The 132,906-nt window shown below is 44.5% G+C and overlaps 4 protein-coding genes and 2 pseudogenes across 6 annotated transcripts; 4 read left to right on the top strand and 2 right to left on the bottom strand.

Annotated features, from left to right (window-relative positions):
- Nucleotides 1-4,915: 4,915 nt before the first annotated feature.
- LOC131569089 (myelin-oligodendrocyte glycoprotein-like) lies at nucleotides 4,916-6,592 on the top strand (annotated as a pseudogene).
- Nucleotides 6,593-23,735: 17,143 nt separating this feature from the next.
- On the top strand, nucleotides 23,736-68,870 carry LOC131568843 (ceramide synthase 4-like). 2 transcript variants are annotated; one of them, XM_058820968.1, is made up of 11 exons: nucleotides 23,736-23,860; nucleotides 44,963-45,136; nucleotides 52,246-52,363; nucleotides 54,742-54,860; nucleotides 56,905-56,962; nucleotides 59,393-59,443; nucleotides 63,512-63,604; nucleotides 64,224-64,352; nucleotides 64,596-64,702; nucleotides 65,031-65,187; nucleotides 67,787-68,870. In XM_058820968.1, the coding sequence occupies exons 2-11, from the start codon at nucleotides 44,964-44,966 to the stop codon at nucleotides 67,976-67,978; spliced, it is 1,197 nt and encodes a 398-aa protein (XP_058676951.1). In that variant the 5' UTR covers nucleotides 23,736-23,860; nucleotide 44,963; the 3' UTR covers nucleotides 67,979-68,870. The 2 variants fall into 2 exon arrangements, with proteins under 2 accessions (XP_058676951.1, XP_058676952.1); XM_058820969.1 differs by lacking the exon at nucleotides 23,736-23,860 and adding an exon at nucleotides 28,163-28,291.
- A 1,501-nt stretch (nucleotides 68,871-70,371) lies between these two features.
- Nucleotides 70,372-81,127, top strand: LOC131569088 (ceramide synthase 4-like; annotated as a pseudogene).
- Nucleotides 81,128-81,470: 343 nt separating this feature from the next.
- Nucleotides 81,471-84,078, bottom strand: LOC131569052 (kelch-like protein 24). The gene is made up of 3 exons (XM_058821258.1): nucleotides 83,157-84,078; nucleotides 82,025-82,436; nucleotides 81,471-81,801 (listed from the first exon to the last, which is right to left on the bottom strand). The coding sequence occupies exons 1-3, from the start codon at nucleotides 84,076-84,078 to the stop codon at nucleotides 81,489-81,491; spliced, it is 1,647 nt and encodes a 548-aa protein (XP_058677241.1). The 3' UTR covers nucleotides 81,471-81,488.
- A 1,852-nt stretch (nucleotides 84,079-85,930) lies between these two features.
- Nucleotides 85,931-91,154, bottom strand: LSM7 (LSM7 homolog, U6 small nuclear RNA and mRNA degradation associated). The gene is made up of 4 exons (XM_058821119.1): nucleotides 91,110-91,154; nucleotides 90,832-90,922; nucleotides 89,581-89,652; nucleotides 85,931-86,983 (listed from the first exon to the last, which is right to left on the bottom strand). Exons 1-4 carry the CDS (start codon nucleotides 91,152-91,154, stop codon nucleotides 86,841-86,843), a joined length of 351 nt encoding a protein of 116 aa, XP_058677102.1. The 3' UTR covers nucleotides 85,931-86,840.
- Nucleotides 91,155-91,263: 109 nt separating this feature from the next.
- SPPL2B (signal peptide peptidase like 2B) lies at nucleotides 91,264-114,164 on the top strand. Of its 2 annotated transcripts, none has more exons than XM_058821064.1 (15): nucleotides 91,264-91,372; nucleotides 99,329-99,448; nucleotides 101,466-101,648; nucleotides 102,351-102,440; nucleotides 102,795-102,934; nucleotides 103,746-103,888; nucleotides 104,719-104,815; nucleotides 104,972-105,088; nucleotides 106,559-106,640; nucleotides 107,435-107,509; nucleotides 107,643-107,705; nucleotides 108,981-109,080; nucleotides 110,037-110,114; nucleotides 112,322-112,482; nucleotides 113,459-114,164. In XM_058821064.1, the coding sequence occupies exons 1-15, from the start codon at nucleotides 91,316-91,318 to the stop codon at nucleotides 113,744-113,746; spliced, it is 1,794 nt and encodes a 597-aa protein (XP_058677047.1). In that variant the 5' UTR covers nucleotides 91,264-91,315; the 3' UTR covers nucleotides 113,747-114,164. The 2 variants fall into 2 exon arrangements, with proteins under 2 accessions (XP_058677047.1, XP_058677046.1); XM_058821063.1 differs by lacking the exon at nucleotides 91,264-91,372 and adding an exon at nucleotides 98,432-98,542.
- Nucleotides 114,165-132,906: the final 18,742 nt, after the last annotated feature.

The raw sequence follows: 132,906 nt of genomic DNA, 5'->3' as shown, positions 1-132,906 counted from the left end.
TCGCTGATCAGGTCCCTTTGCCCCAGCAGGTGCCCCATGCCTGGCTGGGATCATGCTGCACCTCGCTGGGCTGAGCTCCCCTGGCACTGCCTTTGCCTCTCTCAGGGCAGCAGATTTCCCCATCCTTGATGTCCTCACCTTTCAGCTGGGCATTGCTTTCAAGCAATTTTTAAGCTACTGCTGGGCTTTGCTGCCCCCCTGGCACTGCCTCTGGGTGTGAATCCTGGCTCTACCACCTCCCTCCTTGCCACTGCCTCTGTGCCCATGCCAGGATGTGCAAACTGCCAGAACTGTGGGAGGAGGCTGCCACATGCAGCCCTGGACAGTCCCTGCAGCAGGGCTGGGTCTGCCAGAAGGGCATGTCCACAACAAAAGCATTACCAAAATCCTCCACATCACTCAGCACTTTAATTTTGGAGAGGAGGTAGCGCAGGAGGAAATGGGCAGCAAGCTGGGACAGGGTGACATTTTTGTTTCCTTTTCAGGCAGGGGAAGTCTTAGCTGGGACCAGGGGACCTCTCCGAGGTGCTGAGTGATGGCCCAGCAGCTCCTCCTCCAGCTCAGAGTGCTCAGGGGCTCCAGCTAGGTGGCATTTTTTGGGAATCTGCAGATGGAAAGGACCCTCTGACATCTGTGAACTGCCCGTGGTTTCCACCTCTTGTTAGCAAGGTGGAACCAAGTGAGTGAACAAAAAGGAGGGGGTGGTGTTGTGTTGAGTCTGTAAAAGTTGGACCGTTCTGTTCCCCCCTATCTTGTAATGGTTCTGCCCTGGTTCTCCCTTCCCTCCTTTATGCTGCCTGTTATCCCAGCCCCTCCCCAGTTGCCTTGGAGATTAATTAATTAATTAACTCCTCCCTGGTGCCCTGTCTATCACTCGGCACTCCCACCCTTCTCTCTAGAACTCTCTATCATCTTCTAACTAGAGTGTTGAGTGATTGGCTCAGGGGCTGGGGCTCCACCCTCAAGTTATCCCCATTGGTGTTCTCCCTAAGTCAATCATTTGTGTCCCACTCCCCTCTGAAACCCTATTCGTCCAAGGACTGACTCCTCCCGTGTCCCTCCCTCCTGTTGTAACTTCCCCCTCTTGCCCTTTGGCTGTCGGTTTCTCCTGGGACTCAATAAACCTGGATTCACCACAGCTGGAGAGTGCTGGCTTCTTATTTCTGCTGACTGTAGCCATAAGCCCAGCCCCGTCCTACCACAAGGTAACGCTGCTGTCATGGCACAGAGCGTTTGCTTTAGGTGCCGTCCCGAGCCACAGACATTGGGATAGTGCCCCTGTACTGCTAGCGGCACTGGAAAGCTAGCTGGGACATCTGAGAAGGACAATCCTTCCCCAGCCTGACTGCTTCAGGGTGGGAGAGAACATCAGGGCCAGGTCCTGTCCTGGCTGCACCTTGGATTAGTGTTTTGGGTATTTTTTAACTGATTCAAGGCCACTTCCTGCTCTCTTTGAAGTGCATGGAATGAGTCCTGATTTGGTCAGGACTTCTTGTTCTGCACCTGTTTGTCTCTTAATACTGAACCAAAAAAGGCAGAGCAGGCTGTCTTGCTTTCTGTCTTGTTTGGAAAGACAGGAGTCTGCTAAGGAAGGTAGGAGCCTTCCCTGAAATGGAGAATGTAAACCCTTCCCACCGCTCCAAATTGCTATAAATTTTAAATTAAAGGGCTCGCAGGCAAAAATATGGGAGCAGGAAATAACAGTTCTTTAATAGGGAAAAGAAAAAAAAAATTAAAGGATGAAATAAAACAACGCAGTACACCAGAACAACACTGACAGAGTCAGAACCAACCTGACACCCTGTGGGTCAGGGTGTTGGTGGCAGTCCCATTGCAATTGTGGCTGCAGACTTCCTGAAGTATCAGATGTGGTTCTGTTGGAGCAAGGGGGATCTGTAGAGAAGGATGTATTCTTTCTCTGAAGATCCAGTGGAAGAGGCAGCTGCTGTTCCTCTGGGGAATCCCATGGAGAAAGCCGTGCTGGTGTTCCAGAATCTCCAGATTATATCCGGGTAGTAATGCTTGGCTCCTCCCTCTGGGCTCACATCTCCCAGTGGGATGCTGTACTTCTTATCAGCCATGCAGGGACATTCAATAGCTGTTATCAGCAGAGGTCTCCTCCCCAGGGAGGTGTGAATGTGGTAACTCAAAGAGAGAGATAAAGCAAACTGCTCACTTGACAAAGGTAATCTGCCATACAGATGGTAATGGAAAACATCTTGCATGCAATCTTCAACACTTTCCCCCGAGAAATCCCCACAACCTTTTATACCAGTCTCCTACTTTGTGTATAAAACACTAACCAACGTCAGGCTGAAGATGGAAAATCAATTTCAGCCTTTGGCATCTGAAGTTCTTCACTAGGCTTTACAAAAAGGAGCTGGGTTCAGCAATGAATCCCTTTAAAAGTGAATTCTGCCATTCTTTTTTTTGTGTCTTCCCTTGGTTTTCCTCCCTTTTGCCCTTTCCCTCTCCTTCCTCGTCTCCAGGTGGTGCTCCTGTTCCCAGCTCCTCTACTCTCTGCTGGCTTTTGTCATTTACAATTTTCCAAGTTCATGAGCAGCACTAGGTAAGAATCTCCTGGATCCTGCTGATCTCTGTGGCACAGCTTCCAGCCTAAGTATCTTCCTGGCTGCCAGTGCAGCAGCTCCCTGTGAACAGCAGAGCTCAAAGCAGGGTCAGGCCCTTTCCATAAACCTTCTCCACTTCTGGGAGCACCAGCATCCCTCTGGATCTTGGTGCATGCCTCTGGCCACAGCAGCACAGGCGTTGGAATAATCTCACTGAACCTGGGTGAGGATTAGATGATGCTGAAGAATTGATTACAATTTGCTGCCATGTCCCTCCCTGGTTTTCTTGTTTCCTGCACGTTCCTGTTTATTGCACAGTGTCCAGAGTGTGTTGGACTCTTTGGAAAACCCAATCAATAAAGGAAAAAAGCCAGCAACAACAAATTTAGCTTGGGCTCTTTTATGTTGCTGACCTGAAGCATCTTCTTCAAGGCAGCCCTGGCAAAGGATGCAGCAGAGCACTTAACTCAAAAGTGATCTTGTCAAAAATGTTGATTTGCTTTTGTTTCCCTTCAACCAGAACCACTTTCTCAGTGAGCTGAGTGGCCAGTTTATTATAAGCCTTTTTCTTTTAAATTTTCAAAGATGCCAAGAGTACCTGAGATGTTTCTACTTTTTAAATAGATGTCTGTAAAGGGTAAGAGGATATAAGGATATTTGAATTTTATTTGTAACCAAGTTGTCACTTGCTCCAGTCAACCTCCCAGAATCCTTCCCGCCACTTCCATCCTTCCTTGTCCTGCTTTCTGCCTGCCCTGAGCTGCATGGGCACCACTTGTGCCCTTGAGAACCAGGGCTTTGAAGAATTCTCCTGGCAGTGCAGGACAGGGGAGCAGAGGGAGGAGTGGTGGCATGGCCCCAGCCCACTGCCCATGCTACAGGGCAGGGTCCCTGTCTCAGTTTGGAAAGACAGGTGTGTGCCAAGGAAGGCAGGAGCCTCCCCTGAAATGGAAACTGTAAACCCTCTCCCTCTGAATTGTTATAAATTTTAAATTAAAGGGCTCTTAGGCAAAGATACGGGAGCAGGAATAACTGTTCATTATTAGGGAAGAAAATATAAGTATAAAATAAAAAAATGCAGTAATACAAAATAACACTGACAGAATCAGAATACAACCTGACACCCTGTGGGTCAGGCTGTTGGCAGCAGTCCCATTGGAATTGTGGCTCAGCCCTCCTGCAGTGTCAGGGGTGGTTCTGCTGGAGCAGGGATCCTGTAGAAAGGTGCAGTCTCTTCCTCTAAAGATCCAGGGGAAGAGACAGCTGCTGTTCTTCTGGGGAATCCAGTGGAGAAGCCGTGCTGGTGTTCCAGAATCTCCAGATTATATCCAGGTAGGAATGCTTGGCTCCTCCCTCTGGGCTTGCATCTCCCAATGGGATGCTGTAGTTCTTATCAGTCATGCAGTGACATTCAATGGCCCATTATCAGCAGGTGTCCCCCCAGAGGGAGGAGTGGTTGTGTGTGGTGGTTTGACAGGAAATGGGATTTCTGGGATGCTGTGGTCAGGCCAATGGGTGCTCAGATTTTAATATTGGCACCTGGTTTGGCCATTGGGACACCGGATCCGCCTCTGAGAACACAGGGTTAAAAGCAGAGCTCTATCCTGGGAGGGTCTCTGGATTTCTGGCAAGAAGGGTTGGGATCTGTCCTCTGGCCCAGCTGCTGGATGGGCGGGGAGAGGGGAAAGCCACTCGGCCTGGGAGAGGTGGGCCTGACCCTGAGGGGCCCAGGGGTGGGAGCATGGAAGAACTACTGAGAGGTATCCACCCCCCCTTCTGGGAGACAGAGACAGAGCCGTGCCTGGGACTGTTATCTTGGAATTTGATATTGTGTGCACAGCACGGCCTGCGGAGAAGGCAGCGGGGCAGCAAGGAGTCCAGCTGCTGGTAGGAGCTTTTAACCCCTTTGTGGACAATGAAAACTTTGCCGAGCATTGACCTTTCCTGGAGGGGAGATGCAGTGGAGGATGAAGAAGGAACTGAGGAAGTGAGATGGAGGTCTGAGCAAGGGAGAGATATGAAAAGAATAGAACCTTGAAGAACCTTGAGTGGGAAGGGATGATGGAGTGGCTCTTATGCTGGACTCTTTCTGTGTAGCCATGGACAGAACTGTGTTTCCTTGGGATACAGAGACTGCATCTGGGGGGGCAATGCCCCAGAGCCAAGAGGGTTCTGTGTGTGTGCCCCTCGGCCCCAGGAGGAATAATCTGGGGGGGACAGATGTCCCAAAGTTGAGACCGTGCCTTTTTGGAATGGGACGATGCATCCTTAAAAGACAACCCTAGAAGCAGCTCTGGTCTGTGTTCAGTGGTGAGAGCACTGGGCATGAAAAGGAAAAGGTCACCATGGCCGCAAGGAGGACGCTTCTCCCCTTGATGAACTGAGGATTGAGTATTCTAAAGGGTGGTGCCAGACTGAGAGTCGATGATTTGGGGAATGGATTGTATTGGAAATTTGGTGGGGAGGAGGGGGAGATGTATTGGTGAAGTTTTCATTTTCCTTGTGTGTTTTTTTCTTTTTTTTTTTTTTTCTTGTAGTTTAGTTAATAAAGTTTTTTCTAAGTAGAAGCCTGCTTTGCTTATTCCTGGTCACATCTAACAGCAGATACCAGGGAAAGTGTATTTTCATGGGGGCACTGGCATTGTGCCAGTGTCAAACCATGACATTGTGGAAGAGATAAAGAAAATCTGCCCAATTAACAGAAAATAATTGCCACAGCTCTAACAGATGGCAAATAGAATACATCTTGCATTGCAATTGGGGACAGTCCCTCTCCCAGATCCTCTCAGTACCTCTTGTGCCTGGCATGGGGATGCTGCTGGCACAATGACCTGGTATCTCAGTTTTGGAGACAAATTTCAGGAGGAAACACCCTGGAATGGGCATTTCCTCTAGAGGGAAAGGGCTTCAATAACTCCTTTTTCTTCTGCCAATGAGAGAAATAGATATCAGGGGATGAAAATGAAAAAACAATGCAAAACTATTTATTAACAAAGCAAGATACCCACAAAGCACAGGATAAAAACCCCTGAACCTTTCATCCCATCCCCACCTCGCTGAGAGGTAAAGATGTTGGCTGCCCTTGTTTGTCTCTGGGAAAGGGTGAGAAAAGAGTTTGTGAAGTGGCCTGGGAACCTGTTGGATTTCTGGCGTGGGACTTCTCCTCACGGCAGGTGAAGTTGGTGGACTTTAATGTCCCTTCTTTTGCTGGTTTTTCTGGCCGGGGCTGCCACTGCGGGCTCCTCGGGCCAAAGAAAAAAATGAACCAAAACAGTTCAAGGAAAAAAAAACCAAAAAGCCTCCAAAAGGATTTGCTGATGAAAAGCCTCCAGGCCAGGGGACGAAAAAAGCCAAAAATAAACACAAACAAACAAGCCCCAAAACCAAAACCGTAAAACACACCCAGAAGCTTCTTGCCTAAATTGGTGAAAATGAATCCAGCAAAAGCAATGAAGTAACAGTCCCTGAAGCTGCTGACCATGCCAGAGAGACAGAGATTGATCAGAGCCCATGCCTGAGCTCCCAGGCTCTGGCCCTGCCCCCTGGTTCATGTTAAAGATCCTGCAGACATTTCTGGGCATAAAGCAGATGATTATGGAATAGTTATCATCATAAACCACCCCAACCCCTGGCCTGGCAGCACACCAACAGTGCTGAGCATCACCTGCTGTGCCACAGCAAACTCACAGCTCTCTCTTCTCCCTCTGGGTGTTTCTCCCAGCTCTGGTCAGGGTCAGGGGACACCCCAACCCCATCCCCTGGCCAAGGGCAGGAATGCCATGCTGCCCTGCAGCTTCTCCCCAGAGCAGCACGCACAGGACACGGAGGTGACCTGGTTCTGGGAGCAGCTCTCACCCTTTGTGCATCGCCACAGGGGCAAACAGGACCAGTATGGGGAGCAGATGCTTCAATATTGAGGGTGCACTGAGCTGCTGAAGGATGGCCCTGCCCAGGGCAGCACACACTTGAAAATTTTCCATGTCCAACTCTCTGACAGTGGGAATTACACCTGCTTTGTTTAACATGGCTTAGATTATGTCGAGACTGTGGTAGAGTTCGAGGTGACAGGGCTGTAGTTCATGTCCTTGCTACCTCTAATGTACTTGCTTGCAGCCAGTGCTTTTCTCCTGTCCTCCTGCCCAGATGCAGTTTGACGTGGCTGCTTTGGAAATAGGGTTTTCCTAAGTCCCATTTTGAAAACACCAAGGTTGTCTCAGAGAAGTGAAATACCCACCAAGTGGCCATAAGGAGATATGCTTCCTCCTTCAGAAGTGTTCTTGCTATTGTTTTCTTCATATAAGAAGGAGCAAGAAAAAAATTAGGCATTGGGTAATAAAGAATATTGTAGTTTGGGCATTTATGTTTTAACATCCAGGCCTGTGGATTATTTCCCTGCAGAACTGGCCTCCAGAGCAGATTTCTATGTTATGCAAATGAGATTGCAAGAAATGTCCTGACTCCAGGTGACATTTGACAGGAAAAAACTCTTTGGTTTGTCTGTGTCAAAGATTGTCATTGTCAGGAAGAGGAACAGCCAAATCACCACATTGCCCCAGTATCCAGCACCCCACAGGCTCACCTGGGGTCTCTCTGTTCCCTGTGACTTTGATAGGGTTTGTGCAGCTGTGCTCCGAAATTCATCACTTCCATCAGGGGGAAAAAGGAACAGCCTTCAGTGTGACAGAGTTTCTACACAGACCCCTGGCTGAAATAAACACTGGAACTAAATAAAAAAGGGAAAACCAACCAATGCCCTTAGTCTCCCCGCTGTGAAATCGTGTTCTACAGGTTTAGTATGAGAAAGAAATCCTTGTGTCTCAATTTAGCACCTAAAGATATTGAATGTATTTTTTGTTTTCCCTTGTGTCACAGGAAAGCTCCTGTTTCACTGGATGATTTGTTGGATTGAGAGCCTTGTGGAGGTCGGGTTTGGCGAGTTCTGTGTGAGAGACAACTGGTCACTTGGAAAATTTAAAAAGTTTTATTAAACCTTAACAAAAATACAGCAAAGGACTACATAAGGAAAAAGCTGCAGTGCTGGGAACTGCCCCTCGTGCACACCACATTGCCAGTTCATCTTCAAGATGGGTGCTCAGTCTTTTATACCCCTGGGGTTGCATCAGCCAGCCCTGGCCCTTCCCAAAGTCTGTCAGCCTGCTCTTCTTTGCCATTTATCAGTGCAGACTGCTTTGTAACTGGATTGAAGCTCAGGTGTTGCCATGCTGCACCCCCTAAACACCCCCAAGCTTTTCCATTCCCAGCTGCCCCATGCAAGGACACATGTGCACACCTTCTTTTTTACCTGTCCTAGAGATCCCAGCCTGTCTGATGGTCACAACACAGGGGGAAAGGGAACTATGGGAGAACAGAGGACATCTAAACTACAATAACATAACTATACATCACTAAAGCTTTTCTTATATTCACACAATAATTATCTTTTAATTGTGAGAACCAATCATCTCATTACCTGGACCCTGGCTTCACCGGCAAGGACAAAAGCAAAAGATGAGAGATGGTCTTCTTCTCAGGATGAACGTCCCACAACCTTATTGTGGAACGCCTCTGGGGAAAGAGAGAGTCTGGGAGAGAGGTAATGGTGCCCAGGAAAAGAAAGAGAGCCTGGGATGGAGCTGTCCAGGAGAAGAAAGAGCAGGAATGGCTCATGGTGGGAGATTTTAAACCCGGAGGAACGGAGGCAGAGGAGAGTGCTATAGCCCATGGGATACAACTGATGGAGGGGCGAGGGGAGGAAGTAACCCAGGCTAAGACCAGCACCACCGGGCTTTGGACAAGAGGGGAGAAGGGACAAGCCGTGTCATACAAACAAACCACTCAGTGCAATATAAAAACTACTCAGTGCACAATTCCAAACACCCAGTGCACAATAATAACTAGTTTATAATAAACTACTTTGTGCAACACAACAATGATTGATTTGGGGCTGGAAATATATCAGAGGAGAGATGCAATGGTGAACTGGACTAAGCATATACCAAAATGCACTGCAGCAGCACATGCTTTGCAGCCCTTCTGCCATGTGGGTGACTGTAACCTGCTGGAGGTTAATCAGTGCTTGGTGGAAGGGATGATTTTAAAAATTATTTGCATTTCTTTATTTTCTTCATGGGAAAGCATCAGAAAAAAAGAGGTAAGTTTTACTTTCCATTTTCCAGAAATTGGAGAAATCTTCAAATGGAAGAATTCATGGGTTGTATTTCTGGGGGACATTTGGGGTGGAAATTGTTTGGATACATATAATGCAATTAATTTGAATGAATCAATTTTGTAATTTTAAGGACAATCATTGCAGATCCACAGAAAGTGTGGTGGCTGCAGTCCTCCTGCAGTGACAGGCATGGTTCTGTTGAAGCAGTGATCCTATAGGAGGGTGGAGTTTTCCTCTGAAGATCCAGTGGGGGTGTAGATGGGCCTGGTCTTCCTCTGGGATTCTGGTGGGAAAAGGCTGACTATGGCCTTCCAAATCTCAGATTATATCCAGGTAGGAATGCTTGGCTCCTCCCTCTGGATGGCACACCTCACAATGGGATGATGTAATTTTATCAGTGAGACTCAATGGCCCATTAACAGCAGATATCCCCCCGAGGGAGGATTGGTTGTGGAAGAGATAAACTGCCCAATTAACAGAAGATAACTGCCCACCTTTAACAGATGGTAATAGAATATACACCTCCACCCACATCTTGCAACCCAGGACGTGCATCTTCCCCTGCCACAGTCTGCCATCTCCCTCTCCCACTCTGCTTCTTCCTTAGACAGCCCCAGCCAAGAGCTCCCCTGGGATGAGCTCTGCCCTGATGTGTTGGTTCCATCTCACCTGCAGTGAACATGGTTCTGGATCCAGAAACAGCCCGCTGGGACCTTGTTCTGTCTGATGATGGCAAAAGTGTGAAATGAGGTGACACACAACAGGACATCCCTGAGAGATTTAACCCATGCTGCTGTGTGCTGGCTGTGATGGCTTCACCTTCAGGGAGGCAGTGCTGGGAGGTGAAGGTGATGGATGCAGGAGGGTGGGCCATGGGGGGGACTCTACAGAAGATGTGAAAAAGAAGAATGATATTTTCTGAATTTAAGGCAGAGAAAGGCAGCTGGGCAGTGGGGCTGTTGGCAGGGTACTTCCCAGCTCTCACCTCTCCTGATTGCACTCTTCTTCCTGAAATCAGTACCCCCAAATGGATCTGGATCTGTCTGGATTATAAAGAGGGATGGGTGGCATTTTCAGTGTTGATGAGGGTATTTCCATCTTCACATTTCCACTGGTATTGTCTAAGAGAAAAAAATCCTCTTTTGGTTCTATCTGGGTCCTGGGACCTCTCAAAATATGACTGTGATGAATGTGAGGGAATGAGATAAGGCTTTCCTAGGAGAACTTGGTAGTTTATACTCACAGAAGGATTGAGGTTAGAAAGAACCTGTGGAGTTTCTGTGGTAACCAGCTGCTCAGAGCTGGGCTTGCCTGAGGGCTGCCTTTGGTGTCTTTGGACCTTGTTTGGCTGAGTTGTGTAGGGTTTCCCAGGACAGAGATCTTGTTATATTTCTGGACCTCTGTCCAATGCTGGTTCTCTCTCAAGGATCTGACCCAACCCTTTCTCTTTGGTCAGAATTTCTCCAGTTGCATCTCATGTTGTCAACTCTCCTTGTTCTGTTGAACACAATTTCTACGGAAAAGATGTTCCAGGAACAAGGACTTTTTTGAAATGTACACAGTGAAATTACTTTGGTGTCATTTGTCTGTATGTGTGCCAGCATCATTGTCTCTGAGCAATGTCTCCTGCTCCTTTCCTGTGGGATTTGCAGGCACTTAGCAGAAAATGGCTCACTGCATCCTGCTGGGGTCAATAAAGTCATGTCAGTGGGGGAGGTCTGTTGGGGTAAGGAAAGGGTTACAGAAAAAACAGTGGCAGCAATATCACGTGTTTGGACAAACTACACCAGCTGAACAAGAAACCACTTCAGAACAAGAAGAATCTGAAACAAAACAGTTTTTCTGCTCTACTGACTCGTGACTCTGGAAAGAATAATAGAAGATGTTGAGATGACAGATTTATTGTAGAACTGTGATTAGTTTTAAGCTTGCAGTTAGAAATAGCTTTTGTGCTAAGGATATAAATCCGGTGAGCTTTGCAAATGAAGTAAATTTGCTTGCACCTAGCTTGTGTCTCTTGCCATCATACGTCACACAGGTCATGGCTGTGCTTGTCCCCACACCTGCCAGCAGCACAAACCCTGGGGATGAGTTCACCTGTGACCTGGTGATATTCCACACCGTGTGTCAGCGATGGAGACAGGGAGACTGACTCAGGGATCAGAATCTGATTTTATTGTGGGATACAAACACTTATATACTATTTCAGGGAGACTAGTAATATGTGCTACAGTGATTAGGTTAAAATCACATATATAAATTTATGCATATAACAACATCTCTTGCTTGCAGAGTTTAATGGGATTTTCTTTTTCCAGTAAACCCGTTTGATTGAATCTTCTTGCAATCTAGGTCTAATTTTCAAAGTTCTGTTTGCTTTTGCCAAGGCATCCTGTTACCAAATCTCTTATGTTAACCAGGTCCAAAGTCCATCATCTGTCTTGTGTCCCCCAACAACTGTGAGATGGGTAACTCCAGATTATTTTGCTATAGGGGAAGCTCCCTCTGCAAAGGGAGGAGAGCAGTGTGTTCTTTCTCAGACATGATTTCACACCAGATACTGCAATCAACTGGTGTCCAGCAGGCATGGACCTTGCCAAGGGAAGGATACAATGGTAAGGAAGAAGAGTTCAGTAAAGGTGGTGAGTTGCAACAAGTGCCCAGACCTTTCTCCTGGAGAAAATGTAAATACCTTCATAAGGTGTGCACAGGTTTGATGATCTATTATCTCACAAACAGGAAAGAGTTAAAAGGCTGTGCAGTATTAGAGGACCTGACATGGATGTGCCCAGGTGATTTCAGAACCATGTTCCTCTGGCAGGCACTGAGAACAAGGCACCTCAGAGCTGCTGACCCACAGAAAGAGGGCAGTGCTTCAGTCTCCGCCCTCCAGCACCACACCAGACCCAGAATTAGCATTTTGGCAGCTCTAGACACCCACAAGCAAGGTCTGCAAGGAGAAACTGTACCAGAGACATAGAGGGGACACTGTAAAAGAAATGATGAGTGCTCACAGTGGGTGACTGTTAAGGGACCGTGAGGCCTTCAGCAGACAGCCGTGTGAGGTTACCTACCTTCTGTCAGCTGAGGCCTGAGATATGGTTGAGAGGGCGCCACAACCTCTCAAGAGCACAGACTGCTCTCCACTGCTGCTCCTCCATCTGGCACAAACGCCACACAAGCCAGAAACTGGGCAAAATAAGAAAGATTACAAAGCCTTGGCGGTCCAAGTGAAAAATATTGGTGCCCAAGTAATCTTTTCCTTCATTTCACCCATAAGAGGAAAGGGGAGGAACAGATGTGTAATGCAAATCAATTTCTGGCTTTGTGGCTGATGCCATCATAGGGATTTGCCTTCTATGATAAGAGGACGTTCTTCGATGACTACAACCTGTTAGGGAGGGATGGGATCCACGTGTCTAGAAGAGGTCAGGGAACCTGACAGCAGGCCAGACACCTTGGACAGCTAGGCTTTAAATTGAAGGACTTGGGGGCACTTCCACCATCACATCGAGGAATAAGCCAGGACCCCCTGAGCAGTGGCAAATGTTCCTTTGTGGCCTCCCAAGATGAGAGCAGAAGACCAGCCACCTCAGGGGTGTGTATGGCTGTTGTGTATCCTCTTGGACCCCTCCTGGGAAGGCTGCCTGCTCCATTACCCCTGAACTGCCCGGAACAAATGGGAAGGATTGGGGAGCTGTGTGTGGTCACAGGGCCGTGGTCCCATTGCCATGACATAGATGTGGTGGGATAGCTGGAATGACTGGAATGCTGGTGTGGATGGCTACACACTAAGAAAGATGGGTCAGCAAAGAGAAGGGCTGGAACTGCTCTTTACGTGTGAGAGGAACTAGAATGGATCAAGCTGTGCCCAGGGATGGATGAAGACCATCCATCCAAGGTAAGAGTTTGTGGGTAAGCATTTAGGGACTGGCTATCATGGCCAATGGGACTCAGAGAGTGACTGTCCCCCTGTGCTGGGCACTGCTGAGGCCTCACCTCAAATCCTGGAGTTAGTTTTGGGCCCCTCATGACAAGAGGGACATTGAGGGGCTGGGGCTTTCCAGAGCTGGGGAAGGGTCTGGAGCACAAGTCTGATGAGAAGCAGCTGAGGAATCTCGAGGGGCTCAGCCTGGAGAGCTCATTGCAGCCTCACTTTTTGCAACACCAGGGGACCCCAGATGAGATGGTGACAAAGAAGGGAAACATAGAGAAATACCCCAATGCTCCTGCCAGTGGGGCAGGTCAGGGAAGATATATGGGCACAAGGGGGTATCTCCTCATCAGAGGCTGGGCTGCTGAGGAGGTACCTCATCCTTGTACCAATGGCCTTAACAGCAGAGACTTGTGGGTGGGAGAACAGACCAGGGGCTTAGAAGCAAAGAATTGTTTAAATTAGGAAGTACCTTTAATATCACCAACACCACAAGTCCAGCTGTTAACCCAGCACTGTCCAGACCACCACTAAACCACATCCCCAGGTGGCATTTCTACGCGTCTTTTAAATCCCTCCAGGGATGGTGACTTCACCACTGCGCTGGGCAACCTGTGCTATGGAATCCTCTAAATCTTTCCCCCTCAGGGAAATCCCCAGAGCATTGCCTTGGAGAGACTTCCCATAGAGAGATGGAAAGGACTTCCTCATGGACTCTTGCTTAACACTGGTCCATCCCAGCTCCTTGCCCTATATGTCCCAAATTCCCCATGTTTGTCCTTTCCCTGTTTCCTCATTGGTTGTGGTATCCCTGGTGGCCAGCCCCATCTTCCCTGAAAGCCAGAGCCCTTTGCCCTGCCCTTTGTGCCTCCCCCATGCCCTCCCCTACTTAATCTGGTGCAGAGCACACAGTCCTGACTTTTGTCTCTGGCTTCCCTTGGGCGTGTTGAAATAAACCTTGCTGGAACTGAGTGTACAAAAGGCCCCTCTGCCTCTCTTCACCGAGCGTGGTGTGTGTGGACTTGACGGTTTCGCCTGAATGCTTCCCCAAGTGGCTTTTCCACAGGAGATGCTTATTGGGAAATAAGTATAGGTAGCAGCAAGCATGCTGCTACATCTCAACCCCACACTGCTTCACTGCACCCGTGCTCAATGCCTTTCAATCCCTCAGGTGAAGAAAAATTAGTGTAGGAGGTGAGGCTTGCCCTGAGAGTACCCCCTTCCTGATCATGGTGTCTCTCCTGCCAGGTAACCTTGCTCTGGCCAAGGCATCTGCACTGCAGGGGATGGCAGAGAGGAGCCTGAATCACCTCTCCCAAGGCATTTCGGGTGGCACTTTCCTCTCCCTCCCTGCCTGGAGATGTCTCTGCCAGGAGCTGTTTCTGATTGCTACAACTCCTCCCTGTCAGTGTCCACAGACCCCTTCCCACCTGCTGAGTCCTCAGCACTGCCCTGCAAAGCCCTCCTGCCAGCAGCACAGGGACAGGGACAGAGGTGTGTGCAGGGCCTGAGGAGCAGGGCAGCCAAGTCCTAATGAGAGTTGAGGTCTCGGTGCCTTTTCCAAAATGCAGTCTGCCGACTCAGGAACCAAGAGGAGAAAACACAATGCACAGACTCCTTCCCTTTCATTCAACCCCTGCTTTGATATTCTTCTTCAAAACCGCCATCAGAAATATCCTGAGGATGATGTGGAGCTGTGAACAGCCCTGGCCCATGGAGCACCCTCTCAGCTGAAACTGGACTCTGCCCTTCCCAGTGCGGTTCCTTCCACCCCCAGCCTCTCCCCAGAGTGCTCTGGGAAGCTCCCTGGGCTGGCTGAGTGCTGACTGACCCTACTCTGACCCAGCAGAGTTCCTGCCCTGGCACACAGACCCTACTCAGAAGGACAGCCCTGGGTACCTCTGGGTACACACCTGGACTCACACTCTGCCAGCCCAAGGTGCCACATTCTCTGCCCCTTTTGGCCTCCCTGTCCCAGGGCTCCAGGTCTGACAGCTCCTGTGGAAAAAGGGCAGCAGAGTCACCCTCAATAAATCATCTTTTAGCTGACTGAAATAATCACCAGTCATCTAAAGACACAAGAGAGACTGATTCTGAAAGCAGGTTTGTCCTACCAGAGATGGATGTCTGCAAAAGGTGTAAATATTTCCCTCTGGTCTCTGGTATCCTTGACCCATAACACAGCAAGGACACACAGGCAGTGACAGGGAGGTGTTGGTTGAATCCTGTGCAAGGCAGAGCCTCAGCTGAAGCAGTGCAGTGATCTCATTCCCAGCTGGAAGCCCTGGGGATGGAGCAGGATTCAGTTTCCCCCATGCAACCCAGAGAGCCAGAGTGTTGAGGGATGTCAAAACTGGCCTCCAGCCACTCCAGAACAGGACCTCTCCTGCTGTGCTGCTGTAGTTCAGTACAGTACAGATCTGCCCAGCTGCTGGAAGCCAGCCTGGTGCCCTGTCCTGGGCTGGCAGAGAGGTCACAGTGTAGGTACGTATGTGACACTCCACAGTCACAAGCACACGTGTGTGGATTCTGTGAATACTGCACCATCTGCTCTCTGGTACCCCTGCCCAGAATGCACCTTGTCCTTTCCATTCACATATGCACAGGACAGAGAGATGACACAGATCATCAAGAAAACATTTAACAGGAAGATGAGAGTGGACATCCTCTGCATCCTCTAAGCATTAGCCCCTGGAGACACCATCAGTTGGTCTCCATCAGATGTGGTGCCATCAGGGTGTCCCATCACTCCAGCTTCTTCAACAAGACTGGATGGGACAAATCCTCTTGTGCCATCATGCAGTTCTCCCACATACCAACCATCTTCATCCGTGTCTCCAAAGATGTAAACACTGTCCAGAAATGAGAGAAAGCTCTAGTTCAGGCCACTTATTGGGACCATGAAGAGGATCATAGTTATATTAAGCTACAAATGCTTGAAGCTCTGCCAGTTGCTTTCTTACAGCCTCCAGGAGGATAGATTCCTTGTCTGCTTCCAGGTTAGCCTGCTGCAGCTTGGAAATGACAGAGCTGGATCTTTCTCTTTCCACCTGTTCCAATTCCTGAAACAGCTGCTGACTGCTTTAATTTAGCTTCTCATACTGACCATTCAATTCAACCAGCCAGCCTTGAATCAGCTGCAGGGTGGCAGTGGAGCAGCAGTGCTGCTCTTGGGTCCAGGACCACTCTTGCTCACACTCAACCCATGATGCTTCCAGCTCCCACGTCCTCACCTCCTTCTCCCCAAGGCTGCCCAGGGCTTGCTCCAGACCCTAGCGGGACAAAGGGTGACTGTCGCAGACATCTTTTCATAAAAATCCTTTCTTTAGGATTTTCCCTTCTGGGAAGCTGAGGCCCCAGAAAAAGAATGTAAACAATGGTTATCTGCTGCTGTGGAATGCAACAGGTGCATCTGTGATTGGCCCATCTTGGATGTTTACAATTAATGGCCAATCAAGGACCAAGCTCTCTCTGAGACAGAGTGGGAGAGAGCTCCTTTGTTATCATTCTTTTCTATTCTTAGCTTAGCTAGCCTTCTGAGAACTTTTCCTTCTATTTCCTTGTAGTATAGTCATAATGTAATATATATATCATAAAATAATAAATCAAGCCTTCTGATCATGGAATCAACATTCTCGTCTCTCTTCACCTGAAAACCCTTGTGACCGCTGTCACAGGTGACTGCAGGCATGAGGCCCCCAGCCCCCAATACAGCATGTCATGGTGTCAACCACCAAGCTGGTGCCAGGGCCTCCAACCATTGTGTTCCCTGGTTCTGGGAGGGGTGCAGAGCCCTGACCCAGCTGCAGCCACTGCCACCCTTCCCCAGTGTGAGCTGTGGGCTGTGGTGGGAGAATGTGTCCTTCTAGGCAGGTTCTGGCCATGAGCTCTTAATGGACGGGAGAGATAGTATGGCCTGTGATGGAACGTTCTGGCATTTAGCTCATAATGGAAGGGTCTGAGATGCTTTGTTGTGGCCCCTCTGCACACCAAAGAGGGGTACAGCATTTGACATAAGACAGTGTCAAAGACAGATTACTTCCAAAACATGCTCAAGACAACTCGACTAACTGACCTCTTCTGTGCAAGTGAGTTTGCTGCTGGAAGAAACCAGACCCAAGTGTGTGAAAGTATCAAATTTGCAACAAAATTGTGCAAACTCAGCTCATAACTATACCATTAAGGGGGTAGCGAATAACTTCATCCGTGCTATCTTCGCTGCAGGCCAGGTACCATTGGCCTTCTTGGCCATCTGGGCACACACCAGTTGATGTTCAGTTGCTCTTGACCAGCACAGTCAGGTCCAGAGGAAGCATTAAGTACTTCAGCCACTTCATTGTGGAAATTTTTTCTCACCACAGGAAGGGATAGAGGGCCTCCTTGGACCTCCTGATCTATCTATAGAAACAGAGAAAACTATCAATTTATCTCCTACAGCATGGGACAGATTAATTTCTAGCTGGGCTTTGGCCCTTCTAACTTTCTCCCTGCCTAACCTCCCAACATCCTCATAAGTCCTCCTGAGTTCCCTGTCCCTTTTTCCAGAGGTGTTAAACACAATTTTCCTCCCTGAGTTCCAGCCAAATTTCTCTGTTCAGCCAGGCCAGTCTCTTCCTCACCAGCTTGTCTTTCAGCACATGGGGACAGCCTGTTCTTGTGCCTTGAAGATTTCCTTCTTGAAAAGTGTCCAGCCTTCCTGTCCTGTCGCAGACATCTTTTTATGAAAATCCTTTCTTAGGATTTTTCCTGCTGAAGCTGAGAAGTTTCAGCAACAAAATGTAAACAATGATTATCTGCTGCTGTGGAATGCAACAGGTGCATCTGTGATTGGCCCATCTTGGATGTTTATAATTAATGGCCAATCAAGGACCATGCTATCTTGGACAGAGTCCGAGAGAGCTGCCTTTTGTTGTCATTCTTTTCTATTCTATTCTTAGCTAGCTTCTGAAAGGAAACCTTTCCTTCTATTTCTTTTTAGTATAGTTATAATGTAATGTATATATCGTAAAATAACAAATCAAGCCTTCTGAACATGGAGTCAACATTCTCATCTCTCCCCTCATCCAAGAACCCCTGTGAACACCATCACAGACCCCTCTGCCCCTCAAGACTGCTTCCCAAGGGGCTCTCAATCAGTCTCCTAAACAGACCCAAGTCTGCTCTCCAGAAGTCCAGGGTGGCAGTCCTGCTGTCCTCCTTCCTTATTTCTCCAATATCAAAACCTCTGTCACTTCATCATCGCTGTGTCCGGATGGCCTCAGCTGTCACGTCCCCCCCAGTCCATCCCTGCTCACAAACACCAAGTCCAGCAGGGCGGCTTCCCCGTTGTCTCACTTTCCAGCTGTGTCAGGCAGTTCTCTCCCGTGCACTCCAGGAACCTCATAGACTCTTTTCTCTCCACTGTGTTGTATTTCCAGCAGACATCTGGTTAAGCTGAAGTCCCACACAAGAACAAGGACCAGTGATTGTGGGGATTTTTCCAGCTGCTTATAGAAGGTTTTGTCTGCCTCTTCCTCCTGGTTGGTCAGTCCATGACGGTCAATGTTCCTCCCCCCAATCCTTAACCATAAACCTATGCATTTAGCCTTATCGTTGGCATCATTAAGCTCAAAGCAGTCAAAACACTCACACATATGGTTACCCCAACTTGGTTACTTCCTTGCCTGCCCCTTCAGAATCTGCAGCACTCCAGTCACGTGAGTTATCCCACTGTGTTTCTGTGGTGGCAATGATGCCGTAGTTTTCTGTGGGATATGGGATAATAATTATCAGAGTGGTTACGGCTCACGCTCACCAGAAGGCCCCACAGAAAGGCACAGGATGGGCGGGAACGGTCTGAGGGCAAGAGCTGGGAGTGAGGAGTCAGTCAGCTGGATTTGTGAGATTGTGATTGGCTGGAGGAACACGAGGACAGCGTATGAGCAGGAAACTGATTGGCTGAGAAACACGAGGACAGTGTATGAGCAGGCAGCTGATTGGCTGAAAGAATGCATGGACTGCGTATGAGCAGGAAACTGATTGGATGGTAGGATGCATGGACAGCAACATGGCAGCTGAGCCAGCCAATGGGTGCATTCTTTCTGTTAAGATCTCTTAAGTCTCAGTTTGGTTTCAGTTATGTCAGGTTAAAATTAAAGGCATATGATTGGCTTTTCACAAATATTAAAATGAATATTATATGTGTTATGTTAGAAAGTTACGCTGTATTAATCCTTTTAAAATAGTGTGTTAAATATAGTTTCACGCTACAACATAATATTAAAATAGAGACTATGTGATGTAAGATATTTTTCTAACTAGCTCAAGGAATGGATAAGATAATCAAGAAATTCTTCGCACAGAGATAACAGCAACAAGACACTAAAATCCCAAAGAGAAGAATTATTGCCTCCTTATTGGGAAGAACCAGGCTTCTTCTACCTCCTTTCAAAGTCCATGGACCCAAACCATGATTTACAAGAAGAAGGGGGAGAAGTTAACAATAAACAGAAAAATCTAGTTTGAAAGGAATGTTTACATCATGTATGAGATATATGAATATGCAACAGGCTATGGCTTTTAAGGGTTAATTCTTTGTTAGCAGACATGCTTTTTTGAGGAAAGCATCCAAACTTGCATAATTCTTTGCTTTTTTTATTGTCCTTTATTGTCCTAACTCTGATTGTCCAAATTCTTATTGCTCTAATTTGTATTACTATTTTTATAACCATTTTACTACTATTAAACTTTTAAAGTTTTAAAACAAGTGATGGACATTTTTCACAGTAAAAAAAGGGCTGATTCTACAATAAAGCAATCTTCTTTGGATGCATAAGGGGGTCCACGTCACTTTGTTCCCCAGTTTTCCAGTGCAGTTTTCCAGCTGCACAATGGCTCCCAGAGTTAATTTTATTCCCAGTGGCTAGTACATCGTTGTGGTTTTTTGATTCATGAAGAGGATAATGTTGATCACACACTGATTTCATTGTTTCTCAGTTGTGCTCACCCCAAGTCAAGGACTTTTCATTCTTTCATGCTCTGCCAGTGAGGAGCTGTGCAAGAAGCTGGGGGGAGACAGCTGGGAAAGCTGACTCAAACTGGCCAGAGGGATATTCCACACCATAAAACATCCTGCCCAGTGTGTGAACAGGGGGGAACTGCCCAGGAGGGGCTGATTGCTGCTCAAGAGTGGGCTGGGCATTGGTGAGCAACTGTATTGGGCTTCACTTGTTCCTTTTGCATTTTATCTGTCTCCTTTTCACAACAATTATTAGTGTTGTGTTTATTATTATTGGTGGGGTTCTTTTGTGCTTTTTAAATTGTTAAACTGTTCTTCTCTCAGCCCATGAGCTTTAACTTTTCCTTCTGATTCTTCCCACCAGGGCAGGATGGAGGTGGGTGAGGAGCAGCTGCGTATTTCATTGCCAGCTGGGATTTAGCCATGACACACGCTCAGTGTCACAACACAGATCCTTCTATATGTCCAAACATGGGTTTGATAGATCAGCAGGCATCAACAGGCCTGTGAGAGTGAGGCTAGAAATTGTGCTGATTTGGCACAGCCTAGTTCTTAGTATGAGAGAAATGCCACACAAGTAGCTTCTGTGACAAGCTGCTAGAAGCTTCACCATGTCTGACAGAGCCAATCTCTGATGGCTCTGAAGATGGACATGGTGCTGGCCCAATTAGAGAAGCTGGTAACACTCTGTGGTGACATATTTGAGAAGGAAATCAAAATGGCACATGGGAAGGTTTATCTGAGGGGTGGTGAGGCACCGCTGCCAGGGGCGATCCCTGTGCTGGGGGTGGCTGTACAACCACCACAGCCACCACATTCTGGCACAGCCCGCGGAGAGCCTTGCCCACCTGGCCACTCCTAGCCACTGTGCCATGGGCAGAAGGGCAGGGGCAGCAGCGGCTCCCCCTTCCCGGTGCACGTGGAGAGGCATTGAATGGCGCCAGCGCCACGGCAGCCACCACTGCCTGTGCAATGGGGCAGAGCCGCGTGGCTGGCAGCAGAAGCATGAGGAGTGATTCCCAACGTGGAACCTGGGCGAGATCAACTTCTCAGCGCTGCAGGATCCTGCAGGAATCTTTGAACTCGTGGGATTTGTTGGCAGTGGTTCCTACAAGCAGTAGCTCTTCTTCTAGTCAGAGAAGAGGAGGAAGTGAGGACTCGTGAGGGAAAACAACATGGCGGCACCAAGATCAGTGGTAAAGAAAGAGGGGGAAGAAGTGCTCCAAGTGTCAGAGCCAAGATGCAAGCTGTACTGAGGACTGTGGTGAAACAAACTGTCCCCTTGTAATGCATGAAGTCCATGGGGGATGAAGAGATCTACTCACAACCCATGAGAAAAGGTGCTCACGCTGGAGTTGGTGGATCCTAAAAAAGCTGTGGTCTAGTGGGAGACCTGAACAAAGAGAGAGGGGCCATGCTTCCAAACTAGAGCACCTAGCCTTTAAAGACTGCATCCCATGGACTAGTGACCCATGACATGCAGTTTTGAGAAGACTCTTTTGCCTGTGGGAGGGACTCATGTTACAGCAAGCTGGGCAGGACTGCTACTTGTGAAATTAGAACCATGCTGAACCACAGCCACTGACAACTGTCTCCCACGGGAAAGACTCCACGGCATAGCAGAAGAAAAAGACTCCTCTTCCTAAGCAAACTGTAGAAAGATATCAAGTGATGAACTGAAAATCTTCTTTTACTCCTCATTATCCTCCTCTGACTCTGTTAATATTAAATTTAATTTATACCTTTAAGTTTGAGCCTGTTTTGCCCTTAGAGTGTTTTCTTCCAATCCTTATCTCAGCTCATGAGCCCTTCATTATGATTTTCAGGGGTGTCTGGTGTCTTAACCATTGTCAAACCACAACAGAGATAAATTCCCTTTTCTTGAATGCCCCTAGTCTATAACAGCAAGGATTGTAAATAACACAGGATTTATGGGCTGAAACCTATGCTTTGAATTACATTTGAAAACAAGTTGGTAACCAATGCATTTTAAGACCATCCTCTCCCCTCTGCAAAGGGCCACGCACTGCAAATGAATGTTGGCATATCAAATCCTGAAACAATTTACTATAGCTGTAATAACTGCATTTCTGTTCTGTCACCCCTAGAATGGGAATGCAATCCCATAAATTGGGCCCCACAATTTAAAAAGGAATGTGAAGGTCCTTGAATGAGTCCAGAGGAGTGGAACCAAGCTGGTTGGGCTGGATGGCATGTCCTTGAGGAGCAGTTGAGGGCTCTGGCCTTGTCTCCTTTGGAGGCTGAGGGACACTGCTGCTCTCTGCAGCTTCCTGAGGAGGGGACATGGAGAGGGCAGTGCTGAGCCCTTCGCCCTCGGATCCAGGGACAGCACTCCTGGAAACGGTGCAAAGCCATTCTAGGGAAGGTTCAGACTGGACATGAGGGAGCATTTCCTTATGAAGAGGATGCTCAAACCCTGGAATGGGCTTCCCTGAGAGGCAGTCAATGCCCCTGGCTTGTCAGTGTTGAAGAGGCATTGGGACAATGGCCTTAAGACCAAGCTTTAGTTTTTGGTCAGCCCTGAAGGGCTCAGGGAGGTGGATGAGATGGTTGTTGTAGGTCTCCTGTAGCGGGCACAGTGCCTGCAAGGTCTCTCTGGCAGTCAGCAACCTAAGATAAGAAATGCCTGGTCATGATGACTGGACCTAAGAAACCCCTCTTCCACCCTCGGACCCTTGTTATCTCTGTAAAACAACAGGTCATTTTCATCTCGACCCTTACTACGGGACTGTTTCCCAAAACTCCTATATCCTATATAAACCCCTATTTCTGCCCAGTTTGGCAGAAGGACTGTCACTGGGACCCTTTGCAGAAAATACCAATAAAGACACCTCTGTGGAACCTCACACAGCCTTCTCCTCTCTCTCCCTGCATCTGCCGAGGCACCTTGCAACCAAAGAGCTGAAAATCACCAAAGAGCTGAAAATCACCAAAGAGCAAGCTGATCTCACTTAAGAGCTGAGCTTGCTAGGATTGCCAGCAGCTTTGAGCCTGCCTGAGAGGCCCAGACAGGTTGTACTTAACTGGACTTCCCTGTCTGGGACACCCACGGCAGCCAGAGTTGGTGAGACCCCGAAAACCTCAGAGCTGCATTATATCCTCCAACTGAAATATTTGAGTCTGTTTAGTTCCTAGGGCTAGCTGCAGGGCTGCAGGGTCCCACCTGTGCCATTGCAAGGCTTGGTGAAGCCCTGGCACTCTCTGGAGCAAGAGCCTCAGGGTGGGTATGAAAGATGTATGCAATATGCAGCACATGGCCACCAACTCATGGAGAGCTGAGAGATGTGATGAGGACTCAGCAGCCAATGTTCTATACCTCAAGTAACACCACTTGCACACATTCATCTCAGTACTTCTGTACGAGTGTCAGAGAACCTGTGAATGAAATTTAATTAAATGAATGGAAATTAAGTCAGTTTTGTTTCTAATAAAACCAGCTATTCAGTGTATCATCCCAAGTTTTGCTGCACTGCCTGTGCAAGGAAAGGGGAGGAGGTTCTGACACTCCAGCAGGCTTGCCTGGGACACTTCACCCTCTTCAAAAAAAATATCAGCAAGGAACCCTTAAGTGTCCAGTGACGTGAGTCCTGTGGTCCTGACATTCACCCTCAAAATGGTGTTACAGGATGAAATCACAGCAGGTATGGGCAGAGCCAAGCAGTACAGAAAGGGCACTGGATTGCTTGCTGAAGTTGCAGTGTCTAATATTAGCCACAGGTCGGATACTTTAGAAAGCCTTTCAAGAAGGACAGAGGTTGTGGGACAGCTTTCCTGCCTGTAATCCCCTGGAGCAGCACACTCAATAGCAGCTCTTTGAGGCTTGTAACCCAAATCCTGCCAGGCTGCGCAGAGAGCACAAATGGCTCTGGGATACTTAGGTCTGTACCTAAAATAGGAACAAAGCTGCTCCCATGTGCCTCCCCCCAGAGCTGGGGGAGGGCTCACATGATATCTGAGAGTGCCCGTGCTGTCTGCATCTCTCCTCTTTCTGCTTCACTTACAAAGTTGTACCTTTCTCTCAAGATACTGAACTTTGGCACCAGGCAATAAGCCACCTTCTCTGCACACCCACGGGTGTAAGGATATCCAAGGACAACCAATTCAGGCTGATACATGGCAGGAAGAATGTGGCAGTAAGACAGTGCAGCAGCCGCCAGCAGCAGGAGCGGGTGAGTGAACTGCCATGAGCAGCGACGCGGGTGGGGTGTGGGACGTGCTGTCTCTGCACAGAGAATCTGAGGGCCCTCTGTGACCCTAAACATCAGGGTTCAGAGTCCAAATGACACCATAAGAGCAGACACCAGTGCCAGGACATTGGGGTGGGGGTGCCAGCGGGAAAGAGAGTAAGTGGGGTTGTGTCAATGGGCATCACCTGTCACTGCAGGATTTAGGGCAGAGTTCAGGTAGCAAACAGCTGCTGAGAGACACATAAGGGGGACCCAATTAAGCCCAAACAAAAATTTCTGCATCAGGCTTGAACAAATGAAGAAACTAAATGGCACAGAATTCAGGATTATCTAAGTGGGAAAAAGGAAAGTACATACACCAAAATATCAAGACAATGGTGTTAACAGGAAGCTGCATGTTAACTTCCTAGGCAATAGTATGATCAAAAGGAATGTCTTGAGAGGGTGTTGGCCCTCAAAGAGGAGCTGTTATTCCAGAAAATTCATAGAAGACATTGCTTTTACAGGAATAGCCATTGGTAAATGGAAGGAGATCTAGAAGATTTTCAAATTTTCCTAATCAAGAATGTTCTTTAAATCCCACCAGCCACTCTGCATTTCAGGGTAACTAAGATGGCAGAGACCTGTTCAGAGCACTCTGAGCACACTCTCTAGGAGAGTATGTAATTTATAAGGGTCCTGTTAGTGAGACTAAGCTCTTGCTGCTGTAGTGTGCAGGCTTCGATGGCATTCACAGATCCAGGCTCTGCACCACTGGCTCATACATTCCATTCCATTCCATTCCATTCCATTCCATTCCATTCCATTCCATTCCATTCCATTCCAGCTGTACATTGTTTTTTAATTGCTAGACTCCTTCTGCTTAAGTCATGTAAAACCCAACACCCCACTGGCCACAGCCAGTGCCAAAATGATGCCAGGTCTGGTACCGTGAGCAAGCAGATGTGGAGGCACCCAGGTGGAGCTGGAATTCACAGCCTCTACAGAAGGAATCAACAGCAGACTTGGAACAGAGATACCTGCTTTCTGTGAAGACACTGGGGATTTATTTTAATGACCTGGCTTAGATGATAACTTGAAGACTTTAAGACTCCTCAGACTGTTAGTGTTAGGAGTGTTGGCATGAGTAATGTCACTGATTCAGAACATGAGCATTTCTAGAGAGGAGGTTTGGTGCAGTTAATTATGGTTGGGTTCCTCTTGAGAAGCATCAGTGATGTGTCTACCCCCTGACACCCTCATTGCCTGACCATAAACATATGCCTCATCATGATCTACAGGAAAGTCAGTTTCTGAGTTTGTCTGCTAGTGATAATTCTTTCAAAACTCCCACCTTACCCTCCTCTGACAAAAAAGCCATAAAGTGACAATAGAAGGGCATGTTCAAAAGGATAGTCCTGTCAGCAACAGCATCTTATCAAATTTCAGGTGTAAATAACTGCACGTTCTGGAACCTGTGCAGTTCCAGTTAGACACTGTCTCACAGCATCTTCTCTCAAGACCTGGGGAATTGCAGTATCTCCTGAAGACAAGCCTCCCCCTTTCTTCATAAACAGGATCTATTTCAAGAGTAGATGAACCAATTCCATGAAAATGCTGTGTCCTGGTCTTGAGTTATAATGGCTTTGGGATCCTCACTAGGATGGAGAGGTGCAATAAGACAGTAGGATGAAGTGTTATGAGAGTCACAACTCAAGAGTGACTTAAATGCAAGAATCCACACAAGGTGCGGTTGTTGCAGCTAGAGCAGTAAGGCTGCAATGGGCAGCAGCTCTGCCCAGATCAGTGCCATAGCAGGTACAAGCATTCGCTCACCATTGCCAGACCTGAGCACATCCAGCTCTGGGGGCACCAGTGCTCAACTGCATTTGGAGTTTCATAGAATTACAGAATGGCTTGGATTGGAAAGGACCTTTAAGTCCATCTCATTCCCACCTCTGCCATGGGGCAGGGACACCTTCCACTATCCCAGGTTGCTCCAAGTCCCATCCAGCCTGGCCTTGGACACTTCCAGGGATGGGACAGCCACAGCTTTCCTGGGTAAAGTTTGCCAGGCCTCACCATCCTCACAGGGAAGATTTTTTTCCCAGTATCCCATCTAAGCCTGCCCTCTGGAAGTGGGAAGCCATGCCCCCTTGTCCTGTCCCTCCACTCGCTCTTGTCCTTCCTCCTTGCCCAAAGTCCTCCCCAAGCTCCCTTGGAGCCCCTTAAAGGAGTAAAAGGGGCTCTGAGGTCTCCCTAGAGCCTTCTCCAGCCTGAACTAATTGTGCTTACCTCAGGTCCTGCTGACTGGGAGGAACTTCATTTTCCCACTCGAGGGTGCTGTTCCCATTGGCAAAGGCCACCCTTCTACTTTTCCAGTGCCCAGCATCACATCCCAGAGCTCACAGACAAAATGGCCATCAGGCTTGCTCAGAGCTTCATTTGGACTCACTGAACAGGGTTTCAGAGGGTAACATTCTCGTGGACTCTAACTAGAAGACTTGTTTGACCTCTGAACATATTATCATCCTGTTCATAGTGGGCATCTGCTGGATAAATTATTACATTTTTATAAACCTGTGTATACTCATAAATATATTGTCATACAAATACTAACCCAGCAGGGGTTCAGCAGTCCATATTCTGAAATGATAAGTGATTTTGAAGTACGTCATATCCTAATTGTTTCATGAAGTATTGAACAAACCTGATAGGGAAGAGACTGGGTGCCCATCTTTGTCCTTCAGTCTCCTTTGGATGTCTCAAGGTACAGATCCCAAAAAACCTGGTATCTTTCATGGCTTGAAGGCAGCACTCTGCAGAGGGATTGAATAGCAGTATTCAGCACTTGTAATTCTAGACTCACCATGATTTATGATTATGGACTGCTGAGGCATGCAGGGTTAGCACTTCTGAGCAGGGCTCTGCTCTGAGCTGCTTTGCTGTTGTGCTGCTGTGGCTCTGCGTGCTGGGGACCCTCTGGTGAGGACATAGACGGGTCTTCCTGAGTGGGAGGACTTGGATCACACTTCTGTAACTAAAAGAGTCAAAGTGAACGCAAGGGAAATGAAAAGGCAAACAACACCTGAGCACCTTCCTTTGCTCCAGGGGTCTTAGATGGTTTTGTTCCACCTACTGCACACACTGAAACAAGTAGACTTTTGCTCGTGGAAAGCCCAGTCCCAATCCTTTGGAAGTCAGTGGGAGTTTTTGTCAGTGGGCTTCAGATCAGCCCCAGAAAAACTGGCTCTATAAATATGGTGATCGCAGATCAAGCACTGCTTTAAGACGGTTTCAGTGATGCCACACAAGTACTGGATGACCACCTGCTTGTAGGTGTACAGGTGTCCCCTGGGGCTCTGAGATGGCCAGAGTTTCCTGACAGGATTGTAAAACCAGGCCCCCAGTACTTTGTGCAACTGTGTTCTCTGATATGCTGTGGCAACCTGGCTACTGTAACCGAGACTGTTTACAAGGCATCCCTTTGCCAGCAGCTGGACTGTGCATTGCCTAGTGAGAATGGAGCAGGTGAACTCAAATGGGTAAGCGAGAAAACTATCAGCAAGTCACTGTGTTTGTTTTAAAATTGTTCACATTTCTGTCTGCAAAGGTATTTATAACCATGCTCATCATAACCGTGCTGACTAGAGCTTTAGAAAAGTCTGGCAAGAATAAGCTGATGGACAGCATTTCAGTGAGACAAGGGAACAGCCTTAAGTGCTCCAAGAATGCATTATAGCACAGGAACAGCAAACAGGATCTGTGCTCCCAAGGCTCGAGAGCAAGAATGACGGAGTGGAATTTTTTTTGGCCTGCATAACACAGGACAGAATAGATCATCTCAAGGGTTTTTTTTTTTTTTTTTCCGGCCTTAAAATCTATCCAGCTGTACTGCACTGATTCCAAAGCCGTGGTCCACAGAAGGAGCACTTTCTCGCTGTTTCGACTGAAATACTATGCATTACTTTAACCCCTGTTTTCCGTGTAAAGAGCGGCTGCAATTTCGCTGAAGGAGCCTCGGGTCCCCTGCGCCGAGATCTCCCCGCTCGGCCGCCCTGAGCCGGGAGCGGAGCAGAGCAGAGCGGGCAGCGCCGGGAGCGGAGCGGAGAGAGGCAGTGCCGAGAGCAGAGCGGGCAGCGCCGGGAGCGGAGCGGAGCGGAGCGGAGAGAGGCAGTGCCGAGAGCGGGGCAGCGCCGGGAGCGGAGCAGAGCGGAGAGGGCGGAGCGGGCAGCGCCGGGAGCGGAGCGGAGCGGAGGGAGGCAGTGCCGAGAGCGGGGCAGCGCCGGGAGCGGAGCAGAGCGGGCAGCACCGGGAGCGGAGCGGGGCAGCGCCGGTCGCGGGGCAGTGCCGGGCCCCGCGGGGCAGTGCCGGGCCCGCCGCCGGCTGCTCGGCCCGGGCGCGCAGGGGCCGCTGGCGGGGCCCGGGCCGGAGGTGAGCGGGTGAACGCGGGCGAGAACGGGCGAGGGCCGGGGGAGCCGCGGGGCTGCGGGGCCCGGAGCGCTCAGCCCGCGACGAGCACGGGAGCGTCGCTTTTACCCCTGAATTGAGGAAGATTTTCTTGCTAGCAATGAAAACTGTTCTCAGAGAAAAGGACGGCAAAGCTGGGCAGGAGGCTGAGATATTTCGTTTGTGATTTGAATTGGTTTTAGAAAGATTTGTGTAATGAGCAAAATTCAAGTAGGATAACGAAAAAAAAAAAAAAAACAACCAAGCAAACCAACCCTAATTTTAGACTGGAGTTGCCAAAAACTTCAAATCAGATACTTGACAGCAAATTCCACTTCTGGAATCGTTTAAAGCCTGACCAGCTGGTAGGTTTTAGGAGGTAATGGCAATGAGTTAAGAGTAAAGTCAGGTGTCAGGGTATGAGGTGAGTGTTTCTGGAGCAGACCGGTGTTAATTTGCAGTCTGACAGCTGAATTTTAGCTAACCAGATTGGAAAATGCATCTTTATTGATATCAGTTTATCATCATTTAAAGGTAATTCCTTCTTTTGAAAATGTAATATGGAGTTTTGTGAGATAAGTTTTGCCAAAGTCAGATGGAAGATGTGTGTGAGAGGACGCACGTGGTGAAGTTTGTCCTCAGAAGGAATCTACCTCTCCTTCAGCCAACAGTGAGAACTGGGGTGAGGTGTGTGACTCGGCTGCTGACTGATGAATCTACAAGCTCAGGTTTGTCAAGATAGCCATGAGGTTTGAAAATGCAGAGGAATTTTTTCTGTATTTCTGTTTAAAAGAAAAAAAAAAAAAGGATAAAACTTTTTTTTACCTGGGAGTTATACACTGACAGATAAGACTGTGAGATGCCTATGTTCAGAGCAGCAAAGAAGCTGCCAAAATGGAAAAATGCAGCCAAAAGAGCTTTTTACTGAGAATCAAAGCTGCTGAGGCTCATTAGCTGTTAAAATCTGTTGAAATTTGCATATAATATTAATTTTCTTAATCTAATCCCCATCTAATGTCAGAGTTATATTAAGGAGATAAAGCAGAGTAGAGACTTCACAGCTTGACAACTGCTTCCAGACAGGAAGGAGGGTAAACACCTACAATGAAAAATTATTATTGTCCTTTTCTTTTGTTATAGTCTACCAAAATCCACAGAAACGGCTTTGTTTTGCTGTCACACCAGTAACTACAAGAGACTTGGCTCCTCTGTTCACATGTGGCAAAGATCAGATTCATGCTGCCAACCTTTCATGTTGGGCTGAAGGATTTCAGCTTTAATCAAAATGAAAATCTCGTCTGAGTTGGTGTCCTTTCCCCATGTTGTTGGACAGTGTCTGGGAAGCCCCTGAATTGCCAAATGAGACACAAGTGGTGTTTGAGGATATCTCAGCTCTCTGCTCTTGCTTCCCAACCTGCCTGAACTCCAAAGGCTCACGGTTGTGTACTCGTGCAGGCATCCTCACAGGCTTCCAAGTTCAGTTTCCTGGCATCTGCCTTTCTGTTGAAATAGAGTTAAAGAAGGCTTCTTTTTAAAGCTTCTCCTCATGATGGAGCTTTTTCCTTCACTTCCTGAGGTCACCAGATTGATGGAGCGCATTTCCAGTGGGTTTTTAAACACCACTTACAGTTTCTGATGTCCTTTTGAATGCAGAACTTAAATGATGTTTGATCTGAAGGACAGCATGAGCTCTGGAAAGTCAATATCTTGACAACATCCAATCTTTTATAAACCTGGCAGTGTCCAATAAACACAAAAATAACTAATTCAGGCATTCCTGCAATTTATATTTTCTCTAACAGGCAGGTAATGAGAATCCTTGATCATATTCATGAGCCCAAGAAGGTTCAGGAAAGTCCAATTGCTTTCTGTTCTTTGAGATACATAACAAGAAAATTGATACTGTTTTTCTAAATTGTATTTTCTGTTTTAGCTCTAGCTTTTATAAAACCCTAGACTCTTCCCTGCAGAGCTCTTTGGGGGAAGTTGCTTTCAGGCTCATAGAGTTATCCAAATTTTTCTTTTCTGACATGTTTATGGCAGAGAACAATACTTTGCAGGGCAGGGAAGGAAGTGAAAGTCTTTGTAGATCACTTATTTTAGCATTATTCTAGGAAGTGGCTTATGTGGGCTCAATATACACAAGTCAAACTGCAGAGCTGCTAATTCTGCTTGTGAAAAGTGATTGTGGTAAAGGAGTGTTTAGTCAATACAGCTACAGATGACAAGGCTCCAGCCATCTGGGTGCATGCCTGTTGCAGAATGAGCTATTTATTGGGGATGAGTTATTTGTTGGGTGCAGGGAAAACTCGGACACTCAATATGAGATCAGCAAGCTCCGTTTATTGAAGAGAGCATCAGACACTTATACAGCAAGTAATAAGCTCATGAATATTCTGTAATTATACTTTTCTAATTCTTAGCTACTCTCCCAACACACACCTGAGCTTGGTCTCCTTTTCTTCCAAGGCAGTTCCAAGGTACAAGTCCATGGGACTTCTCTTTTTGGAGAGCACTGTGCACAGCACTGGTACACGAGCTGGGTTTGTGAGCAGTGCCTGTAGCAGATGGAGGCACATCACAGCTGAGCTGCAGCAGCTGGGTTCTCACCTGCCATGGTCAGGATGACTTGTCCAGACTTTGGAAGCAGTGGCTGTAAATGAAAGATCCCTCAGCGAATCTTTGGATCCTAATTCATAGTAAATTTCTCTGCAAGAGGGTAAAATGCAGGTAGAATATTATTGTACACTACTTTTTCAGGTCTAAGATGAGTAGGGGATCATTCTTTAAGCTTGTTACTCACTCCTGAGAGAAATAGGAGAAAAATACAGGCATGGTGTTAGGTGTGATATGATCCAGAGGGTCCCTCAGTTGTGTATGTGCACCCAGAAATTGCTTGGGGGTGCATCTGTCACATATTTAGGCTTAATTTTCTGGTGGGTCTTTGTGTGTGTGTGTGTTTTGGGTTTTTTGTTTGTTTGGGTTTTTTTTTTATTTTTAGTTTGTCTTTTTCTTTTTGTTGTTGTTGTTGGTTTTTGTTTGGTTTGGTTTTTTAGGTTCCTTTAGCAAAGGTCAGTAAGGACTCGATGATATGAATGGTGATATTTCCAGGTGTGATGTAGCAGATGGGTATTTGGAGCTCAGCAGAGGTGCAGTTTCATTGGCTTGAGCTGCATTCCTGCAGACAGAGGTGCCACCTTTGCCAGGTCCAGGCCACTTCCCATTTCCCCTTACACCTTGCATTGAGCTGCACAAATGATTTTGAAGCCAGGAGGTGAATTGCACTGAGGAACTGGCACGGGGTAAAATCACCCCCAAGTGATAAAAACTGAAAAAGTTTGGTTTAAACCCAAATCTTTTCCTCAAGCTGGTTCTCTGTGAAGCCTCACAAATGCTGTGCTGGGCATGGTGGGTGGTGCAGTGATGTGGGAGGGCTGGCCAGGCCCAGGCTTTGATGGCTCTGTGGGTTTACACTGGCTCTCAGTTGTGAGGAGCCTCTCTCAGCAGGGGCATCTTCGTGCTGGAAAGAGCAGCAGTTTCATTTTAAGGACTGAAGTGGATCTCTCCACCCACTGATACAATCTTAAAGGAAGCACATCTGTTTCTTTTCCCACTGTGGTCCTCCAGTCTCAGGCTTTGTTCAGGTGAAAACAAACTTAGAAGAAAGGAGATTGTAGAACATGAAAGAGCTGACATGCACAAGTCAGAACAAATAGTCCATCTTGATTTCCTCTACTGTAGGGTGTAAGTAACATGTACTTGTTCTTTGAAATGCTGAGTCATTATATCACAGCATTTTCTGAAAAATATCATTTGTTTAATACATTTAGGCTCATTGGATATATCCAGACATTACTATGACATAACAAGTCCACACTAAAATCCAGTGGGGGTGCAGCTGAACTGAGGGGCACGCAGTTTTGATCTGATTCCACTTTAGCTGTGAATTTAGAGCCTGCTGATAAGAACAAAAGTGCCATTAGATTACTGGAGTCAGAATTGTTGATTGTGCTCTGTGTTTTATATCCTGCTTGTATTTCTAACGTCTGTTCCAGGTTTCTTCCTGTGGGAGAAAAGCCACGCTTTTATATAAAGGAAAAGGAGAAGTTAAAAGGCTTACTTAAAAATAGGTTGCTCTTGAGGAAGCCGAAATCTTGTAATTATTTCTTACTAGTAAAATTAATTATCCTCGTTGCAGCTAACATTGAGATATTGAACACTTGAGTGGCATCTGTTGCCGGTGTAGAGTTTGCACGTTTCCAGCACTGTTTCCTTGCAATGCCACACACTGCAGGTTCTGGTAAAAGCTGGAGCTCAGGGAGCCCCTAGAGCTGGAGTGCACCTGAGAGGAGCTGTAGGGGAACCTCTGCCAGGAGCATGGACAGCCCTGGAATGCCCAGTGCAGGTTCTGGCTCTGGAGGAGTTCCAGGAGCTGCTGCCAGCCCAGGCTGGGCCTGCGAGGCTGCCACGGAGGGCTGGGGATGCCAAGTGTTGTTCTGCACTGGATGCACCCTGGCCACCACAGCTCCTGTCCCTGGGCCTGCTTTGGTGTGACCACAGCTCCCACACACTGACCTGGCTGTGGGGCGCTTCTCACCTTAACTGAGTGTCTGCAAGTCTCTTTTGTGTCCTTAGCCACCCTCCTCATTCAAACAAAGGTTTGCATTTTATTGTGGGTCTCTGCTATATGCATGTATTCACCTTTAGTGCATCTCTATCGAAGGTTTCATATATAATTCTACTGGCATTCTATAGCTGGTTCTTCTTAAGTAAAAAGAAAAAAAAGTCATCATTTTCCCAGTTTTGAAAGTCCACTTAAGGCTGTTCTGCTGGGGGTTGTTTTTATAGTGTATGCCTCAGCAGGTTTGTCCAGAATTGAACAGCAATGTCAAGAACCCAGTGCATGTTCCCCACTCCTTTTCCAATATGCAGTAGTTTTAATTTAATCCAGGAGTTTTATTTGGAAAAATAGGAAATACGTTCAAAGAGGACTGCAGTAACTCCATAAACTTTGAGACTGATTCACCTTTTACCGAAACTGGTTTTGATCAGAGCTAGTGTCTTTGTTTTAAAAGTAAGTTCCAAAAATAAAGAAATTCTTAAAATACTTTTCTTTCTGAGGTTGCTGCACTGGTAGTCACAGGTTATGGCATATGCCTTCCAACCCAACAAATGCCAAGGCTTTGATTCAAAACAGATAAGGAAAAATAAATTGTGAAAGAGGTAAACTACAGGCTGTGTTCACATTATTTTGTTTGCAATGAGCAGTGTTATTTTTATCCCTGAGGTACTATAAGAGCTTTTGGGACAACAGCTTCCCTGTTGTTCATCTGTCTGTCTTCATACATATTTGAAAGATCCTTCTGCAGGGTTTGAAAGATGAATTGTCAGAGTTTGTGTTTAATGTTTTCAAAGAAAAGATCAGAGGAATTCTTCTGTTTAGTGAGGATATTGAATTAAAAGCATGAAAGCAGAATTCCCCAAATAATCACTTCCGTATGACTTTTTTTGTAAAGTTACTTGTGGTGAACTGAAGCAAGGAGAAAGTGACCCTCGGTATCAGCATTTTAAAAATAAACCCTTAGCTCAGGCAGCGTGAGTCAGGGCTGTGCCTGGGAGCAGGAGGAGCTGCTGGTGGGATGGGAGATGGATGCAGCAGGAGATGCAGCTGGTGGGATGGGGGATGGATGCAGCAGGAGGTGCAGCTGGTGGGATGGGGGATGGATGCAGCAGGAGGTGCAGCTGGTGGGATGGGGGATGGATGCAGCAGGAGGTGCAGCTGGTGGGATGGGGGATGGATGCAGCAGGAGGTGCAGCTGGTGGGATGAGGGATGGATGCAGCAGGAGATGCAGCTGGTGGGATGAGGGATGGATGCAGCAGGAGGTGTTGGTGATGTGCTGGGGGATGCATGCAGCAGGAGATGCAGCTGGTGGGATGAGGGATGGATGCAGCAGGAGGTGCAGCTGGTGGGATGGGGGATGGATGCAGCAGGAGATGCAGCTGGTGGGATGGGGGATGGATGCAGCAGGAGGTGCTGCTGGTGGGATGGGGGATGGATGCAGCAGGAGATGCAGCTGGTGGGATGAGGGATGGATGCAGCAGGAGGTGCTGCTGGTGGGATGGGGGATGGATGCAGCTGCCTGGGGCTGGCACCCTGTGCTCGGGGCCGGGCTCTTCACCCTCTGCAGCCACCACGGTGCCGGCTCGGGCAGGGCAGCCAGCTGTGGTGAGGTGAATCAGTGTCTGTTCTGCAGAGGAATTGGAGGAATAAATGGGGTGTCCGAGTTCTCCCTCAGGTCCTTCAGCAAGCACAGGGCTCCTCAGCAGAGCAGGAGGAGCAGGCCAGCTTGAGGAGGGACTGTGTCCTCAGAAGACCAAGAGGACCCCCAGGGCTGAGCAATCCCAATGAGCCCTGTCTGTGTCCAGCGGGATCACTCATTGAAAGGATCCCACTGCATGTGTGGTTATACCATCCCATAATGCTGGATTACTGGATAAATAGCACAGTTGTGCTGAATTTCTGGATAAATAGCACAGTTGTGGCAGCCATCAAATCTTGACAATGAATACACCGTCCTACAGTGATTTGTTTATGTAATAGATAAAGCTCCATTGGAGGCAGGTTCTCTTCGTGTTAGGCACCTTCCAGCAAAGAAAAGAGCCCAATTCCTACGGAAACAACTGGAGTTTTACATTGTGCTTTATAGGCTGCTCCTATCACAGAGCTTTTAAGTTATCTGTGCTAATGAAGAATAATTCATATTCACATTTGTTTTTCAATGAATATCATCATGTGATAGATTGCATTACTCATTAAGCAGTAATGCTTGTGAAAAGTGATTCTCAATGGTTTTAATCTTGGAGAAAGGCAAATCTTTCTATCAGTTGCTATCTCAATGTTTTTGACATATTTTGCTTTTGCAGTAATGTTGGGAATGTAGATGTTCTCAGATAAGGTTTTACGTTTTGTGTTTTGAAATGAAAAATCATGAAAGCATGTACTAGTTTTACAGGTAGGAGTATAATTTAAAAGAATCTTAATTTTAGCGTAATTAATTTTTTTCCCTAAGCTTTGGAACAGGCTGGGGAGTTTGCAAGAACAAATACCTGGGAAACTGATGGAACTGTTGATACTGAAATTTAAAGACAGCTCATAGAAAGTAATTAAAGCCTGTGTGTTTCCTGCGTGAGGGAGGAGAACGAGGGTTGTGTGAAAAGTCATTTACTGTGTGTGTAGGTGTACTGCATTGCAATACAGGATGCCTCCCTCAACTTCATGCAACAGATTAATCCCAAGTGATAGGTAAGCACTTTTCTAATCTATGTTGGCATTAAAGATGATCCAATTCCTCTTTGCTGTTTGATCTTTGCGAGGTCTGTGGCAGAGGTTGCCCAGATCGGTCCCTGAGGCCTCCTTGTTTAACACAGCAGGTTCTCTTGTTTTGACCCAGCATTGGCTGTTCAGGAGTTCAGCGCTCAGGGGGATGCTCAGAGGTGCTGGGGTGAGGAATTAGAAAACTTGAGTGGGGAAATGGCCTGGCTGGAGGAGAAAGAGAGACAAGAGTGCTTGATTCACTGTAGGGCTTGACTGTATGTATTAGGAGCAATGGTGACACTTTGGGCTGCAGGGAAGTGGGAATTGCAGGTGAAATAATGGATGAAGAGTTTCTGAGGGCTGACAGACTGTGGGACCTGGGGTGTGGCTGAAGACAAAAGGACAGGAAAGGAGGAGCTGTCCTGGAAGGGACCTGAGGGGCTTGCCAAGGGGGATTCTTAGAGGTGAGGAGAGGGCCATCACACCAGTACGATTATTTAGGAATGTTTATGCTTCAAAAGGGCTGGAGAGCCAGGTAATGCATTGGAGAAGCATTGCACTGTCACATGAGCTCATAAGAGGCTTTATTGAGTGCTGTGTTGGTATTTTAATGTGATTCAAGTATGGCTTGGAAACTTGAACCTACTACCTGCTTTTTGTTATTCTCAATTTTTAAGTTAAAATTAAACTTTTTAAGGCTTGGTATATGTTTGTTGAGTAATAATCAGTAATAATCAGTATGTTTGTTGAGTAATAATCAGTTGAGTGATTGCAGCTGTTAGTAGAAACAGTGTCAGGAGTGTGTATTGTCATGAATTATCTGGACAAGTATTTTTTGCTTCTCCAGCATCTGAACATCTATGCACATAAACTGGGTTGTAAGGCCAGAACTTGCCTTTGAAAGAGTTTCTCACAAAGTTATTGCTGCCCAGACTCAAAGTCTTGAGCCTTATTCAGTGTGTATTCTCACAGTTTGATTCCTTTTTGTGCCTTTCTCTTCCAAAATCTGCCAAAAGGCTTCTATTGGTGCATGAACTGCTTGTTGGTACAATCTTTGTGGATAAATAGCATTTCTGTTTAAAGGATTTTTGACAGTTTTTACTGTCTCTTAATTCAGATTGAAGGACATGATCTCATTAAGGTTGCCTGACTCTTTCTTTGGTACTGATAAATTTAGATAAAGAACAGGTGAGCAGTTCTAGGAGAAGTAATGTCCCTCTTGATTCTTTGAGTGATCGTCCAACCTGACTTCTTAGCTCACTGTGGCCTGAGGCCAATAACTTGATTTTCTTCCTCAGTTCTATCAAGTGATGTCAGACAGTGACGGCTGTTTTTGCAGTGAGACTGGAGGAAATAGTAGATGTCAGGAGAAGGAGTGAAGGAAAAAATGCAAAGAAATTGATAAGTAGCTCATTTGGGGTTTATAGGAACCTCCTTCTTGTATTTTACATTTGCACTCTTGAGAAGCCCACATAGGGACTGTGTGTTTTGTGGAGATGTTGTAGCTGGTGCTGTGACACCAGTGGTGTCTGATGTTCTCACTGAGCCATGATATGGTTTGTAGCTTCCTGCACAGACCAACAGCCAGCATGCAGCCTCCTGTGGTTTTTCGCTGATTTTTGTTTGTTTTGTTTTTGTTTGTTTGTACAGTTAATGTTCAGTAGCAGAACATTGTTCCCAAGTGTCAGGGCAACAAGGTTTTTGTTACCTCACTCTGTCCTTGGAAGGCGTGTTACTTCATGTTAGCATGTAATAGGAATGTTGCTGCATTTAATAATTCAGCCGTGAACTAGGTGCTGGCCAAACAGCAAAAGTCTTCAGCTTTTGTCTCTTGCTTTTACCCTGATAATTCAACACAGCACTTTGTTTTTCAGTCTAGTTTGATGAGTGCTGCAGTTCAGCCTAGGTTTTTTGCAGCATTAGTAGGGAAATATCTCCAGGTTCTTGGAGGAAAGATATGGTAGAAACAGCTGTGGTATTTCAAAATTTGAATCTACCTTCTTGGGTTTTTCTTAAGTTTCAGGAGAGGAGATTTGTGCTGCTTCAGGGATCTGCTTGGCAGGAGCTCATGGGAGACCCTCCTGGCAGGTAAAGGTGCTGATCTTCCAGGACAGCCAGGTCCAAGCGCACAGAGTCCATTGCAACGTGCAAGAGGACAAACAAACATGGTAGGAGCAAAGGAGCACGGGCATGGAGCTGTTGTTTGAGCTCAAACACAAGCAGGAAGCATCAGGAGGGTGGGAGAGGTATGAATGGCCAAGGGCAATATAGAAATGTTGCCTGGGGAAAGAAGGATGCAGGGAGGAAAGCTCAGCTGGAGTGAGGGGTGTGAAGAGCACCCAGAGCAGCTTCTGAAAGTACATTGGTAGCAAGAGAGAGGCTAAGAAAAATTCGGACACACTGCTCTGACCGCCTTCTGACCAAAGACATGGTGAAGCCGGAGGTATCTGGGGCCTTTTCTGGCCTTGTTTTAGCTGAATAAATTAATGCCTGTTTTTCACAGTGCAAAAGCAGGAAGTTGTACTCGTTCCCCTCAGCGAGGGATGGCTGAATGAGGAGAGCTGTCTGATTTGCATTCTGACGTGCTGAGTGACATCAGCTGAGCGCTGCTTGCTGTGGGTGATACCTGCAGGCTGCTCAGAGCCAGCACTCACAGCACAGAGCCCAGCAGGGACGGAGCTGGTGAGTGGAGCACGAGGTATGTGAGCTTAGTATGTAATTTATGCTGGGTGAGGAAGATGTTCTCTGCAGATCTAAGTAAGCAAGTTTGTCTATTGTGGAACTTTTATTTGCAGTTTCAAATGTTTAATTGGGCATTTTAGGGGTTTTCTGCAACAGAGCTCTCCCAAGAGATGGAAATTTTGGCCTTTGAACAGAGCAGCATGTGACTTGGAAAATGAATTTATTCTTGTGTAAACAGCGGACATGAAATAATTTGGTAGGAAATGTCAGCTGGTAGATCTAAGTGAGGAGAACATCCAAAAGCTAGGAAGTTGAGGGTAACTGGACATTGGTGGAGAAACAAGACTGCACAAATAATTTTATATTTTCAATTATTTTCCAAAAAAGAGGATATGGAGAACAGAGTCTGGGTGAGGAGGGTGAGCCTGGAGAACATAGTGTTGGTGATTACAAAGGTGAGGAGGTTGTGGTTTCGTTTCTCTTCTGGTCACAGTTGAAACATCTTATTTGATTCAAAAACAAACAACTACAGAAGCTGTAGTTCTAGGGAAAAGGGTGTGTAGAGTCACAAGAGAAAGAGATAAGAAGGCTGAGGAACTAGAGAAATAAAGCAGAATTATCTGTAGGTAAAAAGAGATTAATGACAAAACCTGTACATGTGGTTGGAGATTCTGCATCAGTTATGGCCAGAGCAAGCAGGCTTGTAAAAATCTGCAAAAGAAGCTCAAAGAAATGGAGGTGTAGAGGGTGCTGGGTTCCATAGGAATATTACTTTGACAGGGTGAGGAAACATGCTTGGAGAACTAAGGCCAATAAGTAGTTCATGGACTGGAACTATATGGAAAGGTTTAAATATCTTTTCATTACCATGGGAGGACCTTCTTAGGCATTTTTCTTAATTGATAAATTTCAGTTGAGTCCTTTGGACACTGTCCATCCATAGTTAAATTTACATTATAAGAAAAGCCTTTAAATGGTGAAGAACCAAGAGAAACATAGTTTAAAAAAGGGATCTCGGGCAGGGGAAGTGTTGTTTTGAGTAAGGCCATATCCGAAAGCAGATATGACTCCAGGATGGCTAACAGAGATGAGGAAATGGAAATGAACATATCAAAACTAAAGTGAAATTTGAAAAGCTTAATGCATTCCCTTCAGGCAGGTGACTCTAACTAACTAATCTCCATCTCAGTGTGCTGAAAGTAATGCTACATGTAACTAAAAATTTTGGAGCAAAGATTTTTTATCCATAAATTTTACAAAGTCTTTAGTGATTTTTTATCTATAAATTTTACCAAGTCTTGATATATATTAGAAGAAATGTATAAAAGATTTTACCAGAAAAAAAGAAGCAAAAATTATCCTAGAACTATAATACTATAAAACCAGTATTGTGATCATTAGTGTGAAAGTTTAAAACAAGAAAAATCCTTGGAGATGGAGATTAAGATATTAAATATAATTTGGGTGTTCAAAAGATAGCCTGCGCTATGTTAGTCAGAGCTTTATTTGATAAAATTATTTATTTCCACCTAAAAGAGACATGGTAATTTTCATGTCTAAACTAGTATCTTCTCTTGGGTTGCTCTAACAAGTAGTTTTAGTTGAAGACATCAGGATTATGGGAAGTATCAAACAAGAAACTGCCTAGAAAAGCTATCGGGAGAGAATTTACTCATGGAGTTCTTGGCTAATTGATTTCTTAGCAAAATGAGTTAAAGGTTCAAATGCATAATAGGCAATGGAAACTCAAATTTAGGCAATATGGACCAGAGTAGCGCAGGAACGCAATGGCTCCAAATTCCAGTTTGAAATAACAGGAACCTTTAGAACTATACAGAGGACTTTGTTTCTCAACCCCAGTTTCTCGGGAAGATAGGACAAGCCTCTCCATTTTGGTCTCCAGCATATCAAGATTGAGGAGGCTTTTTTGGTTTACTTTAGCCTCAACCCCATGGAAAAATAAAGCAGCTTGACTCGAGAAGCAGCATAACTGCATCCTTGTGGTGGTGTGCTCCCCACTGAGTGGTGGTTTCCCCGTGGCAGTGCTGTGCTGCAGGGGATATTTGCATCCTGGGAAAACTGGCCCTACCAGGAAGGCTCTGCAGGAATCCCTGGGCTGCTCCGGCAGCCGGGCCATTCATGTGGGGCTGCAATTAAACTAATAAGACTTGGCTGACCTAAATGGCTTGGCCCAGAGCCACTGCAGGGATGTTTGTACCTTTGGCATGGTTCACCCACAAACCTGTGTAATCCACCTGCAGACAATGGCCCACGCCTGCTGTAATTGAGCACTCAAAGGCCTCTGCAGCCAGTTCTTTCCAAGATGTGTAAGCTGTTTCTCTCTGTTTCGTCTCCACCCTTATCTGCTATAGTCACACATGTAAATTTATATGAATATTTGTGTACCTATATATTAATGTTTTTCTTGGGAATGGAGTCTGTAAGTGAAGCAAGAGAGTAACTCTTTGAAGATGTAAGCAACAGTTACCATTGCCTGGGTAAACCTGCTTAGCCATTTTACCTGTGAGACGAGCAGTAACCTCCTTAGCTGGGTGTCCTGCTTCTTCTCAAGCAGTTCTGCTTCAAAAGCGAAACCAAGCACAAGCTTGGCCCTGCAGGGCTCAGTGAGTGGTGTTCTGTGGCTCGGGGGGGAGCCCTGCTGCGCTGCTCTGCTGCAGGCACTGCAGATGCAGCAATTCCTGCTCTCCTGGGAGCAGCCCAGCCAGCCCAACAGCAGAGACCTTTGCAATGCTGAGGATTCAGATGAAACCACTATGTTCACAAAAACCAAAAAAGCAATCCAACACCAGGAAAGGCAAGATTCAATAAAGTAAATACAGTGGATGAGGCCACTGGGCAGCAGAGTCCAGCTGCTTCAAGACCTTCTGGCTGTGTCACCTCAAAGGACCTCAGTGAATTCCCCCTTTCCAGTCTCCTCTTGGTGCACTATGGGCTCAGGAAGTGCTGATGGCTTGTCCTCCCTTACCCAATGGTGTAGCTGTGGTACTCCTCTGGTTTTGATTTCATCCTTACATGTACCTTTCTACAACCAACCTAAAGCTGTTCTTTCAGCATTTACTATTTTGTTGGTTGTTTGTGAAGTCCTTATGTTGATCTGTCCAGTGTTTCCCAGTGCTGTTTGTTATCTCTGCTCTTGCTGAGCTCTGTGTGAGGGGGTGTCTTCTCTGTCAGACCTGTGTTCAGAGCTGAAGAGCTTGGTTCTGCATGTTCAAAAGCTACACTGCAGGATAGGTGCAGTGTGAGTGCAGGATAGGTGCTGTGTGAAGTGTAAAGAACTGAGAAAGAATGGGCCCACTTACACTTTTCTGTGGGTGCTCAAAGGGCCTTTTAGACACACCATTGTCTTCAGCTTTCCAGCAGCCTTGACTTGAGAATTTGACCTGTATAAATTGCAAAAGATATATGTGTTGCTTCATGTAGTACCCTGTTCTGTATTTTTGGTTTTTTGTATTTTTTGCTCTGTATTTTCTGCAATGTGTAAAGACTGCAGCAAAGATGAAGAACTATTCCATGAGGGTGATCCTGCCTATCTGTGTTTTGCACATGAGAGTCAATTAGGTACTGGCTATTTGCTTCCTTAGCACACTGAATCTATATATCCCCCCTAAGCAAATTGGACATCTATTTTATATTCTCCTACAGAGTTCAGCTGCTGTTCTCTACCAGTTGTGGTTTTGTGTTGCTGCCAGATATAGACAGTTCTGGAGGGAGAATGTGGGAATGTGTAGCTGCAAAGCTGGCTGTGAAGGCAGCATTCCTCAGCATGCCTTCTGTCTGCACAGTGGGAAAACCTACTGAAGAAATGGGTTTTGAAGAGCTGGGCCAAGGAGGAAGTATAATTTTCCCCTGGAGTTCTCCTAGGTATTCCTAATGCTTTTCCCAACTGGAGCTCAGATTTTTAACAGCTGAGAAAGTTTACCAACATTTTGAGGTTGGTATGTTCGATGCCTGTAAAGTTCTTTGCAATTCAGACACCTCACTGGTTATCTGGCTCTCCAGGCTGGTGTCCAGTGCTGAAGTGCACAAATTGTTTTGGTGTGGTGTCACCATGCTCCGTGGTCACAGGATGTTGAATTCATCGCAGGCTAAGGCCATATACAGTTTGCTTCTACACAAACACATTTTTCTCTAAAAAATGCAAACTCTTATGGAGAAACCTGGGTTCACACAGTCTGTAGGAAGTTTGGTGACATCCTGAATAAACGGTTCCCAAGGCCTGGGGGTTCAGCAGAGCCACCCTGTCCCATGGCACAGGGCTGTGTCACCCGGAGGAGCTGTAGCATGTGTACTGAGCAGTCTGCAAAGCTTTTTGTGGCAGGTGTGGATGTGAGCTTCAGCCAGCTCTGTCACCAGGAGCCATCACCAACCCCCATGGTCCAGGCGCTTTTGCTGGAGCACTAAAGGCAAAGGAAGCTGTCCCAAGGGATCCACAGCCCTGCCAGAGGAACAGGGTTGGTAGCAAATGTTCCCACCTCCAAACAGCCTCGGTGGGGACAGGCCCTGAGAGCTGCAGACACTCGAGATTTGGCAGGCAATTAGAAAACTGCTGCATCCTGCTTGTCAGGCTCTTAAAACAGGATTTGAAGGCTCTATAAACCCTCTGTATCTCCATTTAGTGGAGATGTGCCAGCAGTTTTTGTCCAGGTATTGTCTGGAAGAAGAGCTAGAAGAAGGAGTGGAGAGCAGCCTGGAAGTGGTGTCAAAACTGCAGTTTCAAGAGGCCCAGGAGCTACACCAGAAAGAAAATACTGTTGATTATTGTCAAACTGAACTCTAGTAAAAACCTGGATGTTCTTTTCAGTGCTAGTGAAGCCATACGTCCACTTCTTTTGGTTGCAGTTCTTCAGTATGTCAGGTTTTTGATTTTTAGGAAGATTTTTATGCTGGGGGTTTTACTATGAAAAGCTGAAATCAGGCAGTGCACAGTGGAGGAGAAGAATGCATTTTTCATAAGATGGTTTTCCTTTTTCTTTGGGGAAAAAGGGAAATGTTTTCCTCCTTTCTATATAAGATATATAAATTCTATATATTATATATATTTTTCTATAAGTGATTAGAAAGTTTGCATCCACTTACTATCAATTACGCATGTATTTTTAACCAGGTTTGTCCTCAAACCAAATTGGATGTGCATGTGCCAGGAGAAATGAGTCAAATCTGAAGAAATAGCATCCTCTCCTTCCCTGTTGTAGTCAGATCAAAAGAAACATTGAGGGGAATAGTAAAGTCCAAATCAAGGAAAGATGTCACATTTCCTTCCAGTGCCTGAAGGGGGCCCACAAGAAAGATGGAGAGATACTTTTTACAAGGGCTTGGAGGGATTGGACATGGAGGAATGCCTTCAAACTGAGAGACAGTAGGTCTAGATGGGATATTGGGCAGGAATTTTCCCTGGCAGGGTGGGCAGGCCCTGGCACAGGGTGCCCAGAGCAGCTGGGGCTGCCCCTGGATCCCTGGCAGTGCCCAGGTCAGGCTGGGCAGGGCTGGGAGCAGCCTGGGACAGTGGGAGGTGTCCCTGCCATGGAGGGGTGGGATGAAATTCAAGGTCCTATCTAACCCAATCCATTCTATGACTCCATGGCTGTGATTCAGAAAATATCCCTCAGATACCAAAATTGTAGAATGAGTTTAACAGAGAAATTGCATCAGAATTGAAGATATCTTCAAAATAAAATGACTGATTAATTTTTGATTTGATAGACAGTTCTTGCAGAAAATAGGCCAGGCCTTGGGACTGTGCTTGAAGAGAAGCTTTATAATACTTGGCCAGACACTTAAATTGTATGCTTTTTCCCTAGTTACCTAAGGTGGCATTTCCTGTGCAGTGTGCTGATTATCTCAAGGGGCATTTCATTCACATTTCCTTCTTCTGTGCTTACACAGAGTTTGTTTGACTTCAGAGCTTGTGTTTAGGATGTTGGTTGTTACCAGCTAAGAATGAGCAATGTGTATTGGAGGGTGGTGCAGCTCATATTTCTGTATGAGGTAGAGTTATCTAGAAACAGTGTTTGTGTGTTGAATTGTCACATCAACATTCTGCTGTCCATTTTGCTGCTAAATTCACTGATCATGTATGTAGATTCTACATTCAAGCATAGTCTTTAAAATTACATTAAGAACACAGCACAAAATCCACCTAGCACAAAAATTCTTACCTGAAGTACCTTCCTTAATAATTCAAAGCAAAAAGTTGATTTCTTTTCTTTTACAAGGCAAAGTCTCAGAATAATAATGCACACACACACACACACACACAAAATGGAATTACAATCTGTAAATAGAATCAAATAAATGCAAAACATCAAAAACTGCAAAATAAGGATACATACATAAAAAGTAGAGCAGACTTCCCACATCCCCACAATACCAAGCTGTAGAGAGGAATCCCGAACGGAGAAGTTTGGCACTAATACTCTGTTGAATTCTGAGGCACTTTTCTCCATTTTACCCGTTTTGGTTCGGTGCCAGGAGTCAGCATTTCCCAAGCACACAATCAGGATCTGTGAACAGGTTATCAGTTCTTTGGGCAGTCCCACAGCCAGATGCCACCTCAGCAAGGGTGTAATCCTTGCTTGGCTTGTGCTGACAGGTTTCCTGTGTGCAGGGCTCACTCAGTTCTGGTCTCTCCTCCTTCCAGGATGGCTCGCTCTCTGTATGAGTGGCTGTGGCAGCACGAGTTCTGGCTGCCCCCAGGAATCACCTGGGAGGACATGCAAGAGTCTGAAGACACGCATTACCCTCAGCCTCGTGATCTCCTGCTCAGCATCCCTTTTGCTTTAATCTTGGTAGTCATTCGGTGTGCCTTTGAAAGGTAAGTTATTTAATACTGTTCGTGGTTTCTTAGGTACAATGGGAGCAGTTTGGGTCCAAAAGCTGGCTTTATTGTCTGTGCCAGTGCATGACCGAAGAGATCCCCAGAGACTCCGTGTCACAGTGTGCTGGCATTTTTCAGCCCCTTCCTTTCAGCCCTGTGCACTGGCTAAAGAAGTGTGTTGAATGTAGAGCACAAACCCTGTCCTTAGGGTCTATTTGCAAGCACTGTGACTTTGTACACATTAAACAGATCAGTGTAGGTCAGGTTTATGTGTGTGTTTTGCTGGTTTGTGTGTGTTGCATGTTACTTGCTGTTTCTGGGTTGAGTGTGGCAGAAATCACGTTAACACTCCATCATGCAGTGAGGTCTCCTTTATCCTGGGTGATGGAGATCTGGAGTATTGCACTGCCAGACACACCTGAGCAAGGTGCATCAGGCTGGGCTGATTGCTGTGCCCCGGCCTCAGCCCTGCCTGCGCAGGGTGGGTGGCACTGACCCCGTGGGCTGCAGGGCACTGCTCTCCTCTGCACGGACAGATGTTTGCAGCTGCTGCCTCTGACCTGAGGCTGCTACAGACCCTTCAGTGCTGGGCTGCCAGGATTCCTGCTCCTCTCATTCTGCTACCAAATCTGCTTGTGGGGCTGCTTTTTGCAGACTCTGTGATATCATCCTCCAGTGCTGGCACAAGAAGTTACTCTGGCTCAAGAATCTTTCTGGCCAGAACCATTTGAATGTTTTTCACATTACACTTCAGCACAGAAAATTTGGGCCTTATGACACAAGTATAGCAAGAAATCCTGCAGGTGTCACTAACTCTGAGCTTAATCATTAAAGTCCTGAACTGGTGCCATTGCTTCATACAGTTTGGTGAGTAGTTAATGTGGTTGGTGACACATGATTTGCTGGTGGAAAACAGATTTACTACAGCATTAACTGTTGATAAGACTGCAGAGCAAGTCCCCTTCATGATTTTGAATACACTTTAAAGTGGTTTTCAGTATATTCAAAACACAGTATTCTTAGTAGCTCTCTGAAGAGGTAATAATTTGAAATCTTCAGTGGTTTTAAGTTTAGAAAGAGGGGGAAACGACAATTTAAAAAAACGTTTTATCATTCTCTTTTGAAAAGTGAGTGCACAACAAAATGGAAATGGACTTTTCTGTAGACTAGAAGGATGTTTCTTCTGCAGATTCTCTGTGACACAAGGGTAGCTTGGAAAAACGTATAGAAGTTGAAATGATTCAGAGCTCTCCTATAAGAATGCTTTTATCTAAAAATACTGGCTGTGAGTTGGGGTATTTTATTAAAACTAAATGTGTGAATAATTACTGAAATAATCATTTTAGGATGATACAAGATTGGAATTAAAATATCTTCTTTGTAAACAATATGTTCAGTGTAAATTCCATGGATTTTGTCCTCCACTTTCCTGGGTACAGGGCATCTTGGTTACCTCTATTCCTGTGGAAACCAAGGTGCTCTAGGTAGCCATTAAAACACAAGTGACTCACATTTCTTTCCTGCTGGTGCAGAGACCTGGCTGGATTCCTGCTCCTGCTGGTGGGTGACACAGATGTGCTTCTGGTGCGGAGCTGGAAATGGGGAATGGAAATTGGAATGCCACCAATGCCACTGGTGGCAGTTTATGGCTCCCCATGCAAGACATGGCCAGGATGGAGGAGCCCAGCTCTTCCCTGTGGTGGCTCCTGACAGGACGTGAAGCAGTGGGCACAAGCAGAAATGCAGGATGCTCCATCTGCACACACAGAAACTCTGTTCTTACTGTGACAGTGGTCAAACATTGGAACAGCTTCCCCAGAGAGGGAAGGAGTCTGCACGGGCAGAGATCCACAACACAACACACAGCCCAGGCAGCTGCAGGAGCAGCAGAGCTGGGCTGGGCCATCTCCAGAGCCCCTTCCAGCATCTCTGCTTCTGTGCTTCTGCCACTCTGTCCCTTTATTTGCCTACCTCCTGCCACACCACTCCCAGTCAATCTAAATATCTTTTTCATCTGCTTTTAGATGCCGATGGCCAAGTAAAAAGATTTTTTCTTTCCCATCCAAGTGCTGCCTCAGCTGGGAGTGTTTCCACAGGCCTGGTCCTACTCATTAATTTTAAAGCTGTTTTGATTCACAAACTTCATTAAATTAAAGCTGCATGTCACACCCTTGAAAAAGATAACATCACAAGCCCATTTTACAGGTCCAGGAAACCTGTAATCATAGCACTATTTTACCTATGCAAATTACAAGCCGGTGTTCTGAGCTGTATTCTTGTTTGTCCTAACTCTGCAGTAATTTATTTCAGCATGACTTTTTCTCATTCTGAATCATTACTGTTTCACATCCAGTTCATCCTGGAGAAGAAATCTTCCCCTGGGAAGGTGAGGTGTGAATCCAGCCCTCAGTTTCTCCATTGCCTTATCTGTATCTTTAAACAGTGGCACTGGCCCTGTTTAAAATAATTTACACCAAGTTTGAGAACTACAGAAGGAAATGTTTATTTCTCATTTTCTGTGTAGATAACCCTGACTGTATATCTTTGGACATCCAGTCTGCAGATTGAAATGAGTGACTGTAACTAGAGACAGGTTTGGGGTTAGTGGCTGTAGCTTGCCCTGTGGCAATTTATTCTACCTTCAGCCACCACCAGCTATTACCTGCAACTCTGCATTGGGTGCCAAGTTTTTCTCTCTCTAGATAGTTCCTGGTGGTGTCTGCTTTGGGATTTCAGACATGTTATAATGTGATTCATGTGATTTAACTGTCAGAACTCCAGGTAAAAAATTAGAGGCAGGGGAAGTCTGGAGGATTTTCTGCAGTGTGCCATCATTGGCCACATCAGCCACTGTGCTGGGACCAATTGTTTCATCCTTTTTTTTAGGCATTAAACTTGTGAAAGGATGGATTTCCCTCTCCTTTGCACCAGCTGGCTGAACTGAGGAAAACTGAGCCAGCAAGGTCCGTCCCAGAGGCAGCGATGCTGGGGATGAGGTGGTGGCTTGGGAAGAGGAGCTGGGTGTGCCTGGCAGAGCTCAGGAGGTTGTGGGTGCAGCCCTGGGGGAGAAGAAACAGCTCACGGTTGTGAAGCAACTCCCCTGCGAGCTGGTTTGTGCTGAGGAAGGTGGGAAACGGTGGATTCAGGGCTGGAGAGTAGAAATCCCATTTCTGCTGCAGTGCTGAGCTGTGCCACAGTACTGAGGCAGGAACTGGGGGAAGCAGTTAATGATGTCCTAAGAAAAGAGAGGACCTAGAACTTGGGAAGCTCCCCTGTTCCTTTAATGTTTCCAGATTGCACTTCTGAGTAGGAGATACGTCCTGCAACCAGAACTTGGAGCTTGGTTTTACTTAGCAGAACTTTTCCCTGGGCGTAGTCCTGCAAGGATGTTGGCTACTCTTCTAGTTATGTAATGTTTAAGACCATTTCTGTAAAAATTAAGTTCTTGGAAAGCTATGATATTGAAGGAATATTGTAAAGTGTTTCTTGCCTGCATGGTTAGTAAAATGTGGTAACTAAAGTCCTTTGAGAAATAGTAAAGCCATTGAAAACCAGACTTTACATACAATTTTTGATTTGTCCGACTTGGGGCTTGTCCAGGAATTTTTGGGTGTTGAGCAATTGAAAGGAATTGTCAGAGAATTTGAATCCACACAGGTCCCAGATTTCACTAGAAGAGGATTTTAGTCAGAAATACTCGGTCTCTTTGTGGGAGGGTGGTGCCAGGATGTGAGCCATATGTTGTACATTTAAAGAAATGGACACTCTTGATCAGCCTGGAACAGATACTTGAACTCAAAACCAGAAAAAGGAAAGGACACAAATTCTGAATATTTTATTTAGAAATGCATCTTTGTAAAGTTTATTTTGCATAGAGACTTTTGTTGTTGATCAGTAATAGGAAGGATTTGAAAACAATTTCCTGTTAAGGTGTTACAGGCAGGGCTTGGTGCAAGGATGCGGCAAAAGAAGTGAAAATGGGCCTGAGTCAGTTTGAGCAGCAGCACTGTAGTGAATCCAGGCCTTGTATGAAATGGAGCAGTCAGTTTAACTGGTGTGAAACATTCTCCTGAGAGCAGGAGAAGGCAGAGACTACACCAGGAGCACAGCAATAGCCCTCTGCCAAAGGAAAGCAGGAGGCCAAAAGAGACTGTGCAGTTCAAAGAACAGAAGTTCAGATTGCTGCTGTCACTGGTTCTGCATTTCTTAGTACTTGAAGGTATTTGCAAGTGGCACCCTTATAAATAATATTTTAAAAACCCACCTCCAAAGTCAAATATTTCTTTTACCTCACACTAGCTCTGAAAGCCTCTGCAGAAGGAGTGGAGCCCACTTTTGAAAGGTGGGAGAGTTTAAGCCCATTCATGATAAATCCACTTAGTTTCAACTTCAGGAGGTTTTGCACAAGACAGCTTGTTCTGTGATTACTGAATAAAGTGCCTTGGTGAGACCTCTGCCATGTAAAACATGGAGTGAGATGTGCTCACTGATGGAGCAGCAGGCTGGTGATGAGAATCATCTCCCTGGCTGTGTCTGACTCTGAGAGGAGACAGTTTAGTCCTCAGATTTACCCTTTTGTCCTGCAGAGAGCTGATACAGTGCCATGGTGAGGCATCTCTGCCACTGAGATGACATATCTGTGATGTTGAAATCAGTACAAGCATCATCCTTTCAGGGCTGTGCTTGGAACAGGGCTGAACTGAGAACTGAGTCAGAGCATACAGCCAACACATGCAAATGTCCCTTAGGAAGAATTTCAGGCCTTGTTTTCCCAATGATGTTCATAAAAGTAGGATTGGTTCCATAAATCATGGGTAAACTCAAAACCTGAATAACAAAGTAATTGTAACTGGTTACACCCTGACTTCATCCACTGCAAGTGGCTTGTTTCTGTTACAGAGAGATTTTATGCCACAACCTTAAGAAATCATCAGAAAATACAGAGAAGTCAGGGATTAAACAAAATTAAGAAAATTTTCAGGATACTTTTCAGTAAAATAAATTTGTTGGCAAGCTGCATTGACACCTGACATTCTCTTTGTTTAATGTATCTGGAAACTGTCATACATTGCAGTTCCCAATATGGCCTGAGAAGAAGTGGCAATAAGGCAGTTTTCAACAATATAATTTATTACATCTTCCTCTTCAGAGGTGCTTATGTTGATGCCTGTTCTTTGAAATAGAAAGATCAGGCCCATGTTTAATGTAAGAACCAAGATTTAGTGCAGAGCTTAAGGTGGATGTTTTCCCAACTTCAGAGGAGTTATGGATACTGCTGAAATACTGTGTTATTGTTCTTAGCACAGGACCTGCTGGTCCAGTGTCACTCTTATTAAACCAATCACTTCATATCCAAAAAAAGTCATTAGATGTACCTAAAACGTTTATTGAGAGCAGTCAGAGCCAAACCCCAGAATTCCCAGTGATGATTATATTCCTTTGCCACCCAGCAGCAGTGCCTGAGTGCTGCTAAATTTCACTGAAACTGGTTAATGCTTCCCCATGTTTTTGTGATCACTATGTGTCTTGTTGCCAGCAAGCACACTTAGCCCTGACCCTTCTTTTATGGTAGAAACATGTAATTTCTGTTGGCCTTGGTACATCTTTGAATGTTCCTATAGCCAGTAATGCCAAAGGAATTTCCCAAAGATAATGACAAAGAACAATTGATACACAGGCAGGTGGGTTGGCTGTGCAAAAGAAAAGTGAGAGCTGTTATATGAGTGAGTAAATGTGTACCCATCCTGTGGTTTAACTGAAGTTACAGCATTCCTTAGGTAGGGGGTCTTTTATAAATTTTTTTTAATGTTTGATAAATAAATTCAGAAATGAGTTCTTGAAAAGAAAACTTCTGAAAGACCCATCTGGAGGATTCTAGACCTGAAATGGTCCCTAAAGATATAAGCTCTATTACTAGCAGAAACCACAGGTAACCACACCAGACCATCACAACCATAAATATATCCCATACTATTTTGAAGTAGAACACCTTTAAGCACCTGAACAGTGAAATAGCTTTTGCAGCTTTTTTTAACCAAAGTGAAAGGAAAAAAATCTTCTTCTGTGTCCAAATCATTGGGGAGAATGGATCAGAGGACCTGCCTGGGCATCAGGAGTGACCAGGCAGAGCAGGTGTGGGCTCAGCACTCGCTGCCTCTGCTTGGGGCTGTCAGCTCAAACAGCTTCAGCCCCAGTTTGCAGTAACACAGAGACCCTTCCCCAGGGGCAGTGTGTAAAAGGCACCAATTAATAAGAACAGATAATTCTTGAGAAATTAAAGTAAAATTCAGATTATTTGGAAATTTAAAAAAATTGTTTGACAAGTTTCCTCTTTTTGCAGCATTTATGCAGGATCTCACTTAACCTTCAATGAGGATGTTTTCTGATGCTGGGGTAGAGAAGAGTGTTGGTAGTAGAGGAGTTGAGTTGTTGAGCACAGGAATTCTCTGAACAGCTTTCCTTGGATAACTTTTTTCTATTTATGTAGGGTTTTGTTTGTTTTGTTGTTTGTGGTTTTTTGTTGTTGTTGTTGTTTATTTCTTTATTTCTTCACTGTGAAAGACTGAAGATGCACAGCTGGTAACTGTGTTTGATTTATATTAGGAAACATGGGGGTAAGTTACTCCAGGAAAGACCAAATGGCTTTCTGTTTCAGCAGGACATTTCTTCTGCATTAAAAATACACCTCTGGCAGAGCCTCCCTCCTGGTCCTGAGCCTAGGCCTCGGTTCAGGTGAATGCCATGTATGCTCCATGCTCTAGATCAAGCAGGGAGCAACATTTAGGCCTTATCACCAGTGTGGTACTCCCCATCAGCTGCAAGGATGCCAGAGGCCCGTGACTGGTGATTCAGAAGCTGACAAAGCAGGATACTGCATTTGCCAACCTCATGTAATTTTGAATATCACAGCACAGAGCTCAGAGCAGTAGGGTGCAAGTCCAACAGTTTCTACTGTAAGTTTGTGATTTTACCTGCTCAACATAATACTCATATTTAGATTCACATGTGGGAAGCAGCTGTTATTTACTGCACCGTGTTTTAACAGTGCTGCAAAATCAGAAATCACTGTACTACTTTTGGCTGACCCTTTATGTTTCCTTTTGCAGAGCCATAGCCCTGCCCCTCAGTGCCAAATTGGGTGTGAGAGACAAGCAGAGACCAAAAGCTCAGCCCAACCCTGTGCTGGAAACATTCTATAGCACACGCTGCAAGAACCCTAAAGAGGTGAGTCCCTTCTTCCTTTGCTTTCCTGTAGATTTAGTGTCTTTAGCCAAAGAAAATCCCATTTGGAATCCTGAGGTTTAGCAATGTCGTTCCTGTCTGGAAGCTCGAGAAAGGGAGCACTGTGGCCCTGGTTAGCTCCAGGAGGGTCCTGCTGCCATTGATGCCATCAGCCCTGAGCAGTGGCAGCTCCTGTCCCTGCTCACCCACACCCAGCACAGGCTGCAGCACTGGGGGCTCTGCCTGAGCAACAAGGACTCCTTCTCACTGCCAGGGTGCCCAGGGGCTGGGGAATTTATATCCTTGGGAAAACTCAAAGCTCTCTGGACATGGTCCTTGACACCTGGCTGCAGGCAGCTCCATTTGAGCAGGGCCCATTGGATGAGATGATTTCCATGGTCCCTTCCTGCCCCAGCCGTTCTGTGATGGCCTCTTTTCCACTGGCAAATCCTGAAAACAATCAGCTCCCTTGAGCTCCCACATTGCCAATCCCTGCAGCTCAGCCCTCGTGTCTTGCTTGATCTCCCAGTCCTAGACTGGGTCTGGGTTCTGTTGCCATACAATCCCTGAGATTGAGATTGGCCTTGCAAGAAGCCAAAGTCTTGGCCATCATCACAGAGATTGGGAGGGGCTTCAGAAACCTGCTAACACAACTGGTGGGTAGTTTTCCCCTGAGGGGTAAGAAAAGTGTTTTTCAAGAAATTGACAAGATGACCCAGAGTTATAATGGCTGCTGCTGATGGAAAAAACCACTAGCGGGATTATGATTTTTCAGGCAATATTAGAATTCAGCCTGGTCAGGGAAGTCCCTGAGTGTGAACTCTGTTGTAGGGAAATCAATCTGATTTTATTTCAGCTTGTTTTTATAGACTTTCTCTTGGCCTCAAAGCAACAGCTGTGAACTCTTACAGAGGATGGGTGAGTAGGGTGCTCACCATGGGTTCCATTCCCAAGGAACAATCCTGCTCCATACACATTGCTTCACCAAGGCTATTGCAGCATGGTTTTGCTGCAGTGGGGCATGAGGAGCCCCAGGATATGCAGTACCAAGTTAGAAATAAAGGAGAAGAGGCTAAAATTAAAATGCAGGCATTGATCTGGGTAGTGCAGCCAGCCCATCTCTGCAGCAGTGAGAAGGAGTGTTCTGAGGGACACTTATCAGTGGTTGACCTTCCTCTTGCCTTTCTGTCCCCAAAATCCAGACATTTCTCAGTGTAACTGCTGCTGTGTCAGAGATCTAACTCAAGGCCTGGCTTTGCCAGCAGGTTTTTCCTGTGGCTCTTCCTGCACCCCTGTTGCACTAAGTGGTGCTTTTCCCCAGCAGATCTGGGACACTGGCACAGACCCTCACCATGCGACAGCAGTGTGAGGTGAAACAGGAGCTGCTGCTCGGCTCTCTCCCCTCGCTGGGTGCACCTCAGCCAGTCTGCTGCTCCCTTCCCCTCCCAGGAGCTCTCACGCCACTGCTCAGAGGCAGCTTTTACTTGTCCAGTACAATGTGAGATTTTGCAGTTCTTGGCAGCCGTTTCTCGGGAGAATTCCACATGATGGAGCAGTTAGAGAATGTAAATTAGCATCTCCATTTGTCTCCACCTCCAGAAAAGGGCTCATAAAACAGCACATTTGAAAGCAGCATATCTGAAAATTGGTAATCAACTTATTTTTGTACAGCATGCTTAAAGTATGTAGGCCAGTCTCACATGATACTAATTCAGGTAAATGCATTCCATGAAAAACTATTGCTTTACTTAAAAAATAAGGTTATCCATGATGACACCTCCTAGTAGGAATATAAAACATGACAAACTCTTAACAGCCTAAGGACAAGAAGGAAGGTAATTGCAGAATTTCTGTGAGTTATATATTGAAGAATTGCCCCTAACAGGTTTACTGCAAGAGGAGAATATCCAGTAGGAAAATGATGTTGCCTCTGCTTATGACATCCACCGTGATACTGTGTCAGAATTGCTGAGAGGTGTGACAAGGTTCAGTGCAGAACCATAAAATAGGATTTAAGCTGCAGTGATCTTTATTGGAGTGACCGATTTTAAGGATTTGATCCCTGAAGACAGGGTGAGGAAGTGATTAGGCTACAAAATCATGTGAGGGGACAAGACCAGTTTAAAAATGGGGAAGTTAACATAAAAATGAAAACTTTCAACATTAGTATTTATAACCAATTGATTAGAGGAGAATGGAAAGATTTTCTGCTAACCAAGATCTTTACACTGGGAGTGGACAGCTTTCAGAAAGATGCCTTGGCTTGAACAGACTTAGGCTGGCCAGGGGCCCCAGCTGGGCTCTGTGGTGGGCCAGATGAGATAATGCCCTGTCTGACCTCTGAATCTGGATCTGAGCCTGCTGCCTCTCCTCTTTTCCAGGGTGAGCTGCTCAGTTTAGCCAAGCAATGTGACCTGCCAGTGAGGAAGGTGGAGAAGTGGTTCCGGCACCGGAGGAACGTGGACCGGCCCAGCCTGTCCAAGAAGTTCAGCGAGGCCTGGTGAGCAGGAGCACAAGCCATGAACCCAGGTTTTCATGGGAGCTGAGCTCCACAGGCAGCTCACTGCCTCCCCCTGCCCTCCATCCCTGTGCAGAGATCCCAGCTCCCTGTGTGCCCTCCATCCCTGTGCAGAGAGATCCCAGCTCCCTGTGTGCCCTCCATCCCTGTGCAGAGATCCCAGCTCCCTCCACAGAAAGATCTTGGGTCTCCCTGACCCACCTGGCTCTGCTATTACTCTCTGCTGCTTCTCTGTTACAGAAACATTTCTTGCTTTTTCCCCTTATTTGCAATCCCAAATCTCCTTTTGCTGTTGTTCCTTTATTCCTTATCAGGCCCTTGTTTCTGACCTTTCCTGACTTCGTTACACTGGCATCCTGCTTTGACACACATTTGAAACTGAAACTCTCTGCTGTTTACATCTTAGTGCTTTGCTGTTGCTTCAGTTCCTATTATAAAGGCATCCTTTCTGTTGCCTTCCCCATAGTTTCCCTTTCTGCATAGATTCCTTCTGCTGCACCTTTTCTGCAACTATTTTGCACACTGTTGCTTTCAAAAGCTACGGGCAGCAGGCTGGATTGGATTCTGCTGTCGTTTTTCTTCAGCATCCTGGAAGTCACAAACCAGCATCCTTCCACTGGGGTGCAAGTTTGTGAGCAAAGAGCAAAAACTCCCTTGGAAACAGCTGTGTGGAAATCCTCCTTGTTATGTGGAGGCACAAAATAAATTTCAGGACAGACAGATTTGCATGCCAGTCCTGGCTCAGCTTTCCACAGAAGAGGAGGGTTCTCCACAGGTTGGTTGGAACGCTTCATTTACAAGGGGCTGCTCTGCTATTTGTGTAAGGAATTGGGCTCCCCCAGGAAAGCCACATAAGCAAAAGAAATCATTAAATACCTGGAGTACTATCTATCTAAATAGTACTACACCTGGAGTTCATCTGTCTAAAAGTGTGTATCTGTATCCTTTGGGTAGGCATCAACTTTGGGCTCATCAGCATGTGCTCCATTTAACACTCCACCTGTAATTTGAAACCCCTGCATAAAAACCCTAATTCAAAAAGAAAAGGATGTGTATTATTTATTTCTAATATTCCATATAGTTACAAATATTTACAGAAACAGGGAATAAGGAGTTGTTTATTTATAAACAATGTTTATTCTCCCTCCATCTGGATGAAATATCAGCTCTCCCTGCACTTGTAGTAAATAGTAACAGTAAGTAGGAAACCGTAAATCCTTTTCTGCCTCAGCCCTCTGAGGATAGAGTCCTTCCCCTGGCCCTCTGTTGCCATGTGCAGTCTGTAGACAGAATGTCTCTCTGATGTGACACAGCAGCTTTACAGTTTATTTTTATCTTGGAATTCCTGGGGCTTTCATTGACAGGTGGAGTCTCTCAAAATGCAGTTATGTCTGAATTGTTATGGAGATTTTTGGAAATTAAAGGACTAGTTTAGACAGTTTTACTCCTTTTCATATTTCCTTTGGTTCATTTATTAATAACTTGTTTATTCAGTTGGGCTGAAATTCCTCCATTCCTTACTATGTGTGTGAATATTCGGGTGACCTGCCTCTGTCCACTGAACTGGGCAAACAGTTTGTTGTATTTCTGTGTGGGTTTAATGTTGGAAAGTCATTTCTGGCTCCTCACTGGGCCAAACATGACAGTAATTAGTTACTGTACATGATAACAAATTTAGCGGTCTGGATCTCCAAAGGCCTAGGAGAGAGATTGGCATTGTTTCACTTTTGGAAATGCATCTGCTACTGCTGGGAAGCTTTGGGATTATTCTCCTCAGAATTTTAGTCAGCAAGATTCTTGTGTCCTCTGCCATCTCTACAGCAAAGGAATTGCTCTTTGTGAAGTCTGTGAAATGTGCTGGTAAAATGCAAAGAGCTGGTCCTGTTTTGGTCAAACCTTGAACATACTAACATGTCTTTGCCTTATTAGTGTTTATAATTCTTTTAATTAGTGTGAGGATACACAGACTTGCAGCTCAGGGGTTAATGAATGGGATTCTAATGCCCTTTTTTTTGTTTGTTTGTAGCTGGAGATTTACATTTTACATCATTTCTTTCTTCACTGGACTCACTGTGCTGTATGATGTGAGTACACACACAGTCACCTGCTGTTCTCCCCAGCCAATGCCTGCAGGAATGGCAGAGTTTGTTGTCAAAAATGCCTTTTCAGATCTTCTTCTAGAGGTTTTCCATACAGGTTGGTGTGTATCCCCTGCATAGCACACTTAGGAGGCTGCAGACATACTGGGCCATGCCTATTTTAAGGACTCCAGAACCAAGATGTTTCCTCTTCTTCTGGCAAAGCAGAAAGCAGTTGAGATTGTATAAAAGTAAATTTCTGTAGGGTAGGAGATAGAACACTTACCTAAGCTGGAAGCTGCAGGGCCTGTTTGTGTGTTGTACCTAATACCTCTTTAAGGCAAATAAATTTGGCTTCCTTTGGAGCATGGACTGCAATTTAATAATTGTATCTGCTAATTTTGTTTTCCTTACCCAGGATGTGATTGGTTGTGAGTTCTCTTCATACAATTTGTACTGCCTCATCAGGCAGAAGTGGTGACAGGAGCCGTGGGTGTGCTCTTGTCCCTGAGCTGTGGTCACTGAGCTGGGACTGGGGCAGTGGCCATTTGCTGCCTCTGTTTTCAAGGCTCCCCTGACTCTTTCGCTGTGCCTGGTTCCCTGGGTGAGATTTGCAAAAGTCTTCTGGTACAGTTTGATGAGTTAAGCGATGTAAAATGTGCACATCCCAAGGCAACAGGCACAAACTCTCCTTGTAACCTCTCATTGTAGCACCTGAAGGACTTCTAAGTTACACAGACTTTTAAGTCAGATTTTAAGGTACTCAAAAGTATGAGGAATAGAGGATGAGCTAGGTGAGGAGTGAAGGTATCTGCAGTGTTCTGTGGATCTGTACATCAAAGCAGAAGACTGTTCCTTGAGACCAGCTACTGAAATTTGGTCTGCATGATCTACTTAGCATTATACAAGAGCCCTATGGCAAGAAGGGACAAAATCATATTCTTCAGCATGTTGTCTGTCCATTATATGGATGAAATACCATTTTCACTTTTTGTGACCCATGTCTTTATTCAACACACATCTTACAATTTTCACAAAAAAGGGAGACATCCATCCTACAGATAGTGCCTCTAGATCCTGTAGAAAATATATTATTCTGTTACCTAAATTGTACTAAAATGACTACTTTAAAAAGAAGGACAAAGAATTAACATGACAAGTTATATATATACCTGTGAAATATATATATATATATATATATATATAAATATATATAATATACTTGTGAAATTTTCTGACTTTCACAGGTTTATTTTGTAACCTGGGTAGCTTTTAAATGTGTGTTTGTTTTTGTGAAACTCACTTCTTTCTTTAGGAAAAAAACAAATGTTTAAATTCTGCATTAGTAGTTTTAGACTGGCAGCAAAAACCTCTGCATGTAAGTCAGTGAAACAGCCTGTAACAAAGGAAAGTTATCTTCCAGCAGGCCACTAGAAATCAGCTATATTTGCTGAGAATAGAGGAATTATGAAATTCAGGGATCTGGAGTTCCTTTCTAGCTTAGGTAAACAGTATGCCATAGTTGTTTGGTAGTTTTTGCTTTGTGCTTTCTGGTTCTATATCACACATCTCTCCTGCTTCTGCACATGTATTTGCTGTAAATTCTATTCCCAACCTCACTCCCAGTCAGCAGGAACCGTGTCTGTTCCAAATTACCCCTGCACCTAAAACCGCTGCCTCCTCTTTGCCTCTGTATCTCCCACACACCAGCAGTGCTCAGTGGGAAGAAGCAATGCTGCCTTCTTGCCTGAGCTCTGATACCTGGAACCCTGTAGAACTTAAAGAAAGTTACCCCCATAGGTGTGAGGCATTGCTGTGTTCTGTGAGCTCTGACCCAGCCTGGACACAGCTCCATGCAGGGAGGACTCTTGGGCACTGCAGTTGCCATGTTTCTATAAAGGTTTCAAAACTGCCAAGTTCCAAACTACCAATTTTATATTGAACAGAGCAGGATCTTTTCAGAGGTTCGTTACTTAACAAACTGCAGCATAACCTTCACTGTTAAAGGAAAAAAACACATACTTGACACACCAGTTTTCAACCTTCTATCCACATTTAAGTGTTATTGTCTAAATCACAGGTATTCCTAATGAAATACTTGTAAGATTATTTTTAAATGTTCAGAACATCACCACCACCTCAAGCTTGTAGAAGATGGTAAAAAGTTGGAAGAAGTCTTCTCTGAGCTATTTTATTTGGAACAGTTAAATAGTGTGTGAGATTTCAGGCAAATAGCCACAATTTGGAAATGTCACAAGCAGATGCCAGTCCTTGTAGTGGAAATCTCTTGGCAATTGGATTCCAGACAGTGAGACCAGCTCTGCCTGTAATAAAAGACAGCAAAGTCTATAGTAGTAACAAACTAAAGGAATTAGACAACTGATAAGTAAAGAACTCCTCTGATATTCTCACATACGTGTTGCATTTTTATTGCAGAAGCCTTGGCTTTGGGACCATAGAGAGTGCTGGACAGGATATCCACAACAGGTGAGTCACACAAGAAGGAGAATTGCTGTTATCAGTCTTGTATTGTGTCTCTGTATTTTTTGAAAATCAAATTATAATAGTGACAAAAAGAGGACACTGAATTAAATTCAGACACAGAAGACCTAAGAATTCAAAGTCAGACCCTCATCTGGAGAGAACATCTTTGTACCTGGTCTCATCTAATGCAAGAGAAGATGAATTGGCAGAGCACTTTGTCACTACCAAGAGAAAATGAAGACTTTTGTTCCAGGGGTTTTGTCTGACAGTCAAAGCTAGAGCAAGACCCCTTGACTGTATATGGAGGTTGCAAACCCATAAAGAGAAAAGTAATGCCCAATTCTAACAGCATGAGGCCCAGGAAATGTAATGGGACCAATGACTGAAGAGTGAGGCAGTGCCTTGGAGGATGAGTCTCTGAACAATCCAGTATTGCTTGAACACAAAAATTTTAGAGGCAAGTCTGTAGTTCTGTGTAAAAATTAAACCATACAAACAAGTGGGGCTTGAATAGGAATGTAAGACTGCAAGGATCACTTGGCTCCCTCAGTCTCCTGCTCTGTACACTTGTGATCCATGTCTTGTCCAAACAATGGGAGCCTCCATAAGGGCACACTGTGATGGACTGACCCTGGCTGGCCACAGTGTGCCCACCGAGCCCATTTTTCTCTCCCCTCCTCAAATGGAAAGGGGAGAGAAAATATAGAAAAGGCTCATGGGTTGAGATAAGGACAGGGAGAGAGCATATCCAGTTGCCATCAAAGGTAAAACAGGCTTGACTTGGGGAAAAATTATTTTAATTTACTGTTAGTGAAATAAGAGTAGTTTAATAAGAAATAAACCCAAATCTTAAAAGCACCTTCCTGCACCCTTCCCTTCTTCCTGGGCTTAACTTCACCCCCACATTCTGCACCTCCTCCCCTGCAGTGGTGCAGTGAGATGTGGAATGGGGGTTGTGGTCAGTCCATCACATCTTGTCTCTGCTGCTCCTTCCTCCTGTTCTGGAGCGGGGTTCTCCGGTGGGAGACAGCTCTCCATGAACCTCTCCACTGTGGGTCCTTCCCACAGGATGCACTCCACTAGGAATGGACTGCTCCATCCTGGGTCCAGCACAGGTCCACAGGTGCTGCCAGGAGCCTGTCCCAGCACAGGGTCTGCACAGGCTCAGAGCTTCCTTAGGCCACGTCCCCCTGCTCTAGTCAGGGCTCCTCCAGGGACTGCAGGTGGATTTCTGCTCCCTCCATGGGCTGCAGGGCACAGCCTGTATCACCATGGCCTGCTGAGGAGTCTCTGCTGCAGCACCAGGACCTCCTCCTCCTCCTCCTCCTGCACTGACCTGAGGCTCTACAGAGCTGTATCTCATATTCTCACTCCTCTCTCCACACCACTCTTGCCCAGCAGTTTTTCCCATTCTTAAATGCATCGTCCTTGAGCTGCTGGCACTATCATTCATGGAGCCAGTGGCAGATCCATCTTGGAGGTGTCTGGAGCTGGCTCTGTTGGACAGGGGGCAGCTTCTGACTTGTCACAGAAGCCACCCCTGCCCTCACCCCTCTAGCAAAACCTTTCCATGTAAATCCAGTGCACACTCATTTTCCAACATTTGTAACAACCAGAAAAGACCAAAACCAGGGTTGGTCATGTCCCACTGGCAAAAAGCAAGTCAAGGACAAACCTGTGTATTAGCAGGAACAACAAATACATTAATTACAATTTCTACTAAACAGACCATGCCGTGTGCTACAGACAATGACAAAAGAAACACCAGTTCTCCCCAACAGTCTGATGTCTGGGGGAAAAAATAGCTTCTGATCCAGAGCTCCTGTTTGGATAACCTGGAGTGTGACCAGCACATACCAGCTCGGGAGATGTACATATCCTCCCTGGAAGCCCCAGGGCATCCAGCTGTGCTTCCTCTTGTGGCCAGTTGCTGGTGCTGCAAAGGAAAACAAACTAGAATTTATGAAGGCCGTAAATAACCAGTTGGTATTAGGGAGCACGATACTTCATTCTCCTTTGAAAATGGTTGCAAAACCACTTTAGTCATAGTAATTATTAATCAAATAGATTCAGGTTTAAGGAGGTCATACAATGCAACAACAGCAAAAATTGCTTGTTAAGTAACAAAATCTTGCTGAGTGGGTCTAAGCTTTCTGTTTCCCAGCTGTAAAAGCTCAGATAATTTACCCAAAAGAATGTGAATTACATTTCCTGCTGGGGTTGGATTTTCCCCCCATTAGTTTGATTAAACTGGAAAATTTTTGACAGAGTGCAGGGTATCTGAAGCATCTTCAAGCCTAAAAAGGGAATGGTTTATTCAGCTACTCCTTCTCCACCATAATGAATTGGTTTATGTAGTTTTAAAAACAACTCTGTACTGTCTGCTCAGGAATCTGAATAATGTTGAAGAAATCCTAAAAATATTCACGGTCTTCATGGTGGTTCCCTAAATGTTTGACATGGTGTGGTAAAGTTGAATTTCCCCTGCTGTTTGATTTAATCTTGGCACATATGACATTTAGTAAGCAAGTGTGTTGTTCAGTTGAACTAATTCCCCCTGTAGCTGCGGGAGCCTGCGTTGTTGATTTGGTTGTAATATTGGGTTTTCGGTGCCTGTTTTTGGTAGCAGGGGGCTACAGAGGTGGCTTTTGTGAGAAGTTGCCAGAATCCTCCTCCGTGTCCAGCAGAGCCAATCCCTGGTGGCTCCAAGTTGAATGTGCCACGGGCCAAGGCTGGGCCAATTACAAATAGTGGTAACACCTCTGTGATAACAGATTTAAAAAGAAAAAGTTATTGCACAGTTGTACTTGCAGCCAAAGAAGAGCAGGCTGAGAAATGGGAGAGGAACAGCTCTGCAGACACCAAGGTCAGTGGACAAGGAGGGATAGGAGGTGCTCCAGGCACCAGAGCTGAGGCTCCTCTGCAGGCTGTGCTGAGGACCAGGGTGAAGCAGCTGTGCCCCTGCAGCCCCTGGGGATCCATGGGGATGCAGAGATCCTGGGGGGACACAGAGAATCCACCCTCAGCCCGTGGGGATCCATGGGGATGCAGAGATCCCAGGGGGACACAGAGAATCCACCCTCAGCCCCTGGGGATCCATGGGGATGCAGAGATCCCAGGGGGACACAGAGAATCCACCCTCAGCCCCTGGGGATCCATGGGGATGCAGAGATCCCGGGGGGACACAGAGAATCCACCCTCAGCCCCTGGGGATCCATGGGGATGCAGAGATCCCCCCTCAGCCCCTGGGGATCCATGGGGATGCAGAGATCCTGGGGGATCACAGAGAATCCACCCTCAGCCCGTGGGGATCCATGGGGATGCAGAGATCCCCCACAGCCTGTGGAAGAGGAGCCCACACCCGAGCAGGGGGATGCCTGAGGAGGCTGTGGCCCCGTGGGAGGCCCGTGGGGAGAGGAGCCCTGCCCCTGTGCTGCAGCAGCCTGTCCTTGAGGGACTGCACCCCATAGAAGGGTGACCCACGCCGCAGCAGTTTGGGAAGGACTGTTCTCTGTGGGATGAGCTTATGTTGTGCCAGTTCACAGAGAGCTGTTGCCTGTGGGATGGACTCACACTGGAGAGGTTAACGAAGAGTTGTTTCCCATGGGAGGGACCCCACAGAGCAGCAGGGAAAGCATTCCTCTCGCTGAGCAGCAGGAGAAGCCATGGGTGATGAACTGATCATAACCCCCATTCCCATGTCCTTGCATAACTGGGGTTTGAGGTGGAGCTGGGAAGGAGGGAGGGGCAGGGGGAAAGGTGTTTCTAAGGGTTTATCTCACTTCTCATGATCATGCTCTGATTTTGTTAGCAATTAACTTAATTCATATCTCTAATTAGAGTCTGCTTTGTCCATGACTATATTTGATGAGCAATCTGTCCTGGTCCTTATCTCAACTCATGAACCTTTTGTCATATTTTCTCTCCTCTGTCCAACTGTGCAGGGGAGTGACAGAGTGGCTTTGGTGGCTGCCTGGCATCCAGTCAGCATCAACCCACTACATTTGCCTTTTGCCTTGGAAGGAGTTTTCACTTCCAGCCCTTGCACTAATGTCTGTCCCTCTCTCCCAGCCTCTCCAGCCCTCCCTGTTCTGGTACTACATGCTGGAGCTCTCCTTCTACTGGTCACTGGTGTTCACCTTGCCCTTTGACGTGAAGAGGAAGGTGAGTGGCAGTCTCAGGGGAGAATCAAGTACAACCAGGACTCAAGCTGAATACTTAGGAGAGTGATCTCAAAGAGTGTGTGTATAGTGATAGTCAAGGTTTTGTGGCAGTCTCTCCTTGCTCATTCACAGGCATTTTCATTACCACTCATTGGAAGTGGAGAACACTAGCCCTGATATAGAAAGGTGCAAAGTACTGCAGAGTTCTCAATCCAAACTTAAAATCCAAATATAAAAATTGCTCTTTTGTAACTCTTCTAGGCTGCACTGATCACAGAGACGGGCAAAGAGGTGGTTCTCTGCCAGTAAAGCTGCTTGTGTTCCTGGTGCCAGTGTCCCAACAGACAGGGTGCAGCATCAGGCCATGGCTGGTGGAGGGAAAGAGTGTTCTTTGTTGTGAGATCCTCAGTTTACACCACAAGCTCTTCATTCCTGGGTCTCTTGGTTGCCTACATTTTTAGAATACATTTGGTAAAATAATAATGTGGGTAAGACTTTGTAGAGGGAGGTTTCCTAGTCACTAGGTAGAGAGATATCGTTGCTACCTGCAGGAACCACGTTTAGACTGGGGCAGGAGGTACATTATGTGTTTTATTCTCTGCTGTTCCCCTTCTCATCAGGATTTCAAGGAGCAGATAGTCCATCATGCTGCAACCATCTTCCTGATCAGTTTTTCATACTGTGCCAACTACATCCGCATTGGGACACTGGTGATGGTGATTCATGATGCTTCTGATTGCTTCTTAGAGGTGAGCCACGCAGAGCCTCATCAGCAATGGTGCTCTTCAGTCACAGAATGCCCTTCTGTCTAACACAGGCCAAGCACTGGGGTGTTCCTCAGATCCTCTGCTGCTCTGCTGACTCAGCCAAGGGTGCCCAGCTGAGAGCTGTGGTTACCTGCATGCAGATTGTGTCACACATGTCTCATTAACCCCCTGGAGTGTGTGCAAATGCTGTCTTGGCTGCTGTTTAATTGTTCTTTCTCCTTCCAGCCAACTAAGATATTCAATTACATGAAGTGGAAAAGAACTTGTGACAGCCTCTTTATGATCTTCTCAGCTGTCTTCCTGATCAGCCGCCTGGTCATTTACCCCTACACGTGAGTCTGCTCAGTGAGGGGACAGGGAGGAGCTGCCTCCTGAGAGACAGCAGGATTATCTGGGGCTGCAGCCTTTGGTGTTAGTCCTGGAGCATGGGTTTGCCCCTTTGCACCTGCCCTGGGGTAAAAAGGCTGCTCTTTGGGTTCATGGAGCAGTCCTGGAGCCTGGCTCCATCCCGTGTACCTCAGGTGGGGAACTGAGAGCTGGGATAGGTAAAGATGGAAAGGCTGATCTGAAACTTCCTCTGTGACTACAAATTTCTGGGGCTTAATTGTGGCCCTGTTAACCACATGCTTTCCCTCCACTGCAATCCCCTCTGTTTTGCAGAGTGCTTTATAACACCTACTATTACTCCATGGAGATATTCCAGCCCTTCTTTGGATACTACTTTGTGAATGTTCTCCTGATGATTCTGCAGCTGCTCCATGTCTTCTGGTCCTGCCTAATTATTCACATGGTCTACAAGTTCATCCTCCAGGGCACGGTACGCATCAGCTTGCACTGTCCTTTGCATCACATGGGGAGGGAGGGTCCACCTAGACTGCTTGAGAATACAGGGGTCCATCTGGCGTGGATTCCTTATTGTTCTATTGAAATTCTATATGCGTATTTCCAACAGTGAGGTAGAAGGAAACTCAGTTGTATTAGGGGAAGTTGACCAAAAAATTTTTTATGAATCACTACAATATTGGGTCCACTTCTTCAAAAATATTCAACAAAAATATGGATTGGACTCCAGGAGAGATGTCTGTGAACAATGCCAGTGACATCTGGGTAAAAATCCCAACACTTTGTGCAGTGTGATTTGCATTTGTAACAAGACTAAGAAATCAAGGAAGAGGAAATTGTCATGACTGGTGAGGTCAGTGTAAAAGTGTTTCCCTTATTGTACAGGATTTTTGAATGCAATTTCACACAGTAGGTATTTCTGTCTAAACTAGCTGCCTGGGCTCTTCTTCCAGCAGTGGAAGGCAACAGGCATGCCCAAATTATGATCCATTCCATACTTCACCTGGCAGTGCTGCTCAACAGGCACAAAGCAACCAGAGATGAGTTTCTGAGCTCCAGCTGTATAAACTGAAATGGAATGCATCCCACATCCCACTCTTTCTGGCCTGTAGTATTTGCTGTGAGACCAAAGTGCTGCTCAGCATGTTCCCAAAATCAAAGCCATGGCTGGCCACGTGCCAAGGATGCAGTCCAAAGGCGAGCAGTCAGTGCCTTGTGACAAGTGACCTCAGAGCCCAGGATGATTTGTTTTATTAGTATCCAACTGGAATTCTCTTACAGGAACTGAGAGCAATCATTAAAGGCTCCTCTTTATCCTGATTGTCCCCAATTTCTTTATCTGCCTTCCCTTAAGGTAGCACAGAGCAAATTACTTGCAGATCAGGAAACAGGGCTGGAAATGAAGATACAACTGCCTTTTATTGTTTTCCTAGTTTTTGTGTGGGCTGAATTACCACTGCCGTTACTGTAGTGTAAAATGATGAGGTAATAAATAGTCTTATTTGAAAGTAAAGAACCATCAGGGAAGAAGATCCTGAAGCATGTCCAGAATTTTTCCTATTTTATCTAAAATGGATATGCCAGATTTGATATAAAAATATATTTGAAAGCTTTCTGTACTGAGCAGTAAAAAGCAAAAAAGAATTGTCCTAAACATATCTGTTTCAATGACAATATTTTGTAGCCCAAAGCAATATCAGCAAGAATACAGGACATTCTCTCTTTGAGAGCTACAAAACTTTTGCTGCAATCAGTTCATGTTCTTCTTGCAGGCCTTTCTGGTCTCCATGGTTTTCCTCTCTGGCTACAGAATAATCTTTACCACCTTCTCACATGATGTTTCCTAATCCCAAGCAATTAGTACTCAGCCTAGATCCTGAAGTACAAGTTTCATTCCCTCATAGAGAGAGCAGCTTTATAGTTCCTTTGGGAATCTTGCCAGATTTAAGGCCTCAGCCACATTCTCTGGCTATAAATGGGTATATTTAGTAATATTGACTATTATTTGTCCTTATGCTGCAGGTCCAGACTCCTGCATATTTCCTGATCTGTCAGTTCCAGAGTGATCCAAGGTGCAGGTTGTTCACAGCAGATCCTATCTCCCACCCATATTGTCCTTGGAGGTCGAATGAATTCAGTGCAAATTTAGATTTTTACAAATCCTGTCTGCATCTGGTTGTAGTGATCTCTGGAAAGAGCATGAGCTGAAATAGAGTTCTCAGTATGATCTGGGAGATCTCAAGAAGAATGGACAGCCATAAATGGAGACTAAATTTCTGGGCAGCACCTGATTTCCCCTGAGCAGTTTCTAAAGCTGAGGTCACAGAAGGGGTTTGCAGCTTCCCCTCTATCCTACAAGGAATGTGACACTGTGAATTTGTCCCCAATATTGGCATCTTATATGGCAGAGTAGAAACAGCCTGAGAAGCCAGGAAGTGCTGAGCTGTTTTTTTCTAAGCTGTCATTTTATCCCATTATTTCTCTTTTGCTTTCCTTTTAAGGCAGATAATTAAATACTTAGGAGTGGATTATAGGTCTCTCAGTCAATGAACAAGAGGAAAAACCTGACCATAAACCTGAATGCAGTCAGAGTGGAGTGGCTTTGTGTTGAGCCTTTGGGAGGCATGTTTCCAGCCTGTCCCCAGTGTTGTCAGCCTGCAGCCACCCAGGCCATGTAGGCACAAGTTAGCTCCTTGTCCCTTTTGGAAAGTGTAATCAAGCTTGACTCACTGCCTCCCCTTCCTTCTCCCCCCTGCCAGTGACCAGGGCAGCAACGTGGATCTCCTCAGGCTTGCACAGTTGTCCTCAGTCCTGGGCATTTGTGGTTTTGCTCTGCTTTGCAGCCTGTAATTCCTAATTTCAGGAATTCTGTGTATCAGGAATGTGTATCAGGGTCACAGATGAGATTCCAGTGAGACTGAAAGCAAAGAGGCAGGGAGAATCTGCTCCCAAGGGTGATGTGAAGGCTGAAGGGAGCTGAGGCAGCAGAGGCATGGTCAGCCTGTGGCTCAGCCATCACTGCTGCTTGTGCAACTGCTCTGTTTATCTGGCTTCTCACTCACCTGCCTTTGTAGATGGACAAGGACATGAGAAGTGACACAGAAGAAAGTGACAAGGATGAAGAAAGAGATAAAATTAGAGAAAAGGAGAAAAATGGGATCACGTGTTTCAGCAACGTCACAAGCAATGGTTATATCCAGAGGAATGGTTCTGAGCCCCTGGACAACAGAGCCCACCGTGCCAATGGCCATGCCAAGGAAAGATAGCTGCTGTCCTGTGATGCTGGCCTGGCCTCCAGCAACCCCAGGCCACCATCAGTAGAAACAGTTTTGCTCACTGTGTAGATAAACTGGAGTGCAATTGCAGTATTGTAGCTGAATTCCTGCTTCCCATAAACCAAGGTGTTTATAGCCAGTGGATATTTGAAGGAAGTTTTTTGTCTTCCTTCAGTAAAAGCTTACTATAGATTGTAGCCTCAAAACAGATAGCAAGGGATCAAAGTGGTTTGACTTGTATTAAGACTGTACCATAATTGTTGTCAAATGTGTTAATCTTGAAAAATACTTTAAAAATAAGAAGGTGGATAAACTCTGGCAGTGTAAAGTTTTACCCACCTAATGTTTGATAGGAATCTGTTTGGCCTGGATCAGCCTCTGGAGGCCCTGACCTATTGCCAGTAATTATTATGGCTGATGAGTGACAAATCTTATCACTGGGATACCTCATCTGAGAAAACAGGTGCCCTGTATGCACTCACAAAATTAAAACTGAGTACAGTGAAATGAAAGCTTTTGAAAGGCATAAGATAAAACATGGTCTTCTCAAGGGAGGTACTCTTTGTGCCAGTGACCAGTTCTGTAATGTGTGGATCTCAGTCCCTACTTACTGCCCCTAAGCTCCAAAGCCCAGGCTGGAGGAGTACCCACACAAATCACATTGGAAGAGCTGGGAAGTCCAGACAGCTGTTTCTCAACACTTAGAATTGGACTCAATGATCCTTGTGGGTCCCTTCCAACACATAAAATTCTGTAATTCTGTGACAGTTGAAAGTTGGAAGCACATGTTGTGTTTGCTGTGATCTGAGCGTATGGTCCCGCCTCTCTGCAGGTGCTGTGCTCAGGAGGGATATTGAAATGCTACATCATTTTGTACTACTGAATGTAAATGTTCTTTATAAATTACTTTTAAAGGTTTGATCGTCTGGTCTCTTTTCTACTTCTTTAACCACCAGGAGGTAAACCTGGCTGGCTGCAGGTAGATGTGTGATTGGGGAGACCCACGTGGGTGCCATTGCCAAGGGGAAGGTGCTGCCTGCCCAGGACACACAGGCACACTGAGTCATGCCAGTAAAGACCTGCAGCTGCCACCTTTGTCTCCTGTTAGTAAGACTGTGTTTGGCCCTGTGACAAGGGACAATTTGGAACACCCCTACACTAGACATAGGGGCAGGCCAGGTTACTTGGTACTGCCAGGACAATGGCAAGTCCAAGATGGCAACACTGGGGAGGTGCTTTGGCCTTGCAAGGGTGTGAGGAGAGAAATTAATATCTATTCTTCTTTTTTCTGAGGTTTTAGGAGGCTAGGAAAGCTCCCTGTTGTAAAATCACATCACCTCTCCTCCTAGGAGCAGAATGCTTCCCAGAGTCTGCATAATGCCCAGTGGAGCCAGTGTATGTTAATGCCTGCTGGATTTGACCCTCAGGGCTTTGTTGTGTCCCTGAAGATTGAGATAAGCTTGTTAGGAGGCAAATCTGGTTCTTATGAAAGATACATCAAAGATACAGGAGAGCTGTTGGATTTGAGCAAGAATTACTGAGTGCTGCCTTTAGCTGAGCATAACAGTCATGATTCATTGAGGCAGGTCAGCTGGTGAATTTGTTTTCTTGCCATCAACTTGCTAAGGCTTGAAGAAGCATTCAGCTCCCTCCCTGCTTCTCCACCTTCTCTCTTTATGTTTGCTCCAGGGCTGGGAAGCTTCTGAGTAGTGTGACAGTGTTTAAGACTATAGTGTATCCATGCCCTTCTCTCTTCACACAGGGGGCATCACAGCTCCCCCCACAGAACAGCTGTTGTAGAAAACTTGCAGCTAGCCTGTCACTTGTCTGCTGAGAAACCCAGCAGAGCATATCATGGAACCACCAAATCCATTAGATTGGGGAAGGCCTCTGAGATCATCAAGTACAGCCTGTGACCAGTCACCACATTGTCAACCAAAGCAGAGTCCAATCACTTCTTAATTACTTCCGGGGACGGAGACTCCAGCACCTCCCTGGGCAACCCATTCCAATGTTTAACAACCCCTTCCATGAAAAAATTCTTCTTGATGTCCAACCCATACCTCTCCTGGCATGGCTTGGGTCCATTTCCTCTGCTCCTGTCACCCTAACTCCTGCCTGGCTGCATCCTCCTGTTAGGGAGCTGTAGAGAGAAGATCACCCCAAGCCTCCTTTTCTCCAGGCTGAGCCCCCCCAGCTCCCTCAGCTTCTCCTCACAGGACTCACTCTCTAATGGAGAGTTCTGTTTCCAGATGGAGCACTGGGCACCAAGCAGGGCCTGACTCTCTTTTCCCCATACTTTTATCCCCCATATGCACTGATGAGATGTGCATCACAAACTGTGTGCCCACATAATGTTAGTGAGCAGCTGTGGGAGACGAGGCATGCAGCTCCAGGTGAGCCATGAGAAAAACAGCACATATAGATGCTTCCAGGCTGCTGGGAGGTGGGTGAGTCAAGGCTGGCACAGTGGGGCCCCCAGGTTGCCCTAGCCCAAAATTATGGCTGACCTGAATCTGCTGACTCCAGGAATTGTGGACATCTGCTGCCATTTTGGATCTTGTTTTAAGAATAATTTGGCACGGTTGTTTCCTTCTTCCTGCACACAGTAAATTTCAAAGATCTCCATTTTCACATGATTTCATTTGGAAATGTATGCCCAAGGGAACCTTTTCTTGGATGGCTGCACTTGGAACAGCATTGCTTTTCTCATTCTCAAAGGTACAGCAGACACAGTGCCTGCAAATAAAGACAAGGCCTTGTTCAAAAAGCTGAAGTCATGTCTAAACAAGGGAAGGGACCTTTAACTTTGTCAGATGAATGTAAGCATGTGATAAAGCAGGCCAAGAAATATCCTGAGAAACAACTTGAAAGGCAGTATGAAACATTGGCAAGATGACTGGATTCAGAAATGATGGTGGCAGCAACACAGGGATAGGTCAGGCCAAGAAATGCAGTGAGCTGCCCTGTGTGGCTCCCCAGCTGAGAGAGAGGGCTCAATACCTGACATCTCACTGAGAACATACTGCAAGAGGATCCACTTCAAGCCAACAGGGGAGAAAATGTCACCTAGCACACAGATTACCTGAGTAACAGCAAACCTTCAAACCCACTGGCAGGAGGAAAATTTGTTCTTAGAGGAGTTCAACTACCAACTGTGGAATGCTGTTCTTTGTTTCAAATCATCTTGTTATCAGAAAAATTTAAGAAGGTTCCAGTGGGAATGTAAGAAACTTCAGCCTTCTGTAGTCTACATTAAGACTGGTCAGAGCAGGAGAAAGTATTATATATGATAGAATTTTTGGAAACAGATATGAACATAATAGGAAAGAGTCCCCAAGGGGCAGGGTGTCTGTGGGGAAGTTGTCTCACTCTGCTGGAGTTACCCCAAAAAATTCGTGAGCACATCTAGTGGAGAGAACCTGCACCCTGCTCAGCTTTGCAAAGGCATTCAGAAAGGTCCCTCACCAGCCTGGTGAGGAAACCCACCTGAGCTGACTGTGAGAGACCAACACTGGTTGTTTGCAACTGTATATTGGTGCAGGTGCCCCCAAAAAGGGGGAGGGAAAGGCAAAGAGCAAAATCAGCTGATAATGAAGGTTCTTCATGATGGTGTTGCATGTTGTCTGCTGCAGTTCACATCACAGAGACTGACAGAACACAGGTGAGGAGAGGAAGGTGGTGCAGGAGAAAGGGTGTCCTGGAGTGCTGGTCTGTGTGTGAGCACTCCAGAACTGCTCTGGGCAGCAGTGCCTCATCTTTGTGCTCAGTACATGAGGATTCAAAACACAAACAGGATATGGGATGTCACTGGACAGGATGAAGGAACCAAAACTGGGACTGCTGGGGCCTTGAAGATGCCAGAAGATTTTAATGGATGTAGACAATGGGTGGTCTCCCCTGGGACATCCATCCACACCCTCTGCTGGGTGTCAGAGCTGATTAAGAGATGAGGGCTTTGCAGAACGAGAAGGAAAGAAAGAGGGGGCAAGAGAGATGACTCTGCTGATAGTGTCACCAGGGAGGTGTCATCTGTGAAACAGAGTGAAATTGAAATCAGCCACCTCCTTGACACTCTCGTGTACTAGGACATCTTACCCCACCTCCAAGCTCACAGACACATCAGAACAAGTGATGATATTTCAACTGGTCTGACATTCTCATCGGATTGAGCAAGAGGTTGGGACAGAGAGTGATGAGCTGTTGAGTTGGGAATCCTGATTTAGCAGTGAGCTTTATGCCTTACTAATACCTGCTTGCTGCAGGCAGCTCTGGTTTCTGTGCCCACTGTCTTGACCAGAATGGGAGTGTCAGAGGGGTTCTGGCACCATGAATACTGCCTGTCACCTGGAGCTATCTGGGAGGACTTGAAGGAGTCTGCAGACATACAGTACCCACAGCCTCAGCACCTCCTGCTCTGCATCCCTGGTGCCCCATTATTGATCTTTGTCTGATGCATCTTTGAAAGGTGAGTGCAGCACCTCTGGTTTTTCCTGTGCTGATTGTCACCAGTGTTTTGCAGGGCTGCTCCAGAATAATCCTTGCCTGTCTCCTGACCACTACAAAGTGTACATGGGATTGTCCCCAAGAATAATGAATCTCTCTGCTTTTCATACCATATGGTATTTGTATGGTATGGCAGCTCTTTCCCCTGCCCTCCCTTTCTCCTGTACCTGTAGTTGTGAAAAGACAAGTCAATATCTCAATCACACCTTAGCTATGGGTGGGTCCCTCTGGAGACAGTCCAAGGCAGATAAGGCAGCTTGCAGCACAGATAAGGGATTTAGTGGGTATGTCAGTGCTGGAAGCCCCTAGCTGAGCCAGGGTTCAGCCTGATCCTAGAGGATGCTCCTGAAGGTGCTGTGTGAGCTCCCTACCCCAGAGCTCCTGCAGCTGCCGTGACCGCTTTGCTCACATCACTCTTTGCCCAGCTCTGCCTCGCTTTCTCCTCCTGGCACCAGAGGACCCCAGTTCTGTCAGGGATGATGATCCACTCCAGGGTCCCAGCTGCAGGCTTGTCACCCCAGGGAGCCTGGGGACTGGTTAGCATCTCCCCAGAACTTGGGTGTGGAAATGAGACAGATCCACATTGCTCATCCCATGAGATGGATTCAGAGAGGGCTTTGAGCCCCTTTTTCAGGAACAAGGACTGACATGTGGGGAGGTGCAGATCAGCCCTCACGCTCAGAAAATTGGAAGCTGGTCAGTTAAAGCAGGGCTGTGTGCCCCTGTGGGCAGAACTGCCAGAGTGCTTCCCACCAGGCACAGCAGGACTCCAGGGGGAAAAGGGGAGGACATGAAGTATCAAAGCTGTGGTCAGCAAACCTGCCCTAAGCTGAGACAGGGTCTCTCACTGACCCATCTGCCCCAAGTGCTGGCTCCTGCCTGCAGTGCACAGCCATGTAAGAAGATGAGGCAGATGAGAGCTGTAGGAAGAGCCAGAGTTAATTCCAGGGTCATCAGGTCTTGCCTCAAAGAAGGGAAGGCATGTTGCACCCGCCTGGCTTCCTAGAAACAACATGATTTAGGACACAATGCCTCTCACTAGAGCTTTGCTGGGGTTTCCTGCAGGAACCAGCATATTCCTATGTGTTCTGTCCTTGGCTCCTGCTGCAGACAGTGGTCAGGTACCCTAGACACAGAGCCCATGGGACACTCAGACACTTGCAAACTGTTTTTGTGGCATCCTCTGGACTGCTCAGGAGCTCAGTAAGGAGGGCCAGCATATACTCCAACACAGAGGCATGCTCTGTGTCCTGTTGCCTCAGCAAACTTAACTATTGCTTATTTAGCCATCGTTACGGTTGTCTCCACTCCACCTTTGCTTTGGTGCCATTGTGCTTGTGAAGAAACAGCTTTGACCTGGCAGAGGTACCAAGCTCTGAGTGGTGCTGGAGCAGCACTGGGAGCCTTGGGCTGTGCTCTGAGCCAGGTGTGGGAGCACTCTGCTGGTGCTGGGGCTCTAAATCCAGCACAGAGCATGGCACTGGCAGCATCCTGCTGTTGGCTGACCCTGGCTGCAATGTGGGCACACAGGTCCTGTGGTGCCAGAGCTCCTTCCTCTCACAGAGCCCTGACTCTGCCCTCGGGCAGGGCACTGGGGTGAGCGACAAGTGAAGGCCCAAACTTCAGACCAACGCCACACTGGAAGGCTCCTACATTCTGCTGGGCAGAACCCCAAAGAAGGTGAGTGTCTCCTGTGTCCCATTGTCCCAAAAGCCCAGGCAAGCAACACCTTCTCTCTGTCCCCAGGCCAGGCCCGCCAGCCTCACAAGCCAGGCAGTTGCTGTTTGCCCCCCTTCAGGGAACAGATGTACCAGCAGATATTGCAGCAGCTTCCAACACGTTCAGCAGCTGCAATCCCAGCACCCCTGACCTGCCGTGTGTCAAACACTGCAGCTGCTGTCACAGCTGCTGGCTCTGGCAGGAAGGCAGCCACCACCCCTTTGGGTAGAGTCTATTAAGGCTGCTTATTTTTGGCAGAACTCCGAGTCCTTCAGAATCACAGAATCATTTAGGTTGGAAAAGCTCTCCAACTTGATCATGAAGTCCAGCCATTCTCCCAGCACTGCCAAGGCCACCAGCATGTTCCATGTACCACATCTACCCGTATTTTAAATGTCTTCAAGAATGGGGACTCCACCACAGTCCTGGGCAGCCTGTGCCAGGGCTTGAAGTTTGTTGACCAGCACCCCCAGGTCCTTCTCCACCAGGCAGCTTTCCAGCCACTCTACCCCAAACCTGGATTGTCCCATGGGGTTCTTGTGACCCAAGGGCAGGGCCCGGCCCTTTGCCTTGTTGGCCTTGGCTCATTGATCCAGCCTGTCAAATTGCCTCTGCAGAGCATTCCTGCCCTCCAGCAAATCAACATCCCACCCAGCTTGGTGTCATCTGTGAAATGACTGAGGGTGTCCTTGATCCCCTTGTCCAGATCATCGATGAAAATAATAAATGTGACTGGCCCCAAAACTCAGCCCTGGGGGAAACCATTGGTCACCAGTCTCCAGCTGGATTTAGCTTCATCCACCACCAGTCTCTGGGCCTGGATCATGACTCACACTGATGCATTGATTTTAAAAAATAATTTACTGTAATAATGATGAAACTTTGTCAGATTAATTATAAAATGCTTATGAGCTCATCTTTACATTAATTTTAATCACAGTTTATAAACTCTTGTCATTGTTATGTTTGCCCAATTATCCCATCATAAAAAAAATCCAAACAATGTTTTAGGTAGCAGCAATTTTAATTGAATAGTTTAGAAAATATATATTGACAATATAATTTGATTAAGGGATAATTTGGTTCCAATAATAGCGCATAAGCAGAAGATAACAGCAGTGTACGGAGTGCAGGACCCTTGCCACCTCACGTACGAGCCTGCAAAGTGAAGATTCTCACCTTATATGTCATGTGTCAATACCATCTCCTCCCATTTTCGATTCATCACATTTCTACCTCTGCCCTCATCACCATCTTTACCGCGCATGCTCCACCACTTGTTTTGGTGGTCACACAAGTCTTTGGGGGTCGTTTATGATGAAGGCCTCTCCTCTTCCTCTATGTCCTTTAATTCGCCTTTGGGTACACATACACACCAAACCAGTACAATGTAAGCCAAGACTAACATATTACTACATTTAAGAATCAAAGCAATAAATCTCTTATAGCTGGCATTTTCCTGGGACCTAACCAGATTTTCCCTTCTTTCTGTTAATTTTTAGTAACTGCTATCTCTTGTTATTTTCTCCTATGCTTGAACATCTGCAGGAAGGGGAGGGGGTGGAACCCATCCTCTCCCTTTCTTTCTTGGCATTACAACTTTTAACTGTTTTATTATTTCCAGATATTAATTACTGTATCAATATTGATTACTGTTTCAATTTTGTCAGCACAAATCATATCTATTTATCACATCATGTTATTTGGAATTCATGAAGAAAATGAGAATGATAGAATTGATGCCTTTTAGCCTGTGACTGCCACTTCAACAGCTGAATGGTTTACTGACATTATGGAGTGAACCATGTGTCTATTTCTTTATCTTTCCAAGTTGAAACTTATTTTATCTTCAGCTTTTATCAATAGCTGATAATTATAAGCCAAAATTGTATCAGAGATGAAAAACAATGTATTTAGACTTTTATAGCCAGACATTACATCCCATTGTGTACAGGTGACAAAATTTAACCAGGGAGAGGCTGTGCTTACTTCTGAACCTGCATTTAGATATGTCTGAATTGGAGTTTTAAAATGGCCAAAACAATCTGGGAGTTCACAAATGCAAACAGACTTGATACAATTTTTTCAAAGAAAGGTGTACTTTGGGCAAAGGTAGACAGGCAGAAGCAGGCCCTGGGAGCAGAGCTCCTCCTCCCTCACAGGGAATGACAGCCTGCAAAGGGCTCAGTCCTTCCTCCCTGCTCTGTTTTCCAGGAGGAGCAGATTGCACTGGCCAAGCAAAGTGACCTGCCTGTCAAAAAGTGGAGACCTGGTTCAGGCACTGGCGGGCCCAGGACCACCCCAGGTTGATGAAGAAGTTCTGTGAGGCCGGGTAGTTGGGTTAGATTTTGGTGATGGAAGCCTTCACATCATCAATACCCTCTGTCCTGTCCTTACCCCAAACCCACTGCCAGGGAGCTGCTGTGGCTGCGAGCAGAGCCTCTGTCCCATGAGGGCAGGTCCCCTCACTGCACACAGAGCCATCTGCAGCACTGCCAGCTTCCCATGTTTACCTTTGAAAAGTTAAATTTGCCTCAGCAGAGTCTACTGGCCTTGATGAAGAACAGGTTTAAATCTCAAAATCCCTCAGAGGGATTTTGAGCACAAAAGCCCCTTGTAAAATGTGTTAAACTTATTTTCAAAAGTGATTTTGATACAAAATTAAAATTTTAAGATCTTGTCAGCACGGATGGTTGGGCAGAAAATGAATCCATGAAGTGCAGTTAGGAGGCAGTGCATGCCATGAAAGAGGGAGGTTAAAACTGAACAACCCAAGAAAGCACCAAAGTCTTGACAGCCTTCCTTTTCCTGAAGTTGTTTGCTCTGTTACATTAAATCTTCCTGCATATCTTAGTAATACATGGAGTCGTGGTGGAGAGAGGAGTCACCAAGTGTCTTGATCAAGAGAATCAAGTTATCTCTGGTTCTCACCTTGAGGTTTAATGCTATATGTACATAAAGACCCCCATCAGGTAAGAGATCTACTCCTCTTCCCCCTCTGAAAAAGAAATTATTCTGTGTTTGAATCATGTTATTATGTTTAAAAAATATATTCTCCACCTGAAAGCTTGTGCAGTGCTTCCTACTGCAGCATTTCTGAAGAAACTTATAAATCCCCCAGTATTCCTGTACCATCACTGAGAAAAACTGGTTGCCTTCCACTGTCTGGGGTGTATAAGCATCTGATAGGTGATCTACAAAACATCCACACGACAAAAGGAGACAGGGAGAGGCATCTTGGTAGTCCTACTGCATCCTCTTTGGCACTGATGGGATGCCCAAGGAATCTGGGCAAAGCCTGGATCTCAGCAGAGCCTGGCTGGGCAGGGGATACCCTCAAGCCTTACAGCACATGCTCCCATGTGCCAGCAGAGCTGAGATTCTGCAAATCTCTGTCCACACAAGCACAGGTTCCCCTGTGGGCATCCTGGGCACAGCCTGGGGAGCTATTTCAACTCTGGAGGAGGTCTTAATTCCTTGTTTTCTGTGTTAGTTGGAGATTTACATTTTATTTCACCTCATTCTTCTCTGGACTGGCTCTTCTGTATGATGTAAGCATGTGAGCAGGGTCATGCTGTGAAGTGACGTCTTTCAAGGGCTCTTTGTTCATTGCAAATGAGGCTGATGGTCCCCGGCCACTTTAAAGAGCCCATCCAAAGACGATGTGTGGTCATGACTGTGGGTGCAAAGCCAAAGAAGGACAAATTCAGGGGTATGGAACAGAATCATCCCTAATGCTGATTTAGAAGTTCCCTTTTCCCTGGGTGGAGCTGGCTAGGTGTCAGAGATGTCACTCTGCTGTTCTTGCCTTAGATCCTGGTGTAAGTGCTCCCCACAGATACCTGCACCTCAGACAAGAGCAGAGCCTGTCCTGGCTGTGGCTGCTGCCCACTGCTCCAAAGACTCTCCCTATCACATCTTGTACATTCACTAATGATAAATGCATTTTGCCAACCAGTTTCTCCAAAGCTCAGAGCCAGACTGAATCTAGCATGGGCACACTGAGTCCTTGCAATACCTCTTCCCATGGTCTTCACGTGTCATTAAAAGGCATTGGGTTCTTACTGCTGCCTTCTCTATGCACAGAAGCCTTGGTTTTGGAACCACACCAAGTGCTGGTTGAAATTTCCACAACAGGTGAGCAGCAAATACATGGAATCACAAGATAATTCATATTGGAAGAGAGATAAGAAATATTCTTGTCCAACCTCCTGCCTGCAGAACTTAGCTGTGAGATCAGATCAGGTTACCTAAGGCTTTTCCCAGTTTAGTTTTTCCAGTTTACTTTTCAAAACCTTCAAGTATGGAGACAGCACCACCTTATGACAAAAAGCTTTATACTCATACCTCATTATATCCACCTGTCTTATTTCAACACCCCTCTGGTCTCTCATCCTCACATTATGTTTGCATTATGCAAGCAGTTTGACACCTTCTTGATGAGCTCCTCACGTGTGCTCCCACATGACAGCCCATGGAGAGCTCTGCTCAGAGCAGGCACCTCTTCTCACTTCCTCTGCCACACAAGTCCGCTTGGAAGTGGCTGTCTGTGCCACAAAAGGTGGTCAGGACATCTGACACCTCAACGCAGGGATAAGGATGAGGTTTCTGAGCCTCCCATTGCAGGGACAATGAGGCACTGGCTTTAATGACATGATCACACCTCTTATTTTAGCTGCCACGTTAGGCCCCGAGGGCAGTGAATGAATACAGGACTAGTCTTCTTAAATACAATACAAACTTTCTTTTCTTCAGAAAAGACAAGATGCCAGAAGTGACACTAAAGAGAGTGACAAGAGCAAGGAGAGGATCTGGCAAAGAACAAAGAATAGCACGGGGCTTGCTGCAAAACACCAGGATCCAGGCAGTGTTTGGAATGCAGGAAGGCTGAACAGGACTGGGAGAGAGGCTGGACAGGGCTTCACTGCAGTGTGCCTGAGGCCTAGGTGGTGAATTTCATCACATCTATAAGCAGTTAAGTCACTTCAGGAGTTGTTTCCTATAATTCTTCTATTAGGAATATTCTTTTACTACTACTCCATAGTCATTAATCCAGGAATGGAAGGGTATACCAGCCAAAGACCCACTGTATAAAGAGAAGAGGGGGGTTGAACAAGATGTTGAAGATATGGCTCCTATCTGTCATTATCTCAAAGCCTTCCCAAAAGGTTCCTGAGATAATAAACTAAAACTGGGGAAGATTTAACCAATTTGCAGTTTCAAAAGACAGTGGCATTCATTGCCAGCCACCCCATGAAAGGACTTGCATGTGAAAGGTACTGGTTTGAATGGCAAATAAGTTTTCACTTGGGAAGTATAAAATGGTCAGGCTCTGGGATAAACCATTTCTGCAGCTAAGGCCAGGTTAAATTATACAAGCTGTATTTTCTTATGAATTATTCAAAATAGCTCTAATGTCTAAAAGATTTTGCTTACTGCATGTCTACTCAGGGAAAAGTCTCATAAAATGGAAAGGAACTAAATTCTTCCAAAGGCACTTTTTTCCATCAGAAATTATACATTATCAATGAAAGCTTTCTCTATGGATGTAATAATTTTGTTGAGATGTCATTTTTAAAATTGGAAAATAGGAGCATTACAACACTATCATTTTACCTGGATAACTTGGGAGTTGGATGATGCTTCATCTTGTAATTTCTTGCATAAGTTCTAACTTTCAGAATTTATAGCATAACAATAAATTTTAAGTAAATGTAAAAAATTAATTACATCAAAAAAAGTCTGGTTTATGTACATTTTGCATGAAATCTTTTTACACTAGCAGACCATATGTCAGTAGGAAATTCTCTGAAGCTTGCTGGCAGCCTGACATCATGTAACTCAAACATTGAACCAGCTTTCACTTGAAGGACTCTGGAATTTGGGTCTGCAGGCTGCAATGCTGGAAGGCAGGCAGCCACCCTCTCTCTGTGGAGCATCAGCCTTGAGCAGGATGCCACCCTTTGGTGAGGTGAAAGACCCTTCATGGGGATCCCTGGGTAAGGGTTTGCTCATGAATTAATCCTTCAAGTACGATGCTTTCTTTTAAAACCCCACATGAAACATGAGAATTTCATAATTCAAAAGACTTATACAGCCTCCAGGGCACAACTGGCCTCTGGGCCCAGAGAACAGGCCCAGCCTTGGCTGCTGCAGCCCCATCATGGGACCCCCAGCTCTGGGAGGGAGCAGGTGAGGAGAGGAAGCCAAAGCAGACCTAGAGGGCTCCATGTCTGCAGGCCTGCTGCCCTGACAGAGCTGCCACAGTGGCAGGATTGCTTTTCACCAACACCTCTCAGTTTTTAAGGCCTCTCCCCTTCTCTGGAGACGATGATAACTCAGCTCAGGAGCTCTCTTGCTGCGTCACATCAGAGGACAGACTGACAGTACAGATGACAGCAGTGCTTGCAGTGCAGCCTCCCAGCTCCATCTGTTGCACCCATGGGGCAGCCACTCTCTCCCTCTCCACACTTGGGAGGCCCGAGCACCCTTGGAGATCAATCCCTACCACCCATAGGCCATAGTTCTGCCCAGGAAATTCTCTTCCTCATACACAGTCTTTAATTACAGCCATGTGCAGGACCCTGCTCCTTGCAACTTTATTTTAGTGCTTTGGGATGGGCATTTTTATTCTGAGTCTCTGCAGCTGTGAACCCAAAGACAACTAAGGAAACTAAAGCCAGATTCTTAAGACTCAATGTGCAAAAGTTTGTCATCACATACCTGAATCCATAAATCCAGAACAGTCTCCCACCTTCTGTGGTGCTTTTCAGCCTTGACTAAAGATAATTTTAGCCATAATTAACCTGTGAAACTTGCTTATTTCAGGCTAAAATGGCACTGGATATTAAGTATGGCTTGACAGCAATTACTGTTTGGGTTTTTGGCTCTGTCTACAGCACTATGGGCTTATAACCCTGCTGAAGATTCCCTTGACACCCATTTGATTATTTAAATCCTATGATATTTTCTAACAATGAGGCAGTGATTTTCCAGCTGTTCAAAGAACAGAGAGACACAGAGGTTAAAGGTCAGAACAGCCCTTTACTAAGCATCAACCCTAAGGAGTTTACATGCCATAACAATACCAATTACCATTTTCAATAATGACCTGCAGCCTTTGTGTAGAAAAAGTTTGCACTGGCTTTGGCTTCAGTTCATTTGTCAAGTAGAAAAGAAAAGGTAAAATTACAAAGGAATAAAATTGTTTAAATGTCACAGGCCAAAGTTGATGCAATCTAACTCCCTTCAGCTGTAAAGTACACATCTTCCACTCTTATGCCCATGTATCAAATCTTCGCACAGAGACACAGCCATGAATAGGAACAGGGCAAGGGAGTTTGTTTTCTATGACCTGGCACACATCAGTGTAGGGATCAAAGAGGACTGCAATGGGGAGGGTGCTGTTTCCCTTCCTCTGCCCAAGAAGATAAATTTGTCCATTCACAGTGCTGCATCCCATGAAGAACTTTTGGGTCAAGCATTCCTCATTCACCTGGGTCCATTCATCTGTCTCCACATCAAACCGAAAAGCTTCCCCTCCTACAGTGTACAGAGCCCCATTCAGGGATGTGATGCAGAGGTCATACCTGAGAGAGAAGAAACCCTTGATCAGAATCAACAGACAGATTTGGCCCCTGAAATATTCAGGGTAACCTTGGTCCTCAGATCAGAAGTCCTATTTAAAACAGAGAATCACAGAAGTGTTGCAGGGACAGAACTTACGGATTTCTACACTATAACCTCTTCCTGGAGCTGGATCAACACTAGAATCCTTCATCTTCTGCCAGGTGCCAGAATATTATTTCTTACCTTGGAAGAGGGGAGAACGAGATGACATCCCAGCTGTCTGTCTCTGTGTTCAGCCTTTGCACTCCATCATACACGTGTCCATTCTCATCCAGGCCACAGACCACATAGATCCTGGTTCCCACACTGGTGGCATCACCTCTCTCCACAGGCTGAGCCATAGGACTCATGCTTTCCCACTCTGACTCCATCAGAGCCATGCGCTCCACTGCTGGGATGATCCCTTCATCCGTGCTCCCTCCGAGCACGTACAAGTGGAGCCCTACTCCTACTGCACAGTGGCTGTTGCGGGACTTCTTCATGGCTGGCCCTTCCAGCCAGCAATTGTCCAAGCAGTTGTAGATGAGCACCCAATCCACACTGTACCACACAAATTCATCCCGGAAATATCCTCCTGTCACAAAAAGGAAGCTCCCTAGAAGCACAGCAAAGAAAATACTAGTCATGTAAAGGCTAAAAATTGCTCCTGATACCTGGGGTTCTCATTTCACTCTGGGCTGTATTGATAAGGTGCAAGATGAGAGAAAATCACTGCTCTATCAGTTTGCAGTATTTAATTCATTGGGCCTATGAAATGTAGCCAGCCTGTCTTTCCAAGCCTGCTCCCATTTTTGAACAGAATCATGGAAACACTGGTTGGAAAGAACCTCAGCGATCTTACTTCTAAACTCCTACCAGAAACAGAACTATTACCAACACTAATACAGGAAGCCATAGTATTGAGCTGGCTTGAAAGTCTCCAAGCATGAAGATTTCCCAACATCTGTAAATAAGTTTAATGCAATGGCAACTATAAATCAGAAGTCACCTGTCATATGTCTAAATCACTACAAAAGAGAAGGCCAAAAAATACACTTGGCTTTAAAGCCAAGTCCTTAGACTAATTCCAGATAAAGTCAAGCTAAGGAGCTTGGGAGACTGCATAGTTTCTGCTATAGGAGAATAGTGTTGTCTAGCACTCTCCCAGGACCAAGGAAGAAAAAAGCATTCTTTGAACAAATATGAACACCAATATGAATGAGGTTTTAGCAATGCTGAGCACAACAGTTTTACAGCAACAGTTGGACTCCCTGCATTTGGGACTCAGGCTCAACTTCTGTTTGCATCTGCTCAGTCTCCCTCGTCTGTAAGTTACCTACTGCTGCCACTGCATACTGGGTGAGGTTCTTGCGCTGCAGGGGAGAACAAGCCTGCCAGGTCCCTGTTTTAGGTTGAAAGAGAAATAATTCTTGCTGTTCCTTGTCATGCTTTCCTCCCAGGACATATAAGGTGTCATAGCTCCGGCCAGCATAAGGACAGAGTTTCGGATTTTGCCAGCTGGGTGGGGGACAGCTGTCTAACTTCTTTATTAGTCTGGAAAAGATATCTGTCTCTCCAGCACGCTTGCTGCGTTTCACCAAGATATCGAGGAAGGACAAACTCAGAAAAGTGACCCTGACTTCGCCCACCAAATCCAGAAATTCTTCCTCTCTTGTTGCTGGGTCCTCCATTATCCAAATCATAATACTGTCAAAAACCACATCCTCTCTTGAAATGAAGAGGTCATCACTCTTCAGGAGCTGCACCAGCATTTCCTTGGGTAATGCCTTAAATTCTTCCTGGCATATCACATCCCCCCAGTGAGTGAGAGCCACATTCATAGCAGACACATATAACTCTGTAAAGGCAAATTGCTGTGAGTAGGTCATCAAGCCCAGGCAGTTTGAAACATGCAGTTCTCTCTCCAGAAATTTCTCACACAACAGTTTCACCCTGTCAAACTGAAAAAAATCAGCTGTTTCCAGTAAGCTGGTCACATTTTCTTGACCTATGAGCACTTGGGCCGTGCGAGTGAACTCAAGTAGTGCCTGAAATGGCACTGCATCAATCCCTTTGATCACTATGTGCTGTTCAGAGCTCTCTCTTGCTCCTCCAAAAAACATGGCTTCAAAATATCGACTGTGTACTGAAAGCACCCTACGGCTGACCTGGAAGAGTCTCTCTCCAACCTCAAGAACTGTGTCTGCAATCATTTCTGTCTGAGGTCCCAGCTCCTGTGGCTCTTGTGCAGGCTCCATGCTTGTATACTGCCAGGCAGTTAATTTTAACTCTGTCTTACGCAGCCCTTTCCATCTCTGGAAACACTATCCCCCCAGCTAGGATAAGTATGAGATAAACCAATCTTGTCCTAAAAATAGCATGTTTTCTACTCTCCTGCTTTGTTCTTCTGTCTTTTCTGCTGCTTTCTGAACAGCATTAGCAGAACAGCTGTATAACCTAAAAATTACAGATTTGACTGGCATCTACTTTTACCAGGTAAGGCCACAGCAAATAAGGGGAGCTGTTAGCCAAGCAAAGAGCCTGGGCTAAAAAGAAAACAACTGGAGAAGCAACCAAAAGATTCCTAAGCAGTGAGTAAATATAAAGAAGTTGTAAAAAACATTGAACCCATTTGGAAAAAAACAACCATTATCTCATCTTTCATTAGTTCAAGTTTAACCAAATACCAATGTGATTACAGTTTTTATTAGATATCTAACTTTATACTTCAGTAAGAGAAGGAGTGAGCCCTCATTCAAACCCAGATGGCTTCACATGTTCAGTCATCCTCAATCTAAAAGCACTAAATAAACACAGATGTAGGACAAGCAACAGCTAATGCCACAGTGAATTTTTCCAAAGCTATTGCATGAAGAGACTTGGATAGGGACCTTGAAGGAGAGTCCCTTACCCAAAGAGCCCATACCAGCAAGACTCACTCCCAGCTCTTGGCAGAGCTCAGCAAACAGAAGCCTTGACAGTGTCTCACCATGCCATCATAAAAACTTTATTCCTTATTTCTAGTCTGGATCACCCTTCTTTTAGCTTAAACCATCATTACCCCTTGTCCTATCACAACAGGCCCTGCTAAAATGTCTGTCCCCTATTATTTTCAAATTCTTCTTTTCAGGTACTTGACTCCAAAGTATAACCTCAGAGTCTGTGCTACAGAACAGGAGAGCCATGCAGCTCCCAAGAAAGACCAAGGAACCAATCACCTGAGCAGGAAATGTTGGGAATATGCCCCTCTCCAGAGTTTACACACTTGATCTGCTTCAGGCAGATCTCCCAACACTGAGAGCCCAGAATCCAGCCCAGAGAGTCCCAGCAGGTCTGTTTCTGATGCTATACTTAGAGTGCAAAAATAGTGCAGCACATTATTGGCATCAACACCAGCAATCTTTCTCCCACCTAAAAGGACAGTTCAAGACTCTGCTCAGGCTGATGGCAAGCAAATTCTACTCCTCACACTCTAAATAAGGATTATCTTTTGAACTATGCAGTTTCACAAGCAAGTTTTGTAGCATTAGAAAACTAGGTTGTGAGGAGCACAACTTTATAGACAGCTCTGTGAGTCCCCAGATTAAAATCCAGACGCACCCAAGTTCACACAGGCAACATCACACACAACACCTGGTCCCTAGTTTCAGAGCCTCCTGGAAGTCAGATTCACTAAAATGAAATCTACTCTAAGTTCCCACCCATTTTGGAGCTGATCCAGGAAAGGTTATGCACGGGAGAAAAGTGCTGTGGCCAAAATAACCAATACAACCTGTACTTGCCATGTGTTCTTGACACCCTTCAGGAACAAAACTGCTGCTGCCAGCAAAACAATTCACTCTGCCACAGCCTCCTCATAAAGGGTCCTCTATAAAGGCAAGAGCAGGTGGCAGAAGCAGGTTACAGGCTCCAGGCACATGCCTCAACCAGGTAGTCTTTAAAATGCTTCAGAAGAGGGACAAGATGCTCTCAGGCCTTTTCCATCAATTCCCTGTTTGAAGTACGGCTTCTGCTCTGGTCCCTCCTGATCCTGCAGTGTTTATGCACCTCCTGAACTAATTTTAGATTTATGTCAGCTGTAGTGCACTTTTACAGATTAAAAAACAGACATTTAGAAACAGATCAATTTGTCTTTATTCACTCAGAACTCCTCATATCTTGCATTTTCTGCAGTATAAAAGAAATAAAAATGTTTACTTACAAATCAATTTATAACAGGCAAAACCACAAGTGGATAGCTACAATATAAAAATATGCAGTACTTCCAGATACTGCCTACAATTGAACAAATGTTAGGATATTAAATATTCTCCCCCTAAAATTCTAAGTAACAAATAGCTACCTCCATAAGGTTTAGGTCACTCAACCAAGCATTATCCCACAAGTTAGACCAGTCCTCTGTAGAAATATGTGAGCCTGCTGATACACAGATCACAGCCCACCAGTTCTGGAACAAGTGCTGAAAAAGACCTTCTTGGCTACATCCCTTGTAAAGGTGATGACACTACACAAGGAAGTAATTTTCCTGCACAACAGACTGAACTCAACAGCAGAAGACAGCAACATAATGCTTCCCCAGTTGAGTACTGATATCTAAGAGGAAGAAAAATATGTTCTACTGTGTTTAGGCTTTTAATTTGGAATAAAGGCATTTTAATGTGTTTAAAAATTGAAAGAATATAACCAATATTCAGGGCATTCATAACTAATTTTATGGGGTTGTTTCAAAACTCACAAGATCAAGAAGGTCTCAGACAATTCACAACAATATTTTCTCTTCTGTCAGCTCTAAACAACATAGTTACACGCTTATTTGGGGGCAGGAGAAAAACAAGAACATGCTTCTTACATTCCCCATCATCTCATCATTTATGAAAGCCACAAAAATAAAAATTGACTTCTTTCACACTAACAAATACACATTCAAACTTCCCCCCCAAAACAGGAAGCTTCTCACACACTGATAGTTTTCTCCAATGACTTGCACCCCGAAGTTTTCAGAGACAATTCAAAGAAAGCATTAGCCATCCTGCTGCTGAATGAAAGGGTTTGGAATCGCTTCCATTCCATCCTGTGGACAAATCAGAACCACGGAAGTCCCTCTGCAAACCACAAGTCCCAGCTGACGTGTGTCTTCTGTTAATTTAAATTGATCATCCGGATCTAAGAAGCAGAGATCCATGGTTAGAACAGGAAAATAAGAAAAGGAAACCAAATTCCATCAACTTTAAAAGGCACAGACATGCATGTTCTTTCCTGGCATAGCTGCTTTGTTTTACTGAACACACGGACCATACAGGTGATGCAGCAGTGACATTTGATGTTTTCAAGACCTTACCTACAGTAAGCAATAACAAAACTTGCTTTGTATGCAACAAAAAGCAGAACACAGTTATTAAAGAATTCATAAGCCTCTAAGTAAGTGAGATTAAAAAAATCTCTTGATCCCATTTCAAATGTCATTATAGACAAACACTTGGGGATTAACATAGATCAGAAAAAGACCCTGACTTCTCAATGCACTAGGGAAGAGAGCACCAGTCCATTCTCAGACCAGGCCAAATAGGGCTGGATTAGGACAAACAAAACCAATATTCCATATGTATTCCATATAGAGATATCTCTATATTCAATAGAAATGAACAACACGTTTCAAGACTCTGCTTTAAAGATGAAATTCAAAGCTTCTGTGCTCCCTTTTAAACAGGTTGGAGAGTACTCTTCAAAAACACTGTCCTATCAAATGACAGCTTTTGTATCAGAGAGAAAGAGACACTGCTTTATTCAAGCTTTAGAGGAAAAGGGCAGCCAGTGAGGTAACTATACAGGAGCTCAAGCAAGGACGACCAGGGATGTTCTATCACAGGGAATGTGCTTAATCTAACTTTTGCTGCAGAATCACCTTTAAAGGTCATCTAGTACAGCCCCCCTGCAACAAGCAGGCGCATCTTTAACTAGACCCAGTTGCTCAGAGTCCCATCTTTGAATGCTCCCAAAGGATGGGGCACCTACCACCTCTCCGAGCAGCTTGTCCCAGTATTTTTACCATACTCATTAAAAAAAACCCCTGTCTTCCTTAGATCTATATCTTCTGTTATATCTACATTGGCCCTCCTTTAGTTTAAACCCATTACCTCTTGCTCTGCCACAATAGGGCCTGCTGAAGCATTCACCCCCTGGCATTTCCCTTTATGTCCCTTTAAAACTGAAAGGGCACAATACTAACTCCTCAAAGATCTCTCCTGTCCAGGTGAGCAGGCCCAGCTGTGCCAGGCTGGCTCAGAGCAGAGGGGCTCCAGCCCTGGCAGCATCTCCGTGGCTCCTCTGGCCCGGCTGCAGCAGCCCCACGTCCTCCTGCTGCTGTTGCCCAGGGCTGGGGCAGCTCTGCAGGTGGGGTCTGACCTGAGCCCAGGGGCAGAGGGGCAGAATCCCCCCCTGGGGATGAATCCCCTCCCTGGTAGGGATGCAGCCCAGGATACAGCTGGCTTTGTGAGCTGCAAGCACATATTGTCCAGCCTCTCATCCACCAGCAAGTCCAAGTCCCTCTCAGCAGGGCTGCTCTCAGTATTCATCCCCCAGCCTGGGTCTTGCTGAACCTCATGAGGTTCCTTTGGGCCCTCTTCAAAAACTTGTCCAGGTCCCTCTGGATGCCCCCATCCTTCAGGTGTGTGACCTGCAGACTGAGGGTGAACTTGATCCCACTGCCTACATCTCTGATGGACACTAGACAGTACTGGTCCCCAGAGATCTCTGAGGGACACCCCCTGTCCCTGATGTTCACGAGGACATGAAGCCATTGACTACTACCCTCTGCATATGATCATCCAACCAATTCCACATTCGCCAAACAGTCCACCCATCAAATCCATTTCTCTTCAACTTAGGGAGAAGGATGTTGTAGGGTGTGGCAGCTGCTCTCAGGCCACAGAGAGCAACAGACAACTTTCCCAGGCCTTCCTGGGAAGAGGCTGTGAGAAGCTCAGAGAAAAGAATGAGAAATAGTTCTTATCTTGGCCTGCTGCACCTGTTATTGTGAACATGTGGAATGTGTTATGGAGATTTGTTTACCAAAGGGTGATTTCTTAATTAGCCAATGGGGATAGTGTTTGGATTGGAGGACCAATTCAGTCCAGGTGTATCGCAATGCAATTGCTATAAAAGCAATGGGTTTCTTAATAATGATATATATAAATACATATATATAAAATAAAAATATTGATCAGCCTTCTGTGAACCATGGAGGCAATGCTAATTATTACCCAGCTGGGGGCCTGCTACTGTGACAGTGTCAAAGGCCACTGGGTTGTTCAGACAGGATTTTCCCTTGGTAAAGCCATGGTGGAGGTCTAAAATCACGTCCCTGTCCTCCATATGTCTTAGCAGAGCTCCAAGGAGGATCCTTTCCATGACCACCCCAGGCACAAGAAGTCAGGCTGACAGCACAGTAGTTCCCAGGCTCCTTTCTTCCCTTTTGAAAAATGGTTTCAATGTTTCCTTCTTTCCCATTATCTGACTGCCATCACTTTTTAAATGTTTTAGGGTAGCCTGGGAAGTGTAAGCCAATTCCCTCAGGAACATGCTATCAGGTCCCATAGACCCGTCACCTTATGTCTTTCTTTACAAGACAGTTATCCCAAGCATGTTGCAGTTTGGGTGATGTTAATCTGCAGTTTCTCCTTATTCACTTACAGAACTGTAAGATTTCTGTCAAGAAAATCACCCAGGGAAGGGAAGCTTTCCAAAGATTGCACGTTACTTACCTCGCATGTACTCAATGGTACCATCCAGCACAAGGTTCAGAAGAGGGTCAAATCCTTTCAAGACACCACTTGCTATTGAAGACCACACAGAAAACAATGATTAGGACCAAAACAAGGCATACAGCAACATAAGACTTCATGAAAGGTAGATTCAGTTCTCCAGGCCTGTTCCCTCCTTCAGGCAAGTCCAAACAAATGAGGCCAGAGATATTAAACAGTGTCTTCTTTATCAATGGCAAGTACACAAAAACTGGTCTGCATTGCACCAATTAAAACTTACAGACTTTTCAATCAATTCTTCCAAATGTTCTTCAAGACACTAACATTTTTGCTTTCAGACAACTTCAAGGGCACTTTAAGAATACTGTATAACAAATCAGTACAAGTCACACAAAGAAAAAAAAAGACAACTCCAACACAAAATAAATATCCTTAATGAAAGGTTATGGTTAAAAATGAAGCAAGACCATATTTTAAGTTCTTTCCTCAGAAACCCCATCTTCCAGGTGCCCTCCTGGCACATCATGCCTTTAGCATAAGCACTGCCTCACGGGAAGGCACTGCAGATAGACCAGCACTTTACCCTAATGGAGAACGTGATTCCACAAGACTAGGCACTTAATATATCACAGAATTACACAGAGGGACTTCCCAGTTTGACAAATACACTTCTCAGTGAAGAGTTCAAGTAACCTCCAAACCCTTATAAGCACAAGGCTGCAGTGGAGTTTGAAACTGCAGCACATGGTAAATAAACTCAGACAAACAAGTGCCTGCGGGTGGCACGAAGAGCACTGGGATGGACCTGCCCAGCTGGGAAGGGACGGGCATGCAAAGGCACCGTGGCATGTATTGAACCGCTCCGGGCAAGCTTACCATGTCAAGAGATGACAGGCACGACAGTTGCATTAATTGTTACATCCATAAATGTTTCTTTGTCCCTTTAAGTGCATCCTTGCAATGCCAAAAGAAAGAAAGGGAAAAAAAAAAAAAAAAAACCAATCCCAGCCAAAATAAGGCTGTTCAAAACAACTAATAAGAGAAGTGCACCCAGGAGATCAATGGAACACTTAAACGAGAGAACCTTCGCACCATTAAGTGCAACCACCAATAAGTCAAAGCACCCGCTATTCCTCCGCTTCCCTTGATGGGAAAGCAGCGTGAGCAGGAGGGCAGAGCCGACAGGCATCGGCTGAGGGAAAATGCCGAGAGGCCAAAGAGCTCCGTGCTGCAGCCACGCGCGGGGCTCACCTTCCCGCCCGCCCTGGAACTTCACCCGGATGGTCTTGTCGATGTACTTGGAGAGGTCCAAGATGCTCTCCTTCTTCTTCTTCTCCTTATCCTACGGCAGAGCACAGACGGCTCAGTTAAAGCGCGCCATCGGCGGAGACACAGACCCGGAACGCCGCTGCGGGATGCCGCGGTGGCGGGACGGGGGCGCAGGTGCACCACCGGCACCACCGGCACCACCGGCACCACCGGCACCACCGGCACCACCGGCACCGAGCCCACACTACCCCGTTCCTCACCGCCATCTTCCCCGCACCACCGCCACCGCCGCCGCCACTCGCCATTTCATTCGGCACCGCCAGAAGTGACGTCGTGCCCCGGCGGAGCCGGTTGGCGGCTCGGGGCGCTGAGGCGGGACGTCCGGGGCGGGCTCTGGGTGCCCGGTGCGGAAGGGTCCGGCCCGGCCCAGGTCGGAACAAAGCGGCGGCGGCGCGGCAGGCCCGGCATGGCGGCGCGGCCGGCCCCGCTCCGCCTCTGGCTGTTCCTGCATCTGCTGCCGCAGGTCAGTGGCCGTGCCGGGCCGTGCGCTGCCCGAGCTACGCGCCCAGCCCGGCTGAGGGCGGGGAGCGGCCCCGGGCGCAGCCGGGCCCCGGCGGGCTGTGCGGCGCGTCCGAGCCCGGAGCCGCCTCCCGTGGGCGCTCGGGGGTGCTGCAGCCGCCCCGCAGCGGGCCGGGGCCGAGCCGTGGCCGCAGGAAGGCAGCGGAGCGCATGGGGCTGCCGGCCCTGCCCTCCACGATCTGGCAGTATTGATTCATCTGTGGGTCTGGGGTTGTTTGAGGCCTTTTTGTGCTTTCTTTAGTAACTAGCGTTTTCCTCGTAGTTCCTAAAACTTCGGGCACCCGTGGGCCCAGCCCAGCAGCCGAGCCCCCGGGCCAGATCCCCGCAGTGACGGCTCTGGCTTTATCCTGACTGACAAACTCCCTGAGAGGAAGCGTTCAGCAGAAGAGAAGGGATTTCTGCTGACCCTGACTCTGTAGTCTGCCTTGGGTCTTGTATTGATTGTCATTACTAAAATATTAATTATTTTGTGGGATACGTTCTAAGGGTGTGACAAACTAGGCATGTAATCCTCATACAGGAGAGAGTGGATTTCTAGCAATTGCATTGCATGGTATATAGCTTTTGCCTTTTAAGTTTGGTGTTTTGTGTTCTGAAAATTTTGAAACGTCATTTAATATGTCATTTAAACTTCTTGACTGTTTGTTAGGTAATTTGGAGTGTATTATGGCTTCTTGAATATTATTGGTGTAACATCGTAACATGGAACTCTAATTTTTCCTGCTTCTGCCTCTGTCTCCTTACTGTTTCCTTGCCAATAATCTTTAGTTACAGAGTAGTCTGGTTGTCAGCTATCTTCTTTATTTCTGTATCATTCCCTTTTTGCATCCATTATCCTTATCTTCATTATGTGTTCATCATGCTCTTGCATGCCCCATGCATTTTGTCATCTCCACTGATGCTTTGCAGGGACTGGTAGTGCCAGTGTAGTCCCAACAAATTAATAAGATTTAATTAACGAATTAACAAGAATGAGTCAAACACTGGCACGGAGTCAGTTTGACCCATCAGTTTGGGGAAGGTGAGCGTATGGCAGTGCAGAAGGACAGTGCGTGGATAGTCCACCAGTGGGTACTTGGAGGTCTTACGTTCAGCTCCATGCATTGCAGCACGTTCCTGTCTGTAAACATTTGGTATATTTGTGCAGTGGAAGTGTTAATGTATTTGAATAAGCTTGGGCAGACTGGCCAGGGTACTGAAGCAGTCCTGCTGCTGCAGTGAAAAGTGGATGTACTGTGTGCTGCCAATATGTTTCTGTTAGCCAAGCTGGTGTTTTAAAAATTTGCTTGAATACCTTGTATTGTGCATAACTTCTGCATCTCTTGTGCTTGGACTTGTTGGGGTGGCTTGAGTAGCACATCCTCCTTAGTGTGAGGCAGAGAAGAGTGCTCTGCTGCACTTGTCCTGGTTTGGTACCCCTGTGACTGATGGCTGCAGTCATTCCAGGGGACAGAGCTGACAGCTGTTGTCAGGAGCTGCTGTGTGGGTTTTCTTTGTGCCAGCTGTACTTATTCTCAGTGCTTTACTCTTGCCTTAGTGAGCATATACCTTTGTCTCCCTCTTTGAAACAGGATAATAGGACTGTTTTGGTTTTTTTGTTTTCCCTGGGGCAAGAGGAGGTAGTGTCCACATTTGCTTCTGTCTTCTGATTTAGGGAGAAGGATCAGCCTGGCTACTGAAGTATGGCTCTTCCAAATCTGGGTCCTTATCTGGGAACACTAAGAGTGGTGTGATCTTATAGATCCAAGTACAATCTGCACTTAGATCTTGCTTTGGTATTTGAGTTCTCACATTTCATTTAAATTCCTGTTCTTCCCAGGTATTGTTACCCCTCAGTTTCCTGTAACAACAGCAGATACGTGAGCCTTTGACTAGTGACGAACATAGCAACATGATCTGCAGCAAGTGTGTTGGATCTAGCTGGCCTTCACTATAGCAGCTTTCAGCAGAATATGTTGAATTGAGGTGATTGGTTTGTATTTTAAATTAGGGCACTCTGATATGGGTCCAAAGAATTGGAAAGTCTGTCTGAAATTCTGCATTATGGTGGTGGCTGACGATTTAAGTCTCCTGGAATCATTGCATCATGAATACGTAGCTCTCTGCACTGTGTTTGTTGAAGGAGCGTTTTATTTGTGGCAGCTTTGCTGCCTGCTGTTGCTGGTCTCCAGATGGATCAGTGCAGTTCATGGGAAAGAATGACTCCAGCTCCTGGGAACTCAGACATGGTACCCACTCTAAGAGGAGGATAGCTCATTCATTCCTTCTTCAAGGAACACAGCTCCCAGTGCCTGTGAAATCTCTCTTGAGATATGAGTGGCTAGGTCAGTTAATAGAGCTGCTGAAAGCAGAAAAGGTGTATGGGACATGAGTGAGTGTGGGGCCAGAGGCAGAGAGGAACAAACAAGACAGACATTGGGTTGGCTCAGTCACACACACTGAAGTTTCTTGAAATACTGGTGAACTGAATTCTTCCTCTCTGCCTTCTTCTATAATTTAACTTGCAAGTCCAGTGCTTGCCTCTGAGCTACATTAATTCACCTAAAAAAACTTGCACAGCAAATAAACTGGGGAGCATTCTTCTCTTTTATGCATTGGTCTGTGGAAGGTCCTGATGAGATTTAGAGTTAACAAGTATGCCCTTCTATTACCGTGAACATTAGATTAGCTCTTCTGTTAAATTCTGCCCTCAGATTTTACATTTCTGTTGTGTGAAAACCCTTTCCAGTTTTGCAGCTTTATAGAAAACACTTTCTTTTGTGTTAATTATACACTATTGTGTGCTTTGTAAGCCACAGGATCAATAAGAGGCAAGTATTATAATATACCTTATTGTCATAGCAGCTGTTGTTTTCTGTGTTTGAAAAAGGCTGGACTTGATATCCAAACACTTGGAAAAGACCCTTTGGTGTTGTAGGCACATTGTATAGGATTGCACAGGAGATGATATTTTCTCCTGGGTTAATTTAGGATATGAAGTGGTCTCTAGGAGTAAGGAATCATCATAAATATCTATGCCAGTGCATCAGCAGCACTGCTTGAACTTTTGTTGTCTCATACCTACTGACATGAATAAAAACAAACCTGGATGCTTGAAAGTGGATAAGAACAAACTTCAGAACCATGCTTTGCTTCTAAGTGATAATAGCTTTGTAAAAATGTCTGTTAATCCACATTATCCACAGATTATGTTCTCTACTGAGTTTCTAAAACTCTGTGTTCCCTCTTCTGCTTTTAGCCCCGCTCTTATTGCATTTAATTCCTCTCACACTTGACTTTCATTTGGCCTTTGGAACACAAATCCACATAGCTTCTAAAATGTTTTGAGCATTTCACATTAGGAACCTTTTACTCCCTTAATATTTCTTTGAAGAACATCCATTAAATGGCTCAGAAAGCAAAATTGTGTATAACTGCCTCCCGGGTGCCTTTTAGGAATTATTCCTGAGTTCCAGTAATGCTTATCTCCACAGAAATGTAGCAACACACCCTATACTTACTCTCATTCTAAAGATGTGTGCCATATATTTCATAGATGTGAGACTTTTAACTGTACAGCTTGATTGTTTCCCATATGCATAAAGCTGTTCAATTATGGGAGAGCTCCTACAAAACTGCCTGAAGATTTTGGAGGGAATTGTACATGTAATATTCAAAGCTAAAATCCTCCATGTTTTGTTTGTTTATCTAAGCCCAGTTAGACCACATACAATAAGCAGGGAACATTCTTTTGTTCTTGTCTTTTGTGTGTGACTGTATTTGCATCTCTGTTATTTGTTACTCTTCAAAATCAAATTCAAGATAATAAGTACAGGTTATTTTCCTAAATTATTTGTTTCTGTTGTTTAGGTGCTATGGTTGGATACCTGAGATATGAGTTAACAAGTCCACTATGGCAGGGAATTGGAGTTCTTGTTTCCTCACAGCATATGCACAGTAGTGCCTGTCTTTCTGCACAGATCTCTTGGAAACTTGCACTGTGCTCAAGTGGCTTAAATCTGCATTGAGCTAATCGGTGTGACCTCCCCTATCAGCTTGCTTCAGGACAAATGTCATTGCCTCTAAAGGACTGAGTTAGCACTCATGTTATAAAAAAGGGAAAAAGTTGCTGCATATGTTAACAAAGACCATTTATATGCAGAAGAGCTAAATATAAAAATCTCTACCTCCTGTGTATTTTTACAATGACGTTTCTTTACTGCTTTGCTGACATCTTGCAGCAGAATGCCATCATTGCCTCTGGGCACACTCTGTGTGTTAAAGAGTGATTTACAATGCAGGTGGTAAAAACTGGCACAGTGTAAAATACTAGTAAAACACACAACTCCTCACTGTGTCCAGAGAAGAGGTGGGTGTCCCATCCCTGAAAGTGTTCAAGGCCAGGTTGAACAAGGTTTGGTCTACTTGACAATTTCCCAGCCCATTGCCAGGGATTTGGACAAGGTGACCTTTAAAAGTCCCTTCCAACCTAAACCATTCTGTAATTCTCAAAAGTTTTCAAAAAAACATCTTTTTACCTTGAGTGTCTCCTAGGGATGCATGGTAATTTCTGTGTAGTAGGGTTTGAAATAAAGAGGGAGAAATAAATCTGATGGATTCTTTTAATGGATTTTTGAACAAGCATGTTAAGATACGACATTTTTGCTGACTCCAGTCATCTTTAGCATCTTGTTGCTCAGCTGCTACATGAAGAAACAGATGTGTTAGGTGTATTTGTAAGAGTGTAACTGCATAATTATCATATCATTGGTGTGTTTAGGTTAGGAATGTTAAACTAGATGTTGACAAATTAGTCTGTCACAATGTTCTAATTAGTAGCAGCAATGGTTAGGGATATGATGTTATATTTATCTCCTGAACAAAGTTTCATCAGTTCTGGTAGGCACAAAGTGATTTCCTTGGCGAAAGCTAAAGCAGAGCAATAGACCAGTTAAACATATCTTCAGTCAATGACTTCAGTTTTGCTTGAGTGCTGAACAAGAAAAAGAGAGAAGGAAGAATGGAAAGGAAGGAATTGGATGTGTGGGTATGAGAGGAGTATGACACAAAGGGGGATGGTAGAAAGATAAGATGGTTGTGAGGGGAGGGGGCTTGTTTGTTTGGTTTAAGGGCATTTTGGTTGGTTGGTGTATTTTGGGTTTTTTGCAACTTCCAAGTGCTAAGTGCTAGCAAGGATTAGTGAATGTCCTCAGTAAAATGGAGAAACTTCCCATTACAATAGGAAACAAATGCTCTGGGAACACAAAAATGATAAGAGGAAGACTCCAGTCACATTGACAGTGTCTGGTGTTCCTTCGGACTGGATTTCCAAATCAGTGAGCTGAAACAGTGTTTTGAGACTGCTGCATTTAATATGCGGTCAACTTTTTCCTGACTATCTAGTAGCTTGTATGAAGCTAAAATACAGATATGATTTGCATTTGCTCTCAGCATCATTCTTTTGTAATCTATTACCAGACAGCACTTCTTGAACATTGAAATTGCTCTGTAAGAGCACTGTGAGGCTCTAAAGCAGCAACTGAAGATCAGCAAGACTCTCCTTCAAAAAGAAGCATTGCTCTCGGTTTGTATAATTGAATTACATTTTTAAAGTTAGGTTTTGTCCTGCTTTCTGAGCACTACGTTTGTATGTGAAGCATTAAAATCTTTTTGCAGCAGCTGGTCAGATCTTAATCTGAAATTGAATTCTTAATGTGTTGGTGTTCAAACCTGACCAGATGGCCACAGAATGCATATAAGCGAACTTCACACTGAGGAGCTGATGTTCAGTATTTTGTATAAAGGAAAGACGCTCCTGATTTACTCTTTTTCAATGAGTGGAGATGGTGCCTGACAGTCCTGCCAAGACAGAGCCTGCAAGCCCTGTGTTGCTGCTCTGAGGAGCAAGTGTCCTGTAGACTTGATGGCTGATTGGTAAAGTGATGATGCTCTGATGCCTTCTTGTTCAAGCAAGGACAAGAGCCTCTTGTCAGAGAGAGAAGCACTGCAAGGGACCTGTTTGCCACTCAGAAATGGCCAGGAGGATTATTTCAGCATCCTTAGAACACTACAAACAGACCTCATCATACACTTCGTGTTTCTTAACCATTTCCAAGATCAGGGAGGATTTAAAATTATTTTGACTCAGTTAATACAAGAATGAAATCAACAGTAATTAAAGGAAACTACCACTAGTGTTAGGGGAGTTGTACATATTTCCACTGTTATTTTGTCTTCCTGATTCCCTAGGTAAACTAATCTCCTAGGACTTGGGGTACAAACAAACAACTGCATCAACTCCACAAAAGTACTTTATTTTGCAGATTATGTATATACATACATATGTGTGTGATGTATATACATACATATGTATGTGTGTGTGTGTATATATATATATATATGTATATACTCTTATAGATGATTTAGGTTCAGCTTTTTGGATGGAAGATGAAGAATATACCTAGTACTCACAAAATTGTGTCACTATACACAGGGAAAGGAAGGATAGGAGCAGATGTTTAAAAGAACAGACCTCATCATGAAGAATGAGATTTGTGTAAACATCTGTGTTAAGGACATGTTTGCTAGTACCTACTTGAAAGCCCCCAGATCTTCCAGTTTTGCTGGGAAATGGCTGGTACAATCTGACCTAACCAAAATAATGAGGAAATTACTGTGTTGGCTGTGGGGTTTTTTTTGTTTGTTTGTTGTTGGTTTGTTTTTTTGGTTTTTTGGGTTTTTTTTGCAGGGATGGGAAGCTGAAAATATTTGTGCTAAAATCAGCACATCTTGCAGTTAGGTGTAGTATAAGCAATTCACTGAACGAGTAAGTTACATACTGTGTATCACAACTGAGATGTCTAAAACTGGTAGATTTGCTGCATGTTACTAATTTTATTTTTTGCTGTAATTCTTGTTCTCTTACTCCATGTTACTACAGGATCTGGGTTCTGTTATCTCAGTTTCCGTGAGTTCTTCAGGAGAATTCTAACACGTACATGATGCAAAAGATAGCTAACCTCTTTATAAAAATGAACATGAAATGCTATGGGTATGGAATATCTCCTTGTTGAATCATCTGCCTGGTTGTGACCCCTTCCAAACCTCTTGGGCATCTCTTCACCAGGTGAACAGGGTGAGAAACAGAGAAGGCCTTGACACTGCTCACTGTGCAGCAATGCTAAAACATTAGTTTGTTATCAGCATTGTTTTGGGCACAAAACTAAAACACTGCACCATCAGCTGCTATAAAGAAAACTTAACTCCATCCCAGCCAGATCCAGGACAGGCCTTTAATTATAAATATTAGATATGTAATCTCACTACCTACGTTGTTGCAGATGTCATTGGAGTTTTGACAACAGTGACAACTGGTCATTGAAGCAGTGATAAATACATGCAGTAGGTAGACTTTGTGTACTACCCAGGACACAAAAAGAGCTGCTGCTGCTTTGGGGTCTTGCCACATCTTCAGCAAAGGTGTCCAAGGTTGAGTTTTGGAGTGAGACAAATTTAGAATTGATCATTATTTCAGGCTGTACTTTCAGGAGTTGGTATCTTGTTCATAAAATCATGAAATGCTGTGGTTATATATATATGTGCATCAGTGTTGTTTGAGGTTGGCTTTTTTGTTTGTTGGGTTCAGTCTTTTTTCTTTAAACACATCCAGTATTGTTTCATTTGATTCTTTGGCCAATTGCTGTGTAGGAGGGAATCTGCCTAATGTAGCTAAAGTCTTTCTTTGAAGCATGATGGAAATAATAACAAATTCCACTGTACTCCCTGCACAGATATGGAAACTTTTTAGACTCTTGTTTTTCTTTAAAAATACAAAGCAGGCCAGTCAACAGCAAGTTACTCCCTTCACTTCTGACATTTTATGTAACCTAAAATTCTTGTGAAATTTTTGTTACCTTTTCAGGTGTACTGTGAGTATGGGATGGTACATGTCCTTTCAGAGAAGGGGAGCAGCAAAGGAAAAGACTACTGTATTCTCTTCAACTCTCAGTGGGCTCATTTGCCACATGATCTGGGTAAAGCTGTAAGTACCTAGCTAACTAATGACAAAAAATGTATAGAAATGCCTTTGTTACAAGGAAATTTCTGATTTTTTAGTTGGATTAGTAGAATTTGAAGCAACCGCTTTGTTTGTTCTGCCTAGAAAGTGTTTTATCTCCTAAGATCACTGGATGGCAATGTTCATTTCCAGGCATTGTGCAGAGATAATGACTGTTGCTGTTCAAAACAAAAATACTCCTTTTCAATGGTGTGATCAATGAAATTCAAATGGCACATACCTGGGCTTGCAAAGGAGTTTTTGTAGTCAGCCTGGTACAAGAAGATATCACATGGCTTTTCTTATATGGTGACTGTGGCCTTTAGTGCTTTCTCAGTGTCACGTGTAATATTTGGTAGTCATAAACTATGTCAAGCTTTTGCTGCATTATTCAAAGCTGTATGAGCTGAAAATGGAGTAAATTCTTCACTCTTTTCTGTGAGACAAAGTTACTGGCACTGAATGATGAAATCAGCAAACACACTTTGAATGAGCCCCACAGAATTATTAGAGTTCCTTACCAGTGTGTAGGCAAGTCTCAGTTACTTCTGGTGGGTTTATTGCACATGTAGATTAGTCCCTAGATACATCAATAGTTGTCTTTGCCTTGTATAGACTCAGCTGATAAATTCTTGCAGTTGCCCTGACTGTATAATGTGAATCAGCACATGCATGACTGACTGTGGTACTTGTGAGACTGTACTCTGGACACCTTGTTTAAATCAGTCTCCTAAAACTTCACTAGATTCATATCTCAGTAGCTCTGCAGGAGCCAGTACAGTCCAGAAAGCTTGCACAGGCTTGGGTAGTGTATGCTATATCCCTTGCCTGTCCCTGTCTCCTTCCTTGGTTCTTTCCTGCTTTTCCCTTCTTTCACATTCTTGCTCCTCCTCCTTCAGTCCTGCAGCAGTACAGTTCATCAGCTGAGGCTGTGCAGTGCAGCACTCTGAGCTCACTCTGCATTTGTGTTGTGCTCTGTGCTCTGAATCTTGCCTGGCCAGGAGTGTGGGTTGGAGCATTTCACTGTCTCCAGAGGTCAGGCTGGAGACAGCAGTTTTCTGAATAAGGCAGAAGCTCCTGACAACCTGACACTTCCCTTTCCCTCCTAAAACTGTAGAGTCCATTGCACAGGTATTGTATGTTGTGTACCTGTGGATTTTTAATACAAACTGTTCCAGTTTTTCAGGTTAAAACTTTACCTTGACTCTTCTCAAATCTGACAGCTCACCTCAGCAAGGGCTGAGACCTGCTTCTCTTAGCACAGCTTGGGTGTCTGGTAGATAATTGCAGTTTTCTGGTAACTTGCAAATAGAACTGGGCAAAGATGCTAGTGCTTGTTTAGATTTTGCAAGGAACAATTCATGCCAGTGTTATTTCTAAAACCTTGAAGTGTCTTTGAGATGTTCTTGTAGAAACACACCAGATTAGATGCCTTTGGGTCTGAGGAAGGGCAAAATTAAGGAATTGGGACAGGCTTGCAATGTCTCTGGATCACAAGTGAGAGAAGTAGCTTAGAATCCAGTATTCAGGTACTTGGGATGCAAAATCTCAGGTCACTGGATACAGTAGGTTTCAAGATGGAAGTTTATTCCATATGCTTGTGTACTTTTCCCCAGCCTGTTTTGGTTTCTAGCTGTTCATACTCTCTATCATCCCAGCCTGCCATTCTGCTACCCCAGCAAAGATAAAACCTTGCTGTACTCCTCCCACATCCTGGCTGTGTGCATCAGAACAGCAGCAATGCTGAAGAAAATAAATGCAAGTGAAGGTCATATCCCAAATTTTATTACCAGCAGAATTCTGTACAATAAGGTGAAACAAGGCAGGTCCCCACATAATAGAGAAGACTGCATTGTTTCAGCTTTCATTTTGCTCTGAGAATAGTCTACCACTCCATTACTAGAAGGTTTTAAATTACTCTTTAGAAACTCTGTCTTCTGCTCTTGACTTCTTTTATTATTTTATGTTATATATATGTATTTAGCTAATTTCTTTTTTTCAGTCACTGCTGCAACTGCAGGATCAGACAGCATCTGTTTTGTGTTCTCCTTCTGATGTACCTCATGGGGGATTTAATAATCAAATCCCCATGGTGATGCGAGGAAATTGCACCTTCTATGAGAAAGTGAGGCTTGCTCAGATAAATGGGGCCCGTGGGCTGCTGATTGTTAGTAGAGAGAGACTGGTAAGTTGCTTTTTATCTTCCTATGCTGCTGATACTCCTCTGATGCTAGATATTGTCTTGTCTTCGGTGCACATTGCTGGTATTTGAAGTTCCTCTTCAAAGTAAATAATGCATGTGTGTTCCTGCATGTACATATGTTGCATGGTTATGTGTGGAAACCATACATCTGATGGAAGAAGGAATGAAACAAGAATCCTCATTTCAGCAGGAAGGGTTGGCACGGAGCTCATGTGAAATTCAGTTTAAGGGCTCAGGATTGTCCTTGTTCCAAATGAAACTGGAGTCAAAGGATGAGGTTGGTTTGTGACTCCATCATACTACCACACTGAATCTAGTGCTTTAGATTCAGCTTGAGCAGCCACAGCATGTATTTTGTAAAATTAGTAGTTTTGAAAATAAAATCAGTAGGTTTGAGTCTTGGTCAAAACTAGAGGCACACATCAGTCATAAACCTGTGACCTTGATGTGCAAAAAAACTGCTTGAAATTTGGTTGCTTCATTTTGCTGTTACAGTCTTATATTACTTCTGTTTTACTGGGAGCAGGCATATATTTTGACTTTTGAGTGTTTGCTGTCACTAAGTTCCCTTCTAGAGTATTTTTCAAATTAGCCAGAACAGAATTTGCAACTTTAACCCTTTTGAAGCAGTAGAAGTATTTGCAGGAATAAACATATTCTTACCTGGTCTTAACTGTCTTTCAGGTTCCTCCTGGAGGTAATAGGAGCCAGTATGAAGAGATTGATATTCCTGTGGCTCTGCTTAGCTATACTGATATGTTAGATATTGGCAAGGTAAACTCGATACTAAAAACTCTCATTTATATTATCTCATGTAAATGAATCACTGCTCAACAGTATTAAGTCTGCCTTAAGAGCTTTGAATATGTAGAGAGTGTCTTCATGAAGACTGCATTATTGTGTTTTGGAAAAAAAAAATCTCTTGGGAGGTTATTTCTCATCTTTGGAATAAAATCAAAATACAGCGTGGCGCTGGAAATAAATATCACTAACAGAAGAGCCAATAGATGGCTCTTATGTGTTTATAATAAAGCCTGATTCTGAGGTTGCTTAGTGAAAATTAAGTAAGTGAACCTTTGCTGAGGTGGATTTTTGGATGTCCTTCCTAACTTGTAGTTACCTCCACAGAGTTTTGGCAGCTCAGTGAAAGGAGCAATGTATGCACCAAATGAACCTGTGCTGGACTACAACATGGTGATTATCTTTGTCATGGCCGTGGGGACTGTTGCAATTGGAGGCTACTGGGCAGGAAGCAGAGATGTGAAAAAGTGAGTAACTAAATGCAGTATACCAGTTTTCCTGTATTTTTCACAGAACAAAAAAAAAAAAAAAAAAGGTGGTGTTTATGTAAGCATCACCTGGCAGCTGTGCTGGTGAGGTTAGGAGACTCTAGGGAAAATGCTGATGTGATGTTTAAAAGGCCCTGAGCCTTGCATTGGTTTGGTCACTGTAGGAAATCATTAGAGTTTAAATTGCATGTCAATTTTTTTAGGATTTTGCCATGTTAAAAGACCAAAAATTTGAAAAGCTCAGAAAGAAAATGATTAAGTAATAGGCTTCCCTTTTGCAAAAATTCACCACATAAATGCTTTGTAAAAAAATAATAACATTTGCTTTTACTGGTACAGGGCAAACCAAATTGATTGGATGGCTCATATATGCTATGTTTGTTACCAACTTTTAAATGAAGTTTTATGGTTACTTTTTGGCTGCAAGTGGGATTGGGAGAAGGCGGTCATTGTCCCACACTAATTTTAACATTTATTTTGTATACACAACCTGATTCAAGGATTTCTTCTGAAGTTAACAAATTATTCTGTGGTAGTTTTCAAGATTCAGTTGAGTTTTAGCAAATGAAATAGTTCTCTAGATAAGTTAACACAGCAGTTACTCGTTTATGCGTTTGTGTTACAGCTGATGTTTATACCTCCATGGAAAAGTGCCCTACTGACTTGAGTGGGAATCAAAGCAGACACTGGTGTTGTTTCAACCCCTTGTGGTTTTTTGCTGAAGATTCAGCATCCTTGTGTATTTTGTTGCATAAGGAATGAACTGATGGTAGCCATTTTACTCTTTCAGGAGATACATGAAGCACAAGCGTGATGATGGGGCAGAGAAACACGATGATGAAACAGTGGATGTGACTCCCATCATGATCTGTGTGTTTGTGGTGATGTGCTGCTCAATGCTCGTCCTCCTTTATTTCTTCTATGACCACTTAGGTACTCTTAAGGTTGTATTTGTATTGATACATCTTCAATATCACAAGGCTGACATCATTCAATGTACACTTTATTGTGAAAATAATAATGAAACATCTCTCTTCTGTCATGTGTCTTCATCCCAATATGATTTAAAATACTGTAAGAAAACTCACTGAGTAGATTCTAATCCTTCTTTTTGTGAGGTTGATCATAAAGCTTCTTTCAAACATTAAAGGTTATTAAGTAGATACAGACTTAGTATTTTCCACCTTTTATTTTTGTTAAAGGTGTTCTCAGACCTATTCTTTCTCTCTATTATTGTTCAGTTGGAAGTCAAGACAAGGATCGTTTTTTTATCTTTATAAAGATTATAATTTTCTACTGATCACTTACCAGATTGACAAAACATGAGAGCCTAATGCTTCTTCATATTTTTGAGGAAGTAGTGAAACATGCATCTATCCCATTTGTATTGATTCATTTTGCTACTTAGTGACTTTAACAGTTCCTTATAATGCTCTTGTGTACTCATAAAGAGAAGATAAATGCTTCATCATATGTTGCCTTTGAGGCTTATGACTCACTTAAGAAGATTAGGATAGAGGTTTTTTACTTTAAGTAGGTATTGCATAAAGTACACCTGAGTAAAAGGAGCTAGAATTAGATACTTAAAGAGCACAAATCTAATCAATCATTTGAAGTCTCTGTATTTATCTTTCACTGTTGAAATGCAAGCCTTATTTCTCATTTAGTCTTACTGACTATCTGTTCTTTATTCAGTCAGGAGGATATGCAAAATGCATTTCTTGCCTTATCCTACTTGGACTTAATACTTTTTTTCCCCTCAGTCTATGTTATAATAGGAATATTCTGCCTGGCTGCCTCGATTGGTCTTTACAGCTGTCTGTCTCCCTTTGTAAGAAGATTCCCCTTGGGAAAGTGTAGGTATGTGGCAAATTTCAAACTTTTAATAGGGAAACTTAGATTTTTATACTGTTGGGTAGGTGTGGGGTTTAAAAGGTGGCTTCATGCTTCAAAGTGTCGACAAAGGAAGAGGCTATATACATAGACAACTGTAGCTTTGGTGTGATTGTTTTTCAGAATCCCAGACAACAACTTGCCATATTTTCACAAGCGTCCCCAGGTCCGGATGTTGCTCCTGGCAGTGTTTTGTATCTCTGTCAGCATAGTCTGGGGAATCTTCAGAAATGAAGATCAGTAAGTGATCTGTGCTAAAAATTGTAATACACTTTATAGTATAAATAACTGGCATCCACAGAAGTCTACATGTATCCAGAAATTAGGAATGACAGGAAAAAAAAATAGAGACATGCAGAAATTCTTAGTTGTTCCTTAGGTACTTCATCTTTTTCTTGTTCATTTAAATTACAGAAAACTGTCTCTTGTTAAGCTTGCATTTCTCTGAGTCTCAGTCAGTATTCCGATCTCTTTGACTTAAGACAGCTTTTCAGAAGTGATATGGAAAGTTGGACACAAGTGGTCTAACTTATTTCTTCATGAGAATAAGAACTGGTAAGATTGTCAGATCTTTAGTTTCTCTCAGCTTTCTTGTACAAGTCAGTAATTCTCTACACCCAGTGTTGCTATAGTACCTAATTGTAGCAGGTTCTTACCACTTTTGTTAGAGGTGGATCTTTTACAGAGTGTTGTGGGTTTGTTTTTGTTTGGGATTTTTTACCTCTTACCTCACTCCCAGATATTCCAGTTTTCCCATATCTACAGGTTGTGTTCATCTTCTTGGTTAATCTCTTGGGGGTTCAGTATTGGAACTGAAATGCTGGCTGTGTTTCTGTTGATGATATCAAATATTTCTGACTTGTGATTTGAATGCATGCCAGTGCTTTTGTGGGATCTGTGTTCTGTGTGGACCAATCAATGACAGAACTCAAATCCAGGATTCATCAACTCTGAAAGACCCTTTAGAGAGATAAGTGTGAGACTGAGGAGTACAGCAGTACTATAGAAATGTTCCAAAATATTTAGGACTAGGAAATCCATTTTCTGCATGAGAGCTGATGTGGGCCTGAGTGTTTCCTGCAAGAGCTCCATCAGCAAGTACCCATGTATTGATCCAACAGCACCATCTGTCATTGTACCTAGACCATAGCAATTTTTGGGAAACTTTAGTTTGTTTTTGTCAGATCCTACTTGTCTTTAGCCCTAGCAGTTGAGAGTAAAGCAAAGAGCACTTCTATACTCAACTTGCAAAACACAATTGAAAACCGGGCCCAGCTGTAAATTTCCCTCAGCACACAAGGGTGCATGTCCCACACCTATCTAGAGGACAAAGGACCCCAGCACTTCCCACTTTGGTATCCACTGACCTCATGCAGCCAGTTTTCAGTCCACCTCACTGCTCATTCAGCTAGTACTTCCTCAGTTTCTCTGTGAGGATTTTATGGAAGATTGTCAGTGGAAAGCCTTACTGAAGTCTAGATAGACAATCAACAGGTCTTCCCTCATCTCCCAGGCACTTCTTTGTGGAAGGTTATCAGGTTGATGAAAAACAACTTCCCATTTGCAAACTCATGCTGACAACAATGTCGATTTCAAGCAAGTACTTTGAATAAAAGGGTTTTTTCTTTGTCCCTTGCCCCTTAGTGAGGACAAGGCTTGGTCTGTTTTTCCTGCTGTTTCCTGCAAAAATGTTACTTTTCTCTTTTTAAGGTGGGCCTGGGTTCTGCAAGATGCTTTAGGAATTGCTTTCTGTCTTTACATGTTGAAAACAATTCGCCTGCCTACATTTAAGGTATGAAAGTTAAACAGAAGTTATAGACTTTCAGAAGAAAGTTAAAGAGAATTTTGCATGTATGTGTTTGAGCAGAGGAGTCGCTTATAGTGGAGTATATTGTCTTAGAAATGCAATTCCATTCATATGTCAGCATGGGAAAAAGGGATTCAATGAGTATAATGAAGACCCAGAAGTGACATATGATTGTTCTGTAGATTCTGTAGAGTGTTGACTAGTAAATCAAGCACCACCTCTTTATTTATGTATTTGGTATTTGAGTATTTTGTTGGGGGGGGATATTTGTTCTGTTTTGATTGTTTTGATTTTGTTTTTCAAATTGATGTGCATCAATCTAGTGGGCTTTTTTCCAAGTCTTTCTGACATTAGTCAGTATCCTATGACACAAATTAGTATTAGTCATTTATTTGCTCCTTAAGCAGCTCTTCAAACTCTTGTTTCAAATTATCTTCACCTATAAGTTTGTATAGACTGACAGTAAATGGTATATAGTGTTTCAAGCTATGCCCAGTGCAGAGCTGCTTCATATTTCCCAGCAAACTCAAGTAGCGCCATTTTCAGACTTTACACGATAAAGAATTTTGGGCAATAACGTGTAATTTTGTGTTTTATTATATATGGTGCATGCAAGACCCTATTCCTTTATCTAAAATATTTAGGAATTAAGAAAAATACATTACTGACTTGTTTTAGTCTTTGCAAGCTTTTTCTTTTAATAGCCTTCTAATTATTAATTCTTTGCTGTTTGCTAATGCATTGTATGTAAATACCAAATATCTTGTCTCTTCCTTCAGGGTTGTACCTTACTCCTCCTGGTTCTTTTTGTGTATGATGTATTCTTTGTATTTATCACACCTTTTCTAACAAAGGTAAGTAAGGTGCTTCTCTATTGCCTGCTGCCCACAGAGCAAAGTGTAATGACTTGTTTCTCTGTGTGTTCCTAAATGATCCCAGAGCTGCTGAATGAAGTGCTGATTTACAATTTTCCCATTTTTTCTTTAGACTGGGGAGAGTATAATGGTGGAGGTGGCTGCAGGCCCATCTGATTCTGCCACTCATGAAAAGGTACTGCATGTTGTCTGACAATCTGGCACTAGCTGAAATGAAGATGTCAGTCTGAAAAGAACTTAATATGGGAATAAGTGCTCCTGAATGTTAATTCTGGAGAGGCAAAGCAGACTTATAGTGGTTCATCACACCAGCTTTGGTTTTCCTTTATCTTTTTTGACAGGGTTTCAATATGAGAAAGCTGGTTAGCTCAGCTTCACACAAACATGACCACATCTGTAAATATTAACTTGTTGCTAATTAAGCATGAGCATCTTTTCCTAAAGAGATTAAACATATAATCAGTCTGTCTCTTCCCCTCCTTCCCTTTTTTGACATTTGCTTTATGAAAAGCTGAGGCTGTAGGTAAAAGAGAGAAACACAAATTGGAGACAGAAGAAAACAGAAGTCAGTGTTCAGTGGGTTTTCACCGTTGGACAGCAGCCAATTGCATGAACACCTTACAAGATGTGGCTGACTCAGGGAGGAAAGTATGTGAGATGTAGGAGATAGTGAGATATAGTGAACAAAACAAAAAAAACTAATCAGTAGGAAAACAAAGTTATGTTAATTTAAGGATTAATTTTATCTATTTCAGCAATGAATGTAATAGTGTCATGTGGGAAAATAGCAAAGAAAATAGTTGTTGCAGGATGTGGATCAATCCATACAGTCCATACTAATTTCTTTGACTTCTTTTGTTCTTCTCTCCTGTACCCCTTTAGTACCCCTTTGGATTCAACATTATGTCATGAAAGTTTAAGTATATAAAATTATTTTGGCACTAGTATATAAAAAAAAAAGTTTCTTTAATGTATTGTAATAAAGAAAATACAGGTTTGCAATGAACCATTGCATACTGTGCCTCACATTGCAATTTATGTAATAAATAGGAACACAGGGAAGAGTCTTTAAAGTGATTTGAAAAATGACTTTTTAAAATTATTCATGTCTTGGTCTTCTGAGACTTTTATTGCACCCATGTGAATGAACTATATGAATTATTTCCTATGCATGTAGCAGCTTACCTAAATTTTGTACATACCTGCAGCTAAAGCAGAGTTGACACCCAATTGTATGTGAAAACTTTGAAGTTAACTTAGTATTTAGAAAGTGTTTCATTGCTCCCATCTTAAATGCGTTTTGTTAGTTGTCAGTAATATTGTATGTAATGAATGTATAAAAAGATCCGTTTGATGTATTTGAAACTTGCACTTTGAGTACAACAGGAACAAGTTCTGGTAGGTAGTGTCACTGTGCTTTTCATCAGATATGTGTCTCTCTCATTCCAAGCTCCCAATGGTCCTGAAGGTTCCACGACTGAATTCCTCACCATTGGCTCTATGTGACAGGCCTTTTTCTCTCCTAGGATTTGGAGACATTTTAGTTCCAGGTATTGTTTAGCATGTTAAAAATTTTACATGTTGCATTGTGATATTAGTTTATTCTTCTTGTACTCCTGCTTCAAGTGGTAGGTTTGATTTGACTACTATAAACCTGATAAATTTTCAAGTATGGGGGTTTTTTGTGCACTATTCACTTTTTCAACAAGAAAAATGCACATTAATCTCATGGTTCACTTTCACATGCAGTGATGTCAAGAGATGTAGAGAAATTGCAGGACTAGATTTAGCAGCTGATTCTATACTATAAAGCATATTTGATAGTGTGGTGATAGAGGAAATTATTTGTCCATTTGCACATGGGTTAAGTACAGATGTCTGACCACTCAAAACTTCCTAACTGTTAGTCATACTACACCCAGTATTTCTGCCACACTTTATCCCAAATTTGATTTTAGATTGTATGTAGAACTATCCCTGGCATCACTGCAGATGAAAGAATTATGTGCCTTCTGGCTTTCAGATTTCTTCTGCAAAATAATTTGTTTACTTTCTTGTATTTTGGGAAATATGAACTCTGTTATGCCCATAAGTCTCCCATCCTCCCCCCAACCTGAAGCAGGCATAGTCATTAACTATAAAATTCTACTGTCTTCAGTACCAGCTCGAAGGGCTGAACTTACTCTTGCTCTTGTTGTGAACACTGTATTTTTGCAAATGTTTAGTAGGGGTGAGATGACATTTTTATCTATGATTTGCATGTTTGTAGCTGTGTATTTTACTTTTGGAGTGCTTCCAATACATGGGGCTTGTACCATCAGATAACTGGTTTGTAAATTGTGCAGCCTCCTGGATATGTTGTCATGGTGCTTATACACAGGGTGCCAAGAAAGTTTTTTGGGAAAAAAAGTTCTTGCAAGTTCCTAGCTGGTTTGATGGCTTTATTTTTATTATTAAGTGTGTGACTAGGTTGAAAGCATATTGTAACTGTTCTTTCTTTTCCTAGGCTTACTGGTAGCCTATTGCCATAGGTTTGATATTCAGGTGCAGTCATCCAGAGTCTATTTTGTAGCCTGCACAATAGGTATGTACCACAGTGCCACCTGAGCAACACCTACAGGAGTGGCTCCCTCTAAAAGCATGTCATCAGTCTTGCATGGCATATTTGGGGGTTTTATCCTGTTCCTCCTTTTATTATTAAACAGAAACATTTAGCAAAGTGCTTTCAAGGCTAGATCTTCCATCACCAAACTAGCTGATGTTGCTTTTCTGAGCTGTTTTGCCTGCCTTACGTAAGGGCTGCCAAGGGTCTCAATCTACCCCTTGTAATTACACTATTTTTACATGTACTCAGCTACTCATCGTGGTTTCTTGATTTATGAATCTTTGAGTAAAGTGCATGACAATTCAAGTTCAGGGATATCATCCTTTGACTTTGTTCTTAATTTCTTGTGTGTTCTTAAAATCCATAACCTATGATTTAGGGAATTTTATTATTATGACTATAACACCTCTAGATAAGTTTTCTTTAGTTTGTAAAATCCATGGAATTATGTGCCATGAACATAAATGCTACTGATGAATAGGATCTGACAGATTCCTGTTGTCTTTCTTACAATGTACTTCTGCTAGCAAAGACTTCGAATGCTTGCAGTGAATGTTATGAGAAATTGTCATTAACAACTTCTTTAGAAATTCTTTTGGAAAAATATCTAGGTTCATGGACACTTCTGGCAGGGGTAGAGAGATGCTTTTATTGATGTTCCAAATCATTGTCTCATATATAGTAAAACAAAATTGTCTTATCTGGTACTTTAAAAATATGTTTGCAGAAATCGGAAAATATTTTATTGATAAAGAGGCAGCAGTGTGCTATTGCAGTCATGAGAATGAGCCACATACAGGGCTGAGTTAGCAAGATGTAGTCAGCAGTTATGAGAGGAGTGATTATTTCCTCAAAATTTGTCACTTACGACTGAGTTAAGCAGGATCCCTGGTGCCAGACAAACATTGACATGCTGGAGTAAATCCAGTGGAGACTGTCAGGATGGATGAAGACTGGAGCACAGGGTTGTAAAAAGAAGAGAAGGCAAAGAGGAGATTCTGTTGCTTCCCACAGCTGCCTAATAGGAGACTGCAGAGAGGACAGAGAGGCTTTTCCTACAGGTGTGAGGCAATGCACTTAAATCATTATAAGAAACAATAGGTAATAATTATATATACGGAACTCTCCATAATAACAGAATATGCCTCTGCCCAAAAAAACGTTCTCAAGAGCTGTAAAAAGTTATTGATTATTCCAATCACAGCCCTCTGAGATCATCAAGTCCAGCCAAGCCCACCTCTAACCATATCTCCAGATGCAAAATCCATACATCTTTTAAATCCCTGCAGAGATAGGTATTCCATCACTGCTCTTGGCAGCTGTGCCAGGATTGGAAAACCTTTCTGGGGAGGAAGCTCTGCCTAATATCCAATGTAAACCTCCCCTGGCAGAACTTGAGGCCATTTCCTCTCCTCCTGTCCCTTGTTCCCTGGGAGCCCACCTGGCTGCCCCCTCATGTTGGGGTTGTGGAGAGTGAGGAGATCCCGCTGAGCCTCCTTTTCTCCAGGCTGAGCTCCTTTCCCAGCTCCCTCAGCTGCTCCTCTCAGACCCTTCCCCAGCTCTGTTCTCTTCTCTGGACAGCCCCTCAATGTCTTTCTTGGCTTTCTGAAGAAAGATCTGGAATCTGGATCTGAAGAAAATGTTAGATTAACTTCATTGTCTGGAAAATGTAATTAAAAATAATTACATTATGAGATCCAAGCTACTTCTCTTCTACTAAATAAATTTTGCCACATTTATGCAGAAATTAAATAGAAAGTAATAAAAACATAAAACCTAGACCAGGCTGGCTTCTTTTTTTTAGCTGTCTGACAGGATAGGAAGAAACAGCTAAAGCCAACCCAAACAAGAAGCACCTTATAATGGTCAAAATATTTGTCTGTATCTGCTGAGTTCATAAATATAATGCACAATATTTCATGTGTTTATTTTGCTTAAGGTAATTATTTAATTGTACAATATGGACTAGGCCAATCACACTACTTTCACATGTTATCAGTAGAAAAACTGTAGTATTCTATGTTTACATGGTGTAAATAATGCTAAAGAGGCCTGAAAAACTTCTGGAGATGTACATATTGCTTAAAAAAATTCCAGTGAGAATTCTCCTTTAGCCAATTATTTAGTTGTGCTTGAGCAAAGCTATATCTGAATAACTGTGTTTTGCTGGGTTTGTTTTCTTCCAGCATATGGCATAGGCCTTCTTGTGACCTTTGTTGCCTTGGCACTGATGCAGATGGGCCAGCCTGCTCTCCTCTACCTGGTGCCCTGCACTCTCCTCACCAGCTTGGTGGTGGCCCTCTGGAGAAGGGAGCTTGCCATGTTCTGGACGGGCAGCGGCTTTGCGGTGAATACCAGTTTGATATGAGTGTCTTCAGGAAATACTAATATTATAAAAACCTAACTAGAATTAAAGTTGAGTAAAATATTGCAGTATTATCACACAAACGCAAAGGTTTTGGTTTTGCTTGGTTGTTTGCTTTTTTAAATCATTTTTTTGCCTCAGTAAGGTTTTCTGGTTTTTGCAGTGTTTATGGCCACTTAAATCAGAGTAGTGAAAAGTAAAGTAGACCTTGTTCATCCTTGATTCTGCCAAAATGTTACTTGTTTGATCTTTCTTGAAAGTATCAGTAGTAGTAAAAGATGATAATATTATATAAAATGTGGGGTTTAGTACTATATAAAATACACCCTTAAAATGCTTTCTTCTATTTTTTCATAGCATATTGTTTATGAAGGTGGAAATGTAGTTCAGTATTGTAAATTATCCCTTTGTTTCACTGTGCTGCAAGTGAAATTAACTTGATTCAAAAAGGAATAATTTCTATCATGCATTATTTTAGTTTTTGAATACTTACTAGAAGGCCAAATCTGTGAAGCTGGAGGTTCCCCCAGTGAGTTTTATTTTATTATTCAACTATTTGTGATAACTTTCACAAGCTTCCACTAGAGAAATTAATTTAATTGTTGGAGATCATCTGAAATGTTATGTAAAAGTTGTCAGTTCTTGTACAGTGATAGTAAAGGTGGGCAGAAGTGGATAGTGGCCAAGGACCAAGTGCCTGTTGCTGCCTTATCAGCAGAGCATGTCTGAAACTGGTGAGGAGCAGTCACTCAGAAAGCAAACACTTTTCTGGAAGGAAAAATTCTCCTGGTGTCCTATAAAACACAAAGAAAGGTTAATGCATGCATCTGTCCACTGCTGGAGAATGATAACAGAGTTGATGGACCTTTAATCTTCCTCTTGTATGACCATTACCTTGGATAACTGGACACAATAGTTCTTGTTTTTCATCATTTTGACTGTGATCTTCCATTTACAGAAAGACCTACCTCAGCCTCCTGTGGTTATAGCTCCTGTCAACTGCCCTCAGCTTCCCAAAGACAGCAGTGTGCCAGCCTCTCAGCAAGACACAGAGCAAATGACCAACCCCACCCTGCACGTGGAGGAGCTGCACGGCTCCGCCTCGGCTCAAGAGGAGCTGGCTGATACCAGCACAAAGACAGAGCAGCCAGAAGTCTCTGTGGCCCACAGTGAGGAACCAACTGCTCAGAATAAGGATGACCTTGAAAGCAAATGCCTAAATGCAGAACAAAACCAGTTGGAATAAGTGATGTGATAAGAACTCCTTAACTTTCCCTCACAAACATACATAAAACCAGTATGTATTTAGGACTGGTTTAGTAGGGTTTGCTTTCATTGAGGAACCTCACTAGGAGTCTGATCATCAAATCCAACAAGGAATGTTCTGTCTCCAGCTTTGGTACAGCTATATACTTAAAACACCTTTCTGAAATATGGTGCTCTCCAGGAGTTCTGATGTGTGGGTTTCAATGATCGCTGTTAGTGAATGCCTTTGACCATTTGTTCCCTTTGCATTAGAGCAGGGTGGCATCAAGAGTCTTTATTTACTCTGTGCTTGTATGGCTGTTTCACTGCTTCACCATGATGTAGGTTAACATGGAGGAAAAGCATTGAACAAGTCTGCTGCAATGCTTACTTGAGATAAATATGGTCTGGTTGTTTGTTTTGGGGTTTTTTTTTGGGGGGGGGGGGGGGGGGCACTTTCCCTATTGTCACCATTTACTTTACTTCTCCTGACTTGTCAAAGCCATTGATATAAGGGAATGCATTATTATAAACTGACATTCAGGAAATGCAGAAAATGGGTAAATTACCATTACTCCTAAAGGCTTTATGCTACCATGATGCATTAAATGCATCTCTTAAATTTTTGTCTTTGTTTTTACTTCTAGGAACCTGAGCTACTAGTCTAGTTTAAAAGGCAGGGTGAGTAGAGCTCCAGGAAGCTTTCTAGGCATTCGTATGAACTCTAAGGGCTCTGATAATAAACAGGGTTGGTCACAGAATAATGTCTGGAAACAAATGCATATTAGGAATGTTTAGAAATAAAGAATAAGCCAAATAGGTGAAAAAAAAAATTAGGTAGTAGCACTATACTAAGCTTAACAGGCAGCATTTTCACTGGGAAAATGTTAAAGCGCAAATGTTCTTACATTTGGGGCTTTGAGCTTCTATTTGTTCTTCATTCAAGGAATATAATTGTGATTTCTGATTCTGAAGAAAATAGTCTGATTTTTCATTCCCAACAGAGCACATGTGGTGCTAGAGACAGGTGTGATTTAAAAGCTACTTGCTGCTCAGTAACTTACCAACTGCCTAAGTCATGTTTTGTCTTTGTCCCAAGAACAGCCAAAGCATAGTCTGTCAGGTTCTGGAATGAACCTGGGAGCTCACTCATTATTTTGTCTTTCTTGCTACATTGTGAAGGAATTTGTGAATTTAAAAATGTTGGAGTGCAGCTGGTCTTACTTCATATTCCTGAAATTGTTTGTTTTCCTGTATAACATGATTGAGTCTTTCATGCATCAGCTTTTGTACATAGAAAGATGATGGGATTTGCGTATTACTTGTTCCATCTAAGTACATTTGGCTTTATCAGAGGAGTCTGTTCTGCACTTATGTTGCAATTCCAGAAAGCCTCAAACACTTCACACAAAAACTGAAATAGAAAATTGAAGTATTATAGGATCCTTGGATATGATTCCAGATTGTGTGGAAGAAATACTCTCAAGTATTTGGGAGCCCAAAATGTAATTCACAAAAGTATTGTTGCAGTGATGCAATCAGAGGCATTGCTGTTGAATTGAGAGTCTCCACTTGGCATGTTGAGTTGGACTTGAAGGGCTCTCTTTTTAAGAATGTCGGTTAAATATCAGCCATTGTCTTTTTGGCTAGATCTTCCAAAATTTTGCCCTGGGCTTTTTGGATGAAAGCTTTTGTGGACATTGTTTCTCTAGAATTGAGCAGCTTTCTCTAAAACCACACTCTGGCTTCAGAGTTTTACCAGCTTCTGCTTAAAGCTTTGAACCTTGTCTGATAGGATGATTAATGAAGTTTCTTGGAAGGCTCCCTGGGTCCAATGGCCAACACAATGTTTCATTTACAAATTGCCCTAATGGAAGATAGTACTAAAGCAATCTGCTTTTCAGTCTTCTCTTCAATGGACCCTTACTTTGGCCAGCAGTAACCTGAAGCAGTTATTACTAATAAAAAGCAACAGAAACATTTTACTTCAATTAGCTGGATTATGCCTTAAGTCTTTGTGTAAGTATGGTTATTAAATTAAGAGAGCAATCTTGTGTTTAAATAAGAGATTGACAAATAGCAAGGTAAGTTGGAGACTGACTCAAAGTTCTATTGGTTTTTGCCTTGATCATCTCTTAGTCAGAATGTTGTTTGGAGTAGCTTTCTGATGACCAAGCATTAGGTATTATCATCTACTTGAAAGTGTACTTTCACATTTGTTCTCCTGTGTGGTTAGGAAACAGTTTATTTCAGATTGTTCATAGCTCAGTTAAAACAGGAGAAATGGTCATACTGAACTAGGCATTTCACAGTTGTATTCTGGACTTTCTGCTTCACCTCAGGTTTTGAGGAATTCCCATCTATTTTTACGTGTAATTTTTTTCTCTCCCAAACAACAAAGAATGCAGGAAAAAAATCCCAATTTCTTCTCAGTGCAGTACCTCCAGTTAAAGCATGTGAAGTGGTAACAATTTACAGACTTTGACTATCTCAGTACTGTACAAATCAGGTGACCCTGGTGCTCCAGTTTGGCTGTGACTGTTTGGACCCTGATCCTTAGGGCAGATCAATCCCTTCCATCAAACAAAAGGCTGTATTTTTTTATCTTTAAAAAAGCTCCCTGTTCAGCTTAATTTAAAACTTAATGTTGTATAGGAAAATATGCCTGTTGGTTCAATGTGACTGACTCTGATTTTATTTGATGATTTCCGATACACATTCCACACCAAACTTGAGTTTTAATATTTAAAGTAATTAAAGTAATATTAATGTTAAAAATAATGTTGATAGGCTTCTTGTTTATGTCTTTCACATACTAAGCCTTATTTGTCTAGAAATGTAAGGGTTCTGTTCCTGAGAACTTGTATATGTTCAGGGGAAGCACTTCTTTTAGTCAGAAAAAAATATAAATCCAAACAAACAGAAAAACCCCAGTAACAATCAACACCACTAAAACAAAAATCCATCTGAGAAAATTTGACTCTTTGGACCACATAATGAGGGTCAGATTCCTTCCTCAGGTGTTTGTTTTGGTCAGTTCCCTGCTGAAGGTAGAGTGGAATATGAAAGACTTTACTGAGGATGACAAGAGAAAAGTATCTCGAACTCTCTTTGAATTTTGCGGATTTTACTTTTCTTGTCAGAAATGAAGAGCATTTAAAATGAAATATATAAAAAAGAAACAAAAGAATAGATTTGAAAATATATTCTATGTTTACCAGTGGCACTAAAATAAAAGTGCATCCACTTATGTAAGAATTACACTTGTGAAAATATTAAACGTTTTCTCTAAACTTGGACAGATCCAGACAACAGAAAATCTGCTGCACAGCCTATTTTCCAAAAGATTTGTTAACATACTTCATAGAAAACTTCATTTAGAAAACTGTTTCCATATTTCTTGAACATTTTCCATGGTCTTGGATAATTCGTCAAGCTTTTCCTTCAGAGGATGATGCTCTTTCCTTACAGTACCCCTCAATATGGCTCTTGTTAAGAGTGTCTTGACAGTATTCTTCAGCCATGCACATTTCAGTGTTTCAGCTTTGATTTTTGCCTTCCTGCTGCATTGTTCCAACTGGGAACAGATCATGACTGCCATGGTAGTGCCTGTTGACTTCTGAGTATGCTGGAAAGTGGTGCTGACATTAATGAATGCTGCAGTCATTAATGAATTTATCTGCCTCGGGGACATGCTGCGAATTTACCTGCAGCTCTTTAAAAAAGCCAATACTGGATGTTAGAGAACAGTGTTGCCTTGAAGTCAAAGCTCGTGTGCGCTGTTTTAGTGCAAGATCCAGTGCTTTTGTTCTTGTCTTCAGCCCCGTGGCTGTGTGTGTGTTTCTGGTTTGTTGCACTACAGAGGCTGCATACGATGTAAAGCCCATGATACTTCTTTTTAACAGCAGCTTCATTGACTGTCCACGAACAAACCAGAGTGTTTTGTACATGCTTTCATCATTTGGTGTGTTATTTGTAGTGTACTGAAGGCTGAGTATGCTGGCCAAGCAGCAGTGTATACTACTAATGAGTATCGACACTTGCACATAGCACATTGACACAAATGTGAAATACAGACATACCAGTAGATCCAAATGCACATCCAAAGCCTGCAGAGATGGTGCTTTTTTCCATGACAAGTATTATCTCTGATATTTTAAAAAGAATGTAGGGCTGTGTCTTCAGGCAAATGAGGACAGGAACTATTTTCAGTGGTCCAGAAAGCATCATCAACAAGGAACAATTAATCTGTAGGTATTTTAATCTTGCATGTGGTTTCCTAGCTGGGGCAAGACATGAAGAACAGAGCTGCACTGAGCTTTTCAGTTTAGGTTTTTCCAGTGGTGCTGGGTAGGGTGGAGAAAGGGAAAAAACCTGAAGATTAGTCAGAAAGCATGAGGAGACACTGAACAAGAAAGGCAGTGGAAGAGTTTACTACAAAGAGATCTAAGGGCATGATAAATACCCAAAAATCTGAAAGGCTGCTGCAAATTGGGAAAACAGTTTGTCAAGTAGGGATGACATTGGAATTAATAGACTTAATAAGGAAATTTTGGTGCTGGCAGTAGGAAAAATCCAGGAGTGGCTGACAGGGGAGGGGCTGAGCAGGACAGGGCAGTGCCCAGGGCATGAGCTCCCTTGGTTCTGCCAGGAGAGAGCTGAACCACACCAACCAGAGCCATTTCATGCTGCTGGCAGTTGTGGCCAGCCAACAAACCCTGTCCTCCCTGTCGAGATACAGTCTGAGGGTCAGGATTCCTGGTTTAATGAAGTTATAGCATGGACTTCATCCCAGAGTACTCAGTTTATATTCATGAATGCTGTCAGGGTGTTCTGTACCAACTGTGATGGACAGTTCAGCTCTTGGGAGACAAATACTGCATTTTCTGCTACTTAAAAGTGATAAATCTTCTGGAAAGCCCATCAATTTTAGTCTTTTTTGTCTATGTTTAATTTGTTGAATTGCTTCTGGCAGCCTGGAACATTTTCAGAACAAGACAGCTTTGTGTGCTACCAGAAGCTTCCTTTGGCCAGTGGCATAAAAGATTTTTCTTTGCACTGATCCTCCCTATCATCTCTATCAATGATGTGCTCTTCTGTGAGGGTTCCACCTTTTCCAGTTTTGCAGTTAAATATTCAGATTATGTGGAATAAAGATGGCATTTTGCGATCTGTAAATTAGTGATAGGTGATGAATAATGTGTTTAAGTTGGATTTTCTTGAATTGGGAACTAGTGTACTGTACACAATAATCTATAATTTCAGGAACTAGCAGAGGACTTAACTTCATGTGATGCAGATGCTCAGGCTTGGTTCTGTTTGCCAGAAGCTGTTGGTCCAGCAGCCAGGGGTTACAGGTGCACAGGCTGCTGCAATTATTTGGAGCTACCTTCCTTAGGTGAAGGTGGCGTTACAGTTTTATCCAATTTTCCCATAATATTTTTCTGCATGTCAGCATGCAAGTTTAGCTCCAGATGGCAAACTTCATCCAGGTGTTTGTCTCTGAAAAATTCTGAGATGATGTGCTAGCTAGATTTTTTTTTCCTGAAGAACTGCTTCCTGCTGACAGACATGCATTGTATGTTGTGAACTGACTTTGAGTGTTTCATGTAAATATTGGTCAGCTGAAAATATGCAGAGACACGCTTTCAAAGTAAACCAGCTCATCACCACCTTCTGCCCCATCCCTGGAAGTTCAAAGCTAGGTTGGATGTAGCCCTCAGCAAACTGAATCTAGTGGATGGCATCCCTGCCTGTGACAGGGGCTGGAATGAGATGATCTTAAAGGTCCCTTCCAACCCAAACCATTTTGTGATTCTAAGGTTCTATCCTAACTCCTAAAACAATTGATGGTGTGGGCTGGCAGGAGCCCTGCAGTAGCCAACACCTCATAGTCAAGAGCTGCTGGAACATCTCCAGGCCTGAGAATGTGGCACTTGGCATGAGCAGCAACACCCTGTAATGCAGCGAGGGTTCCCAGAGCCTGACCCTGGGGGAGGGCTGCACACAAGAGTCCTATCTGATGTTTTCAATACACTAACTTCTTCCTTGAGCCAGAGGTTTGGAATGGATAGAAAGCTCTTCTGAAACATATGTCTGTAGTCAAGAAATTGCCATAAACCTGCCCCTTCTCCACTGTGGATCCAAGCCTTGAGCACTGGGATGGTGGGGAGCTGGTGCTGTTTGAGGAGGAGCACAGTCCTTCACATACATTCCCCAGCAAGGAACCAGAAGAGAATTTTATTGTTCTGCTCTGACTGAAGTTGTTCTGATTTATGTTGAAGAAAAACTTCAAAGTAGTGGTTCAGGTTTAGTTTGACAAAGTAAAAAACAACCTATAGTGGCACAGTTTAATTTGGTTTGGATCATAATCTACTTTTTTCATATTCAGTAGTGGAGACTACAAAAAATGTTTCTCAGAGATGTTACAGCAGGCCCTAAGCTGGCAGGAAGGCTGTGTGGGAAGCAGGCTGGCTGCTCTGATGGCCAGGGAGTGCTGTGCTTGGCCTGTGCTGGGGTGAGCATGTCACCAGTGTCTCTTCAGCTCATGCTTTGCCACTTGTCTCCAACCCTTTGACTCCCATTGAGAGCCCCACAGCCAGCACTGGTTGTGGGAGAGCAAGAAGGAATCTCTGTGTCACAGAGCACTCCTGGTGCTGTAGGAAAGGCATGAAATGGAATTGACCACTCTGCTCAGCCTGGGGCCTGTGCCACTGCTGCATTCCTCACGGGGCTGAACACACAAAACCTCGGTCCTAAAGCCACTGATAGGAACTGTGAGCTCTGGTACTTTCAGCCTAGCAACACAGGAAAGCAAAACCTAAGAAAAATCTGAATTTACAGCCCTGCCCATGGATGCTCTGTTCATTGCTGACCATGTTCCTTCAAGGCTGGAGGAACTGGGGTCTGATAGACTTCCAGCAAGCCACGAGCCCCCTGTGACCCCTGCTAGTGTTACTTTACTAAAACCGAATCAGAAATGCTTTGGATGTGGATTGGTGGGAAGCTGGAAGCAAAAATTTCAAGCTGTATAAAGATGATTTAGAAGTTAAGACCCATTTGGAGGCTTGACAGTAGCTGCTTTTAGAGAGGAAGTTGATTCTTGGAGATAACATTATCAGCCTTAAATGTCTGGTGTCTTTGTGGAAAGACTTTGTAATGGTGTTAAAATAATAGTATGTAGGATAGTATATGAAGAGTGCAACCTAAAAGATTGTTAAATTTAGCATTTGCAAATGCATCTGTTTACCTCTACATATGTACGCATGAAGAATAAACTTTAAGCTCATTTCAGGTTCTGAAGGGAAGATTTTCTCTTAATCCAATGTGTTACATGTTTTTGCTGTTGTAAGATCTTCTATGCAGCTTGGCCCCTTAATCATTAAAAAAAAAAAAAATTAGAAAAAAAATCCACATTGAAAAACACCCCCTCCCTCCATAAAAAGAACAGCTAAGGAAGTTGGCCAGTGTGGGAGACTGGTATGAAAACATACTTGGAGTATTTTTCTTGCAAAAAAATTTTCAAACCCACAAGCTATGAAAATGAAGTGCAGATGGGACATAAAGAATGAGGAATTTAGTTCTCTGTAAGGATGTAGTCAGTGATGCTGATACAATGAATGTCATTCCCTGAGTCCCTGGTTCCTATCTTGTCTGTCCTTTACCTGTCAGTCAGTCTGTCAGTGGCACACACTGTGTGGATCAGTCCCCAGCTGGAGCTGATTGTGGGGTTGTTGATTCCCCATGGGAAGACGGTCCCTCCCCCCTAACTCAGGCTACTACTTGATGACTTGCAAAATTGTGCATATTGCATGATCTCTGCAAGGCTAGATAAATCAGTAATTCTGTGACTTTTGTCTATGATACAAGTATCTTCTACCTATGGTACCAAGATATTTTTTTCTGCTGTTATTGTTTGCAAGTAGTACAAAGAAGAGACTGTGTCACCTCACGGATCCCTTCCTGTGCTGACACTAGGAGAGAGCCATTGCAAAAACCAAGGGAAAAAGCAAGTTTGTTCCTAAGTAGTAAAAAAACATTTTTGGCCAACATTTATGTTTTTCCAAAACTGTAGGTCTTACCATAGTACATGCATCTGATTTTCAGTTCAGTCTGGGTGGCCTTTTCCCACCCTATGTCTATATGGATCTTTGTGGTTTTGATACCAGCCCTCCCTCTGGCTGAGTTACAGCCTTCTATCCAATTGCACAGCACATCATTATATATATCTTCTTTTTTATATGTAAATACATTGTATTACATAGGATTTCCAGAGACCAGATGTAGATTAACTTTCCTTCTGTGATGTAACATGGGAAAAAACCTATTTCAAAATTAACAAGGATGGCAGAGTGTTAGGACAAACAGATGGGAAATATCCCAAGGGTTTCTGCAGAGTGAATTTTCTATGGAATAAGGAAGCCCGATTCGGGCATATATAGATACAATGAAAGAAAGCAAACTTGAAATTGGTCAGCTAGTCAAATTGCCGGCGTTTAGTTTTTTCTTTCTGTTTTGCTTTGAAAAAACACTGGAATTTCCTTTAGTCTGTTTTAGTTTAAAACTGTAAAAAATTTCTAAAAGTGTCAAATAAAGTTACCTGATTTTTGAACTGAGTTTTGCTATTTTATATCAACCTGAAGTTTGAAACACTTTTTTTTGTTTGTTCTGGGATGTGATAAAATGTGGGTTGGAATTTAAAGTTCACTGTGTGCAGCTCCCACCATGAGCTGGATTCCATGCAAAATTCTGAAAACTTGCTCAATACCAGAAACAGTATTTGACATCCCCACACGGTCCACACAAGTAATTTCTTTCCCTGGCTTTTGTAACCCTGACAGAATTCCAGAATAGTTTGGGTGGAAGGACCTTAAAGCCCATCCCAGACACCTCCCACTGTCCCAGGCTGCTCCAAGCCCTGTCCAGCCTGGCCTTGGGCACTGCCAGGGATCCAGGGGCACCCACAGCTGCTCTGGGCACCCTGTGCCAGGGCCTGTCCAGCCATTTAAAGTCGTGTGATCACTTATACTGATAAATTGGGTTTGTTTTGACTACTCTGTTGCATGTTGAAGTGCTATTGCTTGGGAAGGGAGGTGTTTACTAACAGTCCCTTTTTCTTAAAAAATGCTGAATATCTACTGAATTACAAGGCAAGTCACGGGTGTATCCAGGAACAGTACAAACTGACAGAGGGTACAATTCCACCCTGTTTCTGCTTAGCATGTCCTGCGTTTCACTTGTAAATACACAATACACCTGAGGAGAGGGAAATTGAGAAATTTCTTGTGATATCTGACTCTAAAAAGCAACAACAAAACCAAACAAACAGAAAGAAAACTACACACACACAAAAAAAAATCCAATCCACTAAAAAATCCAGCTGCAGCAAGACAGCTTTTCTGTCTGGACTATCACTGGGAACCAAGAGACAGCTGCTTCCATTCAGAAAAGGCAGGTTCAAAACCAGAAAGACTGGGTTCATTTTAGATAGAGGGTAGCAAATACTAAGATACAATCTGGCCACAAAGCTCATCCTGAATTACTGTAAACCTCAGCAGATATTATCTGAAACAGTGCCTAGTGTTCTAGATTTAGATGTACATCTGCAAAATTGTGTGACCTTTATATTCTTGCACTTGGGTTATTCCTGTATCTGTTGAATAGTCAAGGACAAGGATAGAGTATTTGTTATTTCAGGTTTTGTGGGTTTGGGTTGGTTTGGGGAGCAGGTTGTTGGGGGGTTTTTTTGGGTGGTTTTTTTTTTTTTTTTTTTTTTGTTTTTTTGTTTTTTTTGGTTTTTTTTTTTTTTTTTTCCCAGGGGGATATTTGATTTGGTTGTGGGTTTTTTAATTTTTTTTTTTTTGAAAAATCCATATTATAGGTCTTGACACAAAGAAATGCTCTGATGGGAATGGCACCATTGCAACAGGAGCTGTTGACTGAACTGCTGCTCTGCTGAACACTTGTGGTGGAGCCCACAGTTCTCCCCACAGTGACACAAGTGCAGATCCATCACTAGCTAAGATCTTGACATTCTGAGCCCCTCCTGACTGTGCATTTGCTAAAGATTTGTCCTACGTGACCATTTCTGCATCTGCAGGGACAGTTTGTGTGGAGTATTCACAGGCATTTTATCTCTATACACCTTGCTGAGTTTTGCAGCAAAACCCCCTCAGGCACCTGAGGAAGGAGGGGCTGAATTCTCCACATTCTGCCCCCAGGATGATGGTTCAGTTAAGTACAGGGATTGCCCCATGAACAGGAGCTGCCTGAAGCTGGGTTTCAGGGCACACTGAAATTCCCACCTGGAGAGCTCCTGTGCCAACTGCTGAATTACATTTTTAAGAATGTATTCAGCCAATTACCAAATTTCAAATCAGCTCATTGCCTCACTTGTGCAGGTGATTAACTGGGGAGTTCCTGGACCACCTGGGACCCTAGGACTTGGCTAAATCTGTCCTATTTTTCTTGTGGGAACTTTAACGAGCCATATACAGTATTGTGGTCTCTGTTTTTTCTGTTTAAGTACAATTTCCATATTCACGGTTTGTCAGTCTCACCTCCAACATAGATTTGACTCTCTGGATCACCTCTGCGTACTGCTCTCCATTAGAAGAGTTTCTTGGAAAGAGATGCAGCTTTCAGAAGAGTGTGCTTTGTGTCTCCATTGGCTCCTAGGAGTCTCCCTGTTCCCAGCAGATGCTCCTGAGGAGGTTATGTTATAGTCAGGTATGTCTGCATCCTCTGCAATGCAAGCCCAGCCATTCAAATGTTTCCTGTTTTCCTCTGTGTGGGGCAGGGAAAGTTCTCTTTCATGTGAAGGACTGCAAGGAAACAGTGCCTGAGCAGCGAGAGTTGGCTTGCTGCCCCCTCCTCGGTCAGTCTCGTCAGCACGGGGTCACACTAAAACAGACAGAGAACATTAAGGAGCTTCATGGACTCTGTGCTGTGGGGATTCCAGAGGAAGAATTTTTCAGTCTTGGTGAATTTGAAGAGGTTTATTTTGTGTGATGTACTCTGTTACATTATTACAGTTTCATCAGCCACGGTTAGGAGCTCTTTAAAGCTCTAAAAATAAAAAAAATATCCACAACACCTAGTGTATGGTGATGAAGGCAATAGTCCTATTCACAGAATCCCATAATTGTTTGGGTTGGGAGGGACCTTAAAGCCCATCTTGTTCCAGCCCCTGCCATAGGGGGGACGCATTTTGCTATCCCAGGGTGCTCCAGCCTGGCTTGGGCACTGCCAGGGATCCAGGGGCAGCCCCAGCTGCTCTGGGAAATCCATTCCAGGGATGGATTCCACAATTCCTGATTCCCAATCTCCCACCCAGCCCTGCCCTGTGGCAGTGGGGGCCATTCCCTGTGTCCTGTCCCTGCAGGCCTTGTCCCCAGTCCCTCTGCAGCTCTCCTGGAGCCCCTTCAGGCCCCAAAAGGGGCTCTGAGGTGTCCCTGGAGCCTTCTCCTGTCCAGGTGAGCAGGCCCAGCTGTGCCAGGCTGGCTCAGAGCAGAGGGGCTCCAGCCCCTGCAGCATCTCCTCTGCATTTGCTCCAACAGATCTGTGTCCTTCCTGATGCTGAGGACCCTACAGGTAGGTGTAGTGCTCCAGGTGAGGTATTTCAAGTGAAAAATTAACTTCAAATGACCTTCAGTAGGCCAAATGAAAAGTATATTTATTCTGTGTCTTTGTACCCCCTGGATGGAGATAGAGAAAGGGACAATTCTGTGGCAATAACAGAATCGCTCAATGGTCTCAAAAAAATTCCATCAAACTTCAAACAACTTTCATTAATAAGTTAGTGAGTCACTCAATATTTCTGTGATATTTCCATAGGGGAAAAAAAGAGAGAGGGAAACACTAGCAGAAGAAAGCCACATAATCATCAGTTTTGTCTATTTATTAAAATGAAAACTGCAGAATTTAATTTTATGAAAAAAAAATTTTTCTCAAATGTCTCTCATAAAGTTATGTATGAGTATCAATTTTAAAATTTCCTATGTTCTCTTGTATTTTGATTGGTTTATCACTCTGAAATCAAGATTTTAAATTGAATCAAATCAACCAATACTTTTTCCCCTTCAAGAATGAGAAATGTCTCTACCCATGCAGAAAAAGAAAATGAAACAAGGAAATCTGCACTTAAAATGTGTTTTGGGGGTGGTGCTTTGTGACATATGTCTTGATGTGTCAGGATGGGGTTCTCATGATAAAAAGCCTATGTTTTCATAGGCTGGTTTCTGTCACCATTCTATTTCTTAGTTGTTGTACTACAGGGAAAGAACATAACCATTTAACCTCACGTTCATTTTTTCCATGCCCCCAGTAAAAGGGTATTCCTGGGAAGCAGAATTAAGTGAATGGTCTTTGAAATCCTTTCATGTAAATTTCTCCTTACCATCTTTTTTGCATCTAGAAATTTTCTTGACCATAGAAATAATTCCATATCCCATGCACAGCATTTTCCAGCATTCCAATATGAAATGTAGCAAACCAGCTAAATACTGTTAAAGATATTTAAATCCTTCTAGTGCACCACAATGTTTTCCTGATTGTTCTATTAAATTTCAAGTATTATATTGCTTTAGTGCAGTAATCATTTTATCTGCACACTGTGACTGTGTGTGCAACAAACATAAGACACAAGAGTAGTCCCAGCTGCCCCTGTTGAGTTTCGTTGCCATAGATGACATCCACAGTGACTTGTCTTCTCACTTAACTTTGATGTGTTTGCTCCCAGCTCCTTCAGCAGGAGTGCAGAAACTGCTGCTCCTAATTTCTTACTTATTTAACCACTGATAGATTTTGTTGGTTTCTTCTTTTATTGCAGTCTTATTGCAGTCCTCCTCCCCTTGTTACTTTTGGGCTTTGATTGTGCAGTTTTTCATCTCCATTCACACAAAGATACGTGCAGATCCTCTTTATCTGATGAACATTAGAAGGATGTCACTCCCTCACTCAGCTCTTTCACAGGGATGTACAGTCTGTCTGAAAGGACAAGAACTGCTTGTGGCGTTCACGGGCTCATAGCCAAACATGTTCAGATTCAGAGATTGCAGCATTTTTCTGGTTATTGGCTTGGTGCTAATAAGACCAAGGTTCTGGGCTTGATCCTCATATGGGCCATTCACTTAAGAGCTGGACTCGATCCTTCTGGGTCCCTTTCAGCACAGACAGTCTGTAATTCTGTAACCAGCCAAATCTTCATTATTGATGCTCAGCAGGAAATCTAAAACAGATTTCGGTCGTTGTTGCTCAGTCTGGAGAGATCCATGGGACAGCAGATGTTAGGAATGAATGGATATACTCTAACCAAAATCAACTTCAGAGAAATCTCTATGCTAATTTTATCATTTTAGGATCCTATGTTCTTTCCTTGCTTTGCTACCAAACACATGAGCTGCTCATGTTTGCTGTTAATGTTGAAGATACTTAGGGACAGAAGTGGCTATTGGATGAGAGATGACTTGTGCAGGCCAAAACTCAGACTAAAGCAAAACAAGTTCTCAGCTTTTCATCTACTTTTTGCCTTTTCAAGATGGCAGAAGGGTCACTTGTGGAACTCTGTCCAGTTTTGGCCTCTGCTGTGCGTGTGTGATGCTGGATAACCCCTGCCTGTTCCTGTGCAGCAGTTAGGCTGTTCTAACACATAAATGATGACAAATAGGATTATAAGGATGGTAAATACAGTATGAACTGCAAGGGCTATGGATGTCTGACTGAGGAAATTAGTAGGGTTTTTTTGGGAATATCACTCCCTTTATGGTTTCTCCTTGCATGGTTAAGAGATCATCCCCAGTGTGGGAGCTGCCGATGGGAGGAAATTCAGTGGTGCAGTGCTGCAGGCACGAACCAACCCACTTCAGGCAGCTCTTTTCCTTTAGGTGCTGCTGCTGGAGAGGATGGGAGTCGTACAGCGAACTGCAGGAACATCTGGTGACTGGGGAGATGCAGGAGCTGGGGCATCACTGGTCCAGCTTCCAACGCAGGCAGCTGGGGAGCAAGCGGGGGGAGGAGGGGGCTGGGGGTGGAAATTACTTAATTCCAAAGTTCAGCGAAAGCAACAAACCAGCTCTTCAGGCTGAGCCGTTCCTGTCGCTCAGCCTGTGCCTTTAAGCTCCGCCGCGAACTCCCCCAGTGCCTCCCACCGCCGCCGCCGGCGCCCCGCAGGCCCGGGCGGGTCAGCTGCCGGGGAAGGCAGCGGGCGGCAACGGGAAAAGCAAAGCAGGTGAGTCCCTGCTCCTTCTTAGGAGCCCTTTTTACTTCCTTCAAGGTGCCGGGCTTTCTTGGCTCGGAAGGGAAGAGGAAAAACCCGCACCTTTCCCGGCGGCTGCACCCACCTAGCCCTGGGTGCTCCTCGCCCCGCGGTCCCACCGCGATCCCTCCTGCCTGGCAGCCCTCCTCCTCCTCCTGCTGCTGCTGCTCTTTTTTTCACCTCCTCCTCCTTCTTCACCACCTCCTTCTGTCCTTCCTCATTGCTTCTCCATCAGGGTCAGACGGGTTTGCTGCCTGCACCCGCAGATTTTCAGCCGAGCTGGAGTTTGAAACTGCTTCTCCACGCTGGATCTTCCCCCATGCTTGGGGAAATCCCTCGTGCTTAGCTGGCTCTGAGCAAACAGCCTGTTTCTGAATTTAATGCCTGTGGGGAAAACAGCTCAACTCACCTTTTATTGAAAGTGGAAAAAAAAGATTGAAAGATGGAAAAAACTTCTGTGCGTCCTTTTAGTCACTTATGGCTAAGTAGTTTTCCTTATATAGTGCTGGATTGCTTTTTAGTGCTTTTCGATTCTATGTAACTCTAATATGATTCAGTGATTTCTGGACCCCCTTCTCTTAAAGTACTGGTTAAGAGAAATATCTTAGTTACTTAAACACTTTGGAAACCAAATGCAGAGAATGGTCTATATTATTTGAAAGCTATAACAAATTAGGAAATATTCTAGTAAGAAAACTCAAAGTACTTCACGGAAAACAAAAAGTGCAACTTTGACAGTAATGCAGACTTAAAAGCTGAAAAAATCAATATTATCAGTGTAGGAAATACAAGAGTGAAACAGCCATGGCAGCGAGCAGCTTCGACCTAGGCATGGGACAAACTCTTATCAACAACCTCTATGGACCTATAATAGCACCATTATTTGAGCTTAAAGAAATGTCTCTGTAGCTGGATGGTTCTTTGTTCCCATGGTTGAAGGGAAGGGCTTGAGAGTCATGCTGCTTCACATCCACTTGTCTTCCAGCCCTGAGGCTGCCCTGCAAAGAGCTCGGGCACAGCCCCTGATCTGGCTTAAGGGAGGCCCCTGGGAGCGAGGTGAGCTGAGGGAGCGAGGTGAGCTGAGGGAGCGAGGTGTGCTAATGGAGGCCCCTGTGAGCGAGGTGTGCTAATGGAGGCCCCTGTGAGCGAGGTGTGCTAATGGAGGCCCCTGTGAGCGAGGTGTGCTAATGGAGGCCTCTGTGAGCGAGGTGTGCTAATGGAGGCCCCTGTGAGCGAGGTGTGCTAATGGAGGCCCCTGTGAGCGAGGTGTGCTAATGGAGGCCTCTGTGAGCGAGGTGTGCTAATGGAGGCCCCTGTGAGCGAGGTGTGCTAATGGAGGCCTCTGTGAGCGAGGTGTGCTGAGGGAGCGAGGTGTGCTAATGGAGGCCTCTGTGAGCGAGGTCCAGCCAGGCAGCACTGCCCAGAGCAGGTCCAGGACTGGAGCAGCCGCTGTGTGCCCGCGTCTTGCGGCCTCTGCCTGGTGTGGCCTCCCCAGGCCGGAGCGATGTCCAAAGCTGGGCACAGTCACACAGCTGCCCAAAGCTGGGCACTGTCACACAGCTGCCCAAAGCTGGGCACAGTCACACAGCTGCCCAAAGCTGGGCACTGTCACACAGCTGTCCAAAGCTGGGCACTGTCACACAGCTGTCCACAGCTGGGCATGGTCACACAGCTGCCCAAAGCTGGGCACTGTCACACAGCTGTCCACAGCTGGGCACTGTCACACAGCTGCCCAAAGCTGGGCACGGTCACACAGCTTCGGCGCTGGAGGTCAGCATGTGGCACTGTCCCATATCGATACACGGAGAGTTTCACTCTCATTGACTCAAGTGCTGAGAGTGCACTGCTTGACTGATACCATTCATCACTTGCTGATTTCTCTGTGTCAGTTCTTCCTTTGAGGGAGCATGCATTGCAGGTAACTGATTTCAGGGTAGCTTGGGGATTTCATATCTATGAACACTAATGCCTACTTGACAATCTGTAATAACAGCTGAAGCTAGGTAAAAATGTAATTTACATGTTGCTTCTAATGTATGTAAGCTGGTAAGAAAGAATAAAATGTGATTATTTGCAAACTGAAGACCTCTACTTTAGCCCCTGTTTCTCCAAGAGCCTCTGGTCCCAGTGTGTCCATCAGCTTCATTGGGACCAAGATTTCTCCCACACCCTCTGCATTGGGCCGGGCAGTGTTCAGGGGAGGTGACTGAATGTCAGTGGTGGAAATGCCATGAGTTAAGCATGTGAGTTTTTCTTGGCCATTCATGAGCCGAAAAGTATCAAATTATATAGTGCTCCTATTGTGGAAAATAACAGACAAACATGGACTTCCTGGCTTACTGGATACTCCCTATGTGTATTCAGTTTTTACTATCTGTACTGAGTTTTCAAGCCAGCAGAGTTGGGGGGGTAAGGGGGGCAAGGCTGCCTTTATTTTATTGTGTAATCCACAGCTACAAGTTTAAGAAGTAATTGCAGGTACAAATCTGCCCAGTACTTTGTTACCAGAGAGAGAGAGCTCAGGGTTGAGTGTCTCCAAGGTGGAAGTGATGTTAGAGCCTTTGTTACCTGTGACAATGCGAGCACTGGGGAGCTCAGCTTGTCTGTCATGCCCCAGCTGAGACTGCTGAGCTGGCAGGCAGGGAGAGGATCTTCTTACTTGTAAATTGAGAGACATTTGTAGACGAAGAGGGACAATAAACAAGGCCAGCACAGTGTCATTTGGCTTGCTGGGAGCAGGACTACAGCTGAACCAGGTGCATCTCCATAAGTGCTGCAAGTGAACAGGGGCTCAGGATCCTCAGTACTCTGAGTGGCAGGGGCTTTTAGATTTGCTCACTTGCATGATCTGGGAGCTTGCAGTGTCAGGGCTTTTCACTCACCTTAATAATATGAGGTGTCCTCAGCTCAATCTGCATTCTCTTAAGTGACATGAGCTTCTTTCTGCTTGAAAGTAGGGTTTAGCCTTTTAAATGCAGCACAACCATTTCTAAATGTTAACCTGCAGAGAAGTGGGGATATGGATATGCTCTATACATCCATAACAGAAACTGGAGATGGGTTAAAGCGAAAGGATTACAGAAATGCTGTGTTGGCAGGTCCAGGGAACCAGTGTTGTGGTAGGTGAAGCTCATGTCACACAAAACAAAAGGCCGTGTAGCCAAGCCTGTGTCTGCTGGTCTTGGGAAGGTTTGCCTTTGATGCTGAGAGCTCTGTTCATCATAACCCATCTCTTATCTGTTTGACCAGCTGCTGCTGTCTCTGCATAGGCTTTTTTTTCATGACATAAGATCATCTCATCAGAAGGTTTAAGGGGAAATATATGGGCTCACCAGGAAGCAACAATGTTGGGATAAATTCCTGCACTCCCTTCTCTGGAGCCCCACTCAGAGAGAGAGTGAGCCATAAGGATGAACTGGCACACAGTTCTTGCCATCTCCAGGTTGACATGACCTCACACTGCACCACCACCCAATAGATACCACTGGTTAGAAATCCACTCCCCTAAAAGTATTCTACCATTCTCAGTACCTGCTGGCACAAAATCTGAGCTTCGTTTCAATGCAACTAAATTCTCAGCTGTAAGGATAAAATCACTAGGCTTGACCCCGTTTTAAAAGAGATATTTCAGGTTGGCTGCTCCCACCACCCTGCTCTGCCAGCAGATCTGTTTGCACAGCCACATCTGTTATCTCCTGTGGTCGTGCTTCTCATCTCACAGCAAATGAGTGTCTTCTCTCCTGCTCAGGCTCAGGTTTGGTGTCGTATATATGTCACCAAAGGTTTATTGTTTTGGCAGCTGTGGTTTTGGATGGTGAACCTACCAAGTGATAGCATATTGGAGTCTGCTTTCTGATTTTGGGGTACCTCCTTCTGGAGAACTATCCTGCTTCTGCTGTATTACCCCTCTGAAGTGCCACAAGTCTTACCTTGGTGATAAAATCAATAGTCCTTTATTTGTCTTTGGCCACAGACTCATTACTTGCTGAGGCTGCAGGCAGATCTGCTGCTGAGCTTGTGGTCTGCCTTGAGCAAGTGCCATGTTTTTCATACTTGTGCCATCATTTTGCAAAGGCTCTGTCTGGGTTTACAGGATTTACAGGTCATAGTGAGACAGTTTTACAGCCCCTGTGTCTGAAGGCTCAGCAGACACTGTATTGCTGTGCTAAGAGCCACACTACCCCATTATGGGATGAAGCAAATATTCCATTAACACTTGGTTATTCAAATGGTTGCAGCATATTGGCTGTCCTTTATCATCAGTGTGGGAGAAACCAAGCATGCTAGAATACAGAAATGCAGCACAAAGACCCCAGAGCAGCCCAGACTCACCATCGGGGGGGGTGTGTGTGGGGATGGGGCAGTGGTTTTCTTACATTGTCCCTTGGGGGACATCAGGGTTTCCTTGCATCAGTTATCTGTAAATGAAGTTGACTTTTGAAAACACGGGTACCACTATTTCTTTCCTGTCTTTCTTTCCTCTGGCCAGCAGCTCAGAGCAGGGCACCTCAGCTTGCATCCCTGTGGTTGAGGGCTGCTGGTAGGGGCTGGCAGACTGGGAATGGGAGAAGCTGGAGAACAGCAGGAGGAAGCCTGGGGCAGTGCAGAGCAAGACAGGAGTGTAAACACTCCCGTTCTGATGGGAGAGAGACTGCAGAAGGCTAAGAAGGCGGAAGAAAAGGTCTCAGGAGGTGAAAACATGAAGGTGAAGACACGGTGAGGTGAAGGAAGAGAAGTACCAAGCAGTGGAAGAAAGAAGGCCAGGGTATGTGGAGGTGAATGAAGAAAACCAGCTCTGTTGCTGGGCAGCACTGGGAGGTCACCGCTGTGCTTTAGAGTCAGGAGCTGTGGCATTTTGCAAGAAGACAGTTTCTACCTGGAAACAGGAACCTGCATAATTTGTGCTG

The sequence above is a fragment of the Ammospiza caudacuta genome, chromosome 28, assembly GCF_027887145.1.
Source record: "Ammospiza caudacuta isolate bAmmCau1 chromosome 28, bAmmCau1.pri, whole genome shotgun sequence".
Classification (NCBI taxonomy): domain Eukaryota; kingdom Metazoa; phylum Chordata; class Aves; order Passeriformes; family Passerellidae; genus Ammospiza; species Ammospiza caudacuta.
This window is presented reverse-complemented; position numbering and strand designations above follow the sequence as displayed.

Bases quoted from the DNA above. Each gene is read 5' to 3' on its own strand.
- LOC131568843 (XM_058820968.1), top strand. From the start codon at position 44,964: ATGGCTCGCTCTCTGTATGAGTGGCTGTGGCAGCACGAGTTCTGGCTG. The intron at 56,963-59,392 runs GTGAGTACACAC...TTTTTATTGCAG, and splicing joins GACTCACTGTGCTGTATGAT to AAGCCTTGGCTTTGGGACCA. The intron at 59,444-63,511 runs GTGAGTCACACA...CCTCTCTCCCAG, and splicing joins GGACAGGATATCCACAACAG to CCTCTCCAGCCCTCCCTGTT.
- LOC131569052 (XM_058821258.1), bottom strand. From the start codon at position 84,078: ATGGAGCCTGCACAAGAGCCACAGGAGCTGGGACCTCAGACAGAAATG. The intron at 82,437-83,156 runs GTAACTTACAGA...CTGTGCTTCTAG, and splicing joins GTATGCAGTGGCAGCAGTAG to GGAGCTTCCTTTTTGTGACA. The intron at 81,802-82,024 runs GTAAGAAATAAT...CTTCTCTCTCAG, and splicing joins TCGTTCTCCCCTCTTCCAAG to GTATGACCTCTGCATCACAT.
- LSM7 (XM_058821119.1), bottom strand. From the start codon at position 91,154: ATGGCGAGTGGCGGCGGCGGTGGCGGTGGTGCGGGGAAGATGGCG. The intron at 90,923-91,109 runs GTGAGGAACGGG...GCTCTGCCGTAG, and splicing joins GTGGTGCGGGGAAGATGGCG to GATAAGGAGAAGAAGAAGAA. The intron at 89,653-90,831 runs GTGAGCCCCGCG...GGTCTTCAATAG, and splicing joins GTTCCAGGGCGGGCGGGAAG to CAAGTGGTGTCTTGAAAGGA.
- SPPL2B (XM_058821063.1), top strand. From the start codon at position 98,450: ATGCTATGGGTATGGAATATCTCCTTGTTGAATCATCTGCCTGGTTGT. The intron at 102,935-103,745 runs GTGAGTAACTAA...TTACTCTTTCAG, and splicing joins GGAAGCAGAGATGTGAAAAA to GAGATACATGAAGCACAAGC. The intron at 110,115-112,321 runs GTATGTACCACA...GTTTTCTTCCAG, and splicing joins TTTTGTAGCCTGCACAATAG to CATATGGCATAGGCCTTCTT.